Raw genomic sequence first — 144,179 nt, forward strand, 5'->3', positions numbered from 1 at the left:
AAGCAATTGGAGTTATTTGCATTTTTCCTACGTAAACGTATTTGGGGGATTAGAAAAGTGTTCGTTGAAACGAGATTTTCGCTATAACGGGGTTCGTTAAAACGGGATTCGACTGTATATATATCTGGCAATCAAGTTATAAAAAAAAAATTGTATCTCTTGTGCATGCGCAATTAATAATCATTTACAGAAGATACTCATTTGAATAATGATTTGCCACAGTTTAAATTTCTACACAGTGTGTCTCATGAACAGCGTCATTTTTTTTTCTGTGGATTTCGTGAAAATTGATTGAAAATCCTCATGTTATAAGCGATAAAAAAAACACATATGGTGAATTATTATGAATTATTCCACGCGCGAAACCCTTTACAAATTTTCAATATTTCTTCAATGTACAGGGTGTCCTAAAAGTCCTCATTTGCTCTGCGGAATAAGAATCGAAACTTGTAGTAAATAAAAAGTGTCTAAAAATATATGAGTTACGCATAGCCTGACCATATGACCCATATTTTAAGGGACAGAATTATTTTTTGTAATAATATTTGGCTATTTCATCGTTTTAGTAAAAATGTTAATTTTGTCAAGCCAACAGCCAATTTTGTTCCAATCGGTGATATAGTTCTTGTTGGGAAGAAACTAAATTTATGACAATCTAAAGAAGCAAAAATGGGGTTGCAATTTTTGGGGACGATTAAATCAAACAGAAAAATGTGAGCTGTGGTGGTCGAGCGGTCACAGTGACGGACTCACCGGTTTTGAGCCCCACCGTCGCCACAGTCGTGGTTGGCTGAAGTTGGTTTTCGGTTTTCTGAGGTTCCCAACTTCGAGGCGCGAATGCGAACCGATCTCCCCGTTAAAAAGTCTCGCCACAGAGAGCAACAGGCCTACGAACAAATATTGAACATTACATTTCACTCACTTCACTTCTGAAGTATAGCTGTCAGCACTGAAAAATTAGACACCATTGGCTTACGTAAAGGCGGGGTTTTCGGATTCTAACCGAAAAAAAATTTAAAAAATTATATTTTTTTAAATTTGCACGTATACATAACATAAGATAGCCTATAGGCCATCCAATGTTATGTATATGTGTGAATTCGTAGCCCTTTTAATATCGATATTAAAAAGGCTATGAAAACTTAAAAGTGGTAATAATAATGGGTTTAATGGAAAGTTAATTTGAATTTCTTTTTTAAAAATGGGTCAAAGTAGCCCGCGTTTACGGTACCTTAAAGGAAATGAGTCACACGCAAGGGCGTAGCGGGGGGAGGGCTTGGGGGGGGGGGGGTCGAAATGTGAGAAAATGACCGAAGAAAGGGAAAAAGATGGCCAAATCTATTGCTCTATCACTTTGGTGCCCCCCCCCCCACCCCAGAACGAAATTTCCGGCTACGCCCCTGGTCACACGATAGTGAATCTCACATTATAGAAAAACATGACTTGTCTATATTTCAAGAATTATTTAAACTTTAATGCATTGAAAAGTTCTGAAAATGTTCAAAAACATGAAAACAATAAAAGAAAAGGTTCAAACACACACACAACAGTTCAAATCAATCATTAAAACGAACTTGAAATTGTTTCAAACAAAGCCATTTGGTATATATTAAGGTGTATATAGACACAGCCTACTCATACTTCCCAACTGGATGGAAAACGTCATTACTTTTATTTTATTTACTAGCTATAATACCCGGCGCTGCCCGGGTTTTCTTCAATGTGGCTGTTAGAAACACGTGATATCTCCCTCTTTCTTTGAGGGACATGCAAACCGTGTCTAAGTTAACCAATATGGCGACGTCCTGCGCGACTCATGAAAGAAATAAATCTAAATTTAAAGAAACGTAGAAATGAATAGTCCCCCCCCCCTTTTTTTTATGGGTGTTAGGTATTTCGATTCCCTCCCCCTGAACTTCAAGTTATCTATTTCTGCCTGTTTGAGCTTCCAAAAATGCTTAATTAAAGCTGGGGAATTTTTTCGATGCACTTTACGGGGCCCATAACTAATTTTAAAAACATCCTAAACTATATGAATTTATGCAAATAAATATCAAAAGACAATACGAAGACATTAATTTTCATGCTTGAGAAGATATAAATAAATGGTTGAAATCAATGTTATTACATGGATATCCAACTCAAAAGTAGATCCGGCTAATTATTCATATTTTTAATTTTCTGGGCTTCGTATCTCCAAGTGAATTCCATATTTCAAAAATCGAGAATTCAATTTAATTTTTAAAATTATTGATGTGGCAGGGACCCCCCCCCCCTCACTAAATTTCCACATTTATGCAGTTAAATCGGCAATTTTAATAGTGATTTCTATGAGTATCACCCTTTTCCTGACCCTCAAAGCGATGATGGTGATGATTATGACGTCTATTCAAAAAGCCTCATTACTGAGAGTATATTGAAAATGTGGCAAACCATTATAAAGGCATAAACTATTATACATAACTGGCAGCATTAAAGAAGTGACAAACCATTGTAAAGACATAAACGCGTCTGAAACTCATCGCTAGGGAACCACGGTAACCAAAGTAAACGTTCGGAAAGTGATTGTTGAGGCCCAAAAACCATTGTTGCCGGACAGTTTTTTGCCCATTTGGGGCATTTGCCCTGGTCTGACGAAATTTTAAAGTAGCCTATCGTTCAAGTCGGGTCCCATTTGGTATATATGCAAAATTTGGCGACGATCGATCTAAAATTGTAGATTTGTATAGAGAACATACACACACACAGACACACAGACACACAGAAAATCAATTTTATATATATAGACTAGCTATAATACCCGGCGCTGCCCGGGTTTTCTTCAATGAGGCTGTTAGAAACACGTGATATCTACCTCTTTCTTTGAGGGACATGCAAACCGTGTCTAAGTTAACCAATATGGTGACTTCCTGTGCGACTCATGAACTAAACAAATCTAGATTTAAAGAAACAGAAATGAATATATACTTTTTATCCTTTTTTAAGGGGCGCTAGGTATTTCGATCCCCCCCCCCCCCGAACTTTAATTTATCCATCTGCCTGTTTCAGGTTTCAAAAATGCTTAATTGACGCTGTGGAATTTCTTCGATGTACTTTACGGGCCCATAATTCATTTTAAAACATCCTAAGCTATGAATTAATACAGTTGAATATCAAAAGACAATACGGAGACATTATTTTTCATGCTTGAGAAGCTGAAATCAATGTTATTGCATGAATGTCTAACTCAAAAGTAGGTCCGGCTAATTACTTCATTTTTAATCTCCTAGGCTTCGTATATCTCTAAGCGACCTTAATATTTCAAAAATTGAGAATTCAATACAATTTTTAAAATTATTGATGGGGCGAAAAATCCCACATTTCCACATTTCTACAGTAAAATCGACAATTTTAGCACTGATCTCTATGAGGATCACCCTTTTCCTGACTCTCAAAGCAATGCTGATGATGATTATGACGTCTATTCAAAAAGCCTCATTACTGAGAGTATATTGAAAATGTGGCAAACCATTGTAAAGGCATAAACTATTATACATATACTAACAGGATTAAAGAAGTGACAAACCATTGTAAAGGCATATACACGTCTGAAACGCATTGCTACGGAACCACGGTAACCAAAGTAAACGTTCGGAAAGTGATTGTTGAGGCCCAAAAACCATTGTTGCCGGACAGTTTTTTGCCCGTTTGGGGCATTTGCCCTGGGCTGACGAAATTTTAAAGTAGCCTATCGTTCAAGTCGGGTCGCATTTGGTATATATGCAAAATTTGGCGACGATCGATCTAAAATTGTAGATTTGTATAGAGAACATACACACACACAGACACACAGACACACAGAAAATCAATTTTATATATATAGATTAATGCTCATACGTTGGACGTTTTCTGGTCGATGGGATGAACATAATCTTCTCCACTTCTTTTCGATTCGTGAAAATTTGAGGTCCGTGAACGCTGAGCCCGTGCGGCATAAAACACACGCACTCGAGATTTTTACACGCTTGTATAAGGGTCACCAAAACCGACATGCTCACCAGCGAGTCCAGGAGCCATAAGGACTCGATCACTGGATGAGGATTCTCGTGCAAAAATGACCTCATGACGCTGGTTACGTCGTGTCTCAATCCGCAGAGAGAAACGACTTTCAACGAACGTTTCCATTTTCCCACCGCATCCTCCAAAAACTTCAAGTCGCTTCCGAAAGCCATGTGCTCGATCCTGAGTTGTTCGACTTTATCTGATGGGATCATGGACATGTCGGTCAACGCTATGTTTTTGCAATTCTTCACCGTCAACTTCTTAAGATCCGCGGAACGCCCCAGTAGCATGAGCAAGTCCATTCCGTGAAAATCGCAGGATTTGACTTTGAATGACTTCATCTCTTTGAAGTCATAGAGGTCCCTCAGACTAGGCGATGCTATTTCGCAGTTTGAAAGCTTCAGTGCTCGTAGTCCGCCGCAACTCAGTCCAAGCTCGCGCAGCGGGAATTCATTCTGATAGGGATGGTAAGGGTAGTTGTACATGGAGAAAAGGAATTCATTTTGTAGTGAGCCTGCAGTAAAGTCAGTAAAGTAGGGCGTAAGTCTCAAGTACCTGAGTTTCCTACACGCGTGCACAAAATCCACCAAAAACGAATTGCTCACGGCTGTGCCAACAAGATACAATGATTCGATCGCTGGATTCGAGTTCCCGTCAATTATAACTTGTAGGGCATTGCTTACGTCACATTTCAATTCGCTCAGGCGAATCTCTTTCAGCGTATATTTCGATTTATCCAATACGTCTCTTAGAAACTTCAAACGTCCAATACAAATGTCCTCGATCGAGAGAATTTCGAGCTTATCTGATGGGATGAACGACAGGTCGTTGAATGCAATATCTCTACACTGATTTATCTTCAGTTTCTTAAGATTCTCGGAATATGTGAATAGCGTGTGGCGATTCTGTTCATCAAAGTGGCAGTACTGGACGTGAAACGACTTCAGCTCTACAAACCAGCGGTCGTTTCTGATGTTCGAGATCACTATGTGGCAGTTGCGCACTTCCAGCGTCCGCAGCCGGCGACATCGTGTTCCGATTTCCAGCAGGGGAAATTTACATTTCCTGTCGTTCGCGTAACTGTTGCCAGCGAAGACTAACGCCTCCAATGAAGGGCAGCATAGTGCTATTTGAGAAATCAGTCGGTCCTCTTGATATTTATGTCGGTCGTTGAAGTTGTTTATCCCGACATAGCTCACATTCAAACGCTTCAAGTTTCTCCCACAGACGCCGACAGTTGGAACGAGCAAGTCGGTTGGATGTGGCGGATGTCGTCCATTCCGCCAGTTTTCATTGTCGAACCTGATTTTATTGAATGTCAGACTTTCCAGACGTGGACACAAAACAGCCAAGTTCTCCAACGAAATAGTGGACAACGAGATGCAATGTAAATGCAGTTCCCTTAGGTTCGAGCAACGGAGAAACACTCCAGACAATTCAAAGACACCCGAGACCATCTCGCTCGAATCATCGTTCAACTGAAGACTCCGTGTTGAAACGAACCGGTCTTGGTCAGTCAGCTTCAGCAAATCCGTCATCTTACAACCGCTGACGTGGACATCTTTCCAAAGCGAACCGGTTGATGATAAATCCACCCACTTTTTACACACCGGTGCGACGTTCTTCAAGAAGCTTTTATGTCCTTCAGACTTGATGAAATGGGAAAAGATGTTGACCAGGAGCTCTGGGGGCAACTCGTTTACGTAATCCATGAATATATTTTAGCTCTTTCCGAGCAAAAGGTTGCTTGGATCACAGAGTTCGTTGCATAGAGTTGTTTAAGGTGAAAAAAGCATAAAACCAGTGCTACTGATAGAATTTCTTTATCATCGTCAAATAACTTGGTAATTATTGCGAATATTGCCTAAAAGATCTTATTATTGGCTAGGACAGCGGTTCTCAACCTTTCTGACTCGCGGAGCCCTTTTTAGTAAAAAAAATTCTATGGCGGAGCCCCGTAGGCCAATTTTTTAATTATTCATCAAAGTTACTGATGTATTTTTACTATTAAAAATATATATATAATTTTTTACATGTTACTTTTTAATTTTCCTCGAGCGGCCGCGGAGCCCTTGGAGAGTGCACAAGGAGCCCCCGAGGGCTCCGCGGAGCACCGGTTGAGAACCACTGGGAAAGGACAAGTTGCCGCTCATGCAATACCGAAAAATGGCAAGCATGACAACAACGCTGGATTGGATACAGGTGCAATACAGTCGAATTCCGTTATAACGAACTCCAAGAGGCCAGAAAAATCACTTCGTAATAACAAAATTTCGATATAAAGATATTCCAGATTTTTACATTGTTCCCATGTAAACTTATTTGGGGGGGGGGGGGGGGTTCATTAAAACGAGATTTTCACTATAACGGTATTTGTTAAAATGGGAATTGATTGTATACTGTCAAACTCGGTTATAACGACATCGAAGATACTGTGAAATTCTGTCGTTACATACGAAACATACAATCAGATGCATTTGAATACAGTCCACGCCGCTTTATGTGATCTCACATTAAACGACGATGAGGATCGAAAATGAGGAAAATGACGTCGTCAAAGGTGCGTGCGTAGGCGCCCTCCTTTCTCAGTTTTCGAACCTGGGAGCCCTATAATAATGCGGAATGCGAGAAAATTTGTCGAGTTCTGCCCTCAGGGCGATTTCAACGGATTACAGAAGGCCTGGCAGGCTGAAAAAGCCCTATAATTAGGGATACCTAAATTTCGTAAAAAAAACCAGATTTAAAAATCATAAATTTTGAATTTATTCACAAAAAGAAAATCATGTCAGAAATTTCGCATTTGTTCACAAAAAATAAAAATTTAAAAAAATAAATAAAATATATTAAAAAAATAGCATATCATATATAGGCCCTAGGCTAAAATGATTTTTCTGAGGGCCCCCTCCCCCCACCTTGCTAGAAATGCTTACTCTCGATAATTTGAACCAGATCTCATTTTCATGAGGCCCCTTTGCACTTGAGGTTTGTGGGCCGCGCGCTCGGTCAAACCCATGCATTAAGACGACACTGGTTGGATGTCATGTGTGAAGTCAATTTATTTTAACTCTTTTCTGCTGCTGTAGAATACTATGCCGTTCATCAACATGCACTAGAGTTTCGTTTATCCGACCTTCCGTATTATCCGACGTCCCACCGCAAAAGAAAAAAAAAATGATCAAGCACCAACTGTGTTGAGCTTTCAAAATTTCACATAACGACGGAGTTAATAAGGCTCTAGAAACTGCAATTAAATACTTTGAGCAACAAAGAAGAAGCTGACACATAATGATGCTCAGGGCCGCAACTAGGGGGGGGGGGGAGCAGGCGGTTCTCGTGCCCCGGGCGCTGAACCAGAGGGGGCACAAATTTCATTCTCAAACCTCTCCTTCAACATTACAAGGGGGCACCAAAATGCGCACTTGCCCTGGGTGACCAAACATCTAGTTGCGGCCCTGATGATGCTGCAAAGATGGTTAGATTTGGCAGCGAAGAAACGGCACCATAGGCGGAGATAGACTTGGAAGTCTGTGGGGGCACGGTCATTATTGTTGGGGGGGGCGGCACGATGATGATGATGATGTCAATTCATATATACATCAGTCGACTCCACATTTGACGCGGGGGGGGGGGGAATTTACCCCACGCCCCCCCCCTCCCCTTCCCGTATCTCCGCCCTAGTTTCGTATTGTAACCCACAAGATTCACTTATGAGCCCACCATTGGTATAGTGCAACATGTCACCAACATTGCCGTCTTAACGCATAAGCCCACCCGGGCATGGCCCGGGGGCCTCAAGAGAAGAGGGGCCTCACAAAAATGAGAACCGGTTCAAATCTTCGAGAATTCGCCAGGTAGGGCCTCAGAAAAATCAATTGGCCCGGGGGCCCATGATGCTCTTAAGACGGCCTTGGTCACCAAGAGGTGTTTTTAATAATTTGAAGCACGCAGTCATTCATGTAACGCGCGGAGTCTCTGATACTAGATCCTTTATTTTCGTATTTAGTTTCGTTTTCTTTTAAGGTGTTAATTATAGCTTGGAAACAAACGGAAGAATTAACGATAAAATCTAAATTATCGAGATTTCGCAGAAAAGTAGTAAAAATTCAAATTTTTGCATTTATTCGTCAAAATTGGAAAAAATTTGCATTTATCGCTTTTATTTCGTGAATTTCGCATTTATCGTGGTTATTTCGTAAATACGAAAAAAAATTTACCTATCCCTACCTATAATCTATAATCCCCCAATCTAATCACCTCTCGCTAATGAAATTGAAGTTTGCGCTGCCCGCTATTTCCTCGTTAGATACTCAGAAACTATAATATTGTTCCAACTTGACCTTATAGATGGCAGCACTTTCATATCTTCATTATATAAGTGTATATCCACTCACTGTTTTAATCACCGTCAAAAGATGGCAGCAAAAGTCTGATGAATCATTTTAGTTTAGCTGACCATATTCAATCGAAATGAAATATAGATCTAGCAAATAAAGATCTCAAAAACGGAATCGTTAAAAAAAAAAAAATTCTGATTAATAATTAGGGTGACCATACGCCCGTATTTCCCGGGACAGTCCCGGTTTTTTTCCTTTTTCTAGCCATCCCGACTTTTTGACAAAAGTGTCCCGGTTTCTCCCGTTTTTTACATGACGCCTACTTGGAGTTTTATTCTTTATTGAAGTCAAAGATTGAAGAAATTTTTGAACTCATAAATTATATTATGATAATTACAACTACAAATAACATTATTCTCCCATATTTGGTTTGGTGAACGTTTTATTTTGTGGAATCCACAGCAATTAGCAGTAATGCTTCGTTTCCCGAAATGGCGATTTTTCCGTAATTTCAGCAATATTTGGCAACATTGTTCACTTTTGGCGTTGTTTTTGGCGATAATTGGCAATGTCCCGTATTTCCCGTATTTGGAATCCGAATGTCCCGTATTTCTTTCGAGGAAATATGGTTAGCCTATTAATAAGCAAAAAAATTTCCTGGCTGAAACTCAAAATTTCTTAATAAAATATGGTCATCATGAAAAGAGGAAAAATACTGTACGTCCCGTAATGTATGGAAAGATGGTCACCGAACTCATATTTCCTTGTTTCCTATAACTGAGATCTGCCGTTAAGCAAGTGATGAGGGTTGTCATCAGCTGATAAATTTATATCTATTTAATTCTTGGACAATTATTATTATTAATTAATACCGATTCAAAGACGAAATCGATATGCTGAGCTGTCGTCTGATCTCTAGGCAGAAATACGAGCAGGTAAATGCTTCAAATTTGAATTGGTTTTATTTTTATTTCCTCAAGCTCCCAAGTGTGTTCAACGTTAATTTCAACCTCTAAATTTATCTTGTTGGTAATTTCTTTAATGTTTTTTGTAAACAACTTTATTGTCTTTACACGTTGCCGTGGAAACTAAAAAAAAAAATATGTGAGAAATGTGCGTTGTTTATCATGTGATCAGGAGCGTCTGAAGGATTTTGAACTTGTGGGTGCTCGTCTTCATTTTTACGTTGGAAATTTTGATTTCTGAATAAATTCTGTGGGTGCTCAGACGTCATAATTTATCCGGGGTGCTCGATCAACCTCCCGGCTCCGACGCCACTGCATGTGATTCATCGATAGGCCTACCCAACATTGTTTTGTGTGAATGGCTTCATGAATGTATCGCCAAGGGGCCCTTGTATGCCTTATGTATCGCGTTTACAGGCTTCAAGTGTTTTTGTAGTAAAAGTATGATCCATTTTTGGCGATGTGTTGGCGATTTTTTTAATTTGGCGAAGAAGTCAGAAACTTTGATGAGAACTCGCCAAGAGTGAAATGGAGTCGTGTTGTCTGACGTCTTTCTTGCCAAGGAAAAAAAATTGGCAACGCATCGCCAAAAAAGATGATACAGTCACCTCTCATTATATCGACCGTTCTGTTACGATGACTGGTAAGGTAAGTCCCCAAATGTTTTCATAGAACGACTGTCATATATTGAGAAATTGCATTTTCTGGATGTTATGCCGAAATTGATATTTGGAAAGAAAAGTGATTTGCCCCCTCCGGGAATCGAACCCGAGTCCCCTTGCATACCGGGCAAGTGCGCTAACGAATACACCAGAAATACATTTTTCAATTCCTCATAATACTGTCATATATGTTTTACATTTGATATAACAACCTTCCCAATATAACTTCCGTTTTTGACGGAAGGAAGGGGGGGGGGGTCGTTATATCGAGCGTCTGCTGTACTGTGTCTATTAAAACAAAAAAGTGGCGATAAAAAAAACGGATGATGAGAACAGCAAAAAACAAAACAACATTCTTAGACTAAATAGGGGGTCAAGATTAAAAATATAACATCTTTAGATGAGATTCGGGATTGAAAATGATAAAAAGAAAGACACTTTCAATGGTGGGATGACAGGTACTGTAATTTTGACCGCTTTAGCCTACTACAACTAAGGAAAGCAGGTCGGTCTCGTGCCCTGGGTGCCATGTAGGGTAGCCAGTTTCGTACTCTGCCTTTCTTTACATTCTCGTTAACATTAAGAGGGATCCAAAATGCCCGATTACATTTATTGAACAGAAATAGTTACTGCCTCCAGTGACTACTAAACAATGCTTTACAATGTGAATGCAAAACATACTGCCTTGCGATAATGTTTGTTTTTTATGTAATGCTCAAAATATTGAAAAATTTCAATTTTCAATACAGTGGAACATCCCATAAAGGACACTCCGCGTTAGCGGATGCCCCTCGTTAACTGACACTTGTTAAAGTTACATCAACGGGTCTCTGTGCATTTTACTATTCATTAACAGACCCTCTTAGTTAGAGGACTAAAATCTCTGGTTACGAAGGTATCCCTTATCGAGAGGTTCTACTGTATATGGTTTACCTTTTTGCTTCCAAGTTTTCAACTGTGACACAACAGCAATATATTGCTAATATCTTTCCTGACACATTTTCAAACATTATTGGTTGTTCCTATCCTTGCTGGTAGCTCTAGCACAGTGTTTCCCAAAATGCACAATATTGCCCCTCGGGGGGAGGGAGTAGAAGCTAAGGGTGTAACATAGGATTCTACAGTGGAACTTCTGTTAACAAGCTTAATTTCGTTCCACCAACGTGCTCGTTATCCGAATCGCTGATATAACAAATCAAACTTCTCCATAAGAAATGATGGAGACACTGACAATTTGTTCCGCAATTATTCATTCACTTAAAAATCAGTAATAAAAATGTCATTTATTTAATAGTACTACATAATAATATTATAAATAATGCGATAAAATATATATAACATAATAACACCACATATAAATATGTGATGTGATAATGTTTAGAAATTAACTTGCTCCAAAGGAAGAGAGAAGAACTATAGTTTAGGACGATTTATGGACTTTATCACACACCAACTCCAGTCACATATCACCATATGGCAATTTCCAGCTAGTAGAGTTAGGTGAGAAATAAAGGCGCCATCTATCAGTGGTCACCCCAGACTTGGTATGTAAAGAACTTGTTTTTGATGTTGTTTGGCTGGGTTCAAATCCATGGACCTTGACGACAACCTTCATAGTGGAAGATGAGCATCTTACCACTGCACCATTCAGGTGCGGTTATTGCACTTTATTTTGTACACCACAGTCTGTATTTTAATCATGCTGTCGAACAAATATTTTTTCTACTTATTATAGGATTTTTTTCCCCTCTCAATGTGACACCCTTCATAAGTATTTTTTCGATACCATGTTCGATGACAATTTTTGTTCCTCTTTGATGCCTAATATCATCCCTCTGAGTTTGTCACTACTTCAAGGCAACACCCTGTATTATAATTAGATTAATTGTTATTATTTAATTGTTATTCAAATTTTAATTCAAAATTTTGTATTTGTATGTGTGGAATATAGACAATAAATCAGCGCTCGACAAATCAAAAAAAATCTAGGTGCCAAACATTTTTTTCCGCAAAAAACGGGTCAAAAATAGTGTTTTTCGACTTTTTCAAGATATAGTCATCATCTGCATTATTGATGGATATTGTTGTGAAAAATATCATGGCATAATTTTTGAAGAATCCCTCTGGACAATAATCTGTTGCCAAACCTGGAAATGTCACGATATGCTCGAAGCTTCTAGATTTATCTAGAAGGTCTCCAGATGGTGGCGTCACAAAACCAGAACTATGTGAGAATTCTAGAATTTTCGTCATGTCTATAAAAATCATGCGATAGCCAAGAGAGAGAGAGAGTTGTTGGATTTTATGCTCAAATAAGAGAACTCTGATGTGGTTAGCGTGTATGTCTGCTTGTAAATACATGTAAAAATTGCTGTTCTGTAAATAAATTCGTGACGTCCTGAAGGTTGCTTTATCCTCTGCTTATTTCAAGGACTTATGAGAAATTATCTGGAAGAACATGCTGATATAAATTCCAAAATTTTTGTATTGCCTTCATATTTCAATTTAGTAGCCATACATAGAAAATTTTAGGCACCGTGGGATTTGTTCAGCCCTGCAATAAATTGCAGCAATTTGAAGGTTTGCTAAAAAAATATATATCGCCTGAATCAGTAACCATGAATGCCTAAAAATATTGGTTGGTGTCTGAGAAATGTCGCAACACTACAAAGTTAAAATAAGAGTATATGAAAAATTTTTCTCGACATTTGAAAATTTACTACTGATTTACATATGTATTTTAACCAATGGTTTTTTTTAAAGATTATTTTATGTTTTTAATTTTTCTCAATTACAGTGTGCCTCAATACTTCTGAAACGATTGAAGAGTACATTAGTTATAGCCGAGCACTATGAAGATAAATTGGCACCTATCACTCTGAATGCCATTACTGCAGCGAGACAATTAGGAGGTGATATTTCATGTCTTGTGGCTGGCACCAAGGTCGGGAATGTGAGTATATCCTCCTTGCATATTCTTATCTGATAGTGATATCCTGTAATCAGGTCTTGTTGGTGAGAAATATGCTTTTGGTATGAAAATAAACAGAAACACACACAACCCCCCCCCCCAGTTTATAGCGAACCAGGGGGTGAACTATCTCTGCAGTCCTTAGTAACTACTAGTCCTAATGAACTACCGGTCGGAGGACTGAAGCTAAGGACCGCTTCAACTACTAGTAGTTAAGAGGTACTATGTACTACCAGTCCTTAAGGTCACGTGACGTGAAACAGTAGTTAGAGGGGGAGAAAATTTTTGGTTTCGAGAGTAACAGATCTCTAACCAATCGGGATGCCGTTTGAAGCCTACAACTACTACTAATTATTTAAAAATCGTTTTTCCGCAGTGGGTTGTGGCAGCGATTTCATGTTTACAAACAAACATGTTATAAACAAACTTTTTTTCCCCGAAGGACTCGCCATACATTTTTTTTACTCTAATATCGCTGGCTAGTTTAATTATTTTGTAAACGTATGAGGACGTTGCATTTTTCATCTTGCGACTTTTTTTTAGAATAAGATTCAGTATATAATAATAGTCAAAGTATTTTTCTTGTCCGAGCTCATGGACCCCACTTTTGGATGCTTGAAGAAGCGAGTATATGGGACCCCAGCTGCATATAAGTGGGTCGCATACTGATGAAATCAAAATTTGGAAGAAAAAAAAATTCTTACAACAAAATGCAAGAAATTAAGGTTACCGGCACTAGTTGAGCCTATGGCCGTAATGTGCCTTTTCGGGGCAGACTTTCCCCTTTTTTTGGGGGGGGGCGGCTCTTCTTGAAAGGGTTATTATTCAAAATAATTAGATTTTTGGGCCCCCTATTCACCTCAGGAGCCCTAATCGAGGCCCCAGCTGAATACAATTTTTAATATTGAGTGCCATTTTTTTTTAAAAGACCAATTTGTTAAATTATCCATTTTTATTCCTTTTAAATTCATTGAAACAACGAATTGCAAATTCTTTCTGGAGCAACTAAAATAATAAATTATTGATCATTTATAATTAAAAGAATTAACTGCCTTGCTGCATATTGTAGTTCTGTATTTTAAACTATGGGTTTCTCCTCCAGTATTAAAAAATATTATCAGAACATTATTTTCTATGAATGAGCACTTACCTGTTAATGCAAGTGAATACTTCAATATTTAAAATATATATACTTCTATATTAAAGATCTTTCATCAATTTATCTGTTTCATATTTAGCTTCCAACAAATAACTTCACCTGATAACTTTCATTTGATCGTATATTTCATTTCAGTTGATTAATAGAAACATGAATTGAACAACAACTTGCACACATGATTGGTCATACAAAAACATTTTATTTCAAACATATATTCATAGAAAGTTATCATAATCACAATTTATTTGTTGTACTTTTCTTAGAAATCGCACCTTTCAAGAATATAATTTTTTGAGATTCATTAATTTTCATTTGCATCTTCAAATGTTGATTTACCTGAAATTAGAAAGAGGAAGAAAAAAACACCTTTATTATGCTTATCAATCTTTAAATGTACTGTATATTTGATTTCAAATTATAACAGTCTTTATTTGCATAAGTAGAGATAATTCGTGCACAATAGCACTTTGTCGACTCGCCACCATTTTATCACAGTAGGATCCAAAATGCATCAACTGTGTTTTACAAGGGAGGCCTGGCATTGCACACAGATGCACTTGTTCATGTCTAGATGTATTTACCTAGGGCTTCACAAATCTTAGGAGCCAACATTGCAAAAAAGAAAATCATACTGACACCTAAAATTTTCTATGCAGATCGCAAAATATTTGGAGTTTATGTCTGCATCTTCCGATATGTGAAGATCATCACCAAGTGCTAAAAAAGTTGAATATAATTTGTTTTTACTTTGGATTATTTCTCCTAAAAATATGCTTGGCTGCCAAGAAATTTGGCCGGCACCTAAAATGTTTTTCAATTTTTCGAGCCATGGTTCTACCCTAAAATTTTGGTCAGACAGATGAAGTGAAAAAACCTATTGGCACGCAGCTAACTTCAAATTTTCACTTTACTTTCAGCTTCGCTCTAAAACACATCCTTAGCAACCTCTTGTGGATCAGGGAACCCTATTTAAATTAACATAGAAATTTTGCAGTGTTGTATGGTCTTACTAGTTAAAAAGTATAATATTATTTGTCGTCAAACATATTGTTTTAATATTTCCATTCACAAAATTTGCTCATCAGTAAATATAACACGTTTTTCAAAGAATTAATATTGCTTTTCAGTTAGCAAAGCTTCTAAAGGTTTTTTTTAATGTCCTCCCTCTCATTTATATAGCCAAGACAGGTTTTTCAACAGTATACATGTTTTTACTTGCACTGGTCAAATTTTGAGTGGTACAGGTAGCCATTAAGAAATCTATCTTAAGCTCAATTCAATTATGTCAAAAAGAGTTGTTCTTTCAATAGCATCTGAAAAAATTATGATTATAAAGAAAATTACTCATAGCAAGATATTTCTCGAGAAAAACCAATATGGTATGGACTAAAAACAATGCCACCTTTCCCCCCCCCCCTGCTTATTTTGTTTTTGCACATATAAAACGTGTTGCTGAAATTACAATAATTTCAGAGGGAAGTATGTTTCTGTTAAGTTTTATATTGAGAAATATTCAAGTGATTTTACAGTTTACAATTTTTATGAATTTTCTCAACTTAAAATTGAATGTGTATAAAATAGGTTATTTTATTCATCATGCAACATAAATGAGACACTGAAATACATTTCTTAATAAACGTGTGAATTTATGTAATACAGCCTCTCCGAAACGCTATTATGTCTGCGATCTGATATAACGCCAAAATTCTTTGGGTGGGATGGTGGCATTAAATCGGGGGTTCGACTGTATTTATTCCACTAGGGTTGTTGATACAAATGAAATCAGTGAAAATGATGCGACACAATGTTAAAATTTATGTCATTAAATCATGCATGGAAATATTTTATTTTACATGAAAATAATAATGGAAACTGTTGCTCAAAGTCAAATACAAAGAATTAAAATTACCTTTGTTTGCTCTGGTATAATGTTTGGTAACTTTGAAAACCTTCACATAACTTCGTAGCTACCTACAGCCAATTTCCTGGGAAACAAAATTTTTCAAGAGTTAGAAAAGTCTCACAAATGTATATACAATATATATATATATATCAGCTGTTTACTAACAACATCGTTAAAAAATAAATGCTTGTTAAAAGTTTAAATGTTAAAAGTTTCAGTTCCATAACATCTCAAAATGTTATATTTTAAAGTTCTTAAGTATTCGACATGGAAATTTTTTTTCTGTCGTTACCCATACACACAAAATCAAAAACAATTTTTGGCAAAAAATTCAATTTGAACACACACAGCAAGGCCATAACCCAAATACTGAAGTAGTAATATGTTTCAAACACTAATCTGCTTCCTTTCATTATAATATATATATACCTCAACACTAAAAACTGTGCGTGAAATTAAAACTTTGTTTTTTAGTCCCATTGTACGAACTTCATTTTTTATATCAACAAAACAATATAATGATTCCTTATTAAATATTCATCTCAGAGCGAGTTACAGAGTGCAATTTTTAAAGTAGTAGCATATGATTTTTTTCTGAAAATTTAACTTTCACTAAGTATTACAATATTGTTCATTTGAACAGTTCAAAATATCAAATCTATATTTTAATCCTTTACACTAAATTTAGTGCATGAGTTTTACAAAATTTAATATTTAACATTACTGCCAATTTTTACCATGCTTTATTTCAATTTCACCATTACTCATCACAAAAAAATTAATTAAAATTTTTGCCATTTAGGTGCTATAATTTATTATCAATGAATTGTATTTGTTATTATTTATTTACGCATGTGCTCAATTCATTTAGACATAATTTTTCATTAAAAAAAATTAATGTAGCAAAAAACCATAGAATGTAAAATTTCAATCTGATATTATCGTAATAGAAGATTCATCTTTCATTCGCCATGTAAATATTTTCAATACAACCCAAAATATACATGGGCTATTTGATATTTTTCCAGCAGCATTACCAAGTGGGATCCACTGCCCTATTGATTGCGTGACATTGTCCATTTATATTTTTAAATAACGCATTTACCGAGCAAAAAAATATTAAGAATATTTCTAAACACTCTTCTTATATAGTTCGATAGCAATAAAATAATTCTTACCTCAGTAATGAACATGCTAGCACTTCGTCGTGGCTTCGATCGCCGATGTCAACATACACGTATGTATACTACAGCAGGTTTTTGAGGATATAACGATGAATCACTTCAACTTTGATGACACCGAAGATATAATCCAAGTTTTATCTGTCATTATTATCGTAAAAAATTTTTTAATTCGAAAAAAAACAGCATATTTCATCGCTAAATATCACAGCGAGAGCTCGCGGCCAGAGGCAAAATTTCCTCTTTTCCAAGATGGCCGCCGTGAACTACTTTTCTTGCTGCTTTAGGACTGGTGCTAGGCAGTCCTTAGCAGCGGTCCTAAGTAACTACTAAAAAAAAGTCCTTAGCTTAGAGATAGTATCGAAAAGTCGAACTACTGGCCATCTAAGGACAAATCGGGGCTTAACTACTTTTTTTCGGCTAAGGACCGCAGAGATAGTTCACCCCCAGGGTTGGGTTTTTGAAATCAAACTGGTTTAAACCTCAAAAACTGTTGAAAACCATCAAAAGCCTAAATGGATGCTTTTGGGCAATATTTTGAACACTATAGGGGTTGATGACATGAGTAACATACTTTTTTGTGTATTACGTTTTATACGAAGGTTTTTATCCATCATCCTCGGATATTGCATTTTATTTTTTAACACTAATTTATTATAATAATAAAAACTAAATATTAATTATAATTTCCAATTTTGAATTTTTCGACACAGTCTGGGACAGATAGCATATCCATTTTATCTAAACTATATAAATTACTGGTATTACCTGTGTTCAATTTATTAAGTGAAATAGAGCTGTTTATTCAAAATATGTGTGATCAGGTTAGGTTTTTGGCCTCAGAAACTTACTCAGTATTAAAACAGTCAAAAACTTATTGTCAGTGTTGTCATTCTTACTTTTTCACTTAGACCGGGGTTACACTATAAAAGTTTTATTGAAGTTCTTTTATAAAACTTGAAAAATTCAACCAATAAGCACATTGGTTAAGTTTGCCCGAATGTAACTGATGTACTTATTGGTACATTTTTCAAGTTTTATAAAAGAAGTTTTATCAAACTTTAATAGTGTAATCCCAGCCTATGAATAAGTTTCAGTAGCTTTTCTTAAGCACCATATGCCATCAGCACTACTAAATTAAAGGGTTATTTAGTATTATGATTGCTAACTAATGGGCAAAGATACAGGGGAGGGCGATTCCCCCCACCCAACAGTAAAGCATACTGATCTAATATATGAGCGTATATATGAATTGACATCATCATCATCATGCCCCCTCCCAGCAATCATTGTGTTTCCCCAGACGTTCAAGTCTATCTTTACCTATTGTTAGCTATTTTCTAATGTGATACATAATAAGGGTATCGTTTTAAGTGTCAGTGATTATTTAGATAATTTATAACAGAAATCAACATTATTTTTTGAATAATTACTTTTTAAACACCTATCTGTTATGAAAAGAGTACAGCAGATTATATCAATACACATAAATAAGCAGTTGAAGAAATTTTTGAAGATCGAGAATCTCATCTTGAATTCAGGAATATCAGATAGTTCCATAGTTTTTCCTTCGGCTTTTAAGTTATGCTCTATTCAAATTATATATTTTACGTGAAAAAATACACATATATAATATATTGTCCAAAATAAGTCTATAGAGAGCAGAAAACTATTTTATAATCATATTAAGTATTTATTCTTTGTTTAACATAGCAACTTTAAACATTACATGCAGTCAATATGGTATTTTCAATGGGAATTTTTATATTCAAAAGCAATATTTAAGGTTTTTGACAGAGGGGTTTTGATGTGACAGTTTAAACCACGGTTAAAACTGTCGATTTGACCATCGGTGGTGTAGCACCATCCGGCCTGTATCCCCCCTTATGTGTGAATAAACTGAGGTTTCTGCCAACATGGAAAGGTTGCCAGCCTTAAACAAAAGAAATAAAATAAATAAAGATTAAAATGAATATAGTCTCAGCGTCTGAAAAATTTGGCAGCGACCTAAGTTTTCTTGAATTTTTCAAGCCTGATTATAGCTTCTTTTTTTTTTTACAAAGCTCAACTACACTCAAATGCAATACCTTCAGCTTTGAAATTATCTGTATGTTTAGTATTGTTGATTGTGTATTTTTCTCTAATTTTTTTTTAGGTTGCCGCAGAGTTGTCCAAAGCTGATGGAGTTAAAAAAATCTTGGTTGCTGAGAATGAAGCGTTCAAAGGGTTTCTTCCTGGTGTGACATTGAGTTTTTGGGTCAATTACTTCATTTAAATATGATGTTCCTTATTTTCACATAAAATTGATCTCTATTTATCATGATCAAAATTAATCATGATGAATAGAGTACAGCAAAACCTTGATCGTTACTATCTGATATAATTGTGGGCACACCTACATTGGGGGAATTGCAATGCCAGGATAATCAAATGCATAAATCTAAAGGTTGAGTACTATACTAATTATATTTAAATATCCAAGTCGAGTTGAAAAAATTGTAGGAAGAAATTCTATTGCAGAAAGGAATTATCAAACGTCTGTTAACAGTGTATTCACAATAAACTGAAGTCAAATAGCCCAGTTTCTACTATGTAACTTATGTTAAACATTATTACATGTTCTGATTCACAGGTTAATCATGGTCAATTCACAATAAGACAAATACCTGTTTACAGGGATCTGTCCAACCAAAATTCTGGTCCATTTTTCAGATCCTTCACAAAATTCCAGATCTGAAAACATTCCATTCGCAAAATATAAATAAAGAAAAGATAATTTGACATTTAATTTTTGTGAAAAATTAGCTAGATTGTGTTTTGCTTTCCAAAAAATGTATTACTTTTCATAAAATTAACCCTTTAAGCTGCATCGACAAGATATCTCGCCTTCTTAAAAGCCTCTTATTTTAGCATTGAAAAGCCCAGGCACTTTGTAAAGTGGATTTCTCAATGGAGAACTTTTCCCCACATACCTCTGCCTAAAATTGTATGAAAGCCTGTCATTTAAAATATGTGACATTTTAAAGGGTGTTTAGTGATTTCTGCATTGCTGCTTAAAGTGTTAATGAATATTTTCACAAAAATAAGGAATTTTTTTTCACAAAAACACCCCCCCCCCCCCCCAGTTTCAGTCGAGGTTTTTACATGGTACCAGAAACTTCAATGCTATAGGGCAGTTCGAAGAGTCAAATTAATGATTACTCAGAATTCTTTGTCAGCTGCTACATATTTGACTAATCAAGATTAGACTGATTCAAAATTATTAAATGTAGTTACCATGGTGGCTAAAAACTTTGAATTGGCACCATAGATGTGTGTGATTACTAATTTGTGGTCTGAGGACCATGCAAAAGTTTCTGACTTTATGTTAGTATTTTACCAATGTTCTCTCTCTAGGAAATTAGAAAATTGGAGAAAAAAAATATCCTTGGCACCTAAGAAATTGTGCTAGTGCCGAAACTTTTTTTTTTCAAGGTGCCAAGCCTTAACTTTAGCAGAGCCATCCAGTTTCATTAAACTTTCTTTACCTCGCATGAATAGTCTTGTCCATTGGTGCTTGAATTTGGTATTTTGTAAAAAATTTACTGTCACTGCCACACCCAAGGTCTTCAAGAGGGGAAAGGTTATTCTGATCCTAAAGCAAGGAAAGCCAGTGGACGACATAAAGTCGTATCGTCCAATCACCCTGCTCCCACACGCCGGAAAGATTCTGGAAAGGATCCTAGTCCAGAGGGTGATGTACCATTTGGAGAGACACCAATACTTGCACCAGAATCAATATGGTTTTAGAATGGGAAGATCGGCGGACGAAGCACTCTGTGACGTTGTCGACAACATCAAGGAAGCCAGGACACAAGGAAAGCACGTGGCGCTGGTGTCCATCGACATCAAGGGCGCATTCGATGCACTTCGGTACACCAACTTGAGAAAGATCTTTGCCCAGATTCCCGCACCACAAGATCTAACACAGACTTTGATGCATCTCCTGAAAGACAGGAAAGTGGGCATGGAGCTGGGAGGTGAGCTCGTGGAACATGACCAAACGAGAGGTAGTCCGCAGGGCTCGTGCTCGGGCCCCCTTATGTGGAACGTCACGGTGGACGGCCTACTTAAACAGTCCTGGGAAGAGGGAGTACGAGTCCAGGCCTTTGCGGACGACATACTCATAGTCATGGTCACAGAGAAATGGAAAGAGATGGAAGGAAAGGCCACCAGGACTCTGGATCAGATGGCCAATTGGCTACACAACAACGATCTGGAGCCGGCAATCGAAAAAAGTTCTTACCTGTGGTACAGTTCAAGAATCAAGAGACCCAAGATAAGGATGAAGGGAACCAGGATCCCATGGAAGAAGACGATGAAATATCTTGGGGTCACTCTGGACAAAGACCTGGACTGGATATCACACGTAAAAACCCAGGGAGCCAAGGCGAACGCTAACCTTCAAACATTGGCGAGCATGGCAGGCCCAAGATGGGGACTAACGCAGAAGCTCAGAAGGATATTGTACGACCAGGTGGCTATCAAGATAATAACATACGGAGCTGCTGCGTGGTACCAGGACCCATCAGAGAAGCTCAAGAGGCAGCTGGACAGCCTGCAGGGAGGTTTCCTGCACCTTCTCACAAGAGCCTACCACAAGACGTCAAAAGCAGCCATGCAGGCCATCGCAGGAGTTCCCCCACTGAGTCTTCAGACGGAGTATGTCGCCAAAGCAGCCATGGTGACAAGACTCAAGAGGAACATTAGTCTGGGGGAGGCCCAATACCAGTGGAGTGAGCTAGAGCAGAGAAGGATAGGCTGGGATGTGCACCCCGCCACCGACATCCGGGAGAGCCAGATCATCACCCTGGAAGAAACGGGCCCTATCTCATACGAAGGAACCACCATATTCACAGACGGTTCTAAAACCCAGGATGGAACGGGTGCTGCCTTTGTGAGATACGAGGATGACGTAGTAACCCAGAAGTGGAAGCAGAGGATATTGACAGGGTGCACGATTTTCCAGGCGGAGCTCTTCGCTCTAAGAGAAGCGGTAAGCAGCTTGGAAAACACAACGACCCAGTCCAAAGTATACACAGACAGCCGATCCAGCCTGGAAGCCCTAAGAGACCCCCTCACGAGACACGAGGACGCCAGGACCGTCCGCAGGGCTCTATTAAAAAATCCAAACATCCAATTGAACTGGGTTCGTGGCCATGTCGGAGAAAAAGGGAACGAGGAGGCGGACCGATTGGCCAAGGCAGCAACCTTGAACCGTACGATCCTTCTGGAAAAGAAGATTCCAGCAGCGACTGCAAAAAGGATAATAAAGATTCACATCCTTGGAGAGTGGCAGAAATTCTGGGACCACCCCGCCACACATGGGAAGTTAATCCATAGGGTCCTGCCCAAAATACAGTGGAGAGAGAGATCTTGGAGCAGAGAGAAGACGATATTCTTCTCGGGCCACGGGCCGTTCCCCACCCACTTTCTCCGCTTCGGGATCTCAAACAATGACAAGTGCCTGTGTGGAGGAGTCGGAAGCCCATTGCATTACGCAACAGAGTGCGAAAAGACCTCAGATTTCCACCTGGTTAAGCCGCTCCCTCAGTTGGAGCATGAATGGTTCAAAAGGATGGAGAGAGATGGAAAAGCAATGGAAACCATCAAGGACCTGGTTAAATTCCTAGAGGCCAACCAGGAACATCTCCACACCAAGAGGGATGAGACCATCCAGACTCCACATGAAACGCAACAACTGAGGAGGAGCGAAAGACTGAGAGCAAGGGCAGAAGCCGAAGACAGCGTCGATAGGGTACTCTCCCAGGAAATAGAAGAATTAGAAGACGAAGAATACGACACAGAGGGAGAGCAATCGGAGAGAGAAGAAGGTCGAAATATGGGAAGACTCTGACTCTGACTTCAAATAGGATGATCCAGTGAAAGAGTAATCAAGAAACAAAGTCCCAATGATCAGTGTTTAAACTGTGAAGCATCCAACCAAAAGCTGAGGAGCTTTTGAATAATCGAACAACCCCCTCCCCTCATGCTGAAGGACCTGGCACCTGGTTGGACCAATGTGACACGAAGGACTCACACTAGCCAACAAGCCAACGAGGGAAGACATGGGTCCAGGACCTGGCGCTTGGCCACAGAGAGGAACAGGGGGCTCGGGCTCAATAAAGCTGGAAGGGACATCAGAACAGCTCATCGGAATAAATTGTATAATAGAAATATTTAAATCTGTATATACTTTTTTTTTTTTTTTTTTTTAATAATGTGTTTTTATATTCAATGTCATGTATTTTATATTTTATATGCATAATAAAGCACCCGACATCGCCCAGCCCCTCATCCGGGCAATGGCTAAAATTGACAATGGTCGATAGAGCCTGGGCGGTGCACGGAATGAAATGAAATGAAATGTCACTGCCACAACAAGCTAATTTAGTAAATTCTAAAACACAGTAACCTTTTGTGCACCCATAAATGTCATTGTCACACTTAGCAAATTCCAAGTGAAGTTTTGAAGGAAAAAAACCAAACAAAAATGTCTTTTGTTAGTTAGTGATGCCATTTATTATCGAATCCCATAATTAAAGACTTTAAGTGATTCTTTCTATGTTGGTATGAAAGTTTTTGCCGTATTTGTAATAATTTTTTAAGTATGACCTTTCCAAACACTTCAGAGAGAATTATGTTACATCCTGTATTTTTTTTTGAAATTTTTCTTCTTTTTTTTTTCAATATGCAGAGAGCATGACTCCCCTAATTTTGGCATCACAGCAACAGTTCAATTTCACTCATATTCTTGCCGGAGCTACAGCTTTTGGAAAGGTACCTCTTAGCAAAATGTTTCTATGCTTTTTTTTCTATATATTAATTATTGAATTTCATCAGCATTAATCAGTAATCTCACTAATTTGATGTGCAGTGAAATCTCAGTTGTGTGATGGAATTGAAATGAGGCTATGTCGGAAAAATTAAATTTCTAGCTAATCTAGTGTTACTCATCTCCTTTGACCAAGTCCATATCCTTCTGTAAATATGGCCTCCAAAACCATAAAGCATTTTCCAGGCCAGGATGAACGAATCCTAATTGGAAAAAATGGTTTTTTATAAAAAAAATCACTAGGAGGACTATTCATTATAAAACCAAGCATTCTTGGTTGGTCTAGTCCCATCTCCAATAATTTTACCAATTAGCGTCAACTCATAAAATAAAAATAATTTACATTGTTTAGTTAAAACTAAAACAAAAGTGGTTATAAAGGGGTGAAAAATTTCCCCATTTCCTTTTGGCCCAACCAGGCACGACTCAGAGGCCTCAAGATTAAGGATGGGACGAATAGTCATTTTACATCTAATTAAGAAAATGTCAACCATTATAAATCACTCTCATAATGCATTGATAAATGATACATCAATAAAATTTACGACTTATTTTCTTTTTTTTAGATGGTCTTTGTCCATTTTGCCTCTTTCAGCAGCTAAACTAGGGTCTATCCAGCCAAAATTTTGGTCCTTGTCTGGACCCTTCTCAAAATTCCGGATCTGAAAAACGGACCCTTCATAAAATAAAAATTAAATGAAACCATAAATTTGGCTTTCATTTCTTTTGGTGATAGATTAACTAGATTATTTCACTTCCCACAAAATCACTTATTTAATGACCCTTTTCACGAAAAATAAGGAAAATTTTTTCACAAAACGGGACCCTACAAAAAAAGTCTAGACTTTTAACACTTGTCTTGTCTAGGTACATCCTCCAGTTAGTGAAGTTGTGTAATATTCATGCTCGCGTCCACCTTATTGCAGCGGGATTCTATTTTCAGTTTCATCTTTTCCTTATCCTAGAAGTTCACCCTGACATAGCCTTTTTTCACAGAGGGGATATACACCACACTATAAAATATGATCTTTTAATAGAGATTTTCCTTCGCTAGAGCGTATATGTGACGAACGGAACCGTGCAATGGACGGTGAACTGATCAGCTAATAGCTCATGGACGACGATAGCTCATTGCACGGTTTCGTTCGGCACATATACGCTCTAGCGAAGGAAAATCCCTATCTCCTCTGTAGCTTAGTGGTCAGACCACTCGTCCAGCAATCGAGGGACCCGGGTTCGACTCCCGGTAGAGGCAGAGATGAGTTTTTTCCTTCCTTAAAAAATTAACATCTCAAATAATAAATATCTTCACAACATCCAGTCTTCTGTATATCTTGTATTAACAAGTGGAGAGCGACATTCATGTCATATACTGAATATTTGTCCCATCTCTACTCAAGGTAATGAGATCTGGTTGCGATATTCAAGTATGCACATGGTCGGCAGATATTGATAGCCTGGTAGGGAGCCTTAGAAAAATCACTTTGCTTATGATGCTGTTAAGATGTCCCTGACATCTAGCTATTGGAAAAGTTTTATGCAGTAGAGTTTCCATATTTGTTACATTGAAAATTATTTCTCTATAAAAAATTTTTTAATGTACAGCAAATTGATGAAAATGTGAACACCGTAGTGAAAGATTAACTGTATAGAAACCTTACCATTTATGTTTTATTTGTGTTTATGTTAACGTCAAATTTTTATCAGATTTATTCATGCATTCGAACAAGTATTCATGTCTCTGTCTGATGTTCTTGATAACCATGTTATTCTCCCAGAGCTTGATACCAAGGGTGGCTGCAAAACTCGATGTGTCACCGATATCTGACATCATCGGAATCAAGGATGCCGAGACATTTGTAAGAACCATTTATGCAGGTAATAGAATATTTTTTTAAAAAATGTTTTTTATGTTGAATGAAAAGTTATAATAAAACCTCATATATTTCTTGTAAGTGTTCTGTGTCATTCACTTTCAATCAATTTTTTTTGCTCACAATTGCGTGTTCATCACACTTATCTCTGGTTTGACAGAAGTTCAAATTCTAAGGAATCATTGGGGGAACAGCTTTTTAAAATCGATTTCAAATTTTGGTTTCTTGTCAAGCTCTCAAAATGTCTGTGTTGCAACAAAATTATCAAAATTCTTATTACCTGCTTATTATCCTTAAACAGCAATTCTGTATTTTTTCCCCTCAGGAAATGCCATTCAGACTTTAAAGGCTAAAGATGCTGTCAAACTGATCACAATTCGAGGCACAAACTTTGAAGCTTGTGCACTAACAGGAAGTGGTGCAAGCACAGAAAATGGTATGTTGTTACAATTTTTTATCAGTTAGTCTGTTATTATTGTATAATTGATTATACGAAGGTTTTCAACAACTGGCTGATGCGAAGATGAATTCAAGAAAGAAAGAAAAAACTGCCTTTGCGGGGAATCGAACCCATGTTCTCTCACTTGCTGGTTGAGTCCCTAGACCAGTAGACTGCAAAGTCTTTAAACTAGATTACGTAGTCTAGGTCACTCACCCAGCGAATGAGAGGACATTCAAATCCCCGCAAGGACAGTTGTTTTTTTTCCTTAATTTATCTTCATACCAGCCAGTTGTTGATAACCTTTGTACGAATAGCAGAAAGTGACACTATCTTTGAATAATTGATTTTTTTTTCAACCCATTTGTATACCTTTACTTAGAATCGTACCAGTGTTGTAGAATGTTGCTTCATATTAGCGTAAATTTATTACTATGGATTATCAGCATTATTATACATGGTGTAAGGTCCTTATACACCCTTCATCTTTTGAATTGTTGGTTATAGGAACTCGCGTCCCGATGCACCTAAAAACCTAATTAGAGCGTTGTTGTCCTGTCTCTCCTGATTTCAAATAAAAAAATTCCATGTTTCTAAGTGCAATATTCACTGAGATATTTAAATTCGAAAAATGGTGGACAGCTGGGGAAAAAAGTGTTAAATGCAGGTTAAACTGTTTTTTCCAAACTTTGTTTTTTTTTTTTTAATTCAGACATCTTCGTGAATACTTGCACTTAGGAACATGGAATTTTATCATGTTGGCATCAGGAGAGATAGTGCAACTGCTGCCTAATTGGGTTCTTGAGTACAGGGTGTTCTTATAAAAAGTTAACATTTTTATTTTAATAACTACACAATCCCTTGAAACATGAACGACATATATGCGTACTACAGGTTATTGGTGTACTTTTTCTAATTGGAAGTATGCCTCTAGCATCGCCAGTAAAATACCATACGCCCTGTTAGCTATGCACCCTGTGTACACAGTATAAATAATATATAAAATGAGTATACATAAAATACATACGGCAGTTAATATTTAAGTGTTATACAATTGTGGTCGTAGTCAATGTCTTGAAGATTCTGTTTTTAAAAGTGTATGCACAGAGGCAGATAGGCCCAGAAATATAATATGTGCTACAATGTGAAAAAAGCTGTAAAGAAATATTTGAGTTCAACTGTATTTGTATTTGTATGGGTGCTGCATCATTTTGCGATAAAATTAGTTTCAGACAATGTATGTTTCCCCTTGTATTACACAAATACATATTTATTTGAAAATACTTGGTAAATGATCATCATCGGCTCTGGATAAGTTAAAATATGGCTCTCAATTAACTCTTATTTGAAATAAAACTTTGTGGCCAACATAATTGTGTTTTTTTTTTTGCATTTTCTCTTTTTTTTTTTTAATTATCAGCTCCAACATGTGAGGCAACCAATACCGTATCTACATGGTGTGGACAAGAGCTGTCAAAAAGTGAGAGACCAGAATTGACCAGCGCTAAGCGTGTTGTGTCTGGAGGTAATTATACTAGAACCATTTTGACTTATTATCAGTGTAAAAGGAAAAAAATCTGACGTCATTTGTTAATATTCGTGATAACGATACGACAATAGTCAGAATTAGGACAAAATTTCATAAAATTCTGAGTCAATGTTATTTTGCAGCTTATTTGTACAGGATTATTTTAGTAAACTTATTTGAGTCTAACATGCATCTTTCAATTTTTCAGCAGCTGTGAAAATGTTTTTTTTAATAGTCAAAGATATTTTCCACAGATAACACACATCTCAATAACATTTGATTTCAGAGAGAACAAAAAATGTGTTAAATTCAAATAAATATGATACTTATCTCTTGTTGTAAAGAGTAATAGTCTGTATTTTTTGCTCAATCCTAAACGAAACACCTCTTGGAAAAACTTCTGAATTTCATTTTAGGGCGTGGTCTGAAAAGCGGAGACAATTTCAAACTCCTGTATGACCTTGCTGACAAACTCAGTGCAGCTGTGGGAGCTTCCAGAGCAGCAGTTGATGCTGGCTTTGTGCCAAATGACATGCAGGTTGGACAGACTGGGAAGATTGTAGCTCCTGTAAGTTTTTTGATAATGTTATATTAATTTATTCCACCTGATTCAGACTCATGTTCTCCTGCCAGAGACATTCATCTACCTTTTATTTGACTTTTCAGTCTTACTACTATTTAATTAACAGTTATTCGTTTGCCCTGGGTTATAATTTTGAATGAGGATCACCTCTCAACATATTGACAAAGTCAAGATTTCACACTATTGCATTATCCACAAATATTATCCATTGTCAACCTAATGTTGAATCGTTAGACAATGTTTTTTATATAAGTGTATCCTGTGATTTTATGCGTGTGCAGTTTTAGTCGAATTTGAGGGTCGAATTGTGGAATGTAAAATTATAAGGTACCACTAGATACAGACATGAACGCTGACCGCCCAGAGAGACCATCTTGGGATGGTTTGTGCTCTTTCCGAAACCACTACATACAGGATTACTAGATTTGGAAACTGTGAAATGAGGACACATGTTCTTGGCAGTGACTCACTTGCCTCTGTTTATGACACCACAGAACGATCTTGGGAAGAATCTTAAGAAATGATGGAAAAGAAACCTTTTCTGTGTATAAAACATTTTTATAGTAATGTTTACTGTAGAAAATTTTCAGTCAGATGAGGGCTTCTTGAAAAACATTCTGCTTTAGGGTTTACTACATATGGTGCTACTACTTCACCAAACACCAACTCTGGCCATATTACTATATTGCAATTTACTGCCATTAATGAGATGGGTTGGAAATGAAGGCTCTGTCTATTTGTGGTCGCCCCAAGTTCATTAGAGAAAATATCTTATCTATATCCTCCCTCTGGTTCGAACCCGGGACCATGACAACAACTTTCGCAGTGGTATACGAGCATCTTACCACCATGCCACTCAGGCTCTATATGGTGCCTGTATGCATCAATTTGTTAGAAATTCCCCAGATTAAAAATCTTCATGAGGTGCATGTATGGGTAAGTAGTAGTAAGCTAAGCAATGACCAACTTTTATTTCTTATTTTAGCTTTGAATATGGAAGGCAGATGGCAGCACTTCAAAAACACAAAACATGCATAACTCTGACATCATAAATATGTTAGAGCCACACACATCATGGCATTGCTCCAGCGGAATCGGTCAGCTGATTATGATTTGTTTGATTAATTGGCAGAACCAGGCTTTCATTCTGTCTAGAGGCCATGGTAATGATATCAATCTTTCTCATCTGAACAATCCCATCAAAACGACTCAAACAGATGTCGTAAACAACTTATTTCTCGAAAATTCTCCTACTCGAGCAAACAATGTTGTAGAAGCAAAAAACTTTTAGCTACATCAGTGTGATATCCCGAAAATTATGAATTGTTCGTTAAATGATACCCACACATCATCTAATGCATATTTACATAATCTCGTATTGATTTGTTTCAGGAACTTTACATAGCAGTCGGTATATCTGGTGCCATACAGCATCTTGCTGGTATGAAGGACTCAAAGACAATTGTTGCGATCAATAAAGATCCAGAGGCACCAATTTTTCAAGTTGCTGACATAGGCTTGGTTGCAGATCTTTTCAAAGCGATACCAGAAATGACAGAGAAACTAGATCAATACACGAAGTAATAGTCGAATACCACGAATTGTATGTTTGATCTTTTTTCTTTTCAGAAAATAATCTTGCAAGAAATGTCTAAAGAGACGAACATTTACATGAATAATTCGCAAAACGATAATTTCTATCGCTCGTGCAAAAAATGAAAATCTGATTTATAAGAAATATTTTGCATACACGAACTAAACCATATTCTATGTGAAAGTATTTATTTCATGCTAAATAAAATATATTTTTTACAAAAAGCATGTATTAGTCTATATACACACAATACGAAAAAAAAACTGGCCTTTTCCGTAATGTTACAAAATAGCTGAATTTCTCACACTAAGTATATCAAAATTTAGGTATGAAAAATATGACAAATAGTAACACAGAGACCATTAGATAAAGCGAACACACATGTACTTATTATACAACTCTATTCTTCTTAATACTTAGAAAATTTAATCTGAATGGAGCTTTTCTAATTGTTACTTTTTCCTAGTCACAAATTTGTGAGTTGACTAGTAAAATAATATATATTTATCGAACATGATCTAACAGACAGGGCCGTATTCACCGACATGGTTTAAACTATTGTCATATTTTTTGATAAGCAATTGACACAGATTGGTTAAATTCAGGTTTTCCAATCAGGTAACCAATCTATGTTAATCTCTTATCCAAAAATTGTGACTACAGTTTAAACCATGTCAGTGAATACGGCCCAGAGTGTCCCAAATTGTTTGTGCAGTGGTTATCTCTATGTAACTGTTGGCTTTAAAACATATTTTCAAATTATGTGCAGTTACTTAAACTCCTAAAATTTGTTTAAGGAGTCGTATGTGCATATGTAAAAAAAAATCCACTTTCCACATTCACTGAGATGTTTGGATTCAAAAATCTGAGACAAACAAATTTTAAGTAACTGCACATCATTTGTAATTAAAAGTATGTTTCTGAAGTCAACGGTTGCAGAGATATCTCTTGTGCAAACAATTTACGACAGCCTGTATTAAGTCATGTGGATTCTAATGCAGTTACATTTTTACAGCAGCTCTAATTAAAGCTATAAATAGCATATGTGGGCTATAACGAGGGGCTGCTTTCATAACAGCGCTATCCAATCCTTATGTGTCACCGAGCTGCAAAATCCATCGAGATACAGTGGACCCCCGCACACTAATTCAAACCAGAGCCTATTCAGATTAGCAAGCATTTAGGTTAACAGAATTAGTATTTTTAACATGATTTTATTTTCAAGTAGGGTTTTTTTTAACACATTAGATAAGAATCAATAGAGTTTGGTGCCTTCTTTTTTCTCAGAAATATCACTACATTCAAAAACATGTGGGACTTATTTTATTATAGAAGAATGAATACAGATAGAATCTGTTTATTTGGTGTTTCCTTCCCTGTGCATTTTTGCCATTGTTCATACAGATTTAAATGTGGATTGCAAGCCTTTTTTTTTTGTCACATCTTCCAATGCCTTCATCACTGCTTTTCTTCAGAACCTGAGAATTAACCCTTTCCAGCACATTAGCCTTTGAAGTCGGAACTTCAAAAAAAATTTTACGGGCAGTCTATTCAGGCCTAAAGGAGTATGCAGGGATAATTTTGTAATGATTGCACTTATAGGCTACAGACACATGGGCGGGAAATAACTGCAGAAAAATGAACAATAGAGGGGATTGTATAGGACCAGTCACACACAACACTGGGTTCCCAGCACAACAGGTGCGTTCTCAAGTTAGTACGCACAAAAATGCAATTGGTTCTATTTTTTTGTGTTTTTCGTCAGAGTGGACACATGAGAAAATTACACTATGATCTCTTTTTTTATCCTCCATTTTTCTTCTTTTTACCACAAATGGAACATTAGTTATAATAATCAATTCACTATCCAAGAGTCCAGATTATATGCTAATGTACATATGCATTTCCATATTTTGGCCTTTTTTCAGCATTAATGCATTTAAAATCAAAGAATTTTCAGAATAAGTGCATATTGTTGGTCTATTTAAGCTGAATTACTTTTTTTCAAATAAATATTACTCATAAATATTTTCATTACATTGATTTTTTTTTTCCGGAGGTACGATTTAGTGAACTAATAGAGATGTTTGCAACACAGCATTTTCAAAATATCAACCGTTTTATTGTAGTTATTTCTAGAGATATGTCAAAAGTTTGTTTTAGAAAATAGTGTCTAAATTCTTTTTTTCACTGGTATTTCGTTACTTACGGCCGTATTCACCAACACAGTTTAAACTACAATCGAAGGTTAAAGGATTAGCAATCGGCACGGATTGGTTAAAATTCTCAATTTAACCAATCCGTGTTGATCGCTAATCATTTAACCTGCGATTGTAGTTTAAACTGTGTTCGTGAATAGCTACAATGAACTAGAAATAAAAAAAATACTGATTAAAAATATATATAGAAGTTATTTGCATATGCAGTGTGTATATATATGTGGGATATTTTTTGTAAATAAATATGCATTAAGAGAGAAATTGAAAATGTGTGCATTTTAAAAGCATATCTGCTATTTTGCGTGGTGATTTTTTTAATTTATATCTCTTAATGCATATATATAAGAAAAAAGAAATGAAACGCCCTGGATGTATTTTGCATTATGACAGACAGCCAATTAGGAGCTGGCACTGTGTAATCACAAAACTTGCATTCATGTGCAAAGTATACTCTCAGGGGGTGGAAGCTGCTTAAAAATAGGTTTAGCATCCAGCTGGAAAACTCTCCCATGGGTTCGTAGCCTTACTGTTCAATTTTGTGGGTGTGCCCAAGAGGCCCAAAGAGGGCACAACTTGAATTTGGAAGAACATAGACAAGCTTCCAATGTGGAAACTTATAGAGATTTGTGTGCAGCCAACAAGATATCCTAAAAATTCTTTGAAATTTGAATCCATTTCTTCGAAAAATAAGGGTTTCCAAAAAAATAAGCACACAGGCCAAAAGTATGGATCGGCTTGTGCAGTGCTGTTGATAAAGAAGGTTCAAACTAATTTTCAATTTATTTATCGTGTATTTTCAGTGCTCGAAAAGGGGCGCGGTAGCCCGGTCGATAAGATGCTCGCCTAAAGTACCAAAGGATGTTAAGAGGTGTCGCGAGTTTGATACCCGGTTCGTCCTTGTCAGAAAACTTTCCTGACACAGGGGTACAACAAAAAATTGCTACCTCAGGGAGTCCCCCATCGAGGGGTTAACGCACCAACCTCTCGATGAGCATGAAAAAACAAGCCTGCCGTTCGGAATCAGCAATAAATTGTAGGTCCCGGGGGCTAGTTAGCCCTCGTGTGCATAAAATGACGGTGGTGCGACAAAAATGATCAAGTGTTCGAAAAGGGAATTTTTAGATGTGCCCACACTGAGTCAAAAAGGATTACGCAAATTCTTTATCTGAGGAAAAAGTCACGGGCAAGATTAAGGGAATAAGCTGGTTGTGGAAGTATCGGAATGTGATTTTTGACAGGTAAATCTGACAGCACGGACGTAAAACCTTGTCCTTAAATGTCTGCATGATTCAGTGAGACACAAGAAAGCTGTCACAGCTGCTCCATCACGACAATTTGCTGGCTCGCAGGTCCCCTCCGGAGTCAGATTACCTGTCAAAACATCACTCCAATTTTTCTACAATCAGCTTATTCCCCCTGATTTCACCCCATGTGACTTTCTCCTTGGATAAAGAATTTGCTTACGAGAGGCAAATGATTTTCAGGTTCCGAAGAAATGCAGTGAACAGCGATGAAGGCACTGGGAGATGTGACAAAAAAAAAAAAAGACTTGCAAATACACATTTTCGTGAATGGCAAAAATTCACAATTGCACAGGGTAGTTACTTCTAAGGAAACACCAAATAAACAGGTTTTATCTGTATTCATTCTTCTGTAATAAAATAAGTCTCGTAACTTTTTGAACATAGTAGTACAGTACATGCACCGAGTTACTAGCAAAAAATTGTCTGGAACAGCCCAGGATAAGTTGATGAGGGCTCCACAATAGCATTTAATTTCAATTAATGTTAATTGTGACAAGCTTCCGGGATCCTGGTGGCTGAAAGATTATGATGTCAAAAATGATACTGTACATGGAGCGATTCCCTATACCATTCTTTTTCGCTCTTTTTTGGATATTCGTATCAGTTGCATTCTGGTGTGTGTTATAGTTTTATTCCTATTCAATTTATTTAGCCGCATTCATATCCTTGGCTGTGAAACACAGTGTCATTCACCAAACTGCTCAGACCCTTCTCTGCTAAAAAAAAGATTATCATTCTTCTCCCCCCACCCATTCCTGGAATTCTTTGCAAATGAGATATTGCATGTACCCACAAACTCCTTTACATCTATGTTCCCAGATTTTTACCACTAGGACATTGGGCAGCTAAACAGATACTGGACAAATAAAATGTCACTGGCTACTAGTTATCTGGTATCCCAAAACTTTCTGTGTGGACTATGGTATTCAGAGTGTTTAAGCTTGGCAAAAATGAGTTATCGACAAAAGAGGTTTATACAAACTGATCTGGTTACATACAATTATAATCTTTCCAATGCTTTCACTTTTACTGCAAACTTAATGCATATGAAATATAGAATTTTTCAAATACCCTATTAAGAGAAATATAGAATTAGCCAGAAATTAAGCCAATCTGGACCAACATTTAAAAATTAGATAAATATTAATATATTACATGGTTATATCTGAATTAGATGCTGTGATAAAATGTCTCACTGGCTTCAAACAAAGCGTCATTCCTTGACAAAAAAAAAACTTTCAACAATGTGAAAAATTTTAAATTACAATAATTAATTAGATAAAAATATGTTATAACGACAATGGCTGTGATCAAATTTTAACTCTCTTTGATCAACGAAATTTGTTAAATGCAACAATTCTTCTACAAAAACAAAAAAACTCTTGATGTTAATGATAATATAAATGCCACCTAACAACTTGTTTTTTTGAGATTATAACAGAAAAGAACACGTTCTGGCAGTTTGAGTACATTGTTATGAACTTCACTGAATAGCTTGTGAACACATTTTTTAATGAATGAAATAGGCATATCAAAAAACTGAAAAATATTGCACTGATGTGATTCTGGAAAAAATATAACGTTTTCAATAACTAGAATATATTTAAATTTCGCACTGGTTTGGTTTTGCACATACACTGGCTTGAATAAGGTGTGAAAAAATTTTGTTCAGCTGTTTGACGCCAAAGCTTAGGACATACGCACATGTGTTACAAGTATTATATATCATTCTTTCCTACCAAGTATTTGTATACAGCTGAATGTTATGACTGATACTAGGCAACTGGAACAGCAGTAACATTTGAAAGGAAAAATTTATCTTTTGAATAGCTTTCAAGTTTCATGATGGTTTCAAAAAATACGTTTTAGCTGCTGTCCACCGGCATTTAGGAAAACGGCACTGGAGCCTCCAACGAATATTGGAATCTGCAAGAAAAAAATTTGTATAAAGTTTTACAAAAATTCTCCATAGATGCCAACATCTGCTGTTAATTAAAGCAACTAATTAAAGGATTTGTTCCAAGTTTTGTGTGATATGAGTAAAACATTTTATCATGTCAAAAAACCAGACACCCTCTTGCTAGTCAGTGGCATCTAAATAGGTAGGCCAATGTGGTCTGGATTAAACAAAAGTCCCAAATTATCGAAGACTTTCATAAATTACTTAATTCTTCTGAAATCACACTCTTTGTTAATCATATATGTATGAAATCACTTCTTTCGAATGAATATGATTTTATAATGAAATCATATTCTTCGTTAAATTTGAAGTCAGTTGTAATGTCTCTTTGGTTGTAATAACACCTCGGCTATAACGTCAATGATTTCCCATGATTTAGCATGAGAATAATGCTAATAGGCCTTGCTTATAACCTTGATAAGAATGCAACGACCTCGTATATAGTGACATATTTTTTGGCACTTCTGCTTTAGTTTTTTAAGGGGTTTTCTCAAGAAATTCTGAGAATAAAAGCTCATCATAAAATGTTTGTCTTCTGTTATATTTAATACTTGACAATTACATGTTTGGCTCTCCTTTTTTTTTCACCTAAATGTTCCGTATATTTTCCCTTCTCAATTTTTTTTATAAATATGTAATACTTTTCATTTTTTCAATGGAGCTTCAAATTCATATAACTTTTAATAAAATTTTGAATGAAGATAATTTGCGTAATTTATAAATTATGTACTAATGAATATGACAAAAAGATCAAGTGTTCATCTTATACACTACTCAAAACAAGTAGGGGAGCAAGCAAAAAAGTGAAGAAAACCGTGTGAGACAGCCACGTATTGGCATACAATGGATAGTACACGCATATCAATGCGCAATACAGAAAAAAAAACGTAAAAAAATTTGGAATTAAGCTTTAATTCTTTGAAAACATGGAAAAAACATGAAAAGATTATTTAGGGCAACAATTTGGTTACACGTAAACGATAAAAAAAAGTACTGTTTAGACATGATGCATGAGTTTTAATAGGGCGTGTGGTCTCCTCGAACAGCTAAGACTGCTGCACACCTGTTTGCCATGGATGCGATGAGGTTATCGATCAGACTTTGGGGAATATTGTTCCACTCCTCAAGAAGTGCAATCTGCAAGTCTCGGACAGTAACAGGCGGCCTTGGTCGCGCAGCAATGCGTCGTCCGAGCATGTCCCAAACATGCTCGATTGGATTCAGGTCAGGAGAGCACGCTGGCCATTCCATACGCTGTATTGTTTCAGCTTCAAGCATGTTCTCCACCAGACGAGCTCTATGCGGTCGGGCATTATCATCCTGGAAAACAAAGGAATTTCCAATGGCTCCAGCGTAAGGGATGACATGAGGTCGCAATATCTCGTCTGCATACCTTCGGGCCGTCAAAGTGCCATTCCGAATGATATGCAGGTCTGTACGTCCGCCTGTGCTGATTCCACCCCATACCATCCAACCAGCTCGTCTGTATTGTGACCTTTCACAAACGAATGCGGGGTTATTTCGAGTGCCCCTGTCCCTCCATATCAGAACATGTCGGGTGTCACACTCCAGACTGAATCGGGACTCATCTGTAAACAGCACTTGGCTCCAATCATGTTGCTCCCAATCTCGATGTTCAGCAGCCCATCTTCTTCGGGCCGCACGGTGGCGTGGGGTCAACAGAATGCAGACCATTGGCCTACGTGCATAGAGCCCTCCCTCATGAAGCTGATTACGTACTGTTTGGCTGGACACCCTTCGTCCTGTTGCCAAGAGCAACCGTCTTTGCAGCTGCGTAGCATACTCTGTTCTGTTTCGACGGGCTGTTAACCGTATATACCGGTCATCAGTTGTGTAGTGGCGCGTGGCCGACCTTGCCCTGGTCGACGTCTAACATTTCCTGTTTCTTGGAATCGATTCCATAGCCTTGCAACAACACTTCTGGCGACTCCAACAGCGTCAACTACGTTGTGTTTGCCCGGATTCCAGTCTGCCTATAACACGCCATGCCATGGATTCCGGTAAATCACGTTGTTGAGACATCCTCAAGTCACCTTGTCTCAAAAAAAGATACTGCGCAATCGAATTTCACAGTTACGGCAGTAAAACAGACGTTTCTGCAACATCCCGATTTCTGCCCTTATCTCCTTTTTCTGGTTTTTGACGTCATGAACTTTGATTTGCATATGAAGTTTTCTTCTTCCGTTTCCTGCTAGGCTTTAAATTATGGATGATTCATTTTATGTTACTTATCGGTATACATCTTCGCGTAATTTTGTTAAAACCATGTGCTCCTCTAATTGTTTTGAGCAGTGTACATTTGTCATGTTTTTTTTTCATAAATACATTTTTGCTGTAGCACTTTACTTCCTACCAATGGTTATTTATAAGCATTATTTGTCAATATTGCAGACAACTGGAACCATTTTTGGTGAGAAAATCAGCGATTTCCTGTATTTATTATCTCAATTTCCTGTATTTTTCTCAATAAAATAACCACCTTAATCATAATTTCTTGCTAAGTTTGTGATTGCACGTGATGAAAAATTTTCCATCAAAAAATGTCTTGAAACATCAACCTCAGTTGTAAGAACACCTCAGTTATAACAGCATTATTCTGTGGAATCTTTTATGTCATTATAACTGAGTTTAACTGCATATTCAGCATTTTTTACGCATTGCTGTTGTTTTGAATTTGGGTTGTAGTTGATGAAAAGCTAACAAAATGTCTACACCCTGGCCTGGAACTTATGACATCGTTTCTATTAGTACAATAGTTAGCCCCAAAGCCTGAAATAACTGAAGAAAGAAAAAATTTCACAACTTGAAAATAAAAATTTTTAAATTGTTTTTTCTAAAATTTTATAAAAATGGAGCCTATACAGGATGGTTCTTAATAAACTGACACTACTCAGATGTATGTAGTGCCCATTCTGATGGAGGTATTTTTAAGAAACAGGATATATGCACCATAACGAAAAGAAAGATTCAATTTTCTAAAAATAGTTTAATTTTTGACAACCAGGTGTAAAAGTGGTGCTATTTTATCGCAGTTATCCCCCACCTCTGTCTAAATAATATATATACCAAGTTTCAATATGAAATATGTCCATTACAACGGGTGCTACATAGGTCAGAGCACTGTTATACAAAAAAATAATTTTGAAGAGTAATTTTTCCCTTTTATACAAAATTTTAAGGGGTAATTTTACAAAAAGTAGGGTAATTTTACAAAAAGTAGGGTATTTTTTTCAAGGAAGCAGAAATAATTATTTTACAAAAAAAATAATCACATAAAACTTGAAGCAGTATTTTCACTTTTAAATGAAATTTTGAGGAGTAAAATTGAATTTTGATTCATAAATTATGCATTTAGATGCGTATTGGCAAACACTGGGTCAGAGTAGTGTCTGTATAATTAAACTGACACTACTCCGACCTATGTAGCGTTTGTTGTGGTGGATGTATTTCATTGAATTTCGTGAACTTGGTATATAGATTATTTGGACCGTGGGAAAAAGATACATATGATAAAAAAGTGCCCATCTGGTGGTAAAAAATTTTACTATTTTTTTATTAAGTGTTTCTTTCCCTGCCATGGTCCATATATCCTATACACCAAGTTCCATCAAAACACCTCTGTCAGAATGGGTGCTATGTACGTCTGAGTAGCGTCAGTTTATTTATATATAACCATCCTATAAATACCTTTTTTTAGCAAAAACCTTTCAAGTCTCGAATACTTTTTATTTCAAATATCTTTCTACCTCATAGCATCTTGATGCGATATGAAAATAAATAAATAAACAAACTTACCACTCTTTCTCTGGCTTATAGTATACCAATCCAAGAGATATTTCTGTAACAAATAAAAAATCCACATGAAACATATATATCATTTTCAAAGCATGTATTTTGTGCTGAAAATTCTGATGAAATTATAAAAAAAAGTTGGGATTATGCTTGTCCAAATACACCAGCCAGAAACACTAGTACACATAATCCTGTGCTGAATTTCACAGCATCACCCATGCACATTATTGACTGGCTCCGTCAGTTAGTACAGCAGCTGATAGACATCCGTTAGAGTGTTATCTACTGTTTCTGTAAAGGTTGAGTTAATCCCCCTCTAAATACCTTCCAATTTGACTCTATATTTGTAGCTTGAAGATTAAGTAAATGCACTTGCAGCATTTATGCGATAGAAATAATTCTCCTTTACAACTTCTGTATGTACTCGTGCATAAGTCAAGTATTTTTTGCTTCAAAATTTGTTCCTATATTGTTGTATATTAAATTGGAAGATATTTAGATTTACATGTTTTTTGGGGCGATCGGGTTATATGCAGATAAATTTTTGCAGTTTGTAAGAGTCATCCAGCCCACAAAAACAGAGATCGTTGCAGCATGGAGACTCACTGGGCCAAGCAATGCACTGAGATCCCTATAAGTTGAATACAATTGATGGTAAACATCTATGTAAGTTCACCTAAGGTTTCCATGCACCAAGACCCTCACACTTCCCGGGCAGTGCCCAGGTGAGCCTATGCATTAAAGGCATTTCCAAAAAAAAAGTATCAATCCACTCAACATGATGAGTACATCAGTTTATAGATTATTTTCCAACTTCAAGGGGGCCCTGTTGTGAGCCGATGAATATGCTATTTACACTGCCGTATAGATATATATATATATTACAGAAGTAAATATGATCGATTACAAGTAGCAGAAATGTGTCTAGTCTCATTTCATACTCTGATAGGTTTGATTAGAATGAGATAAACAGTTTGGAGTTTATTCTGAATGACTGTGTATAGATTTTTTATGCCGTTTCTGTGATTCCAATTAGACCAAACTTTTTATATTCCATCATGGACCCTTTGTGCAGGCTAGCACCCCCACCCCCCTCCCGCCTCTTTGCTAATAAGATGACGCCAGTGCACCTTTACAGCATATAATAATGTAAAAACAATAAATTATTTTCTCATTCAAGCTCATGGGCCTCCCTGGAATCTCTCTAAGAACCCCTGGTTGAAAACCACTGAATTAGACATATTGTCACTTTATAATGAAAACCTTGTACATCTTTTTTTTTTAAATGACTTTTTGGTAGTTTTAGATTGAGAACATCATATCTCACCAATTACAGCTTTTGAAAAAAAAATTTAAAAAGAATCTGCTCTCTATACAGAAAAAAAAAAAATTAACCCCTTTTGTGAGTTATTCACACCCCATCCTTTTTTTGCTCATTCAGTAAAGTTGGGGATTTTCGATGTACAAGGCTTTCATTATAAGGTGACAATATAGATCATAGTTTCCCAAAAATTTTGTTTCATCGCCCCCTTCATCAGATTTTTTTTCTTTAATCGCCCCCAACTCAAATGAAAACATAGGCTCTAATGTTAAATCTGCAGCTTCTATCACCCCCGGGACCATTACATCGCCCACTTTGGGAAACTGATATAGATCATGTACCAACAATACCTCTCACAGCCAGAGCCCTTGGCACCAACCCAACCAGAGTAAAAATTTAAAACTTATGAATGAATGTGAGATGAGTTATATAATCATCACTTATGCAAGCTCGTGAAAACAACTTAATGACTGGAAATTAACGACAACTTGAACAAGGTGACGGGAATGAAATACCTCCAAGTAATTGCAGAGAAGCTCTATTGACATTTCTTGTAACAGGAAATTTTTATTGTGATCGTTGAGGAAGCAACAGGAGATGAACGTAGGAAATAGGATATCTGTCAGTTCAGGATTACTGAAGTAGATGAAAGGCAGATCACACAGTTGTTTCAATACTGTTGGCTGTTGACCGGACTGTATGAACGTCTGAAAGAAAAAACTCAGTATCACACTTTTTCTTCCTCTACACTAGTAATGGATGAATATAAGCATTCAATTAGTTAATACTTACATAATAAAAGACTAAAAAATATCAAGAAGTAGCAGAAATGTATACAAGTACAGTCGATCCCGCTTATACCATTTTCGAAAACCTGACATGAAAAAACGTAGGCGGGAAAATGCCTTAAACAAGAAATCTTAATGAAAATTTGTTAGGGTTGAGACCATGAAAATAAGCGGTAAAATGTTATAAGGGGGATCGACTGTATATATGTTATTCCCATTCAGATAAACTGCATTCAAATATCGTACATACAGTAGAGCATCAATTATCCGAAACAATTGGGAACTGGGGATGTTTGGAAAACTGATTGTTCAGATAATTGATCACTCATGGAAAAAAGTGTACTAGTGTCATATGAGCAATATGAAACAAAGAAACAATGATATTAAACATAAAACTATATACATTTTGTATCACACTTCTTACAAATAACACAGAGAACTGACTAGCCTAGTTTTACAAGTTCAAAATGACCATTAAAGTAGGCCTACAGTTTAGAAAAAGAAGTCCAAAATGAGTCTTGAGACTCGTTTTTTGCTGCTAAATCTCCCAAACGTTTTAAAGACAGCAATCGGAAAGCCTTACATTCTTCTTGTTCCAACCACTTTTCATAGCCATGAAATTCACAGTCGCCCAATTCACTGCTTTGTGAATTGGCCGACTAGAATGCTTTTGGTTAACCAATGTTTTGGTTCATCTTCAAAGAAAAAAAAAAAGCATTTATTTGCAAAAACGAACTAAACTAATGATATAATTTTTTTTCTATACTAATAATGTTACTCTGATATTTTTTTCTATACTAACATACTAATGTTTTTATTACATGGCCAACAATCGTTGTTTAGAATGTTTAAACTGATATTTTTTCATCTTTAACTTTAGCTTCTTGACAATCACTTGTAATAGTGAATTTTTATTATAAACAGTACTCGTTATAACAGACTTTCACTGTATTTTAAGAAAGGCATGATAACTTGTGAACAGGAATGCAAAATATTATAACAGATTTTAAATAAATGGAGTAAGTCAATAACGCTTACTTGGTTATCCAAGTTCATAACAGTGAAATACCCAACTAAAAGGATAGTTTCATGAAGTAAATCTATAGATTTGTGGTGACTACAATACCAAAGTAGATAGTTGGTAATGTGTCGCAGCTGCAAGGAAATGCCTTCACTACCAAGTATTCCCTGAAAAAAAATTAAATTGATGTGATTGAGACAATATCAGCTGGCTCATTAGAACTACGGTACTATTCAACATTCAATATTTATTGCATACAATTCCGACTTAGAACATAGGAAATGTACTGAGAGGCATTCAAGAACAAAATGTGAGTTACAATTTGAAAATAGTGAATTAACTTCTTTTTGCTAAAACATAGAGATCCTAACTAGAATACATTGTTAGTGAACTTCAATTCAACATAATTTTCTGTGCATATTATGCAGGTTATCCATGAAAGAAAGTGGTTTTTTTTAAAATGTTCTGTGGGCAATATAACATTAGAGAAAGAGATATATGAGCAATTCCCCAATATATATATATTTATTTATTTATCATTCCAACAACAGAAAATTTTGTTTATATGTTTTCAAATTCTGAAACAGGAGGAAAAACTTCAATCCAAAAATGCTATGTAATTTTCACTTGTCTTTTATAACAGTGGTTCTGAAAGTGCCAACCTTTATTTGGAGCATGTCATGGTGAGCTGGCTGCACAGGTTTCCATGGGAAAGTTTAATTCATTCCAGAAATATGCCAAAATTTAAAGATAAGTATTTTTAAAACACCAAGAAGCACTATAAAAAAGGCAAAAACTGACCAAAGCCTAAAATGAACAGCTTCAAAATTGGATGATAATTTACATGAAGATGGGGTAATGAAGATCTTTTTATTTTACACTATGAACGCAATCAAAAACCCAGTCGAGTTCATAGGTATCTTCACACATTTGTGATTATGTGTCAGCTCCTTTATTTTTAATGCATTTTCTATTGACTGAATCTTTCATTTTATATGAGATAGTTCAAGAACTTTTAGAAAGGGAGGCACATTTGGAAAAAAATTCCAAGGTGGTCATGAAATAATCGGGCCAGAGTGGTAGTGATTCTGATGATTATTGGTGCGAAAATTTAGCAAGTGCATCCATATCAACGAAAATGTTTGTTAGCTGAGACTGAAAAATAAAGAAAAAAATCTTTGTTAGCCAAAAAAATTTGTAATCCCACGCATTGGTTAGCCAAGGTATCACTGTATAAGGTGCTGTTTTATTGCAAGAATTCCCCATACTTTGAAATGACAAAAATTCAAGTCATAAAAGTTTGACTGTAGAAAGTAATTCAAATTTCACAAACTCATCGATATGAAATTCACAATGCTTGATTTAGATACTGATGCATTAAAAATGCATTTCAGAAATTTGATTCATAGGTTTCAGATACCTGTTTCTGTTTGATTAAATGAAACAAATAACAAAATAGAAATTTGTGTGAATCACCTGAATGACATATATATTCAAGAGTGAAGAATGGTTCAACATCCTCAAGCTGGCAAGTGTGAGCAATAAAGTGTGATCTGGTAGCTTTGATGGCTTAACATCTCCAAAGGACGGCGTCCCATCATGCAACAATATACAATACAACAGTGACACAACACCAGCCAGATCAGTGAATTTTAGAGTTGCTGTCAACTGATTTATGTCTTCACTCTTTTTCCGCTCGAACACATCATTGTAGCTGCAAAAAAAAAGATAAAATAAGATTTTCACAGCACAATATATGATTGTTCTTTCAGAATGTTTTCATTACCCGCTGCCATATTTTTTATCTTCTTGCTGTTGTTGTTTACATGAAATATTTATGAATGTTTTCCGTGCTGTCTGTCTTTGTGAAGGGAATCCAACTTGCATTTGTGAAACAGTAGGCCAACGTGTTACTTCAAAGAAATGAACGTCAATTTCTGAGTTTGGGAAACATGTGAAAAAAAAAGATGCTCAGAAGTTTCTGAAATCAAACTCAGACCTTTCAACATCTGATTAAGGTGCACAAAGCATCATTAAAATTACACAGTGGAAAATACTGATTCACCTCTACCCACTTAACATGCTGTTGACAGGGTAAGGAATTTTTTATTTGCTAAATGTTGGTGATGGTTTTTCATTTCACGAGTACAGAAAAAAGTAAATGTAGGTGGGGGCATTCACAAACAGGCGCAAAGTTAAGTCTAAAATTATCTCATAGCAGTGGTAAAGCTCAATAATTTTGTTGACAGAAAGCACAAACAGAATACATTTTATGATGGTGTATTACAAAACATATTGTACTTGTGATAGCATGATATAACACACAGCACTTGAAAAAAGGGGTAAAAAACATTACATTATCTAGAGCAGCATTTCTCAACCTCTCTGAACCAAATGTCTGAAATAGTTTGATAAGTCACAAGTCATCATACATCCATTCTGGTCTAAAAAACAACACGGAACTCAAATTCTAAATCTAACTCAAACTCTAAAATTCTTAAAAACTCTAAAAACTCTCTACAGTACGAGTAGTGTGGATTATGTGTTTTGTATGTCATTGTTCTATTTTTGTCCGTTCTGACTATATTTATACTTCATTGCACAAAATTGCTGGTTTTTTTTTCAATGAAGCTCATTTGAATTTGTCATCTTCACCAAAACAGTGAATGAAGATAGCTTTCAGAGCTTACAAATTGAATTATGATAATGAAATTATCAATTTCATTATCATAATGAAATCATTTTTGTGATCATTTCCATTTTACACAAACACTAGTTGCAACAATGAGGAGACTGAAATAGTTGTAAGTGATAATATTCAATATATTTTTATAGTTATTAAGAGAGTTTTGATTTTTTATTGAGAAAATAGTTATTTTATATTGATAAATTGGTTAATTCACACTTTTTTGTTGTCCCTCTTGAACTTTGAATCACCAAGATTGACTGTACATTCTTGTTTACTGTGATCTATGTCAGTCCTTTATTTTCCTGCCCTTCAGCAATTTTAGCAATAATTTGAATAATTTCATAAATGGAACTTTTTGGCCACAATTAGCGATACTCAATATTTGGGACAGCAAATTATGCCTTTTTCCTTGATGAGATGTGGTTACCAAATTATGAAGATATAATTGTTATTTGCACAAATAAGAATATTACTGAGTATCAATTACAGCAATTAAACAATTTTTCATGCAGCTTAGCTTGAGAAACGTTGATCCAGAAATATTTGATATCATAAATAAAATATACTGAGTATTATTTATACTTTTTTAAGAAGATTAAAATGCTTCAACAATTTGGATCCAGGTTACCTGTCAGACGAAAGCTTGATCACAGACATTAGGAACGAGATTGCGTGTAGAAGAAAGGTTGCAACATCTGGCAGATTTTTCACAGTATCTCTCACATTGCTGAAGTACTGTGATAACCTCTCAATGATGCCTATGCTCACAATGTAACTGAAATGAGAAACCTTTAGTTAATGTCATTTTCCTTTCAAACAGTACAATTTGGAAATCACTTTATTCAATAAGAATCATTCAAAAAAAAACCCGATATTTTCCAATAAATGTCCAATTCAGTATTCAATCCAAAATTATCTTATATAAACCCTCTTTAATATTATTTTTCTTCGAGGAAATACGGCCCAAAATAGTTTCTAATTTAAAAGAAATATTCGAACTTTCAAACACTTAATCCCTAGAGAGGGGCAATTCAAAAAATTTTTCCTCAGTTGGGTGGGAGTTTAGGGGAAGTTGATTTGCAAAAAAAATGTTTCCTAAGAGTTAATAAAGCTGTTAGATGGCAGCGCAAAATTATTTACTTTTTTTTATTATTGTTTTATATGTGAAAAAACTTTAGTTACAGAAAGATGAAAATTTTTTTGATTTTTCTGATGTAATCTTCAAAAAAATGTGATCGATAACCTGGATAAAACATAAAATTTTCAGTTACATACTCTTTTATTTGCCAAAACCAAGAAAAATTTTATTGGTAATTTCTATATTTTTTCCCAAAGTTTTTAAGTGGTACACCCCCCCCCCCCCTCCCAACCCGCCTTACTTAGAAGCAAGAAGTCTGACATTTTTTTGTTGCTAGGCTATAATATGACATGCTTGCAAGTTGGGAGACTGAATTATGTGTTTTTGGGGCGGTTGGTGTCCTTCCCTTATTCTGAAGAAAAAGACAAAAAGTAACATCTACCTACCAGTAAAGTGTAACAAGTACTATGTGCAGTACTTAAAGTGCCACTGTGTTTTTATTAGAAAAGTGTTGCATGTTTTCAGAAAAGTGTTGCATGTTTTCAGAAAATTGATGATTTGTAAAAATAAGTTAGAAGAAATTAATAATATGAATAGATTTTTTATACAAATTTTTATTGAATAATTTTAGAGCACTTTCTGTACTTCATGATTTTATTTCACACATTTTTTTTATGTTCAGTACTGGCTGATAAAAAATTATACAAAATAGAATCAGAATAAGTACTACATTTCTTGTTACATTTTTTATAACCTTAGAAAATTTTCATTTTGTTAATCTACACCAATGAAATGATAAATATAATTATTACCATATTCATCCTTTTGATATAAAGCTAACATCTTGAAAATTCATCAGTATCATGGTATACAAGGGTATTAAACCTTATATACCCTTGTATACCCCCACCTTCCCTTTCAGGGATGCAAAAAAAATTTCTCACCATATTTCACATTTGTAAGGCCTGGACATTACAGTTATCAAGTTATTTTATTAAATCTTGCAGCAAATAAAAAGTGCCCCTCAAAGGGTTAAACTGCACTTCCAGCATTAACAAATTTCACCGAATTATCCGATTCAGTTTCAGTTATGATTAGAGTAGTCTATTAGTTACCAGTGTCAAAGTGTCACCTTTTTATTAGTGATATAAGTTTCATTGCATTATGAGGTCTTTCAGCAAAGTAATGCACTGAAACTACTGTCTGCCCAAAGGTACAGATGCAATTGCGATGCCACAGATTTAACTTAGTAGTTTTCAATTCAATAAACTACTCTGATGGAATAAATTGCACGAAATGATACATAAAACTGAGCAAATAATAATAATTTCACTTAAATTTACTTTTTTGCGAATAAAATCAGATTAAGTTCTGTCAACTCAATAAACAAATCAATATTGAATTCAATGCAGCACACATAGAAAAAATTACCTGATAAGTTCACTTATTCTTTGTGAAAATTCTACCTCTTGGTTTTTCGGGAGAAATTTATTCACAGACTCAAGAAGAGCAGGATCTTTGACCCTTTTTCTGCTAAGAAAATCTAAAACTACAGCTAAGAAACGCATGAGCATACTGGCAACATCATCTACTGGCAGGCATTTCCCGGAGGGTGATGAGTTTGTGTTAGACACGACCTGCTTGAAGTTATCTGGAATGAGTGTCTGAAAAAAAAAAAAATTCAATAATCAGCATATTATCCCCAAATGAAAATTTTGCTATTTTGAGAAAAAAGGGTTGTTTTACAATCTGCAGCAGTAGCATATAATCCATGAATGAAATACTGCAATGAGAATTGCTCAGTTCATGAACATCATACAAGAAAATAAACTACCACTAACCTTTCAAATTCAAAGTACATGAAAAAAGGCATCAAAAAAGTTTTTTGAAATTTGAAATGAATAAAAATGAGTATAAAATATAATGAATAAATTAATTAATTTGAAATCCTCCAAATCGGGTGAATTGTCAGACACAGAGCGTCTTCCAAAGCTGGCCATGCAGCCAGCCCATGACAACTGGCTCTGCTTTTTTTCTCAGATGGCTCAAACTGAGTTTTCTTTTCCACCAGAGCCTAACGTTTGATTCATCAACACCAAATAACCTACTTGCTTCACAATTTCTGACCCTTTCCATTTTTGCCACAACTTTGAGTTTAAAATTCTGAAGTATGGTTTATACGCTTTTGTTTGGCAGTAGTTTTTTAACAATCGGGTTGGTAAACAAAATATCAAATCAATGTACATTACAAATAGCATGTTGATGAGAAAAATAGAAACATAATGTGAGCTCCACCCCTACTGCATAATTGCTTAGCATTCCGGTAGCAATCTGTATCACCATCATAACTGAGTGAAGATATATCTCTTAAATGGTATTCATAGACCATCTATCTTTGAAAAAAAATTTTTTTTTTAGGAAATTAGAATGTAACTTAGCCTTATTCCAACCTTAGGCAAAAAAGCTGTAGATAATCCACACTCAGAACTGTCTTGCATCATCGGCCCCTCAGGAAAAGTGATTTTTCTGAGCCCTTCCCCAGAAATGTTTGCTCACCAATTTGCATGTCTTTTGAAAACATGCAAAACAAATTTCTGAAAACATGCAACACCTTCTGATAAGAATACAGTGGCACTTTAAGTACTGCACATAGTACTTGTCATTACAAAAGGCAGATCATTGTGATGTAGCACTTTACTGGTAGGTGGATGTTACATTTTGTCTATTTCTTCAGAATAAGGGAAGGACATAAACAGCCCCAAAAACATAATTAAGGCTTCCCTGGGCTGTACCTGGGGGGGACCCATGCACTGAGATGGCAATATCTGCACTAAGAAACCCCTGATGAACAAATAAACACATAATCCATGGATTATGCACAGGAAATTATGGTATATAAAATTATATGTCGAGCGAGTATATACGAGTACTGTCATCAACAGAAAAATTTGATAACTATAGTGAAAATTCCATATAATGATGTCGTCTATAAGGATAATTGCCTGTATAATGATATTAATTTTTGGTTTCATGCACTTTTTATAACGTCATCTACAAAGATAACTTCATTATAACTGTAGTTTCTCTGGTCCTTTGAGTATCGTTATGCAAGTGTTTCACTGTATAAACAAAAATTTGGGACTTGATAATCATGATGACAATAACTTATTAATTTAGAATTTGCTCATGGGACAAGAAAACATAATCCATACGTCTAGGCTCACTTTTTCAATGCACAAGGAAAAAAATGGAACCCCACCAGGAGTCAGCAATGGGTAAGAAGTTTTTGCGATGTGTTTCCAGAAGAAAGTGAAAGCAAGCAACCATAGATCAAAGATAAGTATCCTTTTTCTGCCATCGCTGAAATATTTACCACAGGTTCTTGCTATTTCTACTGCACTGATATTGTTGGCTCAGGTAAATGAGATAGGATTAACATGATATGAAATTTGGCACAAACATGAAAAGAAAAATCATGAATATTCAACATTTACATTCAAATTACAAAGAGAGTTTGTCTTTTGCTGGACATATTATTCTTTACAACCATTCAACTTCATTGTTTTTTCACAATTAGAAATAACAAGCAAACTTTTTAAATGATAAAATAAAATTTGTTAATTACCTTAAGTCTCGTCAGAAGAACGTCCAGTGCTATCCCGATTGAATTGCTCATAAGGGTATATACACAATTTTCAAAACAGTCTTTTATCAATCCCTCAGCCACAAAATATGCATGTTTGAGCACACTATAGGAATAAAAAACAAAAGTATATTGATTATTCCTGTTATCAGAGTATGCATATTTTTTTAATTGATTCTGACAGAAGGAGAAACCAATAATCGGAAACATCACGGTAAGCCGGTAGGCTGCACTGTTCATCAGTACGCTGGAGGAGAAATTTATGGTTTCCTCATTCAAGTAGTAATCACCCCACAACAAAGAGCATGTATCCGAATACAAACACAGAGGTACGTGCAGAATGGCTGAGGGCTATGAATGAGCTGCTCAATGAATCTATCAAAAAATATTTACAACACAGGCCAAGCCACTGTTTGATAGTGTCTGCGCATTAAAATTTGAGCGATTATGGGACATATACAGGTTAGGAGCTACAAATAGTTACAAATGGGGAGTATCTAGTAGTCCATTAATAATGGATATGCCACCACGAAAAAACAAATAAAATAAATGCTTTCACACTAATCACTGTCTTGTGTTATTTCAACTTCCTGTGTTTTTACCACTGATGGCCCGTGACATTTTCGGTTATGGGTTCCTATGAAGTTCTCATTCCTTCAAATGATATCTACCTCCCCCAAACATTTGTAACAATATTTTTAAGACACCTGTATGTATATACTGTATGTATTTACGTTTATATATATTGGTTTATAAAATTGCATTTAACTAATGTATGTGGTGCATTAATATAAATGCAAGTGTCTAAAATCGTGTTTTCAAAAAACGTTAGTGTGTCACTGATTATTGCAAGATATAAAGTACATATATATAGTGTTTCAGAACTCATGACACGTACATTAGGGGTGTGTTGAACACAACTAGGCAATCACAAATCGCAATACAACTCATACCCAGAACTCAAGTGGTAGTGAGTGCTTCCCAGAACTACGTAGACTGTGTTAAGCCTGCGTCATTGTTGGCACCACAGTTTTGAGTAGTAGCTGTGATGTCTCTGTATAATTGGAACTTGTTTTTCTTTAAATTAATTGGTGTCCTCACATGCTGTCTCTGTTTATCTTGTTTCTCATCATTTCATGACACAGTATGTACTGACCTCTAGCACTTAGCTACTTGAGTTCCAAGCGTGGGTTATATGGTGATTTGTGCTTGTCTAATTGCATTCTATCACTTTCTAAGGTATGCACCACGAGTTCTGAAACGCTCTGTACAGAATACATGAAAAAAAAAAAGATCTATGCTCACTTATGAGGTATCACAGATGTGTTACAATTCAAAACTGGTGACATTTTCAGAATCATATTCAACAGCAAACCCGTTCCACCAATATTGCAAATTTCCACCTTGTCTTTTAAAGTTAGTTTATCTACCTGCTTGGCCATTAGAAGTAAACTTTTCTCAGAGTTTATTCTACCAGTATCTATGAGTTCTGTATCTTCTAACGACTGGCACTTTTTTAATTCTTTCAGAAATTTTGAGAACCTATAAAAGAAATTTATACAAGGGTTATCCAAATATCGAAATATGTCATAAATAACAGTTTCCCTTTTCACAATTCTTTACATCTTAATTTTCTCAAACATTTATTATTTACTTTTGTTTTACAACACAGTTGTAGAACTTGCCAAGACAAATCTAATCTCACCTTCTATAATGTGATAGCTCCTAATGGACATTAAAAGCTATACTAATTCTAGCTTGTGATGATAAAATTTTAGTAATTCATGTTTGTGTGATGCTATTGTATCGTCCGGCTGGGCAGACTCTTGTTCATAGATACAATGAATTTTTTTCTATAAACACTACAAAATACAAAAGACTGGATACCAAGTGGAAATGAATTTCGGAAAGAAAATTCATATACTTTTGTAGAGAATCGAAGCACTGTACCCTTCATAATCAGGGTGAGTGCTCTACTATTATGCTACAAAGAACTGACGTGTTCCTCCCTTACAGTAGGGCTATAAATAGGATTTTTATGAGGGGGTGCAAACAGGATTTTTTGCCCCCCCCCCCCCCGTGAAATGTGATGATTTTATAATGGTATATTTATTCTTTCCTACAATTTGCCACTCAGGCAAATTTTCTCTCCCCCACCCCAATTCCAGCCCTACACTACAACACATATATTAGACAGCAAAAGAGATGGTAGTTCAATTTTTCGCAGAGGTATGTGAATTTTCTTTCCGAAATTTATCTCCGCTTGGTATCGAGTCTTTTGTATTTTGTATGAACAGCAGAGAGTGACATCACACATTTCTCTCATTGAACACTATTCATGCACATGTTGTCTTAAAGTTATTTTGATTGTAAATCTGACCCATTTTCATCAGGCTCGATTTTTCAAACAAGCATCCTGATTTGTGAGGCATATTCACATCAAAAACCATGCAGTATTTTGAAGCACTATAATCATTTTCTTGGTTTTGTTAACAGATTGGTGTCAATCGTAATTTGTTTTAAGAAATGGCATTTCCTTGACCTGCATCTGTAAAATTCATGAACCTAGACCTAGCAATCAAATCAATAAATTTTCATGTATATATAGCCATGACAGTTGCAACAGCCCAAAAAAGTGATAAGGGTTCAAATTATAAAATTCAGAAAAATATATCATAATTTTTTTTTTCAAAGGAATAAGTAGCTGCATACTTTGTTCCAGAGTTTTCATTTGCCTCAAGCTTCTCTTTGAAATGCTTTTTGAACTCCTGTGCCCTTTAAAGAAAAATTAAAAGCTTTAATAAAAATTGAATATCACAAAAACTAGCAAAATTACTTAAAGCATCATTTTGAAAACTCGTGACATAATAGATAAATGATCATTTACAATGATATAACAATAGATATATTTTTTGAGAAATATGGCATCATGTCAATTGGAAAAAAAACAATCTAAGTGAGAAGAATGTATATGATAGGCGAGGATTATACTATAAAAGTTTGATAAAAGTTCTTTTATAAAACCTGAAACTCATTAATTTTGAATAACCAAGGTTTTAAGATGTTTCACAAAGTTCATGATAATCACTAAATAGAAGAAACGAGGCACCAACTATAAGAAGCATCACTCAGAATATACTTAAGCACCCCAGCACATTTTGGTAATTGTTGTGAACAATTATAGATCAAGAGTGTGACGATAGCATGAAAACTCAGCCCACCACATAATTTCAAATGTGAAAATAATATCTGTCCTAAAGTTACCCCAGTTTACGGTATACTATAAGTAAATAGGCCACAAATTTTTCCTAATAGTGCTGGCTGACTGGTCCATACTGGGGTGGCCAACCTTTTTTCAAGCCGTGTGCAATCACGATTATTTTTGATGTGCGTATCACTATATGGAATTTATCATGCAGACTATATGTCCCATTGTTACGGGATACAAGGATTCTTTGTTCCTGCAAAATATTGTTCTGTTGTTCTCTTATTTTTGTAAAAATATTCAGTTTGTCACTCTTTTGAGTTCTAAATTGTCATTATTTTTAAGTCATAAATTTGTTCATCGCAATGCAGATTGTGCACATATGGTTTTTTGGTAGAAGTTCATCTTACACCATGTTGGGCATAGACTCCAGAACCTGAGGACTCAGGGTGCTTGAGCCCCTCCCCCTCAAGAATTAATGGATATACAATATGTAATTATATTATATTATACAATGCATGTCCTCCATGCGGACGATCCTGAATCTCATAGACATGGGACCAGCAACTATGACCAAAGATGAAAAACCAAACAGAAATGCAACAAATTGAACATCATCACTTAAGAGTTATTACATTAGGAGTGCCTACCATACTGAATGTACTTTGGCATCCTACAAGACCATCATTCATATGAAAAGGATTGTTTAAAAGTTGGAGAGAATTTTTCTGAATGAAAAATGGAATAGAATTCATTTATTTTTTGAAAAGCGTTCACATGCTGCTACTGATACTATGGTGTGCCACTTGTGGCATGCATACTGAGGGTTGGCCATCCCTTGTCTATATCAGTATTCTAATACTGTAGTATGTTCATATTTTTTTTACAGTTTCAAATGAATCTGTTCTATTTACTCTAAATTCATACCACTATTTATCCTGTAGAAATGGCTATGTTACGGATTAAAAAAAGATTTCTTTTATTTAAATTACACTGCTCAAAACTGATTGTTTTCAAAGATATTTCAGTGATTTTAGGATGGTTAAAGAGCGCTGATTTTGAATCTGGCATTGGTTTTGTCAGATTCGCTCTAGTTTTTGTGATAAAGTGAAAATTTAATTTTAATGATAATACATAAGCAGCATACAAATCACACTGTCAAGAGTATGCATTATCTAAAAACTAGAACCAATTCTGAAAAACCAACATCAGTTTTGAAATCAGCAGCCCCAATATATACCCTGACACCATTTCCATAAGAACATGAAGATTTTTATTTATTTTTTGAGTAGTTATTTAATCATTGAATGTTTGTGCAGCTCTTTTTTTTAGCAATAAGGCCCAACGATACTAAAAACATCCTATAAGTTCTCAACAGTGATCCTTTTCTGCTTTTGTCATCTTATTTGCATCAGTCATTTATATCCAGTGCTGTACACCCGATTTCCCTTTCAGAAAAAATCTCGCCAGGGAGTGCAAACAGACTTTCAACATGATATTTGGATAACACGAAAGTTCCGGCATCTGTCATTAGATACTACCAGATGGCACAGATGTTAAGGAAAATGAGCTTGTACCAATGAAGGCCCTTTGCCCCCAAATACCTCTCTTTCAATTCATAATGAAGCTATTCATACGCAGCTTAGCAATTTTATGAACAGTATATTTATGCTACTTCATGATTTTCCTAAAGTTCTCTCACAATTCAGTAATTAAACATTCAAACACAAAAACTTTGTATAATCAATAGCATGAGTGTAATAACCAATAGAAATAGTAATAATAAGTACAATAGTAATAAGTGTATAATATAAGTATAATATTGTAATAGAAAGAGAGAGAAAGTTATTATTATTAATAACATTCGGAAACTTGAAGATAATTTACTTGTTAGCCATTTTTTGTCTCAGTTTTTTACAGCGTTTCTTGAGGGCCTTCTGCCTTTCCTTATCGACAGATATATTTGGATTAATCTGATCCACAGTGGCATCGACAATATGTTTCAGGTTATACAGCTCCTAAAAGACAAAGCAAACAAACATCATCTGCAAGCCACAATGTTTACAGAGTTCGATAAATTGCTTTTTATAACAACACTATTAACCTTTCATTTGGCAGTGTTTCTCTCAAAGACAACATAGTTTTCTTACATTTTTCAAGTAAATGCATTTTACATTTTGAGCTCATTTCAGCATTGATGCTTCTAAGCAACTCCTACGCATTTAATTTTTACTTGTGAGCTGTTCATGAAGTTTCTATAATTTAGGGATGGGAAGAATAGTGATTTGGCTTAATAATCGAATACCGAATATTCGGCAGCCGAATATCAATTTTCTTAAAATTCACCACAATTATAAATAAAATTGGTGCTTTTAATCAAAAATGAAATTATTAGTTATTTCAAATGATTGATATTGAATTTTAATTATCAATTTATTAGTTGAATAAATATTAAAAAACTGGTAATTGAGGGATTTTTATTGCCATGACAATGAGTGAGAGAGAGAGAGAGAGAGATAATTAAATTTAACAATGATATATTGTATTTTAATATTACTTGCAGAATCAATTTTTTTTCAATGCTTGCTACAATTTGACATCTAATTAAGAAAAATTGTCAACCAATATTTACTCTCAACTAATAACACATTAAGCATCAAATTACGACTTATTTTCTTATTTTTCCCTCTTTAAATGTTCTTTGCCCCTTTTGCCTTTTTCAGTAGCTCAATATATATCTTGTCTAGATACATCATTCAGTTAGTGAACTTGTCTTCACTTCCATCTTTTATTGCAGTAGGATTATATTTCCAGTTTTGTGTTTTCACTGTCCTGGAAATTCCTCTTGGCAACCTTTTTCACAGGAAAGGATATACACCATACAAAATAAAATATAATCAGTAAATTTTAAATTCATTGGAAAAATTCCAATTACCATAATTTTTTTTAATTAGTTTGATGTACTTAGATTCACACAGATATTCAGCCAATACCTAAGCATTATTCGGCCAAGCTGAATAAGCAGAATACTGAATATCAACTGAATATTCATCCCATCTCTACTATAATTACCAGCAAAATGGCTCAAAGGTAAAAGTCTACTATTTCCTGACAAGCCAAGTAAAAATGATATTTGATCCTTGCATTTTGGAGGGAAATACCATGTGCGGAGGAGACATATTACTGTGCATTCTTCAACAATGATCGAAAGGTACATTGACAAACAATAAATGACATTATTAAACTATTCAAATCTTAAACTATTGAAATCATATAAATACAGTGTGTTACCTAAAGTGCAACATCTCATATTTTTTTTAACATTGGCAATAATTATTATATTATCTTTATTTTTTCGTCATGCAATACAGTCAAACCTCGTTAACGTGAAACTCAAGGTTCTGCGAAATTTTTCATGTTAAATGAATTTCCTGACCGATTAGCAATAACAGGGAAAAAAATTTTTGACATTCCATTCGCATTAGTCTTAAATTTAATACACCGAATTATAAATTCATACAAATATAATACACTGAATTGATCAAGTTATTTTTTAAAAAGCTCTTTTTTCACAATTTTTAAAACAAAAATTTGCATACCAGCAGCATTCAACCACCCTTTGAAAAACATGGTGAAAAAATCTAAAAAAGACTGTTTTTACTTCTTGGATCACCCTTGCTTCACTGAATTTGAATTTGTGGTTTTCTTGCCAACAATGTGCAACTATTGAAGACTGCTCCCCTTCTTAATTCTTCACACATCTCGTGTGCTTATCCACTCATATTTTTAGTGCTCGCTGTGTTTGAACAGTGTACCCAAGAGGACATTCACCACAGAGAATGTAGTAAATGTCCCCGTTGTTTCATCTGTGGACCTGAATCTTTGGGTGGGGGGGGGGGGGTTCCAATTTCATGTTTTTGGCCGGCAAATGCACAATGTTGAACCCAAATTTGGAGAGGGTTTCTCTAATTCTATGATTTGCTTGACAGATTTAACTGAATATGTTTGCAGGGTAGTGGGATGGACATCTCTACAGTGAAACCTGTCTTAAATGGAACAAATGTATAGTCGTGAATAATTAATGCTTTTCAATCATAGGAAACCTCTTTAAGATGGATATTGTCTAACATGGAAACAGAAGGCATATTTAGTCTATTTTCAGATACAAAGCCTAAAACTGAAATAATTTTCGGCCAAGTGCAAGTTTTTGTCCTTTGGATGGGAGGGAAAGTTAAGGCATTCTGATTCCCCTTTGTTAGGCGAACTATTTCACTTCTTGGAAAAACGATGAATGTTTATAATCTATCTGAACTGGTTCTGGAGGTCGGGCTTGAGAGGAAGTGGACAATTTACTATTCAGAATTTAGTAAAAGCTTGTTTAGCATATCATTTATGATGTAAATGGTGACTTTTGTTAGAAAACACTCCTATTTTTTTAAAAAGTTTTATAATTTCAGGAGAGTAATACGCAAGGGAGACCAAATTATTGTTCACAATTTAGCTATATCTTGCTTTGGCTACTGCAGAAATTTTCATTCAGTGTAGAGATGGCCACCAGCAACAACAAACACATTGAATTTGAACACAAAAATGGAGATTTTAGAGGCATAAAAAAGCAAAATGCAAGTGTTACAGAAAAGTAGAATCTTTCACAAACGTTATTGGTTGTTGATCTCATTGTCACTGTTTTTTTTAAAAAGGTATGCAATTTCTCAATTTTTATTTTAAATACAGTGAAATATTGATATAACGATATTCTTTACTACGATAAATCCCTTTATAATAATATTTTACGAGATTTTTGAAACCGCTATAAACAATACTTTTTAATATTTTGAATTTAATTTTAACTTTGGTACTTGTTTTCCTTCTTCTGAAGACATCTGATAACATCAATATTTTTGCACTAAAAAAATCACTGAAAGCTAAACTAAGTTATTGGTATTGGTCTGTTGGTCAGTTATTGGTCTATGTAAGACACGAAAGTGCAATGCGGTAAACTTCAGTAGAGGGGCAATACATCTTAGTGAATTTTTATAATAAATTAATCAATTAAAATGTTTTGTGGTGAATAAATACATAAAAGCACATTTTCTGATGGTATTAACACTGTTGATGTAGAAAAGATGACAAAACAACATACATTTGATCACATGTAAGGATACATTTGCCTCTCAATATAACGATAATCCCTCTACAACGATATTTTTCCGTGGTTCACAGAATATCGTTATATCGAAAGGTTTCACTGTATTAAAAAAGTTCATTTTTGACAAAAGTAAGTGTCCATACTATTGCTATTCAGGAGAATGTTTTATATTGAAGTTTAATTATCAGCGCATTAAGTATGAAATTTCAAATGTACAGCTATTTGAAAAAGCAAATATGAAAAAATCAAAATAATAATATGTATGTCTCTGTTTAACACTCGTTGGTTTATAGAAGTTAGAGTGATGTTCTTAAAACTTAAATTTCGGATGATAGAAATAAATAATTTCATATATTTTTATGTGCACCTCTATAAAACGGAAACCAGTCTATAATGATGAATAATTTCAGTCTCTAGACCTCCCATTTTATACAGGTTACACTGTATTAACTTTATTTACAATTCTATCAACCAATGATTTTATATCCTCTTCTTCAATTTTAGTTTCAATTTACAGATAAGTTTTTTTTCCGTTACAAAACCATTTATAATACAAATAATAAAAAAAAGGACATTTGGAACATTAGAATGAATATCTACATATTTTGAATGGTATGCTCCAAAACAAACTGATTCTCAGTTCCTACTCATTTTTTGGTATACGATAGAACCTTGATATTTCAGATTCAAATATATTACACCCACTATCACGGTCCCTCATTACTTGAATTAATAAAAACCATCTTTATATATATATTCCGTTGCATTGCGGTTAGGTTACAATACTGGGATAAACCATGTCCCCACCCATGTTAACTGTATTCTATGCTTGAGCAATAAAATACAACTTTTCCCGTTTCTTGTTGACAGTGTTACAACATTAACTTTTCTTCTCTAACGTAAAAAATAAATTTACAGTTGAACCTTGTTACAAAGTCACTTTTTTTATAACACTATTACAAAAGTTCTTCTCAATATAACTGATATTATTAATTTTAATCCTTTGCAACTTATATTGACTTTCTAAGTATAACTAAGTAATCTGACATTATAACATTTGATTTATATTTGTAGACTAGTAAAACTAGACTAGTAAAAACTAGGATTTACCGATGTGAATTGGTAAAAGACAAAAATGGAAATGTTTAGAAGCATTATTATAGAAATTAACTAATAACATTTTTGGAACATGGTGTGCTCTATCATTCAGAGCATGTATAATCAAGTATTAATTGTAATTAATAGATAATTAAATTATATTAATTGATAATAAATATTTAGTATATGATGTGATAAGCCAGTGGTGATTAGTTGATCACAGATTTAAAAACATGTGCTGATCTGTTCAATGACGGAACAAAATGAGCTTCTACCAATTAGTTTTGTTGAATGATTTTTTGTAAAAGATCAAAATAAGAACATAAGAACACCAGCAGTTTTTGGACTTTTATCTGTTCGCTTTGGTAAATTCCATGTTTTATTGGTAAGACCTAGAAATAATTGGCTTTTTTTATGAACTTGCTTGTCCCCTTACCGTAACATGCACATCTTGCATACACTCAAAATGCTTATTTAAGTAATGATACCGTTACTTTCACACACACACAAATTATATATGCAAAGAGCATGAAACATTAGTAAGATGTTTGAAAAATGTATTTCCAATGAGCAAAAGCACAATGAGAAGGAGAAATAGGGCTTGTGCTTGAGATAGGAGAATTACATGCTACCATGAATAATAACATCCCTTGCTAGAGTGTAATCAACTTGCATCATACAATCCTTGGAATTTAACAATGGCTCATATAATTTAGGAGAACAATTCATTTCCCCATCATAAAAATTTCGAAATAAGTAGTGCAAGTAATCCTGCATAACAAGAATTTTTTTATATTTTAAAATTACATATTGATGCTAAACATACTAATTCTTCTGTAGATGGATCATATCCCTGATGCTGATCTGATATCATTTCTTGATGCTTCTTGCCTCTCAAATGGCTGAGCAGGTATACCTCAGAGCCAATCTATGGAAAAAAAACTTTACAAAGTAAGAATATATGAGAATAATAAAGATTTAATAACCAAAACATGATATGCATTACGTATGGATGGGTAAGAATTTCATTCACTGAAATTTTTAAAAGGTGCCAGATTTCAATCACCTTTTGATTCCAGCAGGTGGCACAATGGCAGTCAACTGAAGTTATTATATATTTTTTTGTAGTTTTCCAACTTTGTGGTACAAATGCGAGCTGGTCTCCCATTTGAAAAAGTCTCCCCACGAGAGCAGGCAGACTTTCAACATGATGAAGATACTGTACTAACATGAACATGAAAAAGACGGAATCTTTTTAGAGAAATTTTGAGTTACTGACCTTCAATCATTTAAAAGCCATTTTAACCCTTTAAGTGGAATTCAAGAGATATCTCGCCTCCTCATCCAGATATTTTGTGAAGTTTACTAAACACTTTTCCCTTCTGAAAATCGAAAGAAAAAGTCCCCTTTAATTTTGATCGCCTTGGGAAGGCACAAGCCCGCCTATGCTAATATGCCTTAATAGGTGCCAAACCAGTTCTTATAACTGCATATGTTTCTGCTCTGACATCATAAAGAAATTAGGGCCGCATATACACACTCAACATTTTCCTGCATATAGCAAATTCATTAGAGTTTCTATAGTCTAGAAAAATGCTTATGAAGTGCACAAACAGTTTGTCGATTCCACCTCTTCTAAGGCCGTAGAAAGTATATACTTCCCACCCCTACTTCTTCTTAAATACTGCTTTGGGAAGTGCATATTGCACTATAATAGTTTGGGCTTGCCATTATACGAATCCAATATATTCAATGAAATAAAAATTGTTTCGTTTATTGGTGTTCTCAAAACAATAATATATAAATAAAAAAAATTAAAGAAATTAGAAAGAAAAAAATGGTACACCAAAGAGTTAAGGCATTTTGTATTCTGTTTTGCTGCATCTATTTTTTAAAAAGAATTGAGAGAGAAAGAGAGAGAGAAATGCTATTTACCAAAACATTACATATTGTACATATTTTCTTCTTTTCATAAGGCACTAGTTGAGGTGCATCGTCATTGTTCGAAGAATATCTGCGAACAGTCAATTCAAAAGCCTTCTGTCGTATGTGTTCGATGTTCTCCTCATGTCTACGAGCACTTTCTTCTTGCTGTATAAGATTGCAAGTTGTAAGTATTGAAAAACATATCCATATACCTTCACAATGCAATTATATATATGTTGAATGAATAACTAATTTTTTTATATGCATATGCCAATTTATACTGCAAACTTAAGAGTATAGTAATAGAAATAGCTTACAAGTTATACATAAAAAAAATGCATTATTAAATCAGTGAAGCAAAACATGATACAATACCTTAAGTTGGATTTTCTTCTGTAATTCTTCTGTATTAGCTTGTTGTGCTGCATTCAAAGCAGACAGCCTCAATTCTCTGTCCCTGTATACATGTGAATATAGGAGTTTTAAAATAATACTTTCATAAAGAGCTTGTTTCAATAACAAATGAAAATATTAGAATTTTTTTCAATCTGGAGAAAAAAAAGACCATTAATGTTATTTTTTTGTTTTTTCACCTTGCTTTCTGATTTGCAAGTTCCTGCCTCTCCTTTTCTTTTTCGAGCAGCTGCTGCTCAATCTTCAAGTCTTTTTGTTTACGTTTTTCTTGCATTTCAAAGAGCCTGGCTTGACGCTCTGCCTCCAAAACTTTACGTCTTTCCTGGTAAAAAAAAATAAAACATTGCGATGGTTAACAAATTATCATATTATTTCTTGGTCTACCTGTCGCAGATCTTACATTTTCCGAAACATGATTTTAAAGGCTTACAGTACTTATATCGATGGCACAGATACGTTAGTTTTTGTTTTGAATATCACATGAATATGAGCACCATATAACTTTCAAATACAGTCGAATCCAGTTTTAATGAATACTGTTATAGCGAAAATCTTGTTTTAACAAACAATTTTCTATCTCCCAAATAAGTTTACATAGGAACAATGCTAGGTAGCCTGGAATTCCTTTATAATGAAATTTCGCTTTAACGAAGTGATTCCTGCAGTCTCTTGGCATTTGTTATAATGGGATTCAACTGTATCAATTAACTCGATATCAATTAACTCAATTGGATTCAACTATTCAAAAATGATTCAGAGCATTTGGCGAGCACTTTCTAGAGTAGAAAGTTTTCTACTCTAGTTTTCTTTTGTAGAATAAGAGAAAACAGTGATTACATGGGAAATAATTTTTTTCTTCTGGAAATTATATGGAAGATGCACTGATGTGACATTTATTCCACGAATTACAATAATAACTGATATGCACTTCAAAATGAGAAAAAATCTTACAAATACACCAGGGATGAATACTCACACAGGCACAAAAACTTAGAAAATTATAATCTTCACTTGTGAATGTAAAAGAGAAAACTACACGTCTGACTTGTGATGTTAAGAATTATTAGTGCACATACAAATTATGCTTAAAAAAATAAATAGTGAATTAAACAAAAATGAAAGATTGATTTATACCTAATACCAAAAAAAGTATAAAAAATTACATCAGCAGTAATTGCACCTAAAGGGGTAAAAAAAAATCCAAAATTCATCTTTGTCTTATTTCAATTAAGGAATAATTTTACTAACCTCAGCAGCTGCTTCCTTTGCTGCTTTTTCCTCTAATTTTCTTTGTCGCTCATCCTAAAAAAAAAGAAAGTCAGCTTTAAGCACTTAATACTACTCAATTTTCTTTGTTGTTGCATCTCAAACACAAATAATATATCTTACTATGGACATATCATAAAACTTGGGGAGGGGCAGCAGTTTCTTTAAATGTTGGAGTTTTCCTGGCAAGCCAGGAAAAGTATGTTTTAAAATGGGTCCTGCATAGTACACTAAAATAAACCAATATCAGTTTATATGATTTTTATTATATCAGTTCAAATGCCGAATAAATAAGGTAATTACAATAAAATAATGGTTTACACTGTATAGAAAATATGCTCTGCCCAAGAGTTTGATAACATCAATAAAAATTGAACATTCTCTTATTACAAGATTCATCGAAAGACTGGTTATTTGTGGAGATGAAGATTACAAGGAAGAAAATTCATCACTGCTCCCCACGGGGACTCGAACCCCAGTCTCTTGCTTGACGGACGAGTGCTCTACCATCTAAGCTATGGAAGCAGATAGAATATTTCAACCTTGGAGCGTATATATATGTTGAAAGGCACCGTACATGGACGGCGTCTACAATCAACTAATAGCTCGTGAATGACAAAGGCCAGATGGCCATATGCATATAGAAACGTCCTCTCCACTTGTCAATACAAGATTCATCCAAAGACTGGTTATTTGTGGAGATGAAGATTACAAGGAAGAAAATTCATCACTGCTCCCCACGGGGACTCGAACCCCAGTCTCTTGCTTGATGGACGAGTGCTCTACCATCTAAGCTATGGAAGGTAGAATATTTCAACCTTGGAGCATATATATATGTTGAAAGATGTTGTTGATGTATTTGTCTCCACAAATAACCAGTCTTTCGATGAATCTTGTATTGACAAGTGGAGAGGACGTTTCTATATGCATATGGCCATATGGTTGGCCTTTGTCATTCACGAGCTATTAGTTGATTGCTGACGCCATCCATGTACGGTGACTTTCAACATATATATATACGCTCCAAGGTTGAAATATTCTATCTGCTTCCATAGCTCAGATGGTAGAGCACTCGTCCAGCAAGCGAGAGACCGGGGTTCGAGTCCCCGTGGGGGCAATGATGAATTTTCTTCCTTGTAATCTTCATCTATACAAATAACCAGTCTTTCGATGAATCTTAGTATTGAGAGGATGTTTCTATATGCATTCTCTTAATGATCTAATTTAATTATCATCAACCAACAAACAAGCAGAATCAGAGGCGCCAAAATGAAGAAAACATTGATGGGACTGAAAATCGCCATTTGTCCCATATATAGAGGACTCAAGCAAGCAACAAGAGGCAGAATGGTGCGTTTCATAGTATATTCATGAATTTTTTTGGGAGGGAGGCTGTCCTTTCACAAAATTCATTGGGGGAGGGTCAAATGAACTCAGTCCTCGGGTTTCAGCATCTATGCACAGAATACTGTGTATTCTCCACATTTTTCTTCATGCTCACAGATCAAAGAAATATGTTGCTGCTTTTGTGTCACAAAATCATGCTTTGTTGTTTGTGCAATTCTTGAATTTTTTTGCTCCGCTTACCTAATTTAAATTTTACACAAATAATTACAGAATACAAAAATACTTTGTAGTAGTCTAAAATTTATATTTATATTTAGCTCACCTAGTCTACACAGATGAATATGCTTAGTATATGTGTTTTTAATAAACTAAGATTTGTGGTAGCGAAAGCAAATAAAGCTCAAGCTATCTGAACATAAACTAGCTTGTAAGACAAAAGGTTCCTAAGATGCAGAGGACAGAAAAATTTCAAATCAGCCAATTCAATCAATCCTTGGAAATTGGAAACCAGGTACTAATGAATTAATTATCTGAAATCTATGACTCAAATTTCCTCGCATGTTGGGAAATACAGTTATTTATGGCATACTGGTCTTCCCGGCGGTTTCGCAGCATGCTAGTTAATGCACAATGGGGGCAGGGGGAACACAGTAACAATCATTTGAACATGTACTATATTTCTCAAACTAAGTGCTGTGGTACTTACATTTATAAAAACATGATTTTATGTTATCAAGTGTTTATGCTAAGTAGTGGTATTTATCATTAGTTTAAAAAATAAATAATTTTAAAAGAAATTCTAATTACACTAAAATTGCCATTAAAATATTTAGAATTGATACTGATCATTCAGAAAATATTCTTTAATATTCCTTTGTGTAATAAAATACTGAAGTGAAAATGAATGAAGATCAAACCTGTATATCTTGCAATCTAGCTTCGTGATCTTTCTCTTTAGAAATCAGATCATGCCTCTTGTTCTGTGCTTCTAAAGAATTTATGAAAGCTATCTCATTCACCTGGAAGGAAAAAAAATCATAAAAATTCAAATAATGAAGAGAACCATTATCTTTTCGACAGCTTAAAAATGCTCAATGTTATTCACTGAAAAACCATTTTTTTCAATAAATTTTATTTGTACAAATGTTACATCACTGATTACATAATCAGTTTTCAATAAACAGTCGAACCCTAATTTAACGCCACCATCTGTCTCCACCATCTAATTTTAGAGCTATAATGAGTTTGGCGTCATTTCAGATCATGGTCGAAATAGTGTTTCAGAGAAGTACCATTACATAAATTCACATGTTTATCAGGAATTACTGTATATAAATGTCTTGTTAGTGTTCCTGAATAATGGAATAACCTATTTTATAAGTATTCAATTTTAAGTTCAGAAAATTGGTAAAACTGTAAACACTGTAGAATTACTTTCAAATATTTCTGCACATAAAAATTGACAGAAACATACATTTACCACTACAATTATTACAATTCTGCATAAATTTAGCAACACATTTCATAAGAGCAAAAACAAAATAAACATAGGGAAATAATGGCAGCATTGCTTTTAGTCCTGATATACAATGGTTTAATAACAAAAAATATACTGTTTTTTAGATATTGAAAGAGAGAGAGAGAGAGAGAACAAATCTTTTTAACATGATTGAATGGAGTAAATCCAGAGAGATCATTTCTTAATGATAAAGGCAGTAATCGGTGAAGAGCTGTATTTCTTGATATTGAGGGAGCCTTTGATAAGGTTCCTATTGACACTATTCTTCGAGCTCTTGAGAGAAGAAGTGTTAATAAGCCAATTATTAATTTTATCGATAATTTGTTATCCTTCAGGTGGGTATATGCATTTCTATGTGGAGATAACATGACAATTTACATGCACAAGCTTTTTTTTTTCCCAAGCAGAGCACAACTCAGGTCTACGCCATGGGCAATTTACTACCTAGTGAGTTGTGCCGGAAGTGTAAGTATGTGTACCTAACAGTCTGAGTGCGTATCTAGTGTTGTGTATGATTTTTTAGTGCTGCCATCTATATCTCAGAAGTGAAGTGAGTGAAGTGTAATACTGTTGTTGACTGAATATTTGTACTGTTTGTATGACTGTTGCTCTCTGTGGCGAGACTTTTTAACAGGGAGATCGGCTCGAATTTGCGCCTTGAAGTTGGGAATCACAGAAAACCAAATTCAGCCGACCACCACTATAGTGACGGTGGAGCTCGAACCCGGGTCCCCGCAATGCGAGTCCGTCACTATGACCACTCGACCACCACAGCAGCTCATGCACAAGCTGGATGCCCTCAGGGAGGTGTACACTTTCCTATCTTGTGGTGTCTAGTTGGACTCACTTCTGGAGAAAATGGCTAAATCTAGAATGGCTTGCATTGGTTATGCTGATGATGTTGTAATTGTCATTAGAGACAAGTACATTGATACTGTATCTACTGTTATGTCTGATGCTCTTAGGAAGGTCGAAAAGTGGTGTGATAGTGAAGGATTTTCTGTTAACCCACAAAAGACTACTATGGCTGCTTTACAAGAAAAAAAAGACCTTTCTTTGAAGAACATCAAGTTCTTTGGTCAAACTCTTGAATATGCCAGTAAGGTTAAATTTTTAGGTGTGTACCTAGATCAGAAACTGACCTGGAAGAAGCACCTTGAGTTTTGTCTGAACAGAGCTTTTTGAGCCTGCAGAAATGCCATTGGAAGGACATGAGGATTAAATCCTAGAGTCATCCACTAGATCTACTCACTGATCATATCTCCTGTTATTACTTCTGGTTCTGTTGTCTGGTGGTCCAGAAAAAGGTACAATATGGTCAAGTCAGACTTGGCTAAACTACAAAGAATGGTTTGCATGGCCATCTCTGGCTGTATGAAAGCCACTCCTACTGAAGCATTCAAACTTTTACTCTGGATGTATCCTCTGCACATGCGTAAAGAGGCTGAAGCAATCATCTGTATGAAAAGATTCAAGAATTCGGGTCACTGGAAAAAGTACTCACAGTACTTATCATGGGTGGTCTTGATGTAAATGTTACACAGCATCCATATCTCAACATGCCAAGAAATGGCATGCTTTCCAAATTTGCATTTAATAAGCCTTATATGGTTCAATTCCCTTCTAGGGAAGACAGACATTGCTCCTACTCACAATGATAGAAATCTTATTCGGTATACTGACGGCTCTAAGCTTGGAAATAGTACTGGAGCTGGAATATGCTGTCCTGGAGATGGTACACAGTTATCATATCCTTTAGGTGGCTACACCACTGTTTTTCAGGCTGAAATTTTTGAAATTCTCATGTGTTGGAAAATTTACATAGATTTTAGTAGAAGATGCATTTTTATATGTTCTGGTAGTCAGGCTGCACTGATGGCTCCTCAAAAGTCAGAAATCACTTCTCATGTGGTCTGGAAGTGTTACACTGCACTCTGTAATATGTCCAACAACAAAAGAGTCAAGCTTTGATGGGTGCCTGGTCATTAATACTTGGGAATCTTGGGCAATGAATTGGCTGACAAGCTGGCTAGAAGGGGCTCTGGAACTCTGTTCATTGGTCCTGAGCCAACTTTGGGCATTTCACGGAAAATGAGCAAAAATGGTATTCGTAGAGCTATTGGTCTACTTACTGGCCACCGTACTCTTAAAAGGCATCTTAATGTGATAGGGTTAGTAGAGTGACTCAACCTGTAGAGGTTGTTTATATAAGAAAGAAACAGCTACTCACTTTCTTTGTGAATGTGAAATGTACTCTGCACACAGGTTGGAGTACTTGGGTGGTCATTTGATTGAACCATGGGAGCTTCAAGACATTCCTATTAGATCTCTGCTGAACTATGCTTCAGCTACAGGTCTCTATTAAAGACTTCTATTTTCTTTTGGGGATAGTACAATAGACCTCTGGTCGCAGTGCTAGGTTCTGTGGAACCACTCACCCATAAGTCAAACTGGTGGGGAGCTGGCAGGTCTGGTGCACCAGGCGCTGGACCAGAGGAGGCACAAATTCCATCCTTTAACCACTCCAACATAACAAGGGTGCGCAAAAATGTGTGTTAGCTCCGGCTAACCAAGCACCTAGTTGTGGTTCTGTTAATCACTACACATACCAGTCAAAACGTGATGACCAGCAAGTGAAAAACATGCAGTGTTGAAAAACTTGGGCACATTGAACAAACTAGCACTAGTACGCTCATTGTACACTTTCTTGTCAATAAATCTGTTTCTTTGAATAGGTTGGTTGTTTAGCTTTTTTAGGTCCCCTATACATGTCCATGTATTCATGAGAAATGTGCTTTCTAGACGTTCCGACCACACCATTCTTTATTTTTTAAGTCTTTTGGTCTAAACAATTGTTATGATGGTCATAAACTAGTCATTCCATATTATGATGACCAGTTTATGGTCATCATAATATGGTCATCACCAATAATCAGTTTTTTCGAGGAAAAAAAACCAAATTGACGGGAAAAGAAATGTGGAAATTCTCACAAAATGACACATAGACTTTGTATGCATATGAACAATAGTTGGCGATATAATGAGTGGACACTAAAACAGTATTTTTTACATTATAATCCCTATATGGAAGATCTGTTCACTGAAAATTTGTGGCACTAAGTAGGGTTGGTACTATAATGGGAGGTTTGACTATATTCAAGTAGTATTTCACAAAAATAATTCCTCATACAACTAAGCAGATTTTTTGTGCTACATTGTTGATCGATTTCATCTTCAAAAGTTAATGTACATGGAACGGAGGTCGATAATACTCATTTGACTTTTTTATATTTCAAAACTCTGACCTTTGATAAAGTAAAATCATGTGTGTACATTGAACTTTTCCTATTATCTGGCATTATAAGGAAAAGTTCTCGGGTCAAGAGGGTTTGATCTAGAGCAGGGGGGGGGGGGTTCTTAATCTTTTTAGTTCCATGGACCCCTTGTGTTAGTAGCGTGAAGACCATGGCCCCCCCTGTGAAAAACACTTTTAAACACATATAAAATATAATAAAATAAAAACTATGAAACAGTCAAGTAATGAGTATGTGTTTCTTCTTTTAAACCTTTGAAATACACAATAAAACTTGTTTGAGGCCAGCATTATACTAAAAAAGTTTAATAAAAGATCTTTTACAAAACTTTTATAGTGTAATACTGACCTAAAACAGAATCACAAGGCATCTGGTGTATTTTCAAAAAGTTGGACATGTTTCCGCGTTATCAAAATTTGTTTATGAATGGAAATAAGTGGTGACACTTATTTGACTTAAAAAAATTCGCGAAGACACCAGATGTTTCTGGAAGTACAAAAAAAATGTGTGTGGGAGCGATAAATGAAATTAAATCCATCCCATGTTATATGTCTATTTTAAACACTTTCTGCTTTATACCAGTTTTTTTTTTACATAAACAAAATCTTTTAAAAATTCGATGATGCAACGACCTGCTGATGAAGTTAACAACTTTTATGGTTATTGACAAAATTTCTTTCAGAGTTGATGGAAGAGTCTTTGTTGCCAGTGCATATCTTTGCAAAAAAGCAATGAGATACAATGACTTGAGGAGCTTCTTTTCTCACCAAAGTAGCGTAACAAGGTGTATTACCACACATCGTAGGAGCTCCATCAATGTATGACCATGTAATTGAATGAAGGGTCATTTTTCCAATAAAAATTTTGTCTGTGAAAAAATGTTTTTATCATTTTGAAAACATAGATAGCCTTTGTAGTTTCCAAAAGATGCTCACAAAATAAGAGTTTTTCTTTGATGGGTCCAACATACACATAGCGAGCAAAAACAAGAAGCTGGAAACATTGAGAGATGTCTGTAGTTTCATCCAACTGAAGGGAAATGATGAATCTGTCAATTCCACAATGAAATTATGAATACACTTAATTTCATTCAGTGTATGAAAAAATGTATTCAGTTGAATTCTCTCAATCAAGGTCACAGACCCCCCCCCCCCCTGAAATGCTCTCACCGAAACCCTGGTTAAGAAACCATAATCTAGAGAGTTCTTAAAACAAAAAAAAATGAAGTCCCTCTGCCCATAATATAAAATAAACAAATTTACTCATGATTAAGCAAAATACAAGGTGATTATTGTTACAGAGAATTATGAAACTATGTGATTTTTCCTTCGTCAAATAAAATTCTGTTGCTTTAGGAGTATTCATGCTAATTTTCTACTCAATCTGACTAATAATTCTTATTCTACAGTGTTTTGAAATCAAAACTTCAATTATAATCATCCTGTATATAAAGGGGCAAATTAATTGAGAAATAAACACCTACAGCATATTCCCAAATTTTCATAAAAGCATATACTGATGATAAAACATAAAAAATAAATTAATTAAATTGAAAATTAAGTTCTTGTTTTACCTTTTCTTCTTCATCATGAGCTTTCTTAATAATTTTTTCGAGTTCTTTCTTGCGCTTCTCTTCAGCTCTCTGCAATTTTTGTTCCAAAATCATTCTTTGCTGTTCGGCTTTTTTTTCAGTGAACGCCCTCATTTCTTCCACCTTATTGAAAGATAAAAGAATAGATGCACAGAGATAAACACATAGCCTAATGTAGTATATGCTCACAGTAATGTTTAGCACAGCTTTGGAAATGAAACATTTTTTTAAAATACACACTCACATAGCCTATAAGCTGTTGAATACTACTGAGAGAGAGACTGAATGAATTAAACAAAGAAACATATACAGGGTGATTATAAAAAAACTATCCCGACATATGGGCCCCTAACTATCATACCATTCACAGAAACTGAATGAAATTTTGGCCTAAGGTATTTTGAGGTATGCGCTCAAGAATGATATGGAAAACAACAGTGTCACTCTAACAGTTACGGTTACAGTGAGAAAATTTCGAAAATATCAAATGGCAACACCAAGTTTTTTGTATTGGAATGTGATCTCCATTGTGAAAAACCCTAAATAGCGTTCAAACGGCAACTGTAGCATGAAAATCACCGGCGGTAGATAGGCTAAAAGTGAGGACAACCAATAAGGACAGAGAAGCAGCATAAAATAAAGCATTTTATTGTGTTTCACAAATTTTCCACATGACCTCCTTCACACACGATGACACTTTGCATGCGGCAGATGGTGGATAGCACTGCAGCACGTACCATGGCAATAGGAATCTCTTGAATCGCAGTTCTGATGGCATCTTTCAAATCAGATGCAGTTTGCGGACGAAATTGATGCACTTTGGATTTCAGATATCCCCACAGCCAGAAATCCATTGGTGTGAGATCAGGAGACTTTGGTGGCCACGGAAACGGGAAATGACGGGAGATAACTCTGTCACCAAACTGTTGACTTGAAACATGTTTGACTGAAGACCCTACATGTGGAGAAGCGCCATCTTGCATCCACACAACTTCAGATAGAGCATTTTGCCGTTGCAATGCGGGAATCGCGTAACGAGTTAACATGTCCAGATAGCGAGCACTCGTTACTGTACATGTTTGCAGATCACCGGCAGTAACCTCTTCAAAAAAGTAAGGGCCGAGGATGAACGTACTCGTTATACCACACCACACAGTCACTTTTTCCTCGTGTAATGGACGTGCAAGCACATCATGTGGATTATTGTCTGCCCAGTGCACACAATTTTTTGAATTCATGTTACCAGTTAACGAGAAATGTGCCTCATCTGTCCACAGAATGCGTAAAGGCCAGCTGCTATCTTCATCGTACCGGATAAGGAATTGATTTGCAAAATCCAGCCGTAATTGATAGTCTCCCGCTTCAGACATCTGGACACGCTGGAATCGATACCGAAACATGTTTAGAACAGAGCGCAGAATCTTGCGGACAGTTGAATTCGGCAGATTCAGAACACGTGAAACACTGCGTGCACTTGTGGGACAAACTGTGCTTATCGTCTGATGAACTTCTGCAACAGCTTCCACTGGAACGGAAAGTCGTCCAGACCGAGGTCGATCACATGGGAAACCAGTTTCTTCAAATTTATGAATCAAGTCCCGTACAGCTTTGACAGTGCACAGGCCTCGCCGTAATCCATGGTTTCTGTGGTAAACACGCAATGTCTCTGCGGCATTTTGTCCATTCAGGTAATAAATCTTTACGATTTCCCCACATTCTTTCCCTGAAAGCAGCATCTTGTTCGGAATGGCAGAAAGCAACATACGTGGCTCGCATTTCGCAGTGCCTTTTCTTTCACCTAGCGTGACGACATCAGTCATGACTGTGTCTTACGTAGAACCCGAAATTTGCATTTCTTGGTTTCTTCTTCTCGTTTTGTGGAGGACTAATCAGGCTGGGATCTCAGCTGAAGAAACGGTGTGATGAATGAAACGAACATTAATGCTCTGGTGCACGGCAAAGTCCTTTTTACTTTTTCCTTGCCTAGCTCCGGGGATTTTCGTGCTACAGGTGCCATTCCAACGCTATTTAGTGTTTTTCAGAATGGAGATCGCATTCCAATACAAAAAACTTGGTGTTGCCATTTGATATTTTCGAAATTTTCTCACTGTAACCGTAACTGTTAGAGTGACACTGTTGTTTTCCATATCATTCTTTAGCGCATACCTCAAAATACTTTATGCCAAAATTTCATTCAGTTTCTGTGAATGGTATGATAGTTAGGGGCCCATATGTAGGGATAGTTTTTTTATAATCCCCCCGTATATATACATACATCTTGCACATCATGGAGGAAAATTGTTGTTGTAACAGACTTTTCGTTATAAGTAAATGTTTTTTGTAACATTATTCTTTGACAATCACCTGCAAATCACTCTTTATATCAAGATTTTCCTTATAAGCCATACTCATTGTAACAGACTTTTACTGTATTAAAATTATGTAGCCACCTCCTACTTATGCACCTTTGTTCCATATCAGAATGATTTATCTGCAGAATAAGACACGACTTCTCCTTATGAATTACATGAATCTTATACAGTAGCTCTGTTCTACGTCAATTTAAATTAGAATATAACATGGACAAAATAAGAAACCTTTTTCTGTATATCCTTGAATCTTTGGGCTTTCTCTTCAAGGAACCTTTCCCTCTGCTCTTGTGCTTTCAACTGTTTTTCTTCTTGCAAGCGTATCGTCTCCGCCAATGTTCTATGGAAAGTGAAAATCATGTATAGCTCTTTTATCTTAAAGTAATTATATATTTATGCATCTTCATTTAATTTAAAAACAAAATTGTTACAAAAAAATCATAAACTTAAACAATAAAAAGGAGAAAAAATTGGTGCAATTTTAAAATTATATACAGTAACACATCGGCTTACGAATTCTTTGACTAACAAAAAAGTTTTAATGATTTTTCTGCCTCAGCTAATGAATACAGATTCGGATAACAAACACTTTGTTAATACAGATGCACACGCAAACATAAAACAGCCATGTTGTGAGCTGAATTTTAGTGCCAATTTGCATCAGATTTACTGCCATTTGATCCTGATTAACTCATATCCTCCTTGTAGTCTTTTTCTAGATGTAGCTTCAATTCTCCTTCTGAAATTTTTTGAACCCTTTAATGTGAAATTAAAGATTCAGCTAATAAAAAATGCATTAAAAAAAGGAATCCATGTTTTCAGAGCATGTGTTCTTCCGCACAGGACTCAGCATCAAATTGAACAGTCTGACCATTCTAAGAGCTCATCTTTTCCATCTGAAAATGTATCAGACACAGAAATGAGCTGACGAAACCACGCATAGATGGAGACACCTGCAAACTCAACACCAGCTTCGGCAGACTAAGTTGGTCTTGGTGTTTGTTGTGCACATAGTGAAAAATATAAAGATTTTCCATACCTCATCTTCCTACAAATTCCCTTATCCAATTCTGAAACTGTTCATTTTATATAAATGCAAGTCAAAATGCCCACCAAGGTGGCTGAGAAAAAGATGCCCATAACAAATATGGATGTTATATATTACTAAATACAGCTGAATTAAAAATGCAATTATAAAAACTAAAAACTATATACATGATAAAATATTATACGATACCCATAAAAAGTATTTATGGTTGTCTTATTAATTATCATATAATTGTTATTTATTCTTTGATCAGTTTTTATTTTTTCATCTTTAGCATCCCTTGGTGTTTTAAAAAACTTGTCTTTAAATTTTGGACAGTACCTAGAATGAATTAAACATACGTTATGACAGTTGGTGATGTGTATACGGAGTGGTGAACAAGGAAAAAATTCCTTTATCCTGCTTTAATGCAGAACACCTCCATGTTAACATGCAAAATCAACAACCCTTTGCCCCCCCCCCCCAACCCATGAACGTTGAAATCGAACTCTACAGAATGTCTTCGTCTCTCAATCAAAACTTAATCCTCGCATGTCTCATGAATGAAAAGTAGTACTGTACGTTCTTGTCAACAGCTTGCCTGTTACAACGCTTAATTCATTTAAACATTTAATTTACTACAGAAACCTATGGGAAACCATGTTCTGGCCAACACAAATGTGGTTCTGGAACAAATTATCTTTGTTAGCAGAAGTATCACTGTACAATGATTTAAATAAGTTATAAATCGGTTTTACTTTTATAAAATGCAAATGCATATGCACCTCTTCTTGAAAGGTGATGACAACTTTTCATGGATTTGTAAAGCCCTTCCAGGGGTCCTCAAATCCATGTCCACTAAATCCATCTGATCACCCCAAGACAACCCCAGTTGACATATATGTTCTTGAGCTGCAAAGTGAAAATAGTAAAGTGAAAACAGTAATAAAAAAGAATAGAATATGTATTTAAGGAAAAAAAACTGGGAGAAATAAGGAAGATAATAATAAAAATGATAATAATGTTCAATTGAAGTTTAATTTCTTTTCCCCCCGACAGTATGAGTAACTTGGAATGGCATAAAATGTCCACATAAAGTTTTGAGCATGTATGATATTTTTGCTTGACTTTTGCAGCCCCTGGGGTGTTTGCCTCAGAATAGTTATGGCCCTGATGAAACAGTAATACTATATATTGCTTCAATAGCGACAGATTGGAGTTGTTGGTAATAAAAAAAGAATTTTCAGAAAGTTGTTAATTTTATCCATTAAGCTGATGCTATTTAAATTAGTGATGTATAGTGATATTTACTAAAGCATTCCCTCCCCTCTCTTTTAATCCTACATTTGCATAATATGTTTTGACATTGTTTGACATGTTTTGACAAAAGCATTCAATATGTTATTTAATTTCAAAAACAATGTAAGCTCATAATTTCATACAAAAATTTCAAGTTTCACAAAACATAATTTTCAAACTCACTTTCTTTCCTCATCATTTGCTCATAAACTTCAAGTGTTTGAGGATCATTGAGGCTTTCTTTTTCATCATTCAGATCCTGAGCATAAAATAATAAAATAACAATTATTCTAACAAGTAATCAGAATTGTTATACAAATACAAATACAAATACAACGCCACAACAGGCAAATTGCCCAACGAGGTGGCTGACTTAAGAACATCATGGATCCCCGAGCCATTTTTTGGAGGCCCTACCTACTACTGGTACACCACACATGCACCCCCCCCCCCGCGGAACCCCCCAACGAATCGGTACATGCGGGAATGTGCGTGGACGTGTAGTGCAACCTGACGTAAAGTTTGTTTCTGTGTAATGCTTGTTATGTGTAGTGCTGTCATCTGCCCCCAGTTTTTCTAACTATGAGTGAAGTGTTATGGTTGAATGATTTTACCGTTGTAGGACTGTTGCTCTCTGTGGCGAGACTTTTTAACGGGGAGATCGGCTCGCATTTGCGCCTTGAAGTTGGGAACCACAGAAAACCAACTTCAGCCGACCACCACTGTGGGGTTCGAACCCGGATCCTCGCATCACGAGTCCGGCACTATAACCACTCGACCACAACAGCGGCTCATATTATGGGTTATCTCTCTCTCTCTATTGATAGAGATCTCTGTTAACTGAGGTGTGTGTCCAGACCAAGGTCTATTGGTCTGGACTTATTATCCATCTCACAAAATGCCGATACCCTTGGCTTACTAATGAAATCTAATACCTCTAGCTTCATTGCATTTCACTGGAATTAAACCAGAAAATTCAGCCAATCGTCATGCAATGGTCTTCAAGCAGTTAGTCAAACACAATCAAAGCATGATCATCCTAGATATAACTGACATCATAGTTTCTCATATTTTTGCTCTTTATGGTGTACAACAAAATGCTATAATTTACATTAAAATTAATTTTTTTTCTCATTTAAATTGATTAATGTACTTTAAGAAATAGTCATTTAGCTCATTCTATCAAAGTATGAACACAGACTGGACTTTGAAAATACAGATCGGTTGGGTAATGCTACCCTTAAAAAAGCAAACTCAACCCAGAAAATATTTCTTTATACAGTAGTGTCTTGATTAACTGGAGATAATGAGCCCAGAGTCACTTCAAGGAATAAGATACTTGATAAATAGAGAGATGATCAACTGAAAATGTGAAAAAAAAACCTGGGCCATTTTTAGGTAAATTTATTTAAGAACTAATAAAAAAAATCGACCTTTAATAGTAAGAATCATACAAAAAAAAATTTCAAATCACCAGCTCGGCTGGTTTCCTTAGCCGTGTTGCGTTGTGCTAGACCAGTTCAAGTGAAATACAGTAAAACTTTTGCTGACACCGTCAAGACAAAAAATTGTTTGTAAAATAGGGGTGAACCGTTAATCAGGGGTTTGAAATTCATACTTTCATTATAAAAGGGTAAATTATTATTTGGCTGTAAAAGAAGGGTGACTGCATCTGAGGGGTGTCGGTTAAGGGGGGTTTATTGTACATGCTAGACCAATAGACCTTGGTCTGGACACACACCTCAGTTAACAGAGATCTCTATCAATAGAGAGAGAGAGAGAGAGAGAGAGAAGCTTGGTTGCTCTAAGTTCTACTGTATTTTAAGAATCACAAGAACCAATCATAGAGATTGGTTCTCATGATTGGTTCTCTAACATTGAAATATTGGAGAAATATATAATACTATTGACAATTTCGATAAGTACTCCAAAACTGAGACATGATTCAATCAAATGATATGGAAAATGTTTAATTTCCTGAAAAATTTGTTCAATCTATTCAAATTGAAAATGCAAAAAAAATATAAAAAATTCAAAACTAAAAATAATTGAGATTTCTATTTTCTCAAAATTATTCAAAAGTTGAGGGACTAACAAGTAATCTACCACAACTTTAAAAAATTTATATCCATTTCATATCATAATAATAAAACATCTCAAGAATAATCTGTACGAGCAATTGCTTCTTGCAATTACAATGAATTAAGGTTGATGTAATAAAGAAAAAAAAAGGTTGTGGTTATCATTGGGTGGTTAATAACCTAAATTTAAAAATAGGGTATTTCTATGAAGAAAAGGTCAAACACATAGATACTCTTAGCATCAACTACACCAAATGAAGAAAATGCATCTGAAATTGCTCCTAGAACTTGTTTTGTTAACTGCATTAAAAAAATAGATGACCACTTCAATAAGTCTTCTATATTTTATGAACAGAAAACTTCATAGCAATGAACAGAAAAATCAAAGACTAATTTGTTACATGTGAGCGCACAAAATGAAAAACCTAATGTTTTTCCCCATTCAATGCATTTCACTCATCTATAATCAATTTTTATCTCCTCTGTTAACACAAAATCACAGTTGCGCTTGGTTCAAAGCAGTTTCATTAAATGACTTGGCTCTGGACAAGCAGGCATTTATGACTGCGACCAGGTAGTTTTTCTAGTGCTAATAACAATTGTTCTAAATGCAATGTATCCTTTATTCAATGGAAGTAAATAGTGAAAGTGTTTATGTCTTGAAGCCTTCTTCATTGATAATCACTCTTAGGTCGGTTCACACTGGACCGATACTCCAACATTACGATCAGCTGTATTAACAAGGATTTGTTAAAAAACCTGAAATTCACGATTTTAACCACGTTTTATCAGTATCAATGTTTCTGTCGCATCGCTTCAGTGTGCACAGCACATTATTCAACTTACATACCATCTATTGATGACAGCATCTGATAATTGTAAGCTGATTGATAAACCTATAAGCATCATTGTCATGTCCTCCCCTTCCCTAGATCTCTTGAAAACTATCTACACTTATATCAGTTGATAACCTAAAATATGACACATTGATCTTCACATTGGAGTAGGTTACTTGTCAAATAAAAATACTATAACATTATAGCACAAGAGGAATAAGAAAGATTAAACTCACAGAATTAAGATTCTGCAAACAGGGATCTGATTCAAGACCAGAATATGACTTTTCGTAATTAGTATTGTCATCAATCGTATTGAGACTCACTGGAATGGGCACTTCTTGGATAGTTTTTTCCAATGTATCACTGGAATCATTATCAGTGGGTGTCTTATCAACTGCTTTCAATGGTTCTACTTTCAAAGATATCAAACCAGAAGGTTCCTTCTCTTTTAATTTATCAACACAGTTAGAAAGCTGCAACGGTTCTTTATCTTGTACAGTGGAGCTCTTCTGTTTATTTAAATTGCTAGTTGGACATTCTTTGAGCAATGGACATTTACTGCCTGGAGTAACAGATGCATTATTATTGCCAGATAGACATTTCTGTTTTCTAACAGTGGCCTTGCTTCTAGGGTTTGAGTCAGATGTCGAATTTAATGAATCTCCGCTACCTTTCAAGGCAGTTTTAGTATTCAACTTTGGTTGAACGATTGGTTTAGATTTTGGAGACTTAGATGGCTTTTCTTCTTTTTTCAGAAGATTTTTTTTAAGATCATTGGGTTTGCCAACTTCTTTTGTAATCTTCTTGCTCATATTTCTGTTATCACAACAAACAGTATCTTTGATCCCTGGTTTCGCTTTAAGAGAGTGTTGTTCTTCCTTGTTCACTCTACCATCTTCGTTGATTTTCTTCGAAGCAGATATTGGAGTCTTGGCACTTGTTTTTGTAGAGTATTTGCTAGGAGTACAAGTGTATGGAAACCCACCCATTTTAGTTTGGTTTAATTTAGCTGCCACTGCTTCAGCAGAAAATGGAACTTTTTTAGCTGGAGAATTTTTGCACCGAGCACGTCCTCTGACAGTTTCCCAGCCACCAGAATCATCTAAAAAAAAAAAGAAGTTAAACAATGAGTGCCAAAACATATTTGCCAAGTTTACCTTAATACTTTTAATTTTTTTTACTCAATATACATATGGGTGATTCTCATGAAATTGGCCTAAATTGTATCTTCAGCGGTTTACAATAAATATATTTGAAACAGAACTTTTTTTTTGCATCACTTTCTATTTATATTCCAGTTTCTAAAAAGTTGCCTCTCTGTTTTAAATTTTTTTATCAATAGATTTTTTTTAATTTGCTCGAGCAAATTTTCATTTGTTAAGGAAATGTCCTTCTCCTGGTTGTTCCCAGCACATTTTTTAAATTTTAAAATTATAATTTTCTCTCTTACAACCAAATTAAATTATTTTTTTAAATAACATATGTTTTTAGGGGCATTTATATTTCATATTTTTTACAATTTTAGATATTTTTTATCAATATAGTTTATAGCCAAATGAAAATTTTTCCCAGCTTTTTTTTCCATTCATGACATTTGGAAAACATTGGTTCAAGCCTTACACTAGTTGCTACCTATCAAATTTTGTGTTGAAAAGGTTAAGAAGAATGTAGAAAATGTAGAATGCAGAAGTATGGTTAAGAAGAATGTAGAAAATGTAGAATGCAGAAGTATGGTTAAGAAGAATGTAGAAAATGTAGAATGCAGAAGTATGGTTAAGAAGAATGTAGAAAATGTAGAATGCAGAAGTATGGTTAAGAAGAATGTAATGAAATAAAGATTGTAAATTATTTCACAAATTGGATTTATTCAGGAAAAATGAGGCAAGTATTTTTATTAAATACTTTTCTCCAGGCTATTTTTTTCTCTTTTTTTGTGAGAAATATATGATTGGAAATTATTCTCACTTTACCCCATGTGTTTCAGTTCACAGGTATCTATTATTTCGGAAAAGCACATGCTTTCAACAATTTTTTTTTTCATCAGTGTTGCAAAATATGTAAAAATGTCTTTCTCCTGGCATTAGGTAACCACACAGAAGGTTTGATCATAAGTTAAGGGAGAAAAAAGTAAGCAAAATCGAAATTTCTTGATTGCAACATCATGAAATTGATATATTTTTAGCACATTGGTTATCAAAAGGAATAAATTTTTAATAATTAATCAAACAAAAATTTTACCTCCATTCTCAAGGTTTGTGGGCTTTCTGCAAAGATCTGAATTCTGTCGTCTCAGCTGGTCAGAGTTCTCATTAGAAGTACCATTGAGATTCAAAGATAGAGAAGATCCTGTTTTTGCCTGCGTGCAAAGCTCTTTTCCCAAGTGATGTTGAGATGGACGAGATCTTGTCATACCAGCAACAGTTGCAGTTTTTACAGGTTTTAAAACCACGTACCTGTCAGAATTCCTTATTCCAGCTACACCAACCATACGAAATCTGCTTCTATCTGTGGCATTAACACCAGCTGCTTGATTTGTTTTTCTCTCAGTTGCTGCTCTCAAAGCATAGCTCTTTGTTTCACTTGGGTTCTTCAACTTCTCATTTCTAATAGACCTGCTTGTAATAGTGGTCTGGCTTGGAGTAGGCTTGGACAAAGATGTCTTCAGTGCATATGTTTTAGCAGAAGAAGCTACTGTACTGGTTATTGCTCTTGTAACAGAAGTAGTAATATTGTTGCTTTGCGACTCATTCTTTTCAAGGCAAGTATTAATTTTTGGAACAGTTGCAGCAGTTTTCGCTATATTTACCACAGTAACACTTTCTACATGCTTATCTTCTGTCTGTGAACTTTGAGAGCTCTTTTCACACACAATCGAATTTTCTAAGGAACTATCACAAATGCTGCCACATGATATTTTCGATTCTGTAGAAATTTCAACAACTTCAGCTGCTGTAACAGGATTAGCTTTATTATCATCACTAGTTTCAATTACTGCATCAAACACTTTAGTTATAGAACAGGTAAGAGGTGGCAATGCATCACTTTTGCTTGCATCTATGGTGGTATCCTCACAAACCTTTCCTGAGGCTGCCGTATTTTCAGAGCTGGAATATATTATATTAAGAGAATCACTGACTTCGCAGTTTTTTGGTACAGCTTGCTGAAGGTAATTCCTATCTTTTTTAGATTGTAAATCATTCTGTACTGCAGTATTGAATGTGACTACTTTGTCATAGCAAGTTTTGGCAGGACAGACTCGAAACTTCACTGCAGAGTTATCATCTCCATCATCACAAGTAGCCAAAGACTCTTCATTTCCAAATGATATGGGAAAAGGTTTCCTACCATTTTCTCCTGCTTTCAAACATATTTCCTTGACGTCAGAGCAGTTCTTTTCAGAAGCCAAAACATTGGTCACATTATCACTCGCCACCGACGCATTGCTGCATTTTAGAGGTTCAATTTCTGTACTTGTTTCATTGAAATGTTCAGTCACAACAACATCAACAACTCTCGTGTCATGATTGCTTTCAACAGGAATGTTTTTGTGCAGATTATCTTCAATAAATGTAACGGTAGGTTCTTGTTTAGAGTCCTTAACCACTGATGCTAAGCTATCATCAGTCATCTCTTCTTTTTTGCCAGATGATTCCATATTGACTTGATGATCAATAGCACTTAGTGATTTGAGCGAAACTAATTCAGTAGATTCACAAAAAGATTCAATTGTGGCATTAGATAAACTATTCTTTAAACACTCAGCACTGTCCTGGATTTCATCCATGACGTCTGCTTGTACAGCTGTAGACTGAAGAATTGCAGGTTCACTAAAGGGAAAAAACCAATTATACAATTATTTCAATCAGATAACAAAATTAGGCTTTTATTAATAACATGCAATCAAACTACCATAGGCTTTTTACCCTGAAAAGAAAAGAAGCCATGCTATATATAATTATTTTGCATGCTATATCAAGCAGTGAGAATATGGGGGGGGGGGTACTAATTTCTTACATGTGTAGATCCAGTTTTCTTCTAGCACCAGATTGAGTGATGAGCTTGTCAAAGAAAATGTTCTTCAGCATACCTTTTGATGGTAGCGATTTTCTTACTTCCCACGCTAAAGATGTTGGCCTGTAACAATCAACATCAAAGTTATTTGATCAAAACCTGCACTGATGGAATACTATTTTCCTGATAGTGATTTGTTTGCACTGAGATGTTTATTTGCTAGTCACTCATTCAGATTTTAGAAAATTGAAAAAAGAATTTGAAACAAACTACATTTGTAGCTTTTACATGATTTTTTTTAAAGTACCTGTTGGGTGGTGGAGTGACTTCATAGTTCTTGCTTATGGTCAGCCAATGAATGAGAGCCTGAAACTCTTTGCAATAGTTTTCCAACATAAGTATGGCTTCCTTTAATAAGAAAAAAAAAACAGTTTTAAAAATAATTATCACACAGAACATAAAATTATTATTAGAAAAGAACTTCCAGTCACCTTAAATTGTAAATGGCTCTTTCAGAACTATCCTATTGTGTGTGTGCATATGTATATGATAATAAAATATTCATAAAAAAAGCGGAAAATATATGCATAATAAATAGGATCCTCCATATCAGACGCTCCCAGTTAGCGCACACTTTTGAAGTCTCCAGAACAAGGTCTTAATGTTACATATTTATTGCTATATATATTAAAAGATGCTCCCTGTTAGCAGACAAAAATTTTGGTCTCACACTGTCCATTATCAATAGATTCCATTGTAATATGAATATACAAATACAGAGGCCACAACAAACAAAATGCCAAATGAGGTGGCTGAAAAAAAGATGCCCATAAAAATATGGATGTCAAATACATATCTAAACTATATCAAAAATACAGAAATAAAAACTAGTAATTATGATAAAATATAAATATACAGCCAATAAAAAATTATGGTTGTCTCATCTAAGTATGGATGGCTTCTCGATTTTATCCCAATATGATTATCGTATTTCTTTTTAAACATGTAAATTGTGTTAGAACTCATGACCTCCCCGGAGGTAAGCTATTCCATTTTATTTACAACCCTAATACACTGGTGTAAGAAATTAAGAGAATTTGCAGACTTGGTCGATTATCTCTAGAACTACTGTACCGATTTTAATGAAATTTGATATGTACATACATTGATACAATACAAAACAAATAACCATTCAATAACTGTAATACACACGCATGATCGTGCGTAACACTCGTTGGAATCGGAAGGTATGAAACAGCGGTTGCAGAATAAACAAAAAAATGGGTTAATAGGGGGTATGGTCCCCTCTTACAGATATACAGGTCTCACAGCGTGATTTCATACTTGAAATAAGGCAGTTTATCATTTCCTGTGGCAATTGGTCCCACTCGTTCAGCAACGCTGTTTTCATTCCCTGGATGGTTCCCGGAGGGTGTTGCGAGTTGCAATTGCCCCCCCCCCCCACCCCCAGAGTGTCCCAGACATGCTCTATAGGGTTAAGGTCTGGAGATCTGGCTGGCCAATCCATCCGGCGAATATCCTCACTCTCTAAAAAATCGTTGAGCAGAAGAGCTCTATGTGGCCTCACGTTATCGTCCATTAAAATGAACTCAGGGCCAACTGCACCCCTGAAAAGGCGAACATAGGGCTCCAAGACCTCATCCCTATACCTCACACCAGTCACAGTGCCTCTTTTAAAGACATGGAGAGGTGTGCGGCCATCCAACATGATGCCTGCCCAGACCATTAAACCTCCTCCACCATAATGGTCAATTTTGCGGACATTGGAGGGTAGGTAGCGGGTCCCTGGTTCTCCCCATATGAATGTACGGCGAGAATCGGTGCTTAGACTGAACCGGGACTCATCAGTGAAGAGAACGGACGCCCATTGATCCATACTCCAATCTCTATGCTCTCTGCACCATGATAAACGGATTCTCCTGTCCGTAGAAGTGAGCGGGACGCAAACAGCAGGTCTTCTTGCAAACAACCCTCTCTCATGAAGTCTTTTGGAAACAGTCACCCTCGATACACGGGTTCCTGTGGCTGCATAAAAGTCACGAGAGAGCTGAGAAGCTGTAGCACTCCTGTTACGCCTCACTATAATCGACAAATGGTGATCTTCTCTGGTCGTTGTGGCTCTTGGACGACCTTGCACAGACTTTCTCTCGATGGATCCGGTACCCTGAAACTGTTTCCATAAGTTACACACGACGCTGGATGTTAAATTGAACTCTCTACAAATCTGGACTTGAGATTTGACCTGCTTCTAGCCTCCCCACAATTCTCCACCTCATTCCATCATCTAAATGTTGGTGGTTACTCATTTTTACTGTTACAATTTGAAATTAACCGATTGCTGCAAAATAACACCAAGAAATTCGCCAAGGTGTGCTAGCGAACGAAATGCGTCTTAACTTACGCGTGCTTATAAAGCCTGTTTCTCTACTGGCTCCGCCTACACACACACCTGTACGCTTACGTATTTGACGTACAAGATTTGCATTTTTGTCTAGAAGCAGTGGTTTTACATTCAGTTCAGTTCTTTTCATGAAATTTGATAAAATATGCAAATTCTCTTAATTTATTTCACCAGTGTAGATAAAAAACTCTACATAGATATGTAACACCACAAATTGAAATTGCCCCTTACTATAAACAATACTGGTGTCCCCTTGTCGAAGCAGTCGATTGACAATGTATTAATAACCCATGGTCCATTTTATCCATCCCATTGAAAATTTTCAACACTTCAATCATATCCCCTTGACATCTGTACTTTTCCAATGTAAACATTTTCAAAAATCGAGCCTTTCTTTGTAGCTTAATCCCTGTGTGCCATCAAGAGCATGTGTGGCTCTTCTCTGCACCCCCTCGAACAAATCAATGTCCCTCTATAAGTATGGTCTCCAAAACCTGATGGCATACTCCAATTTAGATCAATTAAGCCCTGGAAAAGTGAAAGGATCACTTTAGGAGAACATGAAGAGACCTTTTTGAGAATGAAACTGAGCATTCTATTTGAGCACCTCAGAACAATGTTCAGAAAACCTAAGCTGTTCATCAATAAGAATACAAAGATACAGTAAATATGATAAATCCAGTGATTGTGCATATTGAATGAGCAGTTTAGTATGTCTGATGAATTGTGTTCATATATTGATAATTTATCATATCTACCAGAGATTATATGTAATCCCCAGGTCGTATTGGAAAATATAATAAATCACCAATGAAATTACTCAAAATTATTAGTATTGTACATACTGCTGTGGTGGTGGTCGAGTGGTCATAGTGAATGACTAAGCATTGTGAGGATTTAGTTCAAACTCCACTGGTGTCACAGTGGTGGTCAGCTGAAGTTGAATTGCTGTGGTTCTCAACTTTGAGTCATGAATGAGAGTCAATCTCCCCGCTAAAAAGTCCAGCCACAGAGAGAGCAACAAGCCCACAATGGTACAAATATTTAAGTATTGCACTTTACTCATAGTTAGAAAAATTGATGGCAGATGACAGCACTATAACAATCATTATACAGAAACTAACTTAACTTCAGGTTTACAACACATGCACACACATTTTCCAGCATGACCCAGGTCTTCTTCGATCACCTGCTTATTCAATGAGGCAGAGCGGGAGGCAGTGATCTGATTAGGAGGAGGAGGTATTGTGGATAAACTTCAGTCTAGGTTGACATGTCAATGTCAAAAGTATGTTTGACATTAATTAAAGTAAGCAGTTCGATTTTTGCCCCACATGCGGACAGACAGGAAAAGGGAGGAAGAATGTACTAAAAGCTGGTCATCACCATGCTCCCTTGCAGTCAAAAGTAAGCTAAAATTTCAACTTTTAACTTAACTTTTATTAACCCATTAGCTGCCACGATCCTTATTTGGGGATTTTGGAATTTTATGTGCTTTACATTTACAACTTTTTGTGCATATATATAACTTATCCGGCCAAAAATTTAAAAAAAAAAATTTGCAGTTAATGGGTTAATAAGGGTATCCTCTGCTCAAGAATTATGAGCCCCACAAACAAACTAACACACGAATGGTCGCAAAATCGAGTGAGCAAAACTTTGAGATACTTTTACATTTAAAAAAACCTCTATTCTTATCATTGGTTAAAAAATCGTGGGAATGTTGTGGTATTTGTATTATGTTTTAAATCCTGGGAACCTTTCAGCGTAAACTAGGTTGTTGCAGTGCAGCAGCTTTAGTCACATACGTGAAAAATCAAGAAAAGATCTGATTGTGAAGTAGTGAAAAAAAAAGAATGTGTTTCTCTCCAAATTTCTACCTATGCAATAGTTAGAGTTTAGATATTTTAAAGGAAAAAATAGCGACCATGACAGTGATGACTGATGAGAATCAATTTAACTTTGCTGACTAAAAAAATCAAAAATGGCTTTTTCAAAAATTAGAAATATCTGAGAATGAATTCAAATGAGAAAAAATATCAAAGGCATCATACAGTTGAAGTTTAACTGACAATTAAACTAAAAAGCATCAAGGATAAAACCAAAAAAGGATTAAAACACCATACATTACCTTACATTCGACTATGCTTTCATCCATCTCGCAAGTTTGATATATTTCATCAACTGCTCTGTAAAGATTCTCAAAAAGGAATGCCCAGTATCTTGCCCTCAAACCTTTTTCTGGATTTCTACCAGCAGATGAAGACCGGACTCTGCTCTTGGGATGACTCAGAGAAGGACATCGCTTATGCGTATGCAAATGGTTATTGGAAGCATCCTTTGGAAGAGGAGGTCGTGGTGAAACTGACTGAGGCCTTGGAGATGTTGGTGGTTTCTTTAATGTTTTGGAAGCTGGAAAAGAGTCAATCGTAAGTGGAAGCATTGCATGAAATTTATAAAGAAAATAAAGCTGGGAAAATACATGGAGAATAAAAAAATTGTAAAAAAATTCTTTGTTTGGCTCTCACAAAACTTGGAACTTTGAAAATATGCTCAAAATATGAGAATTTAATTGTGAGAAAAATAGAGATGGGTGATGATTTTTTGCTTGGCTAAAATACATGAACTCGATAGAGCCCTTGCAGCCTCTTTTTAACAAAGAGACTGCAATGTCTCTACTCAGCAAAAATCATGCTACTGTGCGTGCGTGTTTTAAGGAAAAAAGGATTGTCTCTCTATGGTATAATGGTAAGTGCGCTTGCTCGGTATGCAAGAGGTCCTGGGTTTGATTCCCGGTGGAGAGAAACAACACTTTTTTTCCTGTTCACCTCGGCATAATATCCAGAAAGCCTATTGATTTCATGTGAGAAAAATATTTAACAGGCTATAGAGAGAATATAATAAAGAATTTGGTATGTGAGATACTGAAAACATTAAAGCTCAAGTAAAATAATGATAAGATACAGAGAGAACATTTTCTCATTAGTACCCGATTCTCAAAATTTCTATTTACATTCACAAAAATGTGTTGAAGCTTTTTGCATCCTTAATTACACTTAAAGTTATCTGCAACTGGGGCAGTTCATTAACCCTGTCTCAGTTCAATTTCCACAGTGTCTATAAATAAGTCACACCAAGAAAAATAAGTGATAGGAAAAAAAAGGGTTTTTTTAGAAATATTACAGCTTTTTACATGCTGCTGCTTTGTATAAGCTTCATGTAACTTTAAAGAACTGAAAAAACCATTAAAATTTAAATACAATGAAGAGTGAAAAATGTTTTGGGAAAAGTGACTGAAAAAAACGATAAAAAGTTGTTGAATATGCAACAGCTTTGAATTAGAAATGAATTACCTTTTCTTTTAGGTTAGATAATACAATTGAACGACCGACGTAGTTGAACCCCAAAATTGCAAAAGAACCACGGCTATACGCGTTTCGGAACTATATGAAGTTCCTTCATCAGTAGCGGGAACAAAGAAAAATATCAGAAAAAATATCAAAAATACTCTTTATAGCGGAAGTTACTCGCTGTTGTAGACAAAAGAGTCTAATTCAAAATGAACCGGCAAAAAAAAAAAAAAAATTTTTTTTGCCGGTTCATTTTGAATTTGACTCTTGTCTACAACAGCAAGTAACTCCCGCTATAAGGAGTATTTTTTGATATTTTTATTTGTTTGCGACTGACAAAGGAACTTCATATAGTTCTGAAATGCATATAGCCTTGGTTCTTTTGCAATTGTGGGTTCAATTACGCCGGTTGTTCAATTGTATTAGCTTTAAATTAGCTGCAAAACATAAAAATTAACTTTCAAAATTGCATAAGCTGCAGTAAGCAAAAATAAGCCCTATTTTAGAATTAAAAAACGGAATGGTTGAATACTTTGCAACCAATTATGTGGAAAAGAAAAACAGAATTGTCAAGTTTTACCAATTTTCTTCACCATGTTTTGCCAGTTTTCTTACAAACACCCATTCACCATACGTCCCATTTGACCAAACGGGATGCACCATCACCCTACTTGCAAACAATATATTTTTCAGATATAGTTATCATTTGGTTATTGCTATCAGAAATCCAGAGTCCTGATGTAATCACATTAAGTGATTTCTGTATGTATGTCTGTCTGTATATTCTCTGTACAAATCTACAATTTTAGCCTGATCTTCGCCAAATTTTGCAAAAAAAAACCAAATGTGGCCCAACTAAACATAAGCTACGTGGAAATTTCCTCAGGGCTGGGTAAACGCGCAAAAAACTGCTTGACAACAATGGTTTGTGGTTCTCAAAAATTAACTTTGGAATGTTTAGTTTGGCTACCGTGGTTCCCAAACAATGTGGTTCAGACATGTTTATCCCTTTACAATGGTTTATAACTTCTCAATGCTTCAAGTATATGTAAAAAACCGAGGCAGCGCCAGGTATTATAGCTATCTGTTAATATCGCTCATTGATGTGATTACATACTTAGATGATTCTGATTTTCTTCATCAAATTTCAACCAACTCTTCTTATTCAGATATACGATCTCTGCCTACAGTATTGAATAAATTGAATAAATAAATAATTCATCACTCACCTTCTGAAGCTTTCCCACCAACCATTACATTCCAATTTAGAAGATTGCGAGCTTCCAAACCTTCCTGAGCAACAACTTTTCTAACATTGTCAGAAGTTAGAACCTTAAAAGATACAGAGCTAAAATTGATACAAAATACAAATGCAATAAACAATGGAAAAATCAATTACAGCGTATATTTTCAAAACAGCTTTTAGAACGCTGGGGGGTGCTCGAGCACCACAAAATTTTTTTATCACACAGCAGAGTACTCCTATAATTAACTTCAAAAAACCAAAGTATCTTATGTAAAAACTCAAGCTAAGCTCCCGCAGGACTAAAACACTTCCTATGCCCTTGCACTTCATGGGATTTTGTTATAACATACCATAATTTAATGTGTATAAGGAACCCAATTTTTTGGGCTTAAAACTTTGAAAAAAAGTTGAAAAGATAAATACATAATGCTTCCATGTATAACAAACCCCCTCCTTATTTTTAGCAAAAAGAAAGAGTTCCTTACACAAGTTAAAATACAGTAATTTTGGAAAATTAATCTGAGAAATCGCAAAAACCTGAGAAATTTGACCTGGACTTTACTTATTTTTACTTTGCAAGCTTATTTTTAAGATTAAAGTGAAACACTGTAAAATCCCTCTTAACGGACACCCCTTAGATGCAATCACGATTTTTTTATGGTCACATAATAATTTCCCTGTGTATAATAAAAGTGCATTTTAAACTCCCTGATTAATGGTCACTCCCTGTTTTACAGACAATTTTTTTTGTCCCACTGGTATCCACAGTTTTACTGTATATGACATAGTTAAAATGAAGAACTCGGTTGTATTTCAGGATGGAGAAGAGGTGAATGGTGGATGAAAAAAAATCAAATCCAACACAGCAGAGCTCGTTAATGAATATCATTTGATAAAACATTGACAATGGCATCAAAATTTTCATTGAATAAAATGATCCTATTGAGACTATAATTTTCATTTTTAAGCCTATATGCAAGTTGAAAAAATAATAATTATTATTATTATCATAAAAATAATAATTATTATTATTATCATAAAAATAATAATAATTATTATTATTTTTATGAGAAGAATATCATCACTCTTATGCCAGAGACATGAATGAGCAAATTTTCACTTTTTGGGTTTATCAGCTGAATGAATGAACGCCAGGGTCTCTGCCACCGGACTTATCCCGTTGCCGAGATCTCTTCCAGCCCAGCTTCGTGGCAGAGTCTGGAACAAAGTGAGTGTGTACACCTAACAGTCTGAGTGTGTAGCTAGTGTTATGTATGATATTTTAGTGCTGTCATCTATACTTCAAATTGTGAGTGAAGCGTAATGATTGAATATTTGTAACGTTGTAGGCCTGTTGCTCTCTGTGGCGAGACTTTTTAATGGGGAGATCGGTTCGCATTCGCGCCTTGAAGTTGGGAACCACAGAAAACCAACTTCAGCCGACCACCACTGTGGGGTTCGAACCCGGATCCTCGCATCGCGAGTCCGTCACTATAACCACTCAACCACCACAGCGGCTGGGTTTATCAGCTGGTTGAATAACTTATTTTGCTATCTCAGTTTAGCCAGAAATGGGAACTTGTATTTCCTATTGAAACACATTACAGAACATTTCAGGAAAATTACATCCATAGAGTAACATGAGTAGAGCAAACATTCAAGCATCATTTTCCAAGTATTGGAAATTTCCACATTCATGTTTCTGGAATACGGGGGAGGGGGGGATGATATATTAAATGGCTACTTACAACTTGTTTAGAGGTCATTTTTTAAACATGGACGACACCCTCAATTGAGGCAATTCAATCATGAAAATATTTTGAACCTGAGAATAATCCAAAAAAACATTACATTGTAATACAATCATTAGAGTCCGGAAGTTTAGGCACTAAAAATGGTTAAAATAGGCACTAAAAAAAGTATTTATTATTTTTGGAAGGAAGAAAAAATAACTAAAAACAAAGATATTAAGGGCCAAAAACTAGCTTAAAAATTTTGTTCCCCTTAATCCGTCTATTGCTCAATTATAGTTTATAATAACTGCATTATTATCCAAGTTAGATTGCTTTCTTAGCCCAAAATAAAATGTTATTAGACCGATAGTTCACAAAATTTTCAACAGGGGACTCTATGTGTGAAAACAATTATAGTAAAACCTTCTTTTTCCTCAAAATTTCAAATCCTTCAATTTCCTCAGGATTATTGACTTACACCACTGTAACTTTAACCCGTCCATATATTGAAGGATATCTTGAGAGAAATATAATTTCTCATAGAGAGTGAAATCAGCGCAGAAAGAAACTTCATAAATAGCTGCAACATGGACTATAATTTCTTACTAGACTAGCTTACTAGACTCAAATGTTTGCCCCCCACCATGCCCAGCCCTCAGGGCTGATGGTGTGGGTTCAAGACGGGCTAATAGACAGCCCAGGAAGGTGTATTTAATGTACGTCTGCAAGTACAGATGGTTAGTAAGTAAGACTGGACTGCTTCCAGCTCCTCACTTTATAAAATTTTTCCAGAGTTTTTGTCATTTTCGGGAGATTCACTCCTCAAGTCCACAAAATTGGACTTCAAAAAAATTTTGGGGTTAACCAATCTCCTTTTTTCCAAGTTTCTCGGCAACTCAGTGAAGTAAACTTATCCTTTATGTGCAGTCTTAGAAAACTTTCTGCTGTTGGCTGTATTTTGGACTTTGCTTTCTTCATGGATGTGAAATTTTTCCCAAGCACTTCATGATAGAAATGTGGTGTCTATCTTTTCTCCAATTTTTCAACCAATTTTTCTCCAATTTTTATGGTGAACTTAATCTTCCACTGAAATTTTTCTGGTTTGAGTTTTTGAGCCCTTGAATTGATGTTGTCAGTTGCTCACAGCTTGGCCAAATCTTTTGTGTGTGTGTCTCACATATTTTTTTAGTGCTAAAAAGTATACTATTACTACTTGAAAGTACTAACAGCAGAGTCTTGCTTATCCAACATAAACGAACCAGCAGAACATCGGATAAGCAAAAATGATGGACAATACAGAGATGTTAAGAAAAAGCCTATTAAAAGTCAAACTAGGTAATAATTTTACACATTACGAACCTAATTATCATGTTTTACATTTTTTTTTGCCACCATACTTGCGTAAATTTCATCTATTAAACAACACAACAAAGTTTGTCAAATTAACACACACACAGGCACATCTGTATACAATGATAAACTGCACTGCACTGAGTAGTGAGTTGTGACAGTGTACTTTCTCTGAACGAGTAAGGGTGGGGCGAATGATAGACACGAGTCAGTGTAGACAGGCACACCACTGTACAGTCAAGAGCAATAAAAAATAGACTGCGCTCGGAACACTTCTTGTTGCTGATTGATGCGGGGGGGTTTTTACGGTGGGACGTCGGATAATACGGAATATCGGATAAACGGGACTCTACTTGTATCATATTACCTACATTTTATCTTGGCGGTATATTTTATAATGCTTAATGCATTAAACATGTTGCAGTATTACATTTTTCTTTTACTTTCACTATCAATTTATATGAACTTTATGTAAGCAAATTGAGTGAAATATACAAAATTTTACATGAAACTGAATTGATTTCGAATCTTACGTGAAGGGCTGGGATCCATCAACATCGAGGACGTATTCACATTAATTGTTAAAGAAGAGGTGCTCACTGGCCATCAATTAATTAATTAATTAATTACATCATTGCATCGGCGATTGTTATGAGAAGTTACAATTTTCGAGCACTGTGAACAAACAAAAACCCAAGAGAACTTTTCAGATGTTCATATTGACGGCCCATACAACTGTTTCTCTTCTCCTTTTTTTGACAACAAACAGAAAGCCCAGCCCACATTCAAAAACACCAAGTTCTTATATATTTAGTTTTAAATAATTTTGGTAGATGGCAGTAAAAATGTTTTCCAAAAATCAATTAAAAAAAGGAAATAATTTATTTCGTTTGTTTTTGAATAATTCCTTTGTTTTTTTAAATTAAGATTTTTCTTTTTTTTTTTAAAGTGAGAGAGGTGAAATAAGGAAAAAATACGCTAATCTAAGTTGAGAGAAATGAAAAGCTGTTGCAAATCCAAATAAACAGTTTCGAGAAGTAATTATTATCAATATAAGATATACAGAAGACTGGATGTTGTGAAGATATTTATTATTTGAGATGTTAATTTTTTAAGGAAGGAAAAAACTCATCTCTGCCTCTACCGGGAGTCGAACCCGGGTCCCTCGATTGCCGGACGAGTGCTCTGATGAGTGCTCTGGCAGAGATGAGTTTTTTCCTTCCTTAAAAAATTAACATCTCAAATAATAAATATCTTCACAACATCCAGTCTTCTGTATATCTTGTATTAACAAGTGGAGAGCGACATTCATGTCATATTATCAATATATCTGAGTATAAAAAATATCTTTCTTTAGTATTTTAAAAAGTATCGCAAATGAAAGAAAGCTTTGTTCAAAAATAAGGTAAAATTAGAACATTTCCATCATGACCCGACATAAAATAAAGATTGTATGGTCATGGTTATATAACTTTCCTAGTATATCTCCCCCCTTCAAAATTTTCTGGTCACAACCGACTCGACCTGTCCCAGAAGTTGTTTATATATAACAAGCTTAAGCTTTTTTTAGTTTTTTTGTTTTTAAAAGACTACACTTAGTTTTTTTTAAGATGCATTGCGATGGTTCCATGTTTTGATTACTCCTTTTCAATTTTCGCCGGAATTCTCTCATTTTCGTCCTAATGCGAGAAATTGGATGACCGATAAACATGCTGATCAATTTATTCATACTCGAGTTTGATAATTGGAAGCAGCGAAAGTCTCGAAATTTATAATCGGTAAGTAAGAATAACTACCATGTATATATTTCTTTCAAACAATACTGCTGGGTATGCGTTGTTTTAGTGATTGCCAATCGATTTTTTGTCATTGCATTGACATTAAAACAATAAGAAAAAAAAAAACCAAGCTCTCCATTGTAATGTAATCCCATGAGCCGTAATATAAATACAAACAAAATGTAAATACAGTCGAACCTCGTTATTTATTTATTTATGCAATATTGTTGGTCCGAGGATTATACAAGAGGACGCGGTTGATTTGTACACATATGCTTTGTAACATTTGACAAGAAATCAGAGGTCGTGGGAGAGTTAACAATAGTAAAGGGAAGCTTGTTCCATTCAACTATGGTATTGGGAAAAAAACTGAATTTAAAACAGCCTGTAGAGGCAACAATAGGTTTTAATTTTTTGGGGGTGGTCAAGTCTATTGGAAACATGTCGATATGATTATTCCAACAGAGAGAGAGAGAGAGAGATCAGTCAAGTTTATGACACCCCGATATTTAAATTGAGAAACTTCGGATAGTTATAGTAAACTGTCTGCGGCCCCAATAAAAATTTCACTATAAGCCAAGGTTCACTATATCCAAGTTTGTTGAAACATTGAAGTTAGTTAAATAGATGTTCAGTTGGGATCACTGAAAAAGTTCACTGTAAATGAGAGTTCACTATATTGAGGTTTGACTGTACATACAAAAACAGATTTGCATACTGCCCATCGAGATGGCTGAAAAATGTTCATAAACATATACGATAAATACAGGCAATCTATAAAAAAAAAATCAATTTTGAATAGCTGTATAACAGTTTAATAATAATTCCCTTTTGACGATGTGTCTTTTTTGCCAAAGAAAAAAAAATTCTAAAAAAAGGGGGTAATACTATGGCTGTTAAAATGGAAAAATTCTGATAAAAAACATAACGACAAAAATAATATTCCCAAACTAAATAAGGGATCGAGATTCCGAAAAAAGTGTACAAATCATTTCTCCGAGATCAGAGGCAGCTTAGGCGAGAGTGCAAGGGGTGTGGTGCACCCGGGCGGAAGCGTAGGCTGAAGTTAAAACTAGCCCCATGACATTACGTGTATCTTCTGCAATGGAGATGACAAAAACTTGAGGGAATAGACAGGACCTGGTACTAAGGATGTGATCTGTCGAGGCTGCGCAAGACAAAATCTCTTCCTCTGGGACTTATTTATCGTGCCTCCTGTCTATTCCCCCTTCCCCACAGCCTCTACATTCTGTGTCCGGGCCCCTAGGCTAAAATATTTTGCAGGCTCCCAAGCCAGATTTTTTAGGGGACCCTTCCACAGTTAATGTATAGCATAAAAAATGAAAATTATCCCATAGCCCCAGGCTAGATCAATGTTATCTTAAGAATATCATAGGCTCTGGGCCAAGTGATTTTTCCGAGGCCCTACCTGGCATTTTTTCAAAAATTTCAACCAGGTCTCAATTTTGTGAGGGCCTCTCCCCTTTGTGATGACTTTTGTGAGGGCCCCCCCCCCCCCAATGACATTTTTTTCCACCTATTCACGTCAGATGCAGCACCCTCCCCCCCTGAATGGCACCCTGCATAGTCGCAATGGATCACATGGCCCAAGAGTACTCTATAAAAAAAGGGGGGGTAAGCGTGCACTCACCTAGTGTATTTTACAGAACAGTGGTATGTGTGAAAGCAGTGGAAAAACTTTGCTTCTTACCTGTACTGTCTGTGGAGTATCAGAAACAACTTTGAAATAAATTTCTTACTAAAATTTACTTCGTTATATATCATCTTTACAGGATAAGTGATATAATGGTTCACCAAAATAGGTGCTGTTTTGAGGATTAGGTTATCTGGCATGATTAAGAACGATAAAATATTTCTGGATGAAAAAGCAGAAAAGTCTGTTTCAAAAGGCAGGACGTATAGTCGCGACCATTTTGCACGGTTAACATTGGAGTGTGGGTTTCTTCTGAAAAAATAAAAAAATCAGGTTTATCTCGAGGGTTCCCTAGGCTGAAGCCCTGTCAGTCTCCCACCAGGGTTGCCTTTAGGGGTGGTGTATAAGGCTTCTCACCTGGGTTGCCTTTAGGGGTGGTGTATAAGGCTTCTCACCTGGGTGACAGGTATGTTCGAGAGCCACCCCTGTCCGAGACTTTATACTTTCTTTACAAAATTTCAGAGCGTTCTGGTAGTAATTTTTATTTTTTTCTTCTTCATTTAATTCTCTGTCATGTGGTATTTCTTAATTTGTTTCAGATAAGTATCTAATTTTTTTTTTAAATCATTCTGTTTGTAGCAAAACCTCAAGATCTTGATGTCTCAGCTTGAAAAAAAAAGTGTTGAACAAGGAGGCGGTGTGAATCTCTCTCTCAAATTTTTTTTGTGACAAACTTGGAATCACGTGTTTTCTATACAGGGTGATTATAATTAAAGTTCCCGCACTCTGAGTAGTTTTCTATCAAAAATTGCTTATCCGAGTGCAGCCAAATTTTTTTAATTTCATGAATCTCGCTCCCATGGTCTCATTAAAATATCTTAAAAATTCGGTTGCACACACACACATTTGGATAAGCAGTTTTGAGAAAAATTACTTAAGAGTACGGGAACTTTAATAATAATCAATCTGTGCTATATAGATGAATAAAACACAATAAAATTTTGAAAAAAAAAATTTCTCATGGAAAAACATTTTTTTTTGTGTCCCAAATTTCCTTCCGTTTTAAAATGTCCACTTTGTTATGGTTATTTGGGAAGTATATTTTTATACCAGATTAAATCTGATAACACTTTTGAACTCATTGAAAGGTTCACTTCTAACGTGTGACCAACTTTTTTTATTTTTCACTGTCAAATGTCCACTCTGTCACGTCATTATCATAAATAATTAAGAAATTTTTCATCTATAATTCTATATCAACATCAAGTGATAATAAATACATGGAGATATGCTCCAAAATATGATAAGGGTTTTCATTAATCATTTAAATTTATAATGAAAATAATAATTTAAGTTAATTTTTCCACTGTTACATTTTACAAAAACTCAAGCAATGCAACAGAATGGAAACTATGATTTAAAGTTTTCTTAGTTAAGAGATAAATTTTGAAGTAATTGTGAGTAATTTTGAAGTTTTAAGTTAAATTTAATAAGTTATCTATTCGACTTAAACCCTTTACCACATTCTCCAAGGGCGTAGCGCGGGGGGGGGGGGGGGGTGTCTGATCCCTCCGAAATGCGAGAAAGTGACCGAAAAAAGGGAAAAAGATGGCCAAATCTATTGTTCTATCACTTTGGTCCCTCTGAAATGAAAGTGGTTCCCCCCCCCCCCCACCCAGAACAAAATTTCTGGCTACGCCCCTGTCATTCTCCATCATGTTATTTTTTCAGTTAAATACGAAAGTAAAGTGGTACAGATCGTCAAAATTACTGCCAGGAGGCACAGATCCGGGGAAATCTGTCATAAGGGGGCATTAAAGTATGAGTAAAGGTTGTTATTTGATGATACATTTTGCATTTTATGTTTTACATTTCCTCATGGGATAGACGTTTTTCAAAGGTTATAGAGGAGTCTCTGGATCACCTACCATGTTTCGTATATAATTTTTTTAGAAAATAAAAGTGTATTTGCATAGCCTATTTAGAATATTTGAGACATATATTTTCAGTTAAGCATTTCTGTTGTATTACAATTATGTCCACTCCATTACGGGAAGCATTTTTACAGTTCGCGGGCAAAAAAATTAAAGAACACTTCAGACTAAGATATGAAATTAAAAATTACCAATCCATTGTTGATCATAAATAAGTTTTATTTTAAGTAGTTAAATATGTGTAAAAAAATAAACTTTTCCATGTGCTATTTCGAAAAAATAATAAAAAACCATCAAAATGACAGAAAAAAAAAGTCAAATTTTTTTTAATGTTTTTTTTTCAGCGTATGTATAAGAAATAAGCTGATTTCATTATTTTGAGAGATAAAAACAGCAGAAATAATAATTATTATTTTTTTACAGCGATATTTGTTTTCATAACAGAGTGGACAAAATCCATGACTGAAGTCATAAAACCCAGAAAATAAATAAAATATTGTTACAAAATAAAAGTGAAAAATATTTATGAAATAATAAACTTTGAGTCATATCGGCTATAATTTGAGATTAATTTTATTTTGAAAATTCAACTTTGAATTTTTCATTTTAAAAATGTGGAATTTATACTTTTTTGGGAAATGACCCATGTGCTTCATTTTGTGGGGGCCCAGTTCTACATGAATCACTGTGTATATAAATTTTTTAGGCAACCCTGCATCTGAGATTTGTCAAGCCGGGTTCACATAACTGCATAGCGGCATGCTGAACCAGACATAAGCTGGCTTAAAGGAGAGGCTCAGTCACCTCTGCACTGGAAATTTTGACTGCAAACCACGTAACATTGTGTACCATGCTAAGAAGAACAATATCCACAGAAATAACTGTACATCAGAGGAATTTGCTACTTTATTCATGTCATGCTGAGCAACTAATCTAATTTCATTTTCTGTTCTTTTTCGGCATGTTGCTATGCAATTATTCTGGACCTGGCCTTCACATTTTTTTTAAATGCACATTGTAATAAAATTTGTGCTGATTGGGAACATTGACAAAAGAGAGAAAAATTCATGAGTCGTAATGTAACGATAATTTGGTAATTTACAGCATCATTCTAGCTAGCTCCATTTTTGGCGATATACCTAACCAACAACATTCTATACAATGCAAACAACTGCTCTGTTGAAAATTCCCACCAAAAATAAACTGTTGCAAATGACACTTATAGTTATTTTGTGGGTGAATACATGATCGTGTGAGCGTAATATTCTTATTTTCATCCGATACAGGTTTCTTGAGACAATGGAGACAACAGGTTTCGTTGATTGTAAGACCACTAGTTTTAGCAGCATTATACTGAGCTGATGGCTGATCAACTGTCTGGAATTGCCATAATCATTTGTATAGCGTTCGGCATTCTGGTGAGGGTGCTTTTTGCTTACTTATCGAAACAAATTTATTTCATAGTAAAATTTATACATAGGTCCATGAATACTTTATAGAGGGTGGGGGGCTGCTCAATCATTTTCATTTACTACTACCATTGCATGAATGACCCATTTTCTGCTGTGAAATTGCAGTTTTCATAATTTTTTAGGATACACGCAAATTTACAAAAAACAATACATTTGGGATTTCATGGGGAGTAGTGATCTAAATTGACACGCGCGATTGTGAATTTATAGTGCAAAAAAACATGATAAGAATAACAACATAAGAATCGTTCCGAGGTTGGAGCCCTGTCAACCCAACCCTTGAGGTCTACATTGACTGCCACCACAGGGAGGTCCACGACATCAAAAAGATTGGCAAGCACTACTTTTCCACTTTCTTTATTTAGTTTTTTAGGCACGACTGTTTAAAATGTAATTTATTTACACAAAATAAAAATTACATCAGAAATGTAACATTGCCTACAACACACATGGCATGGATACCATAATGACCTTTTCCTCTTTCGAAAACACTCTCAAACTCACTGGCCATGAGAGCCGATTTTGCCCACCACCTATATTTACAAAGACAGCCTTGACCATTACATTTTCTGGTTTTTTGTTCCTTGAATAATGCTTCAACCAAGTACCTATTCTTTGACTTCTTGAGTCGCAAGCACCAAAGCAATCTCATAACGTATGGACCCACTAGCATTAGGGGACAGAGGATAATAATACTTTTGTTATAGGCCTAATTTTTAAAAGTCAGTAGCCTATGTGTTTTAGTACCCACATGGTAAGTGATTGTGTACCACTATGAATGCTACCTTCGTGTCTATGGGAACGACCCCGTGGAAAAAACATAGATAACACCTTCTTTTTCCCTACCGAACCTGGAATGGCCACCAATAAATGTCACTTATCATTTCCGACTCTCGATTGACAGTAAATTGCTGTATGGCTATATCACCAAAAGACCAAGTAATTTGGATTTGTTTTACTTCCCCCCCCCCCTAACTTATGATCAAACCTTCCTTCTGGTTGCCTAATGCCATGTTGGTTACATGTTTAAAACATGTTTTTCAGAAATAATAGAAGTGTCTAAACTAAAACATGAGTTAATGATTTTCAAATATATATTTCTCACAAAAAAAGTAGTCTGAAGAAGGATATTTAATAAAGACACTCAACTCACCTCTTTTTTTCCTAAATAAATTTAATTTATAAATTAATTTGCAATTCTAATTGATTTAAAAGTATGTTCAAGTGATAGCTACATTCTTCTTAACCTTTCCATCACAAAATTTGGTAGGTGGCAACTGGTGCTGGGACTTGAACCAATGTTTTCCAAATGTCACAAATGAAAAAAAAGACAGGGGAAAATTTTCATTTGGTGATAAACTATTGGTAAAAAAATATTTAAAATTATGAAAAAGATTAAATATGAATGTATACTGGTCCTAAAAATATTCTTATTGAAATGAGAATATATTTTTATTTTAAGATTATAAAGTTATTTTAAAATTTGAAGAATGGGCTGCGGACAGCCAGGAGAAGGACATTTCCTTAACAAAAGAAAATTTGTTCAAGCAAATCTTTAAAATCTATTGATGAAAAAATTATAAATAGAGTGGCGGCTTGTCAGAAAGAAGAATATAAATGGAAAATCTCGGGGGAAAAATTATTCTAGATATATTAAACGTAAACTGCTCGGGACACAATTTAGGCCATTTTCATGAAAATTATCGAAATAAATTTTTTCTACTTTTCCAGGACTATAACCACTTTCGATATTGGAATGTACACTTACATGAAATCAAAAAAAAAAAAAAGTTGTATGATTCTTAGACTTTAATTTATCAATCAAATATAGAAAATTTTACGCACCAATAGTGATTTCGTAGATGACATGGCACCTGGGATTTACGCATCCCTGTAACAATGTCACTGGGAGGTTCCCAATATGAATTTTAAACTTCATAACAGACTAGACGTGGGTCAAAAGCATCAATTCCTGTTTATATAACAAGGAAGTTTGTTGTGTTTCAAATTACGTTGGAGATAAATAATTTTTATTGTGAGTGAAAAATGCTTTTATTAACAAGGGAAATTGATTACCTTAAGTTAATAATGCTTTTACTAACCCTTAATGAAGAAAGCCACTTCTGGTGATGCAGTATCACATGGTGTTTGGTTTCTCAATTTGATCTTGGTTATACATGAAGTGTTCTTGAATATGCACTAATTGAAAAACATGTTATATTACTATATAATTTCATACAAAATCGATAAATGATGTGATATCAAGTTTACTATGAATATGGTGAAAATTTGCAGGATTTTATTTATTAATTTTTTGTATTTTATTTTTCCACAGGTATGATGAGCAACAGTTAATGCAAACAAATGTTAGACTTTTTCCTTTCTCATGTTAAATTGTTTTTATTATTTCACTCCAAATATTTTTCATAAATTTTTTTTATAGACTTTTATATTGCTGTTCATTTTTGCCAAAAGACAAATTGCAAGATTCACATTAAAATCCAGAGGTGGACCTCATGCACCAGTTGGAGGTGATGCTACTCGAGTGAGTGAGAATTTTTTTTTCTCTCATGTTTTCATTGAATGTTTCATTAAAATTTGTGCACCGAGAAGCATTTCAGCCATCAGAATCATGAAATTTCAACTATGTTCAGGTATAAACCTCCCCCATTTCATTTTTTGGTTCAGAATAAAAAATCAATTAAATCTTTTAAATAAATCTTACTCTGTCCAGAAAACATGTATATAAAACAGCGATAGTGAACGTTATACAGTGGAATCTTTGGATACCTGGAAAGACTGACAGTACAAGTGGAGTGATGTTGGATGTCGTAAGCAGTGGCGGATCCAGGGGGGGGGGGGCGATGGGGGCGATCGCCCCCCCCCCAAGAGCCTTTAAACAATAGGTGAAGGGGCGATCGCCCCTCCCAAGAGCCTTCAAGCAAACATAACTCCAGTTACCTCACTTTTTTTCTTTATTAATCCTTAATTTTTTAAATTAATTTCCTTTTTTTCTCAAAGTTCCTTTCCCTAAAATTTGTTCCCCAAGTTTCACCTTGAGATTTCTTCTGCTGGTAAGGTCGAAAAAATAAAGAAGTCATAGCCGGAGGAGGGTCAATTGTATTCCCACCAAGGTTCTACAGGGATTCCATACGATTCGGCTGTCACGCTGCCTTTTCGCTTACCCCCTAGCGCCTAAGGGCTCGTGTAGAGAGGCAAAAAAATGTACACCCTTCAGTTTTCTTGGTAACGCGCAATAAAGCACAAGTCATCCAATAAGATGAATCATCGTTTTCTAGCCTTTGTTATCTCTTTTTTTTTAAATTCAGTCCTGAAACCCGCAAGCTTGACGTGAATCAAAAAATGACCATGTCTTCGAAAAAAACTGTTTTCAGTAAGCAAAAATTTAAAAATTTTAAAATAAATGGATGTTAAGAAAATTAATTCTATTACTTTTTGTAGCACATCTGGGGTTTTCCCAGAGAATGAAGCTGCATTCGCTTATGGATTCACTGATAATGACATTAACGGGGGGTTCCCCCACAGGGTGAGGCTAACAGGGCTCAGGACGATTCTTATCATTTTTTGATTTTCACTCTACAAATTCACTATAGTGGGGTCTAAAAGTATGAAAAATCTCAGCAAAGCCCCCCCCCCCTCCTCGAAAACGTAGCTCAAAAGACCTGCGCCAGAAGGTGAGCATTTGAACACACATAGTTTCTCTATAATATCTATGAAAATATAGGCCTCTGCCCCATCTAATAATTAAAGCCTTTGTAATTTGAAATAAGTACCTGGATTAAACATTATAAGTGGATCGCGCGTACAATGCTTTTCCAAAAACCGCCATAAAATCGTTTTAAGCGGAAAAACGCTTTAAACGGGAAATATTAATATTTCCCGTTTAAAGCATCTCTATGGTGTGAGCATTAGTTGAAGATGGAACCACGAAAATGAATCGCACTAAGCGGGAAAAGGTTCTAAGAGCAGTGCCGCAACCAGATGCTTGGTCAGCATCTTGGTGTCCCTTGTAATGTTAAAGGGCAGGTAAAATGTTGAAATTCACGCCCCCCCCCCCCTCCGGTCCAGCGCCCGGGGCACCAAACCTACCTCCTCTTCCCATGTTTCGGCCTTGAGGAACGTTATAAGTGGAATCCACTATATAAAATTGATTGTGTGGAGTCGGATGTTCTGCGGGAATTAAATTTAACCACCATCTTTTCAGACAAAAAATCTGAAAATTAATATTGTGCACTTGATAATCATAATTAAATAATAATGAAAATCATTTCAATTTTCATGAAAGTAAGCGTTTGCTATTTAACGTATCTGTGGCGAAAAACTGTTTTTGAATAGGGTTTTGACAACCATATAGTCTGCACAAAATCGAATAAGAAATTTATTATTTTAAATTGCGCAATATTAGAATTTCATTAGGAAGTTTTTTTACTCTTAAATTTTTCTTAATTATGCAGACAAATATCACCCACATATTTTATTGAAATATGCGTCAATTATTTCTTGTTATCGAAAACAGTCTATACTTGTTTCAATAACTTTTCAATGCTATATTTTCATATTTAAAAACATTTTCATATTTTATCTTGACGTCCTATTCGAATAAGCAAGATTTACCATTTAGTATTTCGTGTATTTGTGTTTCCAAGATTTTATATTTCCTGATTAGTAATTCTCTGAAACTCGTGCTAAGGTGGTTCCAAATTAAAGTTTTCATCCTTTATGAGTTGTTTATTTGAAACCGAACCAGAGATTCAGGTTAGGAGATTGAGAGTAATTTTGATGTTCAGTCAGAAGCGCATTTACGGTTTTGCCGATTTGAAGGCTATTCAAATTTCACCGCCCTTCCACTCTAGTCTAATTTTCTCGACTACTCTATCCACGAATTTTCCATCCCATGTTATAGCCCTCCCCCCACTCGTGCAAGTACACCTGTATTAAAGTCACTCTTTTAAAGGTCCGTCCCACGAGAGTTTGCTAGGTGACGCTGGATAAGATAATTAAAGTTAAAGATAATAAAAGTCTTTGTCAGGATCCGCGGTCGTCTCGGGCCTCGGGGAAGCAATAATTTTTAAGGCTTTCAATACAAAGGCAGAGGAACGAGCGTCTTCCTTTGTGAATGACCGAACAAGCACGGTTTACTTCACGCCGGCTGTTATTTTTGCGGTTTATGTCCGACAAAGACTTTTATTAACTTTAATTATCTTACCCAGCGTCCCCTAGCAAACTCTCGTGGGACGGACCTTTTAGTCATTTACATGTTTGCACCCTGTTTGGCCACACACGTGTTTGACGCTGGTTTTGGTAATTGTTTCGTTACTTACACGCGCTCTAGACAATACCGTCTTAACGCATTCCCCGCGGGCGGGGGCCTCAAATGCAGAGGGACCTCTGGTTTAAAATTTTAAAAGTAAACGTGTCTCGCCAGGTAGGGGGCTCAGAAAAATTACTTTTTCCGAGGGCCCAGTATACGCTTCTGACGGCTGACTCTAGGCCACTCACTGAACTGGTCCCTCACTCTTTATGTCACTCATTTGATCATTCATTACTCCCTCTCTAAGTCACGCTTTTGCTCATTCACGTGCTTGCAAACTCTCTAGGTCACTCACTGACACGGTCACTTGCTGTCTGGGAAGAGGTGGGTTTATTTGACAGTTATAAAAATTTCACCGCCCTTCTCCCATTTTGCTAATTTTCTTGGCCACTCAATCCTCAAATTTGCCGACCTTCTGAACTTGCCGCCCTGGGCTATAGCCCATTTAGTTCTGTAAATAGGACATTGTCTTCAGTAACGGGGCATGAGGATGGTTAAAATCAGTGTTGCAAAAAAAAAAATTGAGGGGAAAAACTGAAAAATTACCAGCAAAAAAAAAAAAAGGCTGATGGAATTCAATTTTTCTAGAACTAATAGAGATATGAATTATTAGTACAGTAGACTCTCGCTAATCTGGCACATATCACACCAGGGTGTACTGGGTTAACGAAATCGCCGAATTACTGCAGATTGATTGAAAAAGTCCATTTAAATAACAAACTTCTGCTCATAAACATGTGCGCACTGTTTTCCTCTTCTATGCTCGGAGAAAACCGGCCTAAAAACACCGGATTACTGGAGGGATTATTGAAAGTCTGACTCTATACGTAGTAGGATGGGAAACTTTATTTGAAGACAAAAATGGGTTTCAGACGCAAAATATTTTCATAAATCGGGTATAGAAAGCTGGAAATTTGTGATTTTTTAAATTTTATCGTCTCGTTTGAAAATTATAAGTGATAAATGAGGAAGTTAAAGGTATTATTTGTAAATACAGACATGTCATAAATGGGTGTTTTATTGTGTGTAGTACTTATTTTCATTTTAAGAAGGGATACAAGTTTGGTGTGCTATAAAATTGTTCACAGAAAGAAAAATTAACTGTCTGGAACGTGAGTAACTGAAAGAAGACTGCTTAATGTTCTTTACATCAATCGCCAAGTCCTCGAAGCGTATACGTGAACACGAAAAGTTGCTGGAGTGAGTGTAGCTCGGCTTTGGATGCTTGAGTTTCCAGCAGCGGTTCCGAACCTTTTCAGTGCATACGCCAAGCAGATCATGAGTAAATACTAAACAAGGTATTGAGCGAAACAAGAGGGACCACCTTAGGGACCCCATGGATGGAAACAAAGTCCCTTTGGTCGGGTCCAGTGCCGAGTGGGGAGTACTGAGCTGATATGAATTAGTACGAGACAAGCAGAGCCAGTTGAGGGCCCCACATGGATCTGCCGGCAAATAGATAGAATTCTCTATCGAACGAGACAGACCACAGAGGGCTCACCTGGAATCACTGATGTAAACAAAGCTCATTTGGCCGATCCCATCACCGGCATTCAAAATCTGAACAGGGAAAACATCTACCCTGTGCTGTACTGAAACCGAAACTGCCTTATCACGGACCCTACATATGAGAGGACAAAAGCTGCGCCGCATAGGTTCAGCTTTTTATCTGAAGCCATGAAGTCATTTAAAGTTTGAGCGGTCACAAGAATTTTTCGCAAGCTCAGTGCGACTCGTTACGGGTAAGGGGGCTGTCGGTGTGCGCGTAGTAGCCTACCTATTTATTTGATAACTACTTTGCTGTTGTGCGTAAAGTTCATGCTCCCAAGGGTGGAGCTGACAGGGCCGGGGACGATTCTCATCATTTTTTTTGTTTTTTTAAGCTATAAATTAACTATAAAGGGGCCCGTGAAAAGTCTGGTCTGGGGGCCCACTAGAGGCTTTAGCCTAGGGGCCCGCTCTAGGATGTCGAGGCCATGGTCAGGGCTTTAGATAATTTTTTTTTCCTTCAAATGTTCAAGGATCGTCTCTCTTAAACGAGGTTTCTTGTATCCGAGTTAGCTTAGAATTCATTTCCTCTGGTTGACCGAGATCCTTATTTTATTCATATTAATTTGACTAATTGTTATCATAACGTCACAAAGAGAAACGTTTAATACTTTCACAGGGATCAAAAAAATTAAATTTAAACGGAAAGTATCTCTCTACTTTGACTTGAAAAGCTGGAAAAAAAGCATTTATCGAATACATTCGGATGAATTTTTATTTGTGCGCATTGTTTTGTCCGGTTAACTGTGAGCCTTAATTTTTAATTTTTATCAAGCGAAGGAGGAAGAAATAGTATTCTAGGAACATTTTAAAATACCAATTCTTCATACGCTTTTCATATTCTGCTCTCTTTTCATCTGCAAAGTGTTTATTTATTTGTACAATTGCTCATGATACTGTTAATAAAAAAACATTTTTAACTGGTAATGTGCATCAGAATTCCTTACAATGTTTATAAATATAACACACATTATTCAGTCTGCACCTCAAACTTTAAATAAGTTTTTAAATAAGTATGCTGCATATTGAAAAAATATAATTTTTATAAATATAAATTTTAATTTAGATTTAATTTTTAACTGCCTTCAATTTTTAATTAATTTTTATTTTCAATTAAAATGTAATCGTAATTAATTTTAATGTTAATTTTAATTAATTTTTTAAATGAAAATTAATTGAAAGTTTTAAATAATTTTAATTCTTAATTAATTTTTTATTAGTTTTTTTATTTTAAGTACGTTTGGCACCTGCGGACACTAGGTTGGGTCTCACCGATCGACATCTTCATTGTGAAAAATCGCCCCCCCCAACACATCACCCTGGATCCGCGCCTGGTCGTAAGACAGATAAGACATATGATGGATGAAGGAAAAGATCTGTCAAACTATAAAATCAGTTTAAGATATTTCTGTCTGTATTCTTCAAATTTTATTGGGACAAGATTTTCTTAAACCGATTTTACAAATTAATTTTTTCCTTGAAACAGAAACTGATGTTAGAGATAGAAAGGCGCTTGAAAAGAGCAGCATCTATTCAATGTGAACCTTGTATGTTGACTCCAGAACATGATGAGCTTTTCTCTGATGATAGTATTTGCGAAAATCGTAAGTTCTGCCATTTATTTTTCATAAATAAAAAAGTTGAATGATTATATGTATTTATTTTTTTTTTTTAAGTTTTCATGGCTCATTGTCCAATTCATAAGAATGTCAATTCCAGCTAGCCAAATCAACTCAATCTAAGCTGGTCCAATCATAGCACATTTCCATGATTTGACTAGTCAAAACTGGCAAGAATAGTTTTGATTTTGCCTTATTAATTTCAATCAGTTTCATCCAACATTTCCTCTGATGATGCAATTGCTGGTGTTAGTGTAACCTCTAGTCAATACTCAAATTCATGATAGACATCTTACCCTGAGAGACTCTTTTTCTCCAAATTATTATTTTTTTAAATTTTACTTAAGGAATGCTAAGTTTCATATTCTATTGAATGTGTCAAATTTAAATTTGTCTCCTGTTACAGTTTTCTTTGTAATTTTCTGTGTTGACCATCTACCAAAACATTTTTTTTATCTTGGTTGAAATGATTATATTTATTGACCCAGATAGTCTTCATGTCCAAATTGTATCAACAATAGAAAACCAGAATACAGTAAAAATCCCATACAGCAATACCCTCTATAATCATGAGAGCCTATAATAAATATTACTCTCTGTTCCGGTTGCACTTTTCATAGTGTTAACATATTCCATCTATAACAATAACATCTATATAACAATGTGTTTATCTGGTCCCATGAGTATAGTTATATAGGTGTTTTTCACTTTATTTAAAAAAATATTTTAGAAAGTTTATAAAGACTCGCCACTTTTCTGCCCCTAAGTTGTGACTCTGATTGGAGAATTCATAGAAAATAAAATTTATCTACATACCATGTATATATATGAATGTACATCATATTATGCATATTTAAACATTTAATGGGAGTTTTTCCAAGATATATGACCAACTATAACTAGACAGCACCAGATGTACACGTCACAGCACGCTAATTTGCATACGCCACAACCCCTCTATTTGATCAATTTCATCGATTAAGAATTCTCCCAGTACGTTACCTATACTTTTATAAATCCTTATTAATAATAAAATAACACCAATACTCCTTACCTCTTAACGTATCACGTACTTCTGCTTGTTTAAATGTCATCTACTCACTGCCATTAGTTCATAAAAATATTCTTAAAAAGCACTTTTGCTTTCTGATTCCGAAATTCTATAATAATCTACCCAGAGAAATCACTGACACTACTGCATTTACTTCCTTTAAAAAACGCCTCAAACTTTACCTGCTTGAACTCATTAACATTGAGTCCCATTTCTGATTACATCCTCTAACATTACGCTTAATTAAATCATATCTTTGAATCACCTTCCATAATCCTGTAAAAATTCATGTGCTGGCTACATATTTACTATGTATATCATTAACATGTTATTCATATATTTTTTTTCTTTTGTGTATTTGGGGTCAATTAAGAACTCATGTTGATATTATTCATATGTAATTTTTATAGCACCTCCACTGTTGCATGAGAATATTCTTTATTATTTATCTTTAATATATTTATTTATTTTCTGTTAGTTATACTATTTTTGTTCGTAACCACTATCTTTCTTTTTGTATTGTTTTTTTTCCCATCATATATCTGAAAATAATTTCACTGAACTATATTTTATAAACCTATTCATTGTAACAACCAATATGGGATATTTCGTCTCCTTGGTTGCCAATAGTATCATATAACATGTATTCACACAAATTGTAAAATAAATTTGAAATTGAAATGTCATTTAAGTTAGGTAGTATGTTTTACTTTGACTCACGTTGGCCCTAAATCTACAAAACTCGAAATTTGCTTATGCATGATGTGCACAAAGCCTTACAGGGACTATACATGTTTGTGAGAATTTCAAATCATGCTATCAGTTAAACAACTTCAGAATGGCTATGGCAGCATGAATGAATGGATGCCAGAACTCTGCCACCAGACTTATCTTTTTCCTTAGATCTCTTCCAGCTCAACTTCATTGCAGAGCATGGAACACTTTATTATTAAGTCAAAAGAAGAAAAATTACAAACGTACAAAAATGTAACAATATATTTATCGGGACAACTGGATACTGTAGCGATTGACAGACTTTGTGGTGATAACAGATTAGATGGGGTCAGGTTATGGCAGCAAGGAGGAAACTGGATGTGCATGCCATTCGTAAATTAGCACCTAGATGAAACAATGTTACTGATCAGTACATGAAAAATATTCATTAAAAAATTAATAAAATATTTGTAAAGGATTATAAAGGCCTTATGTAGATTAAACATCTGCATTCAGTTCATGTCATTCAGTTCAACTGAATGGCATGACAGACATGGCAACTGAAGTCAAGGTCCTGAAGGGAAAAAAAATGAAACAGAAAGAAGAGAACTATAAATTTATGTGGGTTCAGAAAAAGATGAAAAAATTTGGCTCTAGTTTTTGGTAAAATTCATGAAAACCTATAAAGAATTGAAAATATGGATAAAAAAATACAGCTTTATTCCAGAAAGTGAAGGAGGGATTTACCCATGTACCATCGACCCTCTAATTTTCACAGTTAAGTTTTGGAATGCCCTATATATATTTTTAATATTTCTGAGTTATTGGAGAAAGGAGAGATGTAAAATATTTTTGACTACACACATGGGCATAAGAGACCCCAGAGCAGGAGTAGCTCAAACCTGTAGCATGCCATTGTGCCAGAGTAATACGTGAGTTTGTCTCAAACATTTTTGCAAAAAAATCAGTCAAAAATATTTAGACCATTTCAGTACTCTGTAATAATTTTTATTTTATTATAAATGAAGTCTTATTTTTTTAATTAAGACAGTTTTTGTTACCATCTTTATCTGATTTTCTTTAACGTACATATTATGACACGAAATATAGATTTCCTTTTTCCCCCTTTCATTATTTTGATATTTTTTTTTAGTGAATCCCACTCACCTCTACAGGATGAAGGTCATTCAGGAAATGAGAAATTTAGGTCTGTATATCATTTTCACCAGTTTTCATTCCTCAAAGTATGAATTTTTAATTGATCAAAAAAAAAAATTAGCTCTTTTTCTGCAGTGTTTTGGATAATTCTTTAGAAATTTCAATTCACACATTCTTTAGTATTTCCTTTGTATCATCTGTGGTTATTTAAAAAAAATCTAATGGATTGAAACAGTGTTTCTCTCAGTTTTTTTGAACTGAAGGACCAGTAAAATGTCTAAAAACAATTTGACAGACCACTTACAGCAGAGGTCTTCAACTTTTTTCTAGTTGCGAGCACTGCCTTTAACCATCACCAAAAGAAGAGCACCTTTACGGCAAGGTTGAAATATGAACGCATGGAATTAGGATAATTTCAATCCATGAATGCAATTTGTACGAAGTGTTTAATTGGAACGTTGATCAGGTGCTCATGAGCATCACTTTTTTTCGTTCTTTCAAACTGAGCACAACTCAGGTCTATCACCATTTATGGGCGATTTACTACCTAGTAAGTTGTGCCGGAGGTGTAACTGTGTGTACCTAACAGTCTGAGTGCATATGTAGTGTTGTGTTTGATTTTTTAGTGGTGCCATCTATATTTCAGAAGGGAAGTGAGTGATGTGTTATGATTGAATTACATTTGTGCTGTTTGTAGGTCTGTTGCTCTCTGTGGCGAGACTTTTTGACAGGGAGATCGGCTCGCATTCACGCCTTGAAGTTGTTGGGAACCACAGAAAACCAACATCAGCCGACCACCACTATGGCGACGGTGGGGTTTGAACCCTGGTCCTCGCGATGCGAGTCTGTCACTATGACCAATGACTCATGAGCATCACATTGGACACAAGCATTGAGCACTCTTGGTCCTTCAGGAAGCACCATGGTGCTCGTGAGCAGCGGCATTGAAGATGCCTGAATTACAGCATGAGTAGAGTGGCCATATGTTCCATAAAATACAGGTCATATAAATGCAGGAACAAAATTAAATACATATCATAAAGGAATATCTTGTATTTTTTATGTGACATTCCTATAATTTTGGTCGTTCCGAGTTTCTTTTCTACAAGTTTGATATTTACTAAAATTATGAATGTAGATAACTTTTATAAATTATAATTATTACTACTACTACTTTACTGCACGCCAACTCTGGTCTTATAATGCTATACAGAAATTTCCAACCAGTAGAGTTGGGTGGGAAATGAAGGTACCATCTATCGTTAGTCGCCCCAGGATCAGTGGGTAAAGAACTTGTTTCTGGTGTCCTTTGCCTGGATTCGAACCTGTGGACCTTGGTGGTAATCTTCATAGTAGAGAACAAAGCATCTTACCACTGTGCCACTCTGGCACTAATTACTGTTACTGTAAATATAAGTATTCAAGTAACACGTTTATCATATTCAGTGGTTTTTTTTTCCCGAGCTAAATTTTGACTCGCTGCAATTTTGGGTGGCCCTTCATTTTCCATACACATAATTTGTCAACAATTTTAGTAACAATTAGTGATTTTGTTGACTTATGATAATGTTTTGGTGATAATGGGGAGATCGGGTCATATTTGTGCCTCGAAATTGGGAAACCAGAGACAAACAATTTCAGCCAACCACCACTGTGTTGGTTATTGTACCAACAACAACAAGCACCAGGGCTTAGACCTGGATTCTCATCCACTACGGTACCCGCACGATTGCACTGCAGTACTACTATAGTAGGAATGTATACGAGGCACATGTGTACGGTTAAGTAGTTGTAATATTACTACTATAGTGGGACAACGGAAAGATGACCTCTGACCTTGTATGATCTTCATCATGTAAAGAGAGGATTCATTCTTCAGTTGGTAGAAATGGGGGGAGGGAAATTCAAAATTTTCCAGCAGCAACCCTTGAGGATGTTTTTCTTTCCCCTCAGGGGCGTAGCCAGAAATTTCGTTCGGGTGGGGGGGACCAAAGTGACAGAACAATGGATTTGGCCATCTTTTTCCCTTTTTTCGGTCATTTTCTCACATTTCGTGGTGGGGGGACCAGACCCCCAAGTCCCCTCCCCTCGCTACGCCCTTGTTTCCCCTTATTCCTCCCTACTCAAGAATGAACCCTCTCTTTTTGTCATGAAGGCCGATATTTTGTAGGTTTACAGTAATTAACTCACACAACCTTTAAAATTTGCAGTTGTTTGTTTAAACAGCCTGGTTTCATCCAGGCTCTTTGCAATGAGCCAGATTTTTCAATTAACCTACAACATCTATATTGAAAGAATTAAATCCATACAGATTGCATCCAAAACTAATGCAACAAGTTTAAGGAGTGATCGAACACACTTAAGTGAACATTTTCTGTTAGAGATATTGTGTGGTCAAATGTGAAACGTTAAGGCCCCAAGCATTGCAGTACAGGGGGAGGGGTTCTAACAGACAATTAGAAACATTAATGATATCAACTTTAGTGCCGATGTCCTTAAGTGTTGTTCCTTTCTGAATTGGTGGGATGGCAGAAAAACATCATTTGCTGGCCATTCTGTGGGAGAGACCTTGCTTTCAGTTATGCTGTCTCTAGTTAGTGAGCTTATTCTGAAACTGGATGCTTCATCTTTTGATGGTGTGGATGACTAGTATCCGAAGCTTGAAGTAATTCGAATCCAAAGTAGTTTCTTTGGGCCACCAAAGGGAAAAACCAAAAATGGAAGCTGTGGTGGAATTCCTATTCTGGAGCTCTAATCCATGGATGAGTTTTCCTCACTGTTGTTGTGGCAAAGGGCCTTCGCCCAGTGTTTGCCAATGCACATTTAAATGTGGGATTTACACATCAAAATTCAGTTTTACCCCACCTAATTTTGTTGAGGAGTGAAAATATTCCTTCAAATTTCAGTTTTTTTTTTTAGTTTAATTATTTTTCACTGACAAAAAAATACCCCCTTTGTACAGAAATACCCCCTTAAAATTTAAAATTTTAGGCATGAGTAAAATTACCCTACAAGAGAGATTTTTTGATAACACTGTCTCAGACACGTTCTCTCACTCTTCAGTGATGTTAGGATCAAAGTCTGTTTTATTAGAAATCATGTTCACAGTGCCCTTGAGATGGCTTCATGAAAAGAATTCGAAGCATTCGGTGTGTGTGGATGGAGAAATGCAATAGCCCTACCTTGTTTATTTTGTTGGATATTGGAATAGAAATATAGCAGGGGCAGCTCGTGAAGGAGGTGCATAGGCACGCACACTCCCGAAAATTATGTCATTAATTTAATTCTTTAAATGGATTTCATACCAACTTAATACCATTGAATTTCTTTTTTTTTAATTTTAAAATGAATTTTTATAAATTAGAAAAGAAAAATTTTTGGAAGCATTGATGAAAAAAAGAAGTCCCGTAAAATACGAGTCATATGATCAAGGTTCGGCAACGCTTCCCATAGAGAGCGCTCTGCATTCTTCTTTCGTCTGACCGCTCTCCGTCACGCGCCATATGAGATACCCTTTGGTAGTATAAAAGCCAGAGGAAGGAGAAAGGGGGATGGTTAGTACAAGGTTATTATACTCATTTTAGGCACGCAAAAAAAAGTTCCGTGAATACTCATGCTTCCATCTATTACCTTTTAAATTTGGTGTATCTCCTAAGAATATATTTGAATAAAAATATATATATTTTATAACTTTATCATAGAAATTTATACACCTTTTAAATTAGAGTATAATATTCAGGCGTCTGTCCAGACTTTTTTGTAGGGTCCAGTTTTTATGAAAATTTCCCTTATTTTTATGAAAAGGGTCATTAATTTTGGGAAAAATATGTAATTTTGCAGAAAGTGTTATAATGTAGTTAATCCACACAAAAGAAGTGAAATTTCAAATTTGTGGTTTCATTAATATTTATTTTGTGAAGGGTCCATTTTTCAGATCCGGAATTTTGTGAAGGGTTTGGAAAATGGGCCCAAATTTTGGCTGGGCATAGATTCCTGATATTGGAAAAATAGAATGAATTTTCACACAATATGTGCAAAAACTATTGCCGATAGCAACTGCTAAACTTAAATGATGATTTTCAACGTTGCTAAGGCATCGCTTAAGCTCACGGTGCAAACTATTTACGTAAATGTTATGTTGCTAGAGCGTTATTATTTTTGTACTGTACAGATGTACATATAATGTGAAAAATAATTTGATAAACAAAAATAAAAGTTTTTAATGCAGTGCAATACTTTACTAATTGTAAATAGTACATGTACTCAGGGCCGAAACTAGAGGGGGCAGAGAGGGCGATTGCCCCAGATGGAAAAAATTTAGGGGGCAGCAAGTTTTAGGAGAAAACAAAGAACACCAAAATTATTAGATTTTAAATTGTGGGGGAGGGGGGAATCATGTTTGCCTTGGACGGCAAAAATCCTAGTTATGGCCCTGCATGTACTTGACTACATATCATCACCGATAGATGGCGGTATATTTTTGGAAATCTGAACCCTCCAAAATATCCGACCATGAGCTGCCACTGAAATATAGTGTTTTTTTAGTGTTGTTAGCGAGATTTCATGATTCGCTGAAAAAAAACAAGCCTGGGTCAATAATGCTGAAACGTCCTGCTTCCGTGGATGGTTGAGGCAAATCCTGCAGCGAATTCATCAAGAAAAATATGATATTTGCTTCCCGTGAAGTGAGGTTTTCCTTCAAACTCTTCAGAAGCCTTCTACTGTCTTTTCTATTGTAATTCAAATTCACATTCTTTGCCTTAATTGACTGTTTTTAGATATGTTCTGTCGTCATTATAGTTTATTGCATTCGTTTTAAAATACCTTGTGAAAAAGAGTTTTCTTTTATGCTTTTATTCATTCAACACATTTTCCATCATGTCTTACCAATTCTTAATCCTTGCTTTATTTTAAGACCAATTTGTTGCTTCAAAATTTGGTATAAAGAAACGGATACCTGGTGAAGATGTCAATGCATATTACACAATGCTACACCAAAAGGCTGTGCTAACCTCATTAGATGATGCCATATTAAAGGATTTTCTCAATTTATATGAACACGCACGGTACTTACCTGAGGTGAAATATGTTTTTTTTTCCTCCATTGATAGAGAATGCATTTTCTTCCATTAATTAATAGTAATTGCTAATTTTTTAACTTGCATTTATTTTAAGTTTTTAATAGTTCTGATTGAGAAATTACATTGCCAAGTTGAAAAAGTATTCATAATTTTTTTCTATAACTTCACAGGAATTTTCTTTCTCTGAGTACAAGAAATTCACAGAGCTTTTGTCTGACATAGAGAATTGGTAAGTCTACATCCAATATAGATTCTTTAAAAAAAAAGCAATTACTGCAATGTGTGATAAATAATAGCCAAGAAGAAGAATAGCCAAAGGGGAGAAAGTTTTAAATGCAAGGCAAACTGCCTAACAAGGTGGCTGGAAAAAGGTGCTCATAACAAATATGGTTGTCATATATTTATAAAATACAGAGACCCAATTAAAAGTGCAATTATATAAACTAAAACTATATATGCATGATAAAATATAATACATTGTCCATAAAAAAAAATTATGGTTATCTTATGTAAGAATGGATAGCTTCTCGATTTACTCCAATATATTTATTGTATTTCTTTTTCAATGTGTCAGTTGTGTTAGAATTTACTACCCTAAAAAACTCCCTGCGACACCACAACTTGGAATTGTCCCTCTTTTCAAAACAATTGATGAATGGTACAAAGTTGATTGACGGTGTATTAATAACTCATGGTCCATCTTATCTATCCTGTTAAAAATTTTGAACTCTTCGATTATATCCCCAGACTTCTTACAGTGTAAACATATGCAAAAAATGAAGTTTCCTCTTATAACTCAAGCCCAGTGTGGCAACAAGGACATGGGTAGCTCTTCTCTGCACATCATCAACCAAGTCTATATCCTTCTGTAGGTATGGTTTCCAAAACCTTACCACATACTCCAGTCCAGGACGAACTGAGCCTCGGAAAAGTCTAAGAATGACTTCAGGAGAACGCGAAGAGACATTTTTAAGAATGAACCAAGCATTCTATTTCATTTTTTGACCACTGCTGAACAATGTTCAGAAAACCTAAGCCGCTCGTCAATGAGAATTTAATTTAAATTTGTGACCCTAGTTGCATCCAGGAAAATAATACCATTCAACTCATAAGTGAAACATGGGGTGTTCGAACAAAAATGAGTAACCATGCACTTATCAACACTAAAGGTCATATTCAAGTTCATCTGGAGCAGTTCCCTATTGCTTGGATTCCCAACTACCCCTATTAGCTTCATATCATCTGCAAATTTGGTGTCAATCCCGTCGATATCCTGATCAAGTTTATTGAGAGAAAGTGAAAAAAGTATGAGGCCAAAGACACTTCCTTCAGGTACTTTGCTTGTGACACTTGTCTAATCAGAGAATTTCCTGTTCACCATGACCTGTTGTGACCTATCTATTAACCATGATTCTATCCAATTCAGTAAGTTACCCCAATCTTGTGTAAACGCATCTAGAGTTTACCATGTTGGACCCAATTGAATGCCTTCTGGAAATCAGTATAAACGTCATCAACATTTTTGCCCTTACCTAAAGCCTTAGTCACGTGATCATAGAAGCAAAGGAGGTTGGTAACACATGACTTCCCCTTCTTGAACCCATACCGATTTTCCAACAATACATTATTCTCGTGTATCCACTTCACCAATTACCTTTTGATGATAATTTCCAAAATTTTTGAGTGAGCATGTCAAGCTCACTGGACGATAATTGGACATAGCTTCTCTTACTACCCTTTTTAAATATCAGGACCATATTAGCAAGCTTCCAGTCCCCTGTGATGATATTCAGCAATGCTACTCCTGTAAATCTGTGTGACTGGCCCCAACAATTCATTAGCATGTGAATTAGCATCCTAAGGGTAAGGACCCTATGACAGGGGGTTATCAAACTTTTTTCACTCGTAGCGCCCTTTTTCCCTATTCAATGCTTATGCGCGAGCTCTGCCAGCTCCCCAGAGCTCTTTAACAAAGAATATGTTCAAAAAACCTTTGTCAGGGTCACTGCGGCGCGGCACCCCTGACAAAGGTTGGAGGCGCACCAGCGTGCCGTGCCACACAGTTTGAGAACCCCTGCCCCTAGGATAAGACCCACTTATAGCAAAGTCTGAAAAACAGCAAAAATATTCATTATCTAAGAGCTTTGTTACATCTGTATTGGTTTTGTGAGCATAGATAAGCAATGTGAAACTCAGGGAAAATGAAAAAACTTTGTTTTGTGTGAAAATTGCAATATCCGTGTTTGTTATAAGCAGGTCTGACTGCATATTCATGTCTTATAAATTACACATGTTAGATGGACACAAGTAGATTGTGAAACATTTTGGTATTCCCTTGATTATGTGTGTAAATATTGGCTTTAGATTGAAATAAGAGGAGCAAAAAATGAACGAACTTCCTGGAATAACATGATGTTTTTTTACAAACGATACATTATATTTTGTTGATCTCTGAACAGACAGTAAAATGTACAAAATATATCTGCATTTTGCAAAAGTTTGATGATAAATAAAATAGGGCACTAAACAAATACCCAATTTTTATTATTGCTATCAAAATCTTGGGCAAAACTTTTGGTATAGTGAAAAACTATTGTTTTACTTGCTTATTTATTCAGTATTTGATATAAATTGATATTGGTGGTTTGAATTTGTATTTCTTGATCCTTATTGAATCTCACTTTTTCCATCATGCCAATAATGGGCGACTCTGAAGTTGGCATCCAATGTCCGCTTTGAGCTGCACACATGTAAAAAGAAAATCTTGAAATCACCATTAGGCCGGTCTTTCACTGGAAGTTACTAAGTAGAGGGAAAATAAGTCATGTATGCACAAGACCACTATAGTGGCCTTGCCGCATATGCACAACTTGATTTCATCTGTAGTAGTTTCCAGTGGACGACTTTCTTTAGTGTATATGACAAAATGGCTTGTTGCACACAGAAAAAAACAGGTCTGACCTTAAAAAAATGAGAGAGAACATTGCGGGTATCCCCAAAGTTTCACGGTATGCTGGTTAATGCATTATATTAGACGTTGTTATGGAATAAAAGTTTCATTTTTCCAACTGAATTAGAAAGAAATACATTAAGGGATTCTGGTAAATTTTTATGAGCATTTTTAAAGGCCAAACCATTGAAAAAAATAGGTCACGGCTTTCGATCAGTCACAAGAGCTAAAAATTCACTTTCACATCTACATGAGTTGCTGCTTTATTGTAGGAAATCACTGTACTTCCACATTTTAATGTCAAAATCATCTTTCATAGAGAAGGAAAAAAAAGACTGGCCTCATCACTATGTTACCTAGTTGGCGATGTTCTGTGCTAATGATTTTGACTATAAAATAAATTTGGCTTCTCTTGATGCAAGTTTATACCAAAATGTTCTATTTTTTTAATTATGTGTTTACAGCGTTGCAGAGAGCAGAACACTTCCTGATGAAGAAGTGGATCACAGAAGTTGCCAAAAATCCCATGTGCCAAAAGATTGCAGTGAAATTAGTTCGCTTCTGAAGAAAAGTGTTTCTTTCGGTGCCAGTTCTAGCAAATTCAAGCAGTCATGTTCGTCAGTTGAAACGGAAGTTTGAAGTATTACTTTATTTACAAAAAAGAAAATATATACACTCACTACTGTGTTATTTTGATACTTAATCGGAGAAAGAATTTTTTTTCTTTTCACGACCATCAATTTTTTTTACCTCTATGAATGTTATGCAATACTGATGTGTGTGTGTAGTTGTATGATACAAAGTATAACATACATGTATATTTTTGATATTTATGTATTCGTGTGTGTTATCAGATTTTAATTGAGTAAATATACATGTTCCAGCTTTCGCACATGTTTAGAAATGTTTATGGAGATTTATCGTATTTACCTCCCACCCTACCCATGTTGCACTTGACTGTGTATATGGTAAATGGATGTTTGAATTTTTTTTATTCAGTGTTGTGGAAATAAATGTTGAAAATTCTTTTACTTGGCTTTTTTTCCTTACTTGGATCGAGAGACACCATGCAAGCACTCCTGAGTAAATCTTGTTGAATTTATATTATTGAGTATCAGTCATGTTCATCCAGCATTTCTTCACTCATGAAGCACAAGAATATGAAAATTTTAAAAATAAATGAAATGCACAACAATCTGGGAAAGGTTCGCTAAATCTTTATTCATTATCTACATAAAACAATCAACCATAGTAACATTCATTTGATGAATAATATTCCAGTAATCATTCAGTTTAGTGCATATTTATAGATGTTACCACTAAAAGAAATGAAAGGATTTTTTCAATTACACATACTAGGTATGCTCGCTCTTTGTAGAGCAATATCACATATGTACAAGTTTCTTTTTTTTATTGATTTATATACAAGACGTGAGCAGTGGAAGTGTTCAGTTTCAAAATAGTTTATTGCCATGCACAATATCTATCATAAACATATAATCAGACATTTTTATGTATAATCTCACTTGTGATCTTTACTGACTGTACATGGTTGGTAGAAAAGTGCTATACATTTTTATTGCTCTTATTGTTTTGTAATATTCTTATGTTACAGATCAAAATTGTTTGTTATTACTTTTTGGTGTTGGGTAAGATCCCTAGGGTGGGGGCAAAGGAGGTGATTGCCTCGTCTCCCAATAGCTAAAAACAATATGGAAAATAATTGTTTTGTTTTGTAATACACAAGATGCATGGTCACAGTGTGACCTTACTCCCACTTTTCCCCTCCTCACTCATCGTTCACACCTACTTGGTGCAAGAAACTGTCCATTGTTCTAATATAGGGTGTCTCATAAATCTGGAAATGATTTTAAAATTAAAGGAATTAGTATACTGAATATGGTTTGCGAAAAATTTATTCTCACAAATTTTTTTTTTTTTGGTACAGAAAAAAATAAGTTCAAATTTTTGTCGACACAGGGTGCAAATCAATGAAAGTATGCTGATTAGAGTCCTATAAAATGTTGGGTGTGCGATTAATAGCTCTTTTCTGACTTTTCCTGTTACTGGTTGCTTACATGAGGTTTTCATTGTGATGTTGACATTGGTAGATAAAGCTCTGTTGGTAAAGGAGTTTTACCTCATCCACAAATCACCGGCTGAAGCCTTACGAATGTTTCGGACACAGAAGAGATTAAAGAAAGGTTCGGGTTCAATTACTCCTGCTAGACTGGCGTGCAGCGCCATCTATCGACAAAAAGTTTGAACTTACGTTTTTCAGTACCTTTAAAAAATCACCTTTCGTGAGAACTTTTTCGCAAACTACATTAAAATATACGAATCCCTACAATTTTCATGAATTTTTAGACTACTGTATTAATGGATTTATGGGACACCCTGTACTTTAATTCGTTCGTAGTGAATAAATCCCCAGAAAATTTTGTTGGCTTTAGGCAGGGAAAGGTTATAGTTATATCGGGTTATTGAATGTTTTTGTTCAAAAATGTGAGTTAGGCTCAAAAGATGTGCGAGTGAAAATGTCACAGGAAGACTATAACCAGTCATTAATTAACCACAATCAGGTGAAATTCAATCGACTTATGTACAGTAGGAGAGATCGTTAAAATCCGGACTCATCGGGACCAAGGTTATTCCAAGTTATAGAATCTCTTCCGGATTATGGATCCAGATTTTTGTTTATTTCCCAAGTTTCCCTACTTAAAGCAGTAATACGTCTCTGAGCATTTTGATTCATATTTTTGTTTTTTAAAAAAATTAATAAAGCAATATATATGCATATAGCAATAAATGATAATTACCTCACAATAAATAATTGGATTGAAGCCATAATTTATAATTTACATACCGTTACTAGTTATCCATAGGGAAAAAAATCCTGATTCTTTAAATATTTTTTGTAGCTATTGCTCGGCTCCAAAAAAAACCTGAAATACTTTTTTTTTGTTTCTTTTCGATAATTTTTGTCGTACTACGGCCATTTTTTTGCACATGAAGGCTAATTAGACCGGGACCTACAATTTATTGCCGATTCCGAAAGGCAGGCTTTTTTTTATACTCATCGAGGTGTTGGTGCGCTAACCCCTCGATGTGGGACTCTTTGTGGTAGCTACCTTGTTCAGTGCTCATGTCGCCGTTTCTGTTTCGGGCTGATCAAAGTATATACAGCCAGTGCGTCTTAACGCATGAGCCCACCCAGGCCTCAAGAGAAAAGGGGCTTCACAAAAACGAGAACCGGTTGAAATTAGGTAGGGCCTTAGAAAAATCACTGGGCCCGTGATGCCCTTAAGACGACCCTGCATGCAGCTCGCCTAACACAGGAGACAATTCAAAAATTTGGTTTGAAACTTATTCAACAACCATTTTACAGCCCCCAACTTAGCCCCAAACGATTTTCATCTGTTTAAGTCCAATAAAAAACCATCTTGGAGGCAAACACTTTGCAGAGGTTCAAGATGAAGTCCTAATGTGGCTGAGACAGCAACCCAAAGAATTTTTAGCAGCTGGTATTGGGGCACTGATAAAACGATGGGATGAGTGCATAAATATTGGTGGAGATTGTGTGTTGAGAAATAAAAATAGCTTTGAAGTGATTATCACTAAGTTATTTTTTTTTTGATTATCTTTTGTGACTTACTGTTAATGACTCTCCTACGTATATATTTAGTTTTTTCACTTAGATTTCTCTTGTTTTTTCTCTCGTCACATGGACCTAATCCAATACAGCTACTATATGTAGCCACGTATCACACATTGGCGATGAAAAAAATGGATGTGACGCCTTACCGGCCGTCTCATATCAGCACATCGAACTTTGGCCAGGGATATCCGGCCAATTCGTGAAGTGGCTGGTCAAAGCCCGAATCATTTCTGAAAATGCGACTTTGGCAAAAGCTCTCGGCCGATTCGCAAATTGACAGCACTACGGGCTTTAGGAGCAACATACATAAAAGGTGACCCACATGACCTGTATTTTGCGGGGACATTTCCGTAATTTTTGTTGTCCTAACTGTTTTATGAAAAAAATGTTCCGTTTTTTTTCCTATTTTTCAACAAGATTTAGTTGAATTTTCGAAATCAAAAATTAAGATTATTCTTATGGCTTTATCATATTCTTTTTATTATCATAATTATGACTAATTATCATAATTGATGATAGTCATATTAATATATTCGTCTCACATATTTTATCACGCTTTTTTTAGTGAATTACATTTTGTGACTTGCAATGCCATCATTTTCCGCGATTGGCAATTTTTCAGCAATTTTACTGGTATTTGGCAACTTTACTTATCTTTCACAATATTCTTTCTAACTGGCAATTTTACTTTCATTTGATAATGTTTTTGACGATATCACGTTTTTTTTGTGAAAGAAATATGGTCAGCTTGGGTATCTATATTGATGTGTGTATTGATGCTTTTCTACAGGAATAACTTTCGCGGGTGGAAGGTTGTGCACCCTTGCTTCAACCCTTTATTTAGGCGTGTTGTTCTCAAACAAAATGTTTTTTTCAAATAAAGGAATTGCATATTTTGAGCTCGTTTCGGCATTAATGCTTCTAAGCAACTCTGTAAACATCCGAATTTTACTCGAGAGCTGTTCATGAGGTTTCTATAATTACCAGAAGAATGGCTTAAAGGTTACAGACGTCTCCTATTCCTTGACAAGCCAAACAAGAACGATTTTTGACCCTTAAATTTTGAAGGGAAATGCGATGTGTGTAGGAGACATTGCTGTACATAATTCAACAATGATAGAAAAGTAAGTTGGCAAACGATAAAATATTTTCATACAGTACTATTCAAATCATATAAATACAGTGCGTATAAGCAACATCCCATATTTTTTTAAATATTGTCACAGTAAATTTATTTTTGTCACATGTAATAGCATTCAAGGTAACCCATTTGCTTAATACAGGGGTTCTTCAACGCATGACTCGCGGCCAGGCTATTTGTTGTGGCCCACCGATTATTTTCAAAAAATGGTTGAAAACCATTGAAAAACGATTAATTCTAGAATTAATGAAAGAAAATAATTTTGGAATTGATAAAAGAAATAATTCTAGAATAAATGAAAGTGATTTTTTCTAGAATAAATGAAATTTTTCTAGAATTGATGAAAACAGAATTAATGGAAGAAATAAATTTTGAATTTTTGAAACAAATAATTTCAGAGAATCAGTGAAAAAATAATGATTTATAAATGAACGAAAAAAAATAATTTTGCAATTTCTGATAGAAATTATTTTTGACAATCAATAAGAGAATAATTGCATAATTACTGAAAGAAATGATTGCAAGATGCATTGAGAAGAGAAATAATTTCCAAATTACCGAAATTAACAATTAATCGTTTAAAGTGTTGTCAGATTGAAATTTATCTCAGAATGAATTAATTTAATTAGTAATTAAAACATTTTCAGAATTTATGACATGAATGTCGCTCTCCACTTGTTAATACAAGATATACAGAAGACTGGATGTTGTGAAGATATTTATTATTTGAGATGTTAATTTTTTAAGGAAGGAAAAAACTCATCTCTGCCTCTACCGGGAGTCGAACCCGGGTCCCTCGATTGCCGGCCAATTGCTCTGACCACTAAGCTACAGAGGAGATAGAGATTTTCCTTCGCTAGAGCATATATATGCCGAACGGAACCCAGGGATCGAGGGACCCGGGTTCGACTCCCGGTAGAGGCAGAGATGAGTTTTTTCCTTCCTTAAAAAATTAACATCTCAAATAATAAATATCTTCACAACATCCAGTCTTCTGTATATCTTGTATTTTCAGAATTAGTGAAAAAATAATAGTTTCAGAACCAATCAAAATTGATAATTAATGAAAGACATAATTTCAAAATAAATAAGTCTTCAATTTTTTTTGTCCTCCATTGACCTCTTCTATTGAGATGTCACTAAATTCTACAAGCTGGTGGCCCACAGGCTTCGTGGGAAGTTTCAATTTGACCCGCCGCGTGTGTGAAAGGCTGAAAACCCCTGGGTTGATATAACCCCTCAGAAATTTTCTCCTCTGGATGTTTCAAATGCTTGTTAAAAAAAGGGTTAAATTCCACCCTGGGTATGAGTCAGAGAGAGTTCGGGTGAACTCTCGGTTTAATTTAATTTTCGTGGCAAAGTACCGTAACTAGGCAGGAGCAATAGGTGCACCCACACAGGGCCAACTTGGAAGGGGGGCTCAGAATGGAACTAAATGGGGCCTAAATGCAAATTCTTTCTCAGGGCACAGGAGTGGCTAGTTACAGCACTGCTTCGGAACATACCAATTTTAACAAAAAGAGAAATACAATCCCGGTAATGTTAGAACGCAATAGAACAATACAATTATATGAATTTAAATTTCAATATGATCTTATGCTGATTTTTCATACATTTTACCATTAATATGTAGTGCCAAAAAAAAATTTTTTTTAACAGACACAGGTGATTAAAAATTAACTTGTCAAACGCTATAGCAATTGACTTATAACCGGGCTTTTCAATATTACATGCTCCAGGCCATACACGGATAAAGGGTGCATACTGAAATGGTGGATCATTTCTGGTATGGTCTTGAATGGCTGGTTTTGTTGTTTCAGGCCGAATTGCCCATCAGACTGGCTGATCTTCATGTGCATGACTCCATTCGCACTTCTGCAAAAGGGGGAAAAAAAGTCATGGTTTATATAAAATTCCAACATTTTTTGTCTGCATATTTTCAGGTATGTTTTTAAATATTCAGTGTACCTATAAAATATTTTTCCTCTTGTGAAATAACTTTCAAATGTGCTCATAGAGGTCACGATACTGGAGGTATGCGAATGAAAATTTTTAATATGCAGTAGGACATCTCAAATCCGGACTCCTCGGGACCTAGGTGATTCCGGATTACCCGGGTCAACTTCTATTTCCCAAGTTTTCATATTGAAAGAAGTAATATAACCTCTTTGAGCACACTTTGATTCATATTTCCCTTTTGACAAAAATGAATAAAACACTATTCAGGGTGCATAGCTAACTGCTCGAACCACAAATTACTGGCGAACCGTTGGTCTTAGAGGCACACTTCCAATTAGGAAAAGTATCCAAATAACGTGTGGACCTCAGATACGTTATTCATATTGCGAGGGATTGTGTAGTTATCGGAATTTAAAAAACCTTACTTTTTATACTGCTTCACCAAACACCAACTCTGGCCATATTGCTATATTGCAATTTACTGCCATTAATGAGATGGGTTGGAAATGAAGGTGCTGTCTATTGGTGGTCACCTCAAATTCATTAGGAAAAATGTCATCTACATCCTCCCTCGGATTCGAACACAGGACCGTGACAGCAACCTTCACGGTGGTAGACGAGCATCTTACCACCACGCCACTCGTGCGCTTACTTTTTATACTGACATCCTGTGCTCAAAAACCCAATTAAAAAGTTGTTGCCCTATCTCTCCCGAGGCCAACAAAAGAAATTCCCCGTTTCTGAGTGCAATATTTTCGGAGATGTTTGAATTCAAAAAATTGGGGGGGGGGGGGGAAACAGCATAAATGGGGAAAAAAACATTTCCCATTAGAGAGTTTATACTGTTTTTTCCCCAATTTCACTCTGTTTTTTTGAATTCGAATATCTCAGCGAATGTTACAGTCAGAAACCTAGAATTTTTTGTTGGCCCTCAGGGAAGATAGGGCAACAGCTTTCTATAATTGGGGTTTTTTTAGGACAGTCACCAAATAAAAAGTTAATTTTCTTTTTTTGATAATTATACAACAATTTTGACAGTTAATTTTGATAATTATACAACCCCTTGCAATATGAATGACGTATCTGAGGTCCACACGTTATTTGGATACTTTTTCGTAATTGGAGGTATGCCTCTAGGATCAACGGTTCGCCAGTAATTTACGGTCCGGAAAATTGGCTTTGCATCCTGTATATGCGTATAGTAACAGATAATTCAATTAAAAAACTATGGTTTCTAATTTAAATAATTATTAGTTATCCACCGAAAAAAAACCCACCTTTTTACTCATTCTTTAGACATTTTTTTGTAGTTATTGCTCGAATCCGACAAGAGAAGCTGGAAAAATGTTTAGATTGTCCTAAACAGAGATTATTCGCCATGTAATATCCATACTGGTGTTCCGCGTTCTAGTATTTCAAAAAAGTTCCACTTTCTCACGTATACATAAAGCATCATGTTTCCGTTTGTAGTTTGTACAGAGTGTCCCACAATCCACTGACGGTTTCCAAAATGGGATGGCAAGACAACGGTGACAGATACTATATAGTCATTTTAGCGGATTATGCGAGGTCAGAAATTTCCAACATCCACACATATGTACACACAAAACACGCTCCAGCAAACACCAATTCATTAGAAATACAGAGGAATGGGTACGGTCAAGTAGTAGTAGCAGTCTCTATCCAGGGGCATCGAAAATATTTCGAATTGCACCTGTGGGTGCTCGTCTTGAGCTTTATGTAGGAAATTTTCGATATCCGAAACCATTGTGGGGGAAGGGGAGTGCTTACACTCATGTCACACAAATTACCGTGGGTGCTGAGAGCACCCATAGCTTCGACTCCACTGTCTATCGCAAAAACGAAAAAAATCTATGTTGAATAATCTTCTTAAGATACTTACTTAATTGATAAAGAGTAACTTTTCTTGGACGTGGCGCAACATCGGACGAGAAAACTTCCTTCCTGTAGGAAACGCAAAACGTTTTCGGCATCTTTATGATTAATCGAACCATGATACCACCTGCAAAAGTCAATTGCATATACAGGGTGTCCCATAAATTCGTAAATATTTAAAAAAAGTCGCAAAAATTAAAGGATTTGGTGAATTTGAATACATATGAGACGAAAAAGTTATTTCCATGTATAAAATATTGTTTTCGTACCAAAAAAAGTTCAAGTTTTTATCGATAGAAGGTGCTGCTGCGCGAAAGCAAATCACAGGAAATATGCAAATTAGAGTCCGATGAAATGCAGTGTACAATTAACAGCTCATTCTTTCACATGAATTTTCCTATTACTAGCGTTTACCCAAGGTTTTTATTGTGATGTTGGCAGTGGAAGATAAAGTACTCACTATCGGTGAAGTTTTACCTCAACCACGAATCACCGGCTGAACGTTTCGGACACAGAAGGGATTGAATAAAGAATTTTCCACGGAATTCTGTGATTTGCTTTCGTGCAGAGTATTGATAGAGGACGTCCTCTATCAATAAAAATTTGAACTAATTTTTTTCCCGAACCAAAAGAAAAATCCCCCTTCGTGAAAATAACTTTTTCGCGAATCGCATTCAAATAATTGCTTCCTTTAACTATTCCTTAAGTTCCTTGACTTCCTTTTATTTTTATACTATTAACAAATTTATGGGACACCCTGTATAAAAATAATTATATGAGCAAGCAATATCCAAGGGCGAAGATGGAAGAAAATAGAATAAATATTCACAGACATCGCACTTTTTCAAGCCAGTTTGGCAGGTCTATTATGTCGATGTCAGAATCTATTTTTTGCTTGATGTATGTTTCCGTCAAAAACCGTGATTCTGACAGACTCATTTATAATAAGATGAAAAATGTAAAAATATATTTCAGAGTAAATCATGGACATCAATGACAGTTTTTCCCCCCCCCCCCCATATGTGCATAAATTTCCTCATGCATTTTCAATGTGATACGCAAAACTGCTCTTACCCTTGTTTCTCGAGTTCGAGATCGGGATCGATCCTTTCGTGAAAGGCCGCGTTGTGCCCAGGGGTCCAGAAATTCAAGAAATGATGCCTCGGTTTCTTGGATGGTTGGCTCAAATCCAATCGCAGCTTTCTTCGGGCGACTTTTGAAATAGAAAATGGAAAATATATTTATATATTGCCATATGGAGATAAAAAATTTTTTCCTCTCATGAATACATAATATAAAAGTTAATATATTTTATGATAGACATGACAGACCTGTCATGTTGTTTGTTTTTCTGTGATAAGTTCCGTTCAAAGTAGTTTTTGCAAAGTCCGGATAACGTTGACTATAATATTTCATCCGGTTTTTTTAATACTTAACGTGTACATGTGGCTCTCAAATAAAGAGCCATATTTTAAAGCAATGTTCTCAATTATTGAAGCGATTTCGCCAATCGGACGAAAATAATTTGGATCCAGTTGAGCGGAGAGATCAAACAAAATGATGTTATACAGTACTTCTCTTCGGAAAAAAAATCAATTATTTATCTTTATAGTGTAGCACAAAAGTTTATATGCCCGCAAAATATTCTTTAATAATAGAGTCGACGCTCGTTATAACAACCCCCATCGTTCCACGGAAATCGGATGTTATATTGGGAGGTCGTTATATCGGGAAAAAAAACATAGCACAGTCGTTACATGAAAACATTAGGGACTTTTCCTACCGGTCGTTGTAATGGAATGGTCCCTGTAACGTGGGGTCTTTATAACGTATTAAAAGTAACACAAACTTTTTTAAATAGTTTCATCCAAGATCACAGAAATCATGTATTCTAGAATATACAGGGTACACAGGTAACATGGTATTTTACTGGCGAACCGTTGATCGTAGAGGCATACTTTCAATTAGAAAAAAATAATCGAATAACGTGAAGTACTTGGATGTGTCACTCATGTTGTAAGTTATTAAAATTAAGGGGTTGTATAGTTACTAAATTTAAAATAAAAACTTTTTATATAGTTCCCGTGTGCCCAAAAACCCAGTTATAAAATTATTACCGTCTCTCCTGATGCCGACAAAAAATTTCACGTTTCCAAGTGCAATGTTCACTGAGATATTCGAAAAACGGAGGAAATGGCGGGGGGGGGGGGGGAACAGCATTAAATGTGGGAAAAGCGGTTTATCCGTATTTAATGCTTTTGCCCCAACTTTTCTGCGTTTTTTGATTTTGACTATCTCAGTGAATATTGCCTTTAGAAACGTGGAATTTTTTTATTAGTATCAGGAAAGACAGAACAATAAGGCAAAGACAGGGTTTTTGGGCACACGGGGACTGTATAAAAAGTTAACATTTTTATTTTAATAACTATATAACTCCTTGCAACACGAATGGCATATCTGAGTACTACACGTTATTTGGATACTTTTTCGAATTAGAAATATACCTCTAGGATCAACGCACGTTTCGCTAGTCAAATATTTTACGCCCTGTTACTTATGCACCCTGTGAAAGGTAAAGGTTTTATAAAAACTAAAATTTAAAAAAAATAATAATAAATAAATAAAATTTTTCGTATCGTTCAAAAAGTATGGGAACAAAATTAATTTTAAGCAAATAATGTGCCACAAATATTTATGTCCCAAAGGGAGTGTTTCTCATCGTTGCTACATAAGCCTTGATTGTTTTCGTGAGTCAAGCGCCATGACAAAAAATCCACTTTGTTCTCGGATTGAGGAATTATTGAGGATATGGATACTGAAGTCACAGGGCGAATCTGTCTCCCAAATTTGTATTGAACTAAATCGATCTAAACGAAGCATCTATAGAGTGCTAACACGTGGTGAGAGTTAATTATAAACCAAAATCGAGACCTGGAAGACAGAATAATACGAAGTCTTGCTTCGCAACAAAATCACACTCTGCTAGTGGAAATAAAAACATAGAATAGAATTGAATATTTCGACAGAAACTGTTCGTAGACGAATTCACGAAGTCGGCAATTTGCAAAAGAGCAAAATGGTTTGTATACCCTGCTTGAAATATCATAAGCAAGAGCGATTGGATTGTGCTCGTAACCAACCGTATGTCGTATTCAGATGAATGGGTGCGCATATTCTCCAGTGATGAAAAAAAGTAGAATTTAGATGGCCCAAAATACGGTTATTCTTATTATTGGCATGACCTAAGAAAGAGTCCAAAAACTTTATTCAGCACGCAGCTAGGTAAAAGTTTGGTGATGGTATGGGGGGGAGCGTTTGTTTATGATGGAGAGACCTCTTTGGCATTCTTAAATGGCAGTCAGAATTCGGTAATGTACCAAGAAACACTTGAAATCCATTTATTATCATTTGCAGAAATATTAGGTGGTTCAAGCTGGATTTTTCATCAAGATAATGCCTCCATTCATACCTCAAAGTCAACGAAAAACAGTGGTTCAGAGCCAAAACAATCTCAGTTTTAGAGTGGCAGCCGCTGGGGTGGTCGAGTGGTCATAGTGACGGACTCGCATCGCGAAGTTGAACACCCCGCCCCCCGTCGCCACAGTGGTGGTCGGCTGAAGGTGGTTTCCAGCTTCAAGGCGCGAATGCGAGCCGATCTCTCTTGTATTTTAAAAAGTCTCGTCACAGAGAGCAACAGACCTACAAACGGTACAAATGTAATTCAATCATTACACTTCACTCACTTCACTTCTGAAATATGGATGCCAGCACTGAAAAATCAAGCACAACACTAGATACGCACTCAGACTGTTAGGTATACACACACTTACACTTCCGGCACAGCTCACTAGGTGATGCCCTCACTAGTAAATTGCCCATAGATGGCGACAGACTTGAGTTGTGCTTGGTTTGAAAGAAAGATGAAAAGGTTCTAGAGTGGTCAGCCATCAGTCCGTACCCCAAGTTCATAGAAACCTATGGGATATCCATGGGCGGAGATACGGGGCGGGGGGGGGGCATTGCCCCTCCCCTTAGCATCAAAAGTGGAGTGGACAGATCTAATGTATGTGTATGTAGATGAATTTACATCATCATCATCGTGCTCCCCCCCCCCCAGACTTCCAAGTCTATCCCCACCTATGGGGATATCCTCACACGTGTCGTGAATGGCAATGGAAAACAATATTCCTCGGTTTTAGAATTGAAAAACGCAATTGAGAATTGAGAAAGCATGTCCTCTCAAGCTGTTAAAAACCTTCGTATGGATAGCGGAGAGTGGCGTCATCATCATATAAGTCTGCATCTGGTGACAGTGTCAGCAATTATGAGCTTTGGCCTGAGTTAGGTTCGAAAACTCCATGAACGTTCAGCGCGCACGAGCTCTAAGGGAAGATTCAGAATCGTGGTGGTCTAGTGCACTCACCCGGGAAGTGAGAGGACATGGGTTCGATTCCCCGCAGGGCAGTTAAATTTTCTCTTTCTTAGATTCATCTTCGCATTAGCCAGCTGTTAAAAACATTCGTACACATAAATTATATGTATAAAACTCAAAATTAGTGTTACTTATTATGGTTTTGTGCTGCACTGTAGTTTTCAATCATGTGTCTTTAATTTTCATTTATTTTTCTTTAAATTTTTTCAAGTATTACTGCTTTCATTTCTCAGATACTGTAGCTATCTATTTGATCCCGGCCGAAAACCACTTTCAATAGCGAGGCAAAACAAAATGTACCTATTGTGTGTTTTCACTACACGTACATTTCTCTTGCCATAAAAACAACTTCACAGGATCAGTCACATTTTCATGATTTTGATTTCTTCGACGCTGTCTTTTGAATTCACATGGTATGATTTTTGCATAACACAGTCACGCTATGCTACCGTCAGAAAAAAAATATTTTCCCACTAAAAATAAGATTCGTGACCTGTTTGGGATACGTCAATTCCTTTGGATCAATATGTTCATAAAGACAGAAAAATCACCTTTTCCGATCTTTTGAAAAAGGTCTTCAACGCATGGCCCAAGGGCTAAATGTGGCCCACGGAGCTTTTTTTGCCATGGCTCGTCTACCATTTTGAAAAAAATAGTTATTTTACATTGGAAGGGGATTAAATTTAAAAAGAAACAACTAAAAATCCAGCTTCTGGAGAGCTAACTGTATTGCGGCATTTAGGACTGTGAGATGCTTTTCATACATCAAGAGAATCATCTTAACGGATTGGGGGGGGGGGCAATTCGGGGTCCAGATCATTTTGGAGACCTCTGATTATATACAGAGTAATTGAAAATTAAAGACAAATATTAATGAAAATTAATGAGAAGTAATTTAAAATAAATGAGAAACAATTTAAAATAAATGAGAAACAATTTAAAAAATAAATGACAAAAAAATTTAAAACTAATGAAAAATAATTGAAAACTAAAGACAAATAATTGAAAACTAAAGACAAATAATTGAAAACTAAAGACAAATAATTGAAAACTAAAGACAAATAGTTGAAAACTATAGATAAATAATTGAAAACTAAAGATAAATAATTGTAAATTGAATGTAAAAATAATTCCAAATAAATGAAAAGTGATTGAAAATTGAATGAAAAATACAGTATTACTCCTAAATAAGGAATATAGTATAATCGCATATAATCGTCCCGTAACCTTACCAGACACTTCAGAGTGATTCCTCTTCATGTCATTGCCGGAACCACGGAGGTTGGCACTCTGTTGTTCCTCGCCAGTTTCGTCGATAATGATCAAGTTCGTCCTACTCGCTGCGGACGGCTCCATACTCTTATCTTTACAAATGGTGCTGACGATGGTGGTGGCGACGTTGCAGCTGTTGCTCTGCACCAACGACAACGGCTCACCATCACAGACTTGCTTTTTACCAGGAAGACATCCATTCGGGCTATCGCCGGCGACGGGATTCGTGACATCGACGACGACCCGTCGATTGTTATCGTCGTCCACACCGAGTTTCTTGAATTCCGTCGAAGGCGAAAAAGTTTTATTAGAAGACGACGACACGTCATTATTACTGAGATTGCATTGCTCTAACGGCAACCGGAAGACTCGTGAAGGCCTGGTTTCGTCCAGACGGGCCTGTAGACTGGTGTCCCGCTTTCTTCTATCCAACGGGTCCGAGTGTGGGCGGACTGGCTGTGAAGGTCCGGAACTCGAAGTTTGAATGGATTCTTCCGTGTGGCACTTCTTGTACCTATGAACTTCGTTAAGGCATTTCGGCATCGAATAAGTCCTGGAAAACCGCCCCGGCAATCGATAGTCCGACGATATCTTGTTGTTGCCATTACAAACGGACCCGTAACTGTGTTTCCGCGGCTCGAGGTCGAGTTGGCCGACTTTCGACGACGAGGAAGTCCTCTTGGAAATTGGGCTCCCGGGTCGCGTTCCTGGTGTGTCCGTCCTGCCATTGTAACCGGGTGAAGCTGCAGACATGCACCTGTGGCCATTGCTGCTGCTGTTTTTGTTCGTTTGTGCTTCGGGTGATAAAGGACTTCGAGCCACTAAGTCATCGACGCAGTCGCTGTCTTCTTGTGGCTCCACTTTACTGTCGAAAGCTGTTTCGTAAATTTTCCGGACGGACGACATCTTCAGCTGAAGAACTCTGTTCTCAATCTAGATTGGAGGGGAAAAAGAATTTCAACATTCTGTATGATTTATATGTTTTTTTCAACAAAAAAAAAATTAGAACGTCCCAGAAATTTACGAAAGCAGTTCGTGAAATGCTTTAGAAAGCCAAAACTCATAGCATGACTGTAATTGGCATTTCCATCTTTTAAGATGTTCTTGTTGAGCATATCGGCGGCAAAAAATTTGCATAAAATAGATTGAATGTGCCCTAAAATGCCGAATTACTATTTCCTTTTTTGTTTAAATCCTGAATTTTTTTCAAAAACAAAGAACATGCCCTTAAAACGAATCATTGCATGAACATTTATACGTAAATTTACATCAACTTGATCAAATAATTGTATGTAAACGTATAATAGGTGAATTTTCGGGGAGAAAAACGGGACATTTTTCCAAAAGCAAAATTACAAGTGCATTTGCTTGGATACCATGCGAAAATGCGTGCTTATATCGTACGAATACTGCTGTCATGTTTTGGATTTGTGACCATGGATTTTATGCATCAAGACATTGGATTGATAGGTCTCCGGCGTAAATCTGGATCGGACCTCGACCGTGAATCCCATTGTCGCTGTTGTGGAGCCAATAGCAGCTGGTTTGCAATTGATCAGTTGTTTTTTGTTTTTTTTCATGCACGACACCAGTCTCTTGATATGATCTAGGATGGATCAACATCAAGTACAATCATAAGATATCCCACCAAAACTAACGAATGATCTACGAAGCTTGATCGGCATAGCCAAAATCTTAATGAAAACTTCATTATCCATCTCTGAATAAAGTCTTCAGTTGCTGAAACCAGAAAATATAGACCAATGAATCGGGAGATTCTCTGAATGGAGGTGCACATTAGGTTCTCTACCGTTTAACTCCAGAAGTTAAAAACTTCTACATAGATCATAATTTCGTTCGCCATCAAGATTTCGCCAAGAAGCTGTATCGATGCTGTAGCAATTAACATAGGCAAAATCTTGATGGCAAATGAAATTGCCATCTCTATACAAGTACTCAGCTTCTGGAATCAACAGGTATAGAGCATAATATACAACTGCATTCAAAGAAGTCTTCTGACGCATTGGTCTCTATTTCTGGTTCCAGCAGCTGAAGACTGTTTGAAGATAGAAAACGCAAATTGCATCAAGATTTCGACAATGGCCATCAAACATCATCGATACTTCGGTGGTATTTCATGGACATCGCCAAATTCTTAATCTACACAATTTGCGTTTTTCATCTTCAAACAAAGTATTGAGATGGCAATTTCATTTGCCATCAAGATTTTGCCTATGTTAATTACTGCAGCATCGATACAGCTTCTTCTTGTATATCGATATGTATCGTGTATGTATCGATACAGCGAAATCTTGATGACAAACGAAATTGCCACCTACGTACAAGTTTTAAACTTCTGGAGTCAAACGGTAGAGAACCTAATGTACAACTGCATTTAGAGAAGTCTCAGGGCCCGAACTCCTGGAGAACAAGCCCTGGCCCATGATGCTATTAAGACGGTCCTGGGAAAATCTATCGAATTCTAATGACCGATGGCCTATTTATTATTGTACGTAGTACAGCAGAAGTTGCGTAAATTGATATTCGCATTCAAATCAGCTGACAACAATGATCCAGGTAATATAGGCCTACTCCGTTCTATAATTATTTTAAAACTTAATCTATTCAATTGCGAATTCCCCAAATTACTCTGCTCAATAATAAATTTCCCAAATTACTCTGTCCAACAATGAATTTTTTTAATTACTTTGCTTAACTTTAAATTTCTTAAATTGTTCAAACATTACTGTTCTCAAATTAGTACTCTGTGCAGCAATAACTTTTTTTCAAATTACTCTGTGCTCAACAGTGAATTTTTCAAATCATTTTGTTCAAAAAGGAATTTTTCAAATCATTTTGTTCAAAAAGGAATTTTTCAAATCATTTTGTTCAAAAAGGAATTTTTTAAACATTTTGTCCAACAATGACTTCAAATTATTCAATAATGAATTTTCTAAATTGCTTAATTCAACAATGACTTCTTCAAACTGCTTAATTCAACAATGACTTCTTCAAACTGCTTAATTCAACAATGACTTCTTCAAACTGCTTAATTCAACAATGACTTCTTCAGACTGCTTAATTCAACAATGACTTCTTCAGACTGCTTAATTCAACAATGACTTCTTCAGACTGCTTAATTCAACAATGACTTCTTCAAACTGCTTAATTCAACAATGACTTCTTCAAACTGCTTAATTCAACAATGACTTCTTCAAACTGCTTAATTCAACAATGACTTCTTCAAACTGCTTAATTCAACAATGACTTCTTCAAACTGCTTAATTCAACAATGACTTCTTCAAACTGCTTAATTCAACAATGACTTCTTCAAACTGCTTAATTCAACAATGACTTTTTCAAATTACTCTTGGTTAATCAATGAACTTTCCGAATTACTCTTGGTGCTACACAATGAATTTCCAAACATTAATCTGTTCCACAACGAGTTTTAAGAAATATTTTATTCAAAAAATGTTTTCCTAAATTACTTTGTTCAACCATTAGTTTTTCCAAACTAATCTGTTCCACAACGAGTTTTAAGAAATATTTTATTCAAAAAATGTTTTCCTAAATTACTTTGTTCAACCATTAGTTTTTCCAAACTAATCTGTTCAGCAAAGAATTTTCTAAATCACTTTGTTCAACCATTAATGTTTTCAAAACACCTATTTAACCATTGATGTTTTCAAAACACCTATTTAACCATTAATTTGGTTAATCTTCAGGACTTCAAATTGCTGTGTTCAACAATGATTTTTTTAAAATCACTGATCAGTAATAAAATTTTCAAATTATTCTATTTATGTAACAATGAATATTTTCAAATTATTCTATTTATGTAACAATGAATATTTTCAAATTATTCTATTTATGTAACAATGAATATTTTCAAATCATTCTATTCATTCAACGGTGGACTTATAAAATTACTCCATTCAACAATGAATTTCCTAAATTATTTTGTTAAACGATGACTTCTTCAAATTAATTTTGGTTCAACAATGAACTTCCAAAATCATTCTGTTCTACAATGAATCCTCAAAAATACTCTGTTCAACAATGATTTTCCGAAATTGGCTTAACCAATGGTTATTTCAAAATACTTTAAAAAAAAAAAAAAGAATTTCCTAAACAACTGTTAAACAATGAATTTTTCAAATTGATATCTGTTCCAGCCATGAATATTTCTTTCTAATCACACCTGTTCAGCAATAAAATTTCTTAATTATTTTGCTTAATCATCAGTTTTCGTTAAGGTATTCTGTTCAAAGATTAATTTTCTGATGTAGTCTTTTCAACCATGATTTTTTTCAATTACTCTATTCAACAACGGAACTTGAATCTCTTTGTTGAGCCATGAAATTTTCTAAACTAATCTGTTCAACAATGAATTTTTTCAAACTGACCTATTCAACAATGAATTTTTTCAAACCGATCTATTCAACAACGAATTTTTCTCAACTAATCAGTTTCCGTCCATTTGACAATGTACGTACAGCCGAAGATTCAAATTCATATAGCGCTATTAATGTAAAGAAATAATAATACGGCAAAATCACACATTTCTTATGAAATAATCTCTACTAATTACTTATATCATTAAACTTGAAAATATAAAAAAACATTAAATTATTTCTTATCTTATAATTTACCTATACTTTATTTTTATAATTTCTCTGTATACATTGTAAACTCATACTGTAAATTGACAATCTGAAATCATGAGTTTGCATGTTAAATTCCCTGTCCAATATTTAAAAGCTATTAACAATACTTAAATGGCAACGAAAGATGTAAGGATTCTTCATTTGGATATAAATATGTTGATTAAGCGGGGGAGGAAAAACAATCTTACTTCGTGACGTCATCCCTAGCCGTGATGACAACTTCCTTCCAGCTTTTCTTAGAGCTTCTTGTGCTATCACCTCCTCCTTCCATGCTCTTCTTTTCCTACAGCAAAAAACAAAATTTCTCTGTTGGAAGTTCGATTATCGAATATCGATCAACGACGAGGACGAATCAATACCGTTTTTTCATTTTCTACGATCCTCCCCCACGTTTTCGAACATATTTTGTCATTTTTGAGAGAAGCGATCACAGATGGATTTACGTGTGTGTTAGCAATTGGGTTTACATTTTTCCGTATGGAAGAGGGGGATGATGGAATTGTGTGCTTTTCAACAACACGTACAGCTGCTATGATTGTTAGGAAAAGATAACTCTGCACGAGCAGTTTGGCGTTGTGGAATGTAATTGTTGGCGGTGGGATCTATGTCTCCCACCTCCTAGTCATAGGATGCGGGATGCGTTTGGCGAATATTCGGTAGAAAATCGTTTCTGTTCGTTGAATTTTGGCTACTCTCTCCGTTTTTTTTAACCAAGAGAAGCCTCAAAATGGAAAGGAAATTAAAAGAAAAGAGTCGTTTTTAAATTTTTCACGCATTTTTTTCTTCATTAAAAATTTCCAAATCCTAAACGATTAATATCCATAACTAATACTGTACTGTATAGTTATTTTCAATATTTCCTAGAAGGCATATTTTTTTCTGATAAAATTTTATTTTTACCCGTTTATTGGCTATGGACAAAAGTAACTAAGCCCGGTATCACACCATAAAGTTTTTAGAAAAGTTCTTTTATGAAACTTGAAAAATGAAACCAATAATCTCATTGGTTACGTTCTAGCGAATATAACCGATACGCTTATTGGTGGCATTTTTAAAGTTTTATAAAAGAACTTTTATATAACTTCTATAGTGTAATACCGACCGTAGACATGTGGGTGCTCAGCTTGAGTTTTCCGCAGAGATTATGATTTGTGAATTAGTTCTCTGGTACAGCAGTACCACCGGCTCCAACACACCACTATACTGTTCTATACGTGTAGTCAAGACTTTCTATGGGCTTTGTTTTCTCTAATTCCCAACTTCTAGCCGATTTCCTCATTAAAAAGTCTCACCAAAGACCAACAACATTCGTATATATTCGTTAATTAACGAATATATACACTGTTTACTTGAATTAATGGGCTGAAGTTATATGGGCTCCAAGCAAATGTCCCCTTATAGGTGCGGAAAACAGCGTTCCGGATTGTACGGTAACTATATAATTATATATTAGCAATATTTTAGCACTTATTTTTAGCCAAATTTGCAACCAAGTCTCACTAATAGTCTTGCGGTTTAAGGCAGGAGTTTGAGTAACTCCTCAGATCTATCCATTCCTATAGGCTCTCGATAAGATACAACTTTAGACTTGGTTGTGGTGGCCTATCTCTATAAGTATGTATTCTAATGAAGCTTCGTATTCTTTTAGCCACTATTTCACAGTTCGAAATCAATAAATGAAGGCCATCTCCAGAGTATCACGGGCAGGGCCGCAACTGTATGGAGTGGGAGCACGCGGGTCTGATGCCCCTAACAAAAGGGGGGGGGCATCGAAATCACCATTTAACTGCTTCTACATTACAAGGGACGCCATAATGCATGCTTGCACCAGCTGACAAAGTATCTAATCGTGGCCCTGATCATGCGGCCCCCGGGCAAGTGATCTTTAGAAGGGGGGGCATATTGCTGAAATTACCAGCCTGTCAGTTTACATATTTTTTAAATCGAAAATCATAGTAGCAGATTTTTCATAATCACGAGACCTACCTGCGCACCTGGGCCCGGGAGGGCTTATACGTTAAGACGGAACTACAATAAATGTGTTGTAGAAGCCATCGTTTTCGGAAACGCTAGTATCTATTGATGGAATGATGGTCATTAAAATATGCAGAGATACTCAGCTGACTTGATCTTGTCACCGAGGATAATTACAGGGGGGACTAAAAGTGCCGAACATATTTTAACCCCTTCGCTTACAAGCGAATTGCCAAGAAATTCGCGAATGCTCTATACTCTTATGAGAAAGATACATCATATGTGTGAGGAAAAAGATCACTATCAGGGGTATACATAAAAACCAAAGCAAAAAAAAAATTGTAAGGTTGCAACAAAGCTTCGGGATGATCAGAGTGAACTTGTTGAAATTCATTCCACTTGCGTTTGGACGTAATATTACGTCCTTTGATCGTAAAGTGGTTAAACATTAATAACAAATCAACCAACATTAAAAAAGGGCGAAGTTTGCAATTAATTATCTCATGTTGCCTAGTTTTCCGCCCCCCCCCCCTCCTCCTTTTTTCACTCAAATTTCACTTACAACTCACAGGTGGCGCTGTTAACCCATTCCTGACTGAAGCAATACTTTGTTACAAAAAAAAAATTCAATTGATTTTCATACAGATTTTTATATGAAATTAACATTTAAAGGTCTCTATGAGAGAGTGCCATAGTATTAAAAAAATTTTTACAAAGAAAGATTAAAATTTTAATGACTTTTTATAAAGGCAATTTTTGGAAATTTTATCCTGATTTTTAATCCAGAAATTTTTTTTTCTATAACCACGAGCGGAAATAAATTTTTTTATAAAAATACAAAAAAAAATAGTTTATTCTTTTATTACGTGATACATGAGATTTCCCGAAATCATAAAATTATCTCAATTGAATGAAGTTAATTAATTTATATTAATTAAAAAGTTAATTTAATGGAAATTTACTTTGATTACAAAAGAAAAACACGCTAAATTAAGTTTTTGAAACTTCTCAAATATATTATTTGGGTAACTAATTATCATATACAGTCCACATGTCGCTTAATGTGACCACATCGGGACTCGGGGTACCTGATAAGAATAACCAAATGATAACTACATCCGAAGGAAGTTCCGTTTGGAAGTACGGTGACCATACATTCTCGTCTGGTCGAACGGGACGTATGGTAAATAGGTATTGTTAAAACCCCGGCAATTCTGTTCAAGGAGCAAGGACTGAAGAAAAGAGCTTTTTTTCCGTCACATATTCGCCATGAAGGAAAGAATAACTTTCTTTCCTCCATGTATATTCGCCTTCACTTTAGGATGGCCATTGCAAAAGCAGCTACACGCATAAATGGATATCACAGCAAATTCTACGAGCTGATTACGACGTAGAGTACGGAAATGTTGTCAATAAAGGAGGGGGAAGAGAACACCTTCTAGCGCCCCCACCCCCCTACTTAGTCTTACAGCCTGGTAAATATAACTTACAGTAAAAGAAATGAGATTCGTTAAACCTTAGCTTCAGAGAATGCTCAAAAAAAAAAAACCTTCCCAAGGGATTTCATTATACAAAGTCCCGATAACTATAAATGTTTTCCCCATGTTATGATAGTGATCCGTTCCGTTCTTTGCCACAGTGATGCCACTATTCCAATGATAACATTATCCATGATTCTAATAAGCGGCTTCGACTGAATAAAAAAATTGTGCAATTTGGTCACGAATTCGAGGAGCGGTCAGAAACGGGTTAAACGAAAAACTCGATGTAAACCGAGTATAAAATTCGATACAAGCAGTGCATATTTCAACATGAGCGGACTTTCACCAGTTTAGATGTATAGCCCGTGCTAAAAAGTGCACTCATATTTGAAATGCGATAGTTTTATAGAAGCAAATTGTCACAAACTTTAATTATGCGCTGTTTGTGATGCATCTTATGTGATATGTCGAGTTCTTCGCTTTACAGCGACACCTGTGAGTGAAATTTGAACTTTTCTTTTAAAATTTATTCAAAAAAATAATAATCCTAAGCCACGATGAGTATTAATGTGCAAAAACTGCACTTATCGATTTGTTGTTAATTTTTAAATGTGTCCAGGACTTCTCTCCCACCTCGTATTCGCCCACCTCCTCGCCCACTGACCGTTAATCAGTACAGCAGGAACAACCCCGGTGTAAGCTTTGTTCATTTCTGCATTATTTAGTTAGATTGGAACATACATGCTCCACCTGTGGCCTTCGAAGCCATTTGATGTGGCCCGCGACCTCAAACCTACTATTGTGAAAATGAACTAAGTGGCACATTTACAGGTGACTCAAGTGACATGCAATGTAGTTCCGCATGACTAAAGTGGACCGCGGTACATTTCCAGATCAATTAAGGGACCAGCGGCATATACACGGGTTACTTGAGTGACCCGCGGCTCAGTTCCGATCACCAAACGAACCCGCGGCACATTTACAGATCGTTTGTTACAGAGCACTTCGGTAGCCTGTGGTGCAGTTCCACATCAGTTGAATTACCCGCGACACAGTTTCAGATCACATCACTCAAGCAGCTGGCGAGATATTTACAGATCACTTAAGTGACCTGTGGCACAGTTTCGTAGCATTTAAGCAACCCTCGGTGCAGTTTCACTTAAGTTATGTTATTCGCGGAACATTTACAGATTAAGTAAGTGACTTGTGGATGCTGTTCCAGATCACTCAAGTGGTCTGCAACACGTTTTCAAACCAATAAAGTGGCCTAAAGGTTGAGCACCCTTCGCTTAAAACAAGAATGCTCAACGTTTTGGGGAGTGTGAGAGCCACTTCATTAAACCAATGAAACGTGTCATTTCAGCTATATGCAAATGTGCCTCGAGCCACTTTGATGATCTGAAAATGAGCAGCGAACCACTTGAGTTATTTGGGAATGCGCCGCAAGTCACTCGGTTATCTGGAAATGTGGCACAATTCACTCAGATGATATGAAAGTGTGCTATGAGCCACTTAGTCATTTGGAAATGTGCCGTGAGTCACTGAAAGTGTGCCGTTGGCCACTTGAGTGATCTGGAAATGTATCGCTGGCAACTTAAGTGATCTGGAAATGTATCGCTGGCAACTTAAGTGATCCAGAAATGTGCTAAGAGCCACTTAAATTATTTATAAAAATGCAGCAGGCCGCTCAAGTGAACTGGAAATATGTAATTGGCCGCTTAGGTGATCTGTAAGTGTGCACCACTCGAGTGATCTGGAAGTGTGCCGTCAGCCACTTGAGTATTATGCTGTTCCACGTGAACTTGAGGTGTGTCGCGCAGGTCACTCAAATGATTTAGAAATGCGCTTGGAGTCGCTTTAGTGATCTGGATATGGCAGCTTAAATGATCTGGATATGTGCAGCGAGCCACTGAAGTAATCTTTAAAATGTGGCACGGGCCACTTGAGTAATTTTATACTCTGTAGTGGGCCACTTGAGTGATTTTATAATCTGTAATGGGCCACTTGAGTGGTTTGGTTGTTTGTCGCCGGCCACATCAAACGACTTCAAGGGCCATTGGGCATATATAGCTTAAAATAATCATTAATGACAGTATCTGATACTTAAACAGTATTTTGAAAGGAAAAAAATAGTCTCGCCGTCTCCTGAATGGCATAATAACCGAGTTTGACTGTACTTGCACCGTAGCTGTAGTGTCAGCATCTATAAAAGACAACGAAACCAAGACTGAACGACGGAATCGAGAAATATCGCCAAATTAGTTTCGAACTTGGCTCAGTATTCAAAGTTGAAGTAACCTCTCCACCTCTTACGGAGAGTTGCCCTATGAGTCATCTGTAAAAATGTGTCTATTGGAATCTGGCAATCGAGGAAGAGAGATCGATGATGCAATACACTTGATGCACTTCATGGAAAAAAAATGAAGATGGGGAAGGGATGTGAACTTCCCTCTCATTTTTTCTCTCTCTCCTCCATTTCTATAATAAAATATCGTGTCATCGCTGAGTGAGAGATAGGGAGAAGAGAATCTCCAACGAAACTTGCAGATGATGGAGACACGCGGCTCTTTCGCTATTCCCAACATAGGAACGAAATTTCCTCCCACCTATATCAACACCGGCTGTAGCTGGTGTTGCCCATGTGCAGTACTACTATATACCAGCACTGTTCTTCAACCTTGTTACAACTCGGACCACGGGCTGAAAGTACGTAGGTGAACATATACCGTCGAGAAATTAATCTTGCGGACCGGCGAAGAATATTAAATAGGAAAGATATTAATTTAAAGACCTGCGGAAAATAAATACAGTCGAATCCCGTTCTAATGAACACCGTTATAGCAAAAATCTCGTTGTAACGAAAACTTTTCTCATTCTGAAATAAGTTTACATGGGAACAATGTAC

The 144,179-nt window shown here is 35.6% G+C and overlaps 4 protein-coding genes, 1 long non-coding RNA gene and 1 other non-coding gene across 6 annotated transcripts; 3 read left to right on the forward strand and 3 right to left on the reverse strand.

Annotated features, from left to right (window-relative positions):
- The first annotated feature begins 9,136 nt into the window (after positions 1-9,136).
- Positions 9,137-30,328, forward strand: wal (electron transfer flavoprotein subunit alpha wal). The gene is made up of 9 exons (XM_089247747.1): positions 9,137-9,310; positions 12,800-12,955; positions 19,372-19,453; positions 23,953-24,035; positions 25,869-25,968; positions 26,290-26,400; positions 27,824-27,928; positions 28,348-28,499; positions 29,907-30,328. Exons 1-9 carry the CDS (start codon positions 9,269-9,271, stop codon positions 30,096-30,098), a joined length of 1,023 nt encoding a protein of 340 aa, XP_089103873.1. The 5' UTR covers positions 9,137-9,268; the 3' UTR covers positions 30,099-30,328.
- Positions 14,328-17,660, reverse strand: LOC149071679 (uncharacterized). The gene is made up of 3 exons (XR_016194579.1): positions 17,214-17,660; positions 16,042-16,117; positions 14,328-14,468 (listed from the first exon to the last, which is right to left on the reverse strand). It is a non-coding gene; the product is annotated as an uncharacterized LOC149071679 (long non-coding RNA).
- A 401-nt stretch (positions 30,329-30,729) lies between the features above and the next one.
- Positions 30,730-93,257, reverse strand: ssp3 (SCAPER domain-containing protein short spindle 3). Its single transcript, XM_089247746.1, has 29 exons — positions 93,034-93,257; positions 91,166-91,242; positions 89,401-89,503; positions 86,953-87,233; positions 82,707-82,807; positions 82,403-82,522; positions 80,627-82,215; positions 78,622-79,490; positions 75,652-75,727; positions 74,955-75,081; positions 73,371-73,482; positions 70,756-70,896; positions 65,267-65,368; positions 62,985-63,038; positions 61,916-62,058; positions 61,698-61,779; positions 61,332-61,487; positions 60,223-60,324; positions 55,037-55,167; positions 52,657-52,719; positions 51,250-51,486; positions 49,927-50,050; positions 47,733-47,965; positions 45,852-45,998; positions 44,011-44,248; positions 42,552-42,701; positions 41,241-41,432; positions 39,408-39,450; positions 30,730-35,557 (listed from the first exon to the last, which is right to left on the reverse strand). Exons 2-29 carry the CDS (start codon positions 91,181-91,183, stop codon positions 35,472-35,474), a joined length of 5,820 nt encoding a protein of 1,939 aa, XP_089103872.1. The 5' UTR covers positions 91,184-91,242; positions 93,034-93,257; the 3' UTR covers positions 30,730-35,471.
- Positions 64,048-64,119, forward strand: TRNAA-AGC (transfer RNA alanine (anticodon AGC)). The gene has a single exon. It is a non-coding gene; the product is annotated as a tRNA-Ala (tRNA).
- Positions 93,258-94,016: 759 nt separating the features above from the next.
- LOC149071682 (lipid transport auxiliary protein 1-like) lies at positions 94,017-119,822 on the forward strand. Its single transcript, XM_089247819.1, has 8 exons — positions 94,017-94,278; positions 99,153-99,284; positions 101,782-101,883; positions 107,705-107,822; positions 110,756-110,809; positions 115,676-115,839; positions 116,012-116,070; positions 119,256-119,822. Exons 2-8 carry the CDS (start codon positions 99,228-99,230, stop codon positions 119,428-119,430), a joined length of 729 nt encoding a protein of 242 aa, XP_089103945.1. The 5' UTR covers positions 94,017-94,278; positions 99,153-99,227; the 3' UTR covers positions 119,431-119,822.
- A 4,755-nt stretch (positions 119,823-124,577) lies between these two features.
- Positions 124,578-138,397, reverse strand: LOC149071683 (uncharacterized). The gene is made up of 5 exons (XM_089247701.1): positions 138,008-138,397; positions 133,110-134,082; positions 128,520-128,658; positions 127,453-127,572; positions 124,578-125,465 (listed from the first exon to the last, which is right to left on the reverse strand). The coding sequence occupies exons 2-5, from the start codon at positions 134,053-134,055 to the stop codon at positions 125,282-125,284; spliced, it is 1,389 nt and encodes a 462-aa protein (XP_089103827.1). The 5' UTR covers positions 134,056-134,082; positions 138,008-138,397; the 3' UTR covers positions 124,578-125,281.
- Positions 138,398-144,179: the final 5,782 nt, after the last annotated feature.

The sequence above is a fragment of the Pholcus phalangioides genome, unplaced genomic scaffold (assembly GCF_987345545.1).
Source record: "Pholcus phalangioides strain wild (caught in Gottingen) unplaced genomic scaffold, Ppha-v1.0 ptg000018l_1, whole genome shotgun sequence".
Classification (NCBI taxonomy): Eukaryota; Metazoa; Arthropoda; class Arachnida; order Araneae; family Pholcidae; genus Pholcus; species Pholcus phalangioides.

Coding starts and splice junctions, on each gene's coding strand:
- wal (XM_089247747.1), top strand. CDS start 9,269: ATGCTGAGCTGTCGTCTGATCTCTAGGCAGAAATACGAGCAG. Junction 19,454..23,952: donor GTTCAAAGGGTTTCTTCCTG/GTGTGACATTGA, acceptor TTCAATATGCAG/AGAGCATGACTCCCCTAATT. Junction 26,401..27,823: donor TGGTGCAAGCACAGAAAATG/GTATGTTGTTAC, acceptor TTTAATTATCAG/CTCCAACATGTGAGGCAACC.
- ssp3 (XM_089247746.1), bottom strand. Junction 52,720..55,036: donor AGACAAAAAATGGCTAACAA/GTAAATTATCTT, acceptor TTTTCTTTAAAG/GGCACAGGAGTTCAAAAAGC. Junction 41,433..42,551: donor TTATGAACTTGGATAACCAA/GTAAGCGTTATT, acceptor TTTTTCTTTCAG/ACGTTCATACAGTCCGGTCA.
- LOC149071682 (XM_089247819.1), top strand. CDS start 99,228: ATGGCTGATCAACTGTCTGGAATTGCCATAATCATTTGTATAGCGTTC. Junction 101,884..107,704: donor TTGGAGGTGATGCTACTCGA/GTGAGTGAGAAT, acceptor TCCTTGAAACAG/AAACTGATGTTAGAGATAGA. Junction 110,810..115,675: donor TCAGGAAATGAGAAATTTAG/GTCTGTATATCA, acceptor CTTTATTTTAAG/ACCAATTTGTTGCTTCAAAA.
- LOC149071683 (XM_089247701.1), bottom strand. CDS start 134,055: ATGTCGTCCGTCCGGAAAATTTACGAAACAGCTTTCGACAGTAAAGTG. Junction 127,573..128,519: donor CTCGAACTCGAGAAACAAGG/GTAAGAGCAGTT, acceptor TGACTTTTGCAG/GTGGTATCATGGTTCGATTA. Junction 125,466..127,452: donor AGTTACTCTTTATCAATTAA/GTAAGTATCTTA, acceptor CCCCTTTTGCAG/AAGTGCGAATGGAGTCATGC.